This window comes from Lathamus discolor, chromosome 1 (genome assembly GCF_037157495.1).
Source record: "Lathamus discolor isolate bLatDis1 chromosome 1, bLatDis1.hap1, whole genome shotgun sequence".
NCBI classification, from domain to species: Eukaryota; Metazoa; Chordata; class Aves; order Psittaciformes; family Psittacidae; genus Lathamus; species Lathamus discolor.
Window position 1 is genome coordinate 72297998 of NC_088884.1, and position 144179 is coordinate 72442176.

The following is a 144179-nucleotide window of genomic DNA, read 5'->3' on the forward strand; positions in this document are numbered from 1 at the left end:
TTAAGCAATTGGGAGTGTCATATCTCTGACACTTTCAGTGTGCTGACAGATACGTTTTAGACTGGCTGGCAGGTTTAAAAGCTACTAGAAGGGACATAGGGAAAGGACGGAAACACACAGGTGCCCATAAACAGTCAGGATGTGATCAGAAAGCAGGTTATTAAAAGCATGAAACAATTATCAAATAAATTGTTGAGAAAGCCCCTCTGCTCATGCATGCAAAAACCAGCAAAACCCATTAAGCGTTAAAACTGACAAACCGAGCACTGAGGACAACGTGCAAAGGTGCCTGAAGTTTAAATGAATACTAAAAGAGAGAGGTATAAATTGTCCTGTTGCTTGCTGGGAATTTTTTGTCTAAAAGGACTGGGGGAGACCCAAAAAGGCTTTGACATGAAGACCTGTATTACAAGTAACTGGTACAAAGCACAGATGTTTTGAGGGCCTGCAGGCTCCCAGTAGCACATGAAAAGCCAGTGGCAGCAGCCAGCCTGGCTGTGCAGGTTTGAAGGCGAGTTGACCAACTAAAGAACTTCAGGTGACAGCAAGCCCACCGGACCTCACAGTCTGTTTCTTGAATGCCCAGTTACGCATATAAAATATCATCCCAGGTCTTTCTTTCAGTTCCACTAAACAAATCAAAGTTTTACATACCTTCTTCCTACAGAGAGATTTGGTGGTTGTCAGCCTCTGGCTCTTGGTGATTCCTAGGGTCTCTGGGCCCCTGTTAAACACTCTGTGAATGATAATTAGACAAAGCAAGTCTATGAGCTCAACAGCCGCTATCCCGGGATTGCAGCTCCCCTGGAAAATTGTGGTGGGCTGCAAAAGGAAATTACAAAAACCATCTGCTCTGGCTCCCACACAGCCTCCTCTTCGCCTTCCCCTGGGTGTGCTAAGCAGCGTGATTGTAAATCATCTCACTGGGCTTTTCAGGCCTCTGCACGTTCGTGGTTAAGGGCACTGAAGCTGGCCACAGTCATGGTCTCACCAGCACTATACAGAGGGGATCAATTTCTTATGGCTAACAGTACTTTCCCACATTCCCTGGGCAGGGATTATGGAGCCTCTGCGTAACTCATTGGCTTTGACTATTACACACCATCTCTGTGCTATTTCCAGCACTTTCAGGTTGTTTTCCAAATTGGATATAGACACTGAGTCCCCCAGGGACACAGATCTTCCAGGAACCTGTTAGGCATTTTCCTTTGGACGATGTTCTCTAACAGCAATTACAGCTCAGATACTGCTGAGCTGCTTACAGTCATGCTATATGTGCTGCAGCAACATCAGCATTACTGTTTCTCCTAACATTACTTCTTACTTAAGCTTGGACCGTGCATTTCCACCTTTAACCAAGCTTCAGGAGAACCTTTGTAAAATCATATGAACTCACATCAGTGGACGTCTCTGTTGTATCACATACTCAGAGTTCAGGTATTTTTCTCTTGCTTATCTCCATTGTTTTCACCTATCAACTACAAAGAGTTGTAGTGGGGCTACAAAGAGGCAGTGGGGCTCACACAGGGAGTCAGCATGACAGGCTGGAAGTTCGCTTCCCAAAGTGAAAACAGGGCAGCATCAGAGATACCAAAGTGCAGGCAGGGGATCTCTTACCTCTTCTGTCCTTGGGCACAGCTACCTTTCAGCTTCAGCTTTTGCACATCAGCCGCACCAAACTGCGCTCTTCTCTAGAGAAAAGCAAAGCCAAACCACTTATCCCACAGACATAGAAACTCTGGGAGGTATTGACCTCTACTGGTGCAAGGGCTTTTCCAAGTGAAATCTAGCAGGGATAGTAAAAATTATGGCCTTCTAAAACTCTTCCAAACAATTACAGAAGGAAACGAGAACTTTCTGTGCCGTTTCAATGTTTGCTGGTTTAGTAGAAAATTGACATGACTGTTTTATTTCATTTCAGGAGTTTTGCTGTTTTCCTGATTTTGCCTTGTCTTTGGTTACTCATTTTTCCTTCCTCCCATTCTTAGAGAATTTGCAGAGGTTAAAAAGAGCACACACACAGAGAAACTGGGAAAATGAGAAAACAGATCACCCTTTTTTCTTCGTCTGACTACCTTTTCCAAATGTTTTTGAATGGGAGCAACCAACCGGGCAAAAAAGGCCTTGAAGAAGCGGTGTGGAATGACAGAGGTGGGAAGGTGGAAGAGAAGAGCCGGACATCCCACACCAGAGTGCACCTCTCCACCCTCCTGAAGCAGAGGTTATTCTCAGGCTGACTGTCTCTCCTAGCTTCTCCTGCTGCCAAGCATTTATTTCCCAGAAAGCCTCTTTCCGGGCCCAAAACAGGTAGAAGGAATGTCTGGACCCTGGTTCTCAGATATAGGAGCTAAGCTGGCACTGACACAGCCTTACCTGTACTCTTGACATACTTACAAAGCCATTTTGCCTTAGGCTGGGAGAATCTGTCCTCATCTTCCATAGTTGTCCAAGAAATGACAACGAACAAATGGCCCCCCATCACTCATTATTCAGTTATGGGTTTGCCTCCACTCGAACAAGCTGCATCATGACCTAAGGAATGAAAAACCGCCTTAATTCTTGCAGATTTGCACCCATTATTGCCGTTTCCTCACTACAGCAGTTCAAGCTCCCCATCCCTATGCCTCTTACAACGCTGTTGCTTCCTGCTTCAGGAAGGGTCCCATGGCGTGCCCCATGGCTGGCAGGGCAGGACCTGCTGCAGCCCCTCGCTGTGACAGCCTGAGGGTTTTCCACCTCCCAGCTGGGCATTTGAGGGGTCATCTCTATCTGAAGCATAGAGCTAGGTCCTACCGTACACAAAAAAGACAGGCCATTGGTTAAGGAGTAACAAACCCACCTCGGGCACAACAACCACTTACATCCTTGGGGTGGACCATCTCTGGAGAGGATGAGCCTCCATTGCCTGCAGGGCTCCCTGATGGCAACAGCCCTTCTCCCCCTGCCATCCCTAGCCTGCTGGGACATGGCTCCCACCACTCAACCCACCCCAGGGCTTGTGTAGAGCCATTAGGCTCTGGTGGCTGTGTTTGGTGGTGGTACCAGCAGGCATGAAGGGCTGTCCGTGCCGTATTGTGTGGCCACCCGGGCCTGGCTCACTGCAGCTCACGGGGCACAAAATGGCGCTTCCTCCTTCAGCTGCGGTGCCCAGGAAGGGGAGGAGCGCCACCTTATTCCACCCAGAGAGGTGGGAAAAGCCCCTCGAAGCAGGGCACGCCGGGCACCGCTGTGAAGGGCAGGAGCTGCAGGGGCCCCGGCTCCTCAGGGATCATCCCACCCGCCATCGGATTTATTTGGTATGAATAATTACAGCTCCCCTTGCCCCTCCCCGGCCACAAAGCAGCCCGCGCCCCAAAAGGCAGCGGCGTGTCGAAGTTGTGCCATCTCCATTAAACTGTATGCTCCCCGCCCGCTGGCCATAATGCACTTCAGATAATGCATTGACGCAATATATTTTCCAGGATGGGCTTTTGTTTCCTTTCTTGGCCGCTCACCCTCTTTTCTGTGGTCAGTTTTGCTCATTTCTCTTGTAAGCTGTCTAGAGGCAGAGAAAAGGCTTTCAGTTTTAAGCCGTTTCCTTTTCAGTTTCCCTTTATTGAATTCCAACCTCCATTTTATTTTTAAAGCATAGGGACATCATTTATCTTGGACTTTAAGTTGCAGGGGCCTTCAAGGGGCTTCTTTTTTCCTTTCCCAGCTGCATTTGTTGACACACAGTCAATCTGGTTTTCGCCTTCGTTCCCCCTCTTCCCCCCAGCAGGCCATAAAGTATCGACAGCTGTGCCCTTTATTAGCATAGCCATTTTAAGCACAACAAGGGCGAAGAGACTAAATATATTACAGCCATTACCTCTGTCCAAAAGTGACAATTTTAAAACATCTTCGCTTTTCACTGGGCGAGGCGGCGGCACAAAAGAAAGCGCCATAATTTTAGTGTAAATGCTTTTTAAATATGGGTCACTTGGCCATAATCAATAGAAGGGACGGAAAAGTTCGAAGCTTGAGAACGGTTCAGGCAGATAGCAGGGTTTTTGGGGGGTTGGTTTTTTTTTTTTTGTTAGAGGCTTGGCTTTAAAATATGCTAATTGGGGCAAAAATACACCAGCGAGAGGCATGCAAAAACAAGAGCCTGTTCCTGGCAGTTCTGTTTTCCGTGCAGCTCTGTTCATGCTTTTCCCATCTACTTACAAGTGTGTTTTACAGCTTGGCCAGGAGTTATTCCCCCCCAACAGGGTGTTACGAACATTCAGGGACTGAGCAAACAGGAGGGGATGCAGGCAGGCACGACTCGCTTCTCAAAAAGGGGGGAGAAAAGTAAACTACTGTTTTTTCAAATGCCTTTGGAAGTGTGATGTGCTGCAGCACTGCGATTTACCAGGCAAGATCCCTTCTCGCACATAAAATAACCCTGAAGCCTTACAATCCTGGTGGATTCAGGTTTGGATTTTTACACTTGCTGACTTTTATATACGGCAGAATCCTGTAATTCAAGCTTCCAGAAGGAAGAATTGGTCTTTTTGATTAGATGAGGACTAACACCCACAGTCAGAATCCGTTGTGAGCTCTAAAAGGTAAAAGAGGGCTTACAGATGCCCCAAAGCCTGCTTCTGTTTTAACTTGGAATAAGTTTATCAGACACAGAGGAAGGGGCAATCTCAGCAGGGTTTATTTTGGATAGCTTCACCTTCCTCTCCATTTGTAGCATCTGGGGAGAACTCTAAAGCCTTTTCTCCCTCTTATCTGTACCTCCCCAGTTATAGTTGTTGCTTGAGGTTGCGCTTTGCTTTTTAAATTTCAAAACACATGTACAACTTGGCTTATACTAAGGCAAGTTGTTAAACAGGCTCCCAAAAGCAAAGGTGCTTTAAGAGATCTAGTTAAGCAAAAGTCTATGCAATACTACACACAACATTGTACAGTACCTGTCAACTGCTGTGATTTATCTTGTCATGGCTCCTGCGGGCCTGTGCCCTATTGCATTGAGCCCTCTGAATTTGCAGGAGAGAGCAAGCGAGCATCCTGCTCTGGGAAGAGAGTGGTCCATGGCAAAGGGGAAATGGGAAGGAATTCTCACCACCCATCTTTTGGCAACCAATTTAGCAGTTAAATGTAACCAGCTGGTCTCCCCAGGCTCCCTGTGTAAGTTGAGGGAAGGAAAGCAAAGCTCCTGCAGAGGGTCATTCAGTGCACCCAAATTAGCCTTACTCTGAATTGTCCTCCCTCTCATCCGTGACTGGAGAAGGAGTTTGAAGAGACTACCCGGGTAATTTAGCCAGCAAAGATGGGTGGTCTGAATAATTCCTTCCCCACCAACCTCTAAAAGCCTGCCTGGGTACCCCACAGAGATTGGCATGCTGTCGGAGGGATCGATTCCCAGGCATGTCAGCAGTTCAGTAATCTGTGCTCATGCTGCTCTAAGAGAAAGTCGGGATGCTCAAGGAGCTTATTTGATCCTATTGGACCTTGCAGCTCCCAGCCAGGAGAGGTTGCTGACCTGAGCCACACGCTGTCAGATGATGCTGTTGGACGAGTTGTGGCAGTGGGCAGGTTTGGGGGGATTTTCTTTCCCCCTGTCTGTCAGACTGCATCTACTGCTCTCAAGCCTCGCCAGAGGACACTGAGATGGGACAGCCTTGTCCTCAGAGGTGTCTTATGGTGGAATTGAAAGTGGCTCCTGCTGCATAGACAGGAGAGGTAGCTGCTTCTACTTCCAAACAAATGAGTTTGGTTGCTTCTTGTGGGACCCCCTCTTCCTCATCCTCACTTACACAGAGGAAAAGGTGTTCACTCTCAAGAAGGAAAGCAAGTTATGAAAGTATGGCACACCTCCAAAAAAGGAACCCAAAGCATTACTGATCCTTGCAACCAAAGGCAATACCCTAACGAAGACACAGCCTTCCACGGAGCCAAGTAACAGGTAAAAGCAGAGGATTAACCGGACTCACCTGCAGACAGTGTTGGTGGTGCTGAGAGGAGGAGCCCTGAAAAACACTCAGCTTTAGTACAAGCAGGCAATTACCACCATTTTCCACGCCACGCAGCCACATGTCTCTCCTGTCTGCCTGGCCACCCTGTAGCCTTGAGCCTGCCCCTGTTACCCACAGGCATTAGGGAGACAGGCAGGGTAGCAGGGTCCCACCTCCATTAGGCAGGGCCTCTGCTGCCCTTAGGTCACCCCCAGGCAGCTGAGTAGCCGCAGAGGCCAGGAAGGAGGTACAGCATACCTTTCCAGGCTCTTCTGCCTGCTCTTCAGCCAGCACCCAGAGACCCTTCCGCATTCCCAGGCATAGCCAGCTGAGGGACACATGGCAAAGCTAAACGGACATCACTTACCCCCAAAATTCCTGGTCTAAATATTGCATCACCAGACTGAGAACATGCATTTTGGAGAGAACCAGCTTCAGGATGAGCACAAGCTTTTGCATGAAGAAACCAGGAAATGTTGCCTATCACTTTTCATAAGAGCCAGAACCATCTAAGTAACTAAGATGTTAAAGATTTTAATTTTCAGGATTAAATCATACTTTTTGATTTTGCTGTCTGAAAGTGAGCTGCATCTTTGCACTGCCACTAAATCATCACTTTTGCATGCTTGAGCAGAAAAGAATCTGACCTGGGCAGCTGTTTAACTTGCTACTCATCAAAGACCAGCAAAGTCTGGCTCTCAACTGTTTGAACAGTGGAACAGTCTTTTTACAGCCAGCCTTAATAAAGCACGGGATTTTATTAGCTGTTTTGTGGTAATAAGGTGAAGTACAATGTTGCGGAATGCTCCTTCAGGAGATTTGGGATCTTGTATACTTTGGGGTTTACTTTCCTCTTTCGGACCTAGGGTACTTGGCAACCAACTAATACGGCAGCTTCGTTGTAATATTCCCTTCCTTAAAGCCACCTTTGACAACCAGTTTTTCACTCGGGTAGAAGACGACTATTGCTTGAAGAGCTATAAGAGAAATATATTATAACCTAGTTTCTTTCTCTTTTTTACTTTGAATTGGTTGGGGTTGTTTTAAGCTAATGCAGACTTCCAGGTACTTGGAAAAAACTCTAGATAAAGGGTGAAAGCTCTTGGCCACACTCACATACAGCAATGTTGTTTATTCAGAATATTGAAGCTAATGTCATTTTTCTCTTTGGCAGATTTCTTTAAAGTTCTGCTGATTCTCTCATGACAACATTTTTGACAGACTGTAAACGTCCCCTTTTCCTGAAAATCACTTCTGGGGCACATGAAGTTTCAATTAGCATTTGGGAATACCTGCCAGGACATTCTCATGAGCATTTAAACAAATGCATCTGCATCATCTTGCAAAAGAACAAAGCATCCTGACAAATTTCAGCAATTCCCCATCATCTTTTGTTTCCTAACTCTAATGGGAAACAAAAAAAAAGCAAAGCTTCCAAATCATTGATAAGCTATAATGACAGCTGTGGTACTTCAGACTGTTGATGCCAAAACAAAGACTGAAACACAAGTTCATATATGTGGGACTGACTATGAAAGGCTTTTAGGGAATGAAAGGTACGCATCCAAGGAACCCACTAGTGAACCTCTTGGCATTTTACTCAGATTTCCTTTTTCTGATTACAGCATTTTCTAAGTCAACTGTACTTGAGTGTTTTGGAGGAAAAATGGAAACAAAGTTATATAATCAAATATAAGTATTTCACATAATACAGAATAGCCCATACAGAGCAGAGGCAGCAAACCTTTCATCGCTCTCCGGGCTTGAGACTGCCCGGCATCCAGATGTTGCAAGTTGAGCAGATTCTTATGGTCCCCTCAAACAGGAATTTCAAATGCAGATGTGGCACCTCTGTATTCTGCTGGGGAGGAAAGAGAAAGCATTGCCAAATCTGACTGGGCTCACTGGCCCATTTGCTGGTTTAAATAGGGTTCAGTTGCCTCCACTTTTGGAGGTTCATCTTTGAGAATAAGCACAGGAGCAAATCGTAATTTCTCAGAAAAGAATTTAAGGAACACCTTTTTTTTTTTTTTTTTGTTAACCCACCAAATACTGATTTTACTTTTCTCCAGACTCCCATCCATCTTAACACACACGTGGTTACTTTGAAGAGCAAACATCACACAAGGAAGCAGAGGCTCTGCTGTGTTGGAGGAACTTCGTCCCAGGATTTTCCCAGATCTCCAGCTATTGATGGACCTATGTTATGTTTCAAAGACAAAGCAAAAATCTTGCAGCACCCCTTCCACAAACTCATTTTGGAGCAAGGGATGCTGCACTAGTGGAAGTTATTAATTTAATAGATCAACCTGCACTACAGGCAACCCAATTACGAAAATCGCTCTTGAGCTAGGGCATTCAGGCAGAAACGCCTATGCTTGGTCTTTCTAATTGAAGCAGCATCCCATGTCTGTAAAACCTACTACAAGCATGTAATTTCCAAGATAAACGAAAGAGAACTGTTTATTGCAACTATTGTTGCCTTGTTGCAATTGCCAGGAGCCAGACCACAAAACCTCATGCTATACCATCTGTAATGAAATCCCTGGAGCCATGATTGTTCTATTCATCTCTTTAGCCACTAACTGTAGAAGCATATTCTACAACTTGTGAAGCAACAAATGGAGATTTAGCTCTTTTACATGCTCTGTACACATCTCTTTATAGCAACCTATATAGAACTGCTTTTCCAGCTCCAAGAAACGGCCTCAGCTGATGCCAAGACAACACTCAATACCTCATTGACAGAGCTAGTGAAGTTTTGCTCCTCACGGAGGATTCATAAAGTCTTTGCACCCACAGTGCACTTAATGCTTGCCTTGACTGGGCTCCAAGTCCTCAGTGGATGATGCTAAACCCAGTGTTACGTTTCTGAGACCCAGCATACAGAAACGTTTGCAATGTCCCTAAGTTCCCCTGGGATTTCTTTGTTTGTTTTTTTTTGTCCACCTCCCTCACCCAAAAAAACCCCTGTCATTACTATAGCTGGACAGTATCCTTTGAGAAAACAAACCTGTCTTTTGAGAGGACAGTTCTATATTATTTCTTTTTAAGTCTTTTCAGGAGGCTAAGGAGATCTGTGGAAGAAGCTCCTCACATGGGAAACAACAGCATGATTTCACACCACGTCCTCCCTTCAAAAGGTCTTTAAACACCAACTCCTTTAGTTCAGCGAACCAGTGTCAAGTTATAGGAAGCAAAGACAAACCACCAACCTCTGAGAGGTTCAGAAGGAATGGCATGTGTTTGCTTCTAATAAAAAACCCCCAAACCAAGAAAGCCAGGAATTACAAACTAGACATGGATCATTCTTCATGTAATTCATGCTATAAGAACACTTCATTCATTAATACACAGAGCAAGAAACCAAGCAGGCAAAGAGGCAACAACAGTGGTGCAGCACGTCTAAAACTTTAATCTTTGTTTTAAAAGAGTACAGAGTCAAAAGAAGAAGACACTTTCTTCTCCTTCCCACCTTCCCATTCTCCATCCCATCGCTTCCTAAGTTCTCCCTAAAAGGAAATATTTGTTGATTAGTTTGACTTCCCTTCAAGTGAGGCATTCCCGTTAATTTCCAAAAGTAGGCCCCAATTCAGTAAAACACTCGCACATGCACTTCACTTTAGTCCACTCTCATTCATGGCAACATTTAAGTGTACATACTTGAATGCTGCTTTGAGTAGGGATGTTTTTAACTGAAGACTTAACTGAAGATGGGGGCCGGGGTATATTTGTGTGGTCTTAACAGGGCAGAGGAGGTAGAACAAACGCCATACATCATCTTGTTCCCAATTTAAAGGTAATTTTAGCAGCAGTCAGTGACTGACACATTGGTAAAATCCTAAGCAGCAGCTTAACCACAGAAGTGTGTAGCACTAAGAAATCCAGTGGCATTTAAAAAAAACAGTTAAAGCAGCTTCACAGGGTCAGTCAGACTTCCAAGTTTAAACACCCTCTGCTCCTAATGCCATTCAACAAACACGCTTCTTTCAATGCAGTTATATAAAGGGGAAGACTGGCAAGACAATACAAAAAAATAAAATATCAAGAATGAGAAAACCTACAGAGTTCAGAAAACAGGATTCTGGAAAACTGAAGTGTTTGTGTTTTATTTTACATTGTAGGCTTTCGCTTTTTATCCCTTTGAAATACGTTTAGCTTTAAATTAATAAAGTCCATAAACTAATACACTGGTATGTTCTTTAAACATACATAATAAAAATTCAGACATTATGCCATATTTAAATATCCCAATAATAAAAGAGTTAAAGTAATGCTGGCTAATGTGAGGATAAAATGCCTAGATAAAAGATGTTGTGGCTCTAAGGAAATGTGTGGATTAGAGGAGAATTGAGAGCAAAGCAGGTGATGCTTTAGTCTGAATCTGAACTGTCTTGCTTGTTGGTATGGTACTGGCTGACTGCTTCTTCCAAAGGAGCCATTGTACCATCCGGCCGCACTCCCATTGGTTTTATAAGCTCATCTCTGTAAGAGATTTAAAAGAAGAATATATATTAGCATATGCACACATATCAATTCACACGTGTATAATACAGTCACATACAGTATATGCTTTAGTGCATAATGAGCCTTTAAAAGGAAGTTATTTCTGCTAAAGCCCTCTGTTTTGAAGAAAGAGGAACAAAAAACCTTCCAAAATAGGTGGGAGGGGAAGAGCAGGATAGATAAAGACTTCATTCATGTAGGCCAAACCTACTTAGCCAATTAAAGACACCATGAAAAGTCAGCGCCTAATAGGCTCAAGACACAGAGCAGGTTCCCTGTTTTAGATACACAAACCAGCTTTTCTTCTGAGTGTTCCCTGACAGCCATTTCTTCCTAAAATCTCACCTGCCACTCTGGCCTGTATGTGCCCAGGCAATTAAACCAATGATTTGATACATATTCACCCTGTTGAAGGAAATAAACCAGTTACAAGAACGGACTCTGCCTACACCACTATTAAGGGTAAGTACTTGTTGATTCATTTAAAAAAAAAAGCTGACTGATTCTAATACTATTGCTTTTGTTTGTGGCAGTTTAATTACAGGATTGACAGCCATTTTAATCTCTTCAAAGCTCCAAAGGCCTCTCAGCAGCTAATCCAATTATATCTACTCCACAAGCTACAGCCTCATCTAAGAGATGATTAATTATTGATTAAGCCAATCAAAAAGTATTAGCAAAGATTTATTTAATCCTTACTTTTTATCACCTCATTTATATGTGGATTATGGCAAACACTGTAAGGGCAAAGATAACATTTTGATTTCCAGCCAAAAAAAAAAAAAGAATACCTCTAAATATTCAGGAGTCACCTTAAATAAAGGAGCAGAGGTTTGATGTCAATGTACCCCTTGCTTGAAAAGCAGCCCACTAAAACTACCAGTTTAACACACATGTACCATCCTCCCAAGCCACAGACCATACAACTCCATGGCTCAGTGGGGAAGAGAATGAAGAACCTAGGCCCACTGTAGGAGAGGATCTGGTTCGAGACCATCTTAAGAACCTGAACATACACAAGTCAGTGAGACCTGATGAAATCCATCCGCAAGTCCTGAAAGAGCTGGCGAATGAAGTTGCTAAGCCACTGGCCAGCATATTTGAAAAATCATGGCAGTCAGGTGAAGTTCCCAACGACTGGAAAAAGGGAAATATAACCCCCATTTTCAAGAAGGGGAAAATGGAAGACCCGGGGAATTACAGACCAGTCAGTCTCACCTCTGTGCCTGGCAAAATCTTGGAGCACATTCTCCTGGACAGCATGCTAAGGCACATGAAAAACAACAAGGTGCTTGGTGACAGCCAGCATGGCTTCACTAAGGGGAAATCCTGCCTGACCAATTTGGTGGCCTTCTATGATGGGGCTACAGAACTGATGGACAAGGGTAAAGCAGTTGATGTCATCTACCTGGACTTGTGCAAAGCGTTCAGCACTGTCCCACACAACATCCTTGTCTCTAAATTGGAGAGACATCAATTTGATGGATGGACCACTCGGTGGATAAAGAACTGGCTGGATGGCCTCACACAAAGAGTTGTGGTCAATGGCACAATGTCTGGCTGGAGACCGGTAATGAGTGGTGTCCCTCAGGGATCGGTGTTGGGACTGGTCTTGTTTAACATCTTCATCGCTAACATGGGCAGTGGGATTGAGTGCGCCCTCAGCAAGTTTGCCGATGACACCAAGCTGTGTGGTCCGGTTGATATGCTGGAGGGAAGGGATGCCATCCAGAGGGACCTTGACACGCTTGTGAGGTGGGCTGATGCCAACCTCATGAAGTTCAACCATGCCAAGTGCAAGGTCCTACACCTGGGTCGGAGCAATCCCAGACACAGCTACAGACTGGGCAAAGAAGAGATTCAGAGCAGCCCTGCAGAGAAGGACTTGGGGGTGCTGGTCGATGAGAAAATGAACATGAGCCGGCTTCAGTGTGCGCTCGCAGCCCAGAAAGCCAACCATATCCTGGGCTGCATCAAAAGGAGCGTGACCAGCAGGTCAAAGGAGGTGATCCTGCCCCTCTACACTGCTCTCGTGAGACCTCACCTGGAGTATTGTGTGCAGTTCTGGTGTCCTCAACATAAAAAGGACATGGAACTGCTGGAACAAGTCCAGAGGAGGGCCACGAGGATGATCAGGGGACTGGAGCACCTCCCGTATGAAGACAGGCTGAGAAAGTTGGGGCTGTTCAGCCTGGAGAAGAGAAGGCTGCGTGGAGACCTCATAGCAGCCTTCCAGTATCTGAAGGGGGCCTATAGGGATGCTGGGGAGGGACTCTTCGTCAGGGACTGTAATGACAGGACAAGGGGTAATGGGTTCAAACTTAAACAGGGGAAGTTTAGATTGGATATAAGGAGGAAATTCTTTCCTGTTAGGGTGGTGAGGCACTGGAATGGGTTGCCCAAGGAGGTTGTGAGTGCTCCATCCCTGGCCGTGTTCAAGGCCAGGATGGACAGAGCTTTACATGATATGGTTTAGTGTGAGGTGTCCCTGCCCATGGCAGGGGGATTGGAATTAGATGATCTTACGGTCCTTTACAACCCTAACTATTCTATGATTCTATGAAGCAAAGGCATTTCACCAGCTCTCTGCCTGGTCTGCACTACTACCTTGCCTGAAAAAGGGGACAGAAATTGTTTGTACACAGCTGGAAAGCTAACCTTAACACAACCACTGGAACAGCAAGACAGACCACAACAGAGTCTTGGGTGACAAGGTCTAGTGTGGGGCATTCTTGCCCACAGCAGGGGTGTTGGAACTAGATGATCTTCAGGTGCTTTCCAACCCTAACTATTCTCTGATTCTATGAATTGCATGCATACGCTGGATATGGTACAGTCAAGCAGCAGTTCAATTAAGTCTCCAAGAGTCTTTTTTGCTCAGGAAGAGCAGAGACTAGCAAGATAAATGCTGGCTATTTGCACAGATGTGGCAATCAGATACTACAGTGATAAGCTCACAAATCCCACTGCCTGTGGCATTTCAATACATGAGAAACTGGACCTGGAGAAACGGCTGTGATTTGGCTAAGGAGGCCTGGGTGGGAAGCTGGGGGCCAGGGAAGGTTTGTAATGACCATACTGAAGAGCCTAGGCTTTGGAGTTGCATCTAATAGCAAAAACTTTTTTCACAGGAAAACCTTCCTACACATCTAAGGCCTTTCTGGCTTTCAAACACCTTAATACAAACCAATTGCCCTTTGAAATCTGTAATCTTGCAACAATTCTTCAGTGTCACTTACTCAAGTTCAAGCCTCAATAGTGATCTATTACACTTGTATTTGAGAATACCCTGGTAAGTCCTTACTCGTATTTTTTAAGTCCTAAAAGTAAATACATAGCTACAAAGAACAACATCACCTTTGCTTGCCTTCTAAATTCAGAGGATCCTAGATTTTTGTTTTAAAAACCGTAACATATATTCTTAGGTTGCAGCATTTAACACTGTAGCCCAAAGTCATAGAATCACATCATTAACTAGTCATTTACAGTTTATTACTGGTAATTAATTATAATAGCTACTAAAGGATAAAGAAACAGTTCAAGAAAAAGGAAAGAGACAGAAAAACATGGTCCCAAGTCCCCTTATGTGGGGGCCTCCCTCTCCTCATGGAGGGATCCTTGCAATATGTTTGTAAATATTATCAATAAGTCCTATCTCACCATTTGTCAATTTCAAAGACATGGCTCTTTCTCAGCTATTTCCCTTTTACATCCTGCTACATGCACTACAGAACCTGACACAAAGTTTTGCTCTCCTGGTGAGTCATCTGGAGAGACACTGAACACCAGATATAATAGATAAGACATCCATATGCACAAGTACTGGTCTGTGGTTTTTGTGGGGGTCTTTTGCATGACATGTTTTGCATGACAATGTAATGCAGAAGTCTGAGTCACTGACATGCATTTGTATCTTCTTTGGTGATGCTCAAAAGCCTGTTTCTCAGTTCACTGTACTCATTTCAAAATGCACCATTATGAATCATTCTGTAGTGCATTTGAGGTTCATTCCCAGTGCATTTCCTTCTTTCTGGTCTTCAACTATGAGCTAGGCTGAGCTCAGATTTCATAGAATAACACAGATATTTATCAATTACCTCTCTGTTCCTGCAGGAGCTTCCTGCTTTTCAAGTCCTTGGCAGGATGAAAGATAGTTGTTACAAGTTCTCTCTCTATGAGAAGGATGAAGTCCATACATCCTTCCTCAGACAAATGCTATCCAGTGAAACTGAAGTGTATGAAGACACAGATATTCTAGGCCACCAAAAGACGAAGTAGGAGAAGCAGCAGGTATCAGCCTAAGTTTTTCCTAACTATGCTCTAGTCCTAAAACTGTGGAAAACTTGGCATTCTTTCACTAGTGAAGACATGACTGCAAGCTCTGACTCCACACAAGCTTACTCCTGGTTTTCAAAGAGGAAAAACAGAGAGGGAAACAAACAGCTGAAAAGATCTGGACTGACTACAGAGCTAGCTTCAGAAGTTTGGAACAACTATCTGCTAAATAACAGAATTTTGGATTGGATTGCAAAGGGCATCACTTCAGTACCATACTGAAATTAGCTGATCCTTACCTGGTATAAATGGTCTCAGCTCTGCCTACCTTAGCAATGTTGCCCATTCAGCACTGAGATACCTCAACTGAACTTTGACAACTTGGGTTAGCTGAGGATGTGCTAAGGTGAGCAACAGTACCTTAAGTAGTATATAGTTAAGGTTCTACTTAAGGTGAGATACAAGGGGGCAAGGAAAGCACCAGAAACTGGCAGGTATAGCCTCAGAAGACAGTTCGCTATCCAGAAACTGGATGTTTCCAGTACATCTATAGAGGGCAGAAAATAGATTGCTTCAGCCCAGTAGGTGGCAGTGGGAACACTTCTGTATCCATGAAGATGTATATGAGTACACAGTGTGCGTATTTATGCATATCTGAAATATTTGAACATCCTTATGTGGCCTCTCATATAGTCAAATACACCTTCTTGCAACATTCATTTTTCTAATGCAAACAAAGCATTCTATTCAAGTGTACTTAGAAACACACCATAATTAAACAGTTGGTAAAATGCATTCTCTTCTTCCACTTCCAGATCTCCCAAGAGTCCCTTCAAATGTAGCTATACAAGTTCTAGCTTCCTGCTTGCCATTTAGCTTAACAACTCAAAAATCATTCCCTTGTTTTGAAGGGTAACTCTTTCTTGTCTGCTTTATGTGCTATAGGGCAGTATTGACACACAGAATTAATGACAGCGTCAGTAATCAAACAGCCATCATGTAAACACCAGTCTGCTCCTTTGATAAAATGGCATGTTAGGGACCTATTCACCTCCTTATAATTGAGTACTACATAATAGTTCCGATCCTTTCATGTAACATTATTTTGTTCTATGGCTAGAAAGGGGAGGAAAAAAAACCCCTATGTAACATTGCCTTCTTCACTGATCCTATGATTAATTTTGTGTTTTTAATGAGTATGGTTGCTTATTTAGACAGGTTCTCTTACATACTCGTTTTGTTGACTTCTGTTCAATGTACAACAAAACCCAAGCTGTGATAATTGGAGACCATTTCATCAGCAAAAGGATTCTTGCTATTAATACAAGGTTGGCTTGGAAAAAGCATCCTGACATTTTAAATTAGTCAATTAATATACAATTCTACCTACCATTTATAACAGAAAAAACTGCTAGCATTTTTTCCAGACATTTTAATTAACACGGAATGTCTCAAATAATCCATTATATCAGCAGACAGAATACCGTACCACCCTGATTTAAGGCGGCTAACTTGATATTTTGCAAAAATGAAAGGTTCAGTTAAATCTTTTTGCAGATTTGAGGAGTTTTTCAAAGCTGAAAGATGTGCATCACATGCACAGGACACCGACTTACAGTCACCAAACAATTCTCAATGAATCAACAAGATTGTATCGGCCCTTACTCCAGACAAAGCCCATATAGCTACTTCAGGGCCAAGTTCAGGCACTGAGCAAACTACCTAAGTAACATCTACATCTCCAAGAGCTGCAGTATCAAGATTTTTCATCTTCATTTACACTTATAATTTATATATAATGATTTTAAAAAGTAATCTCATCTAGCCGAATTTGAGCAAAATATTAAATTTCTATAAAAGCTTTCATAGAACCCAAGTCTATGCTAATACATTGGGTTCACAAACAATATTCATCTTACTTCCACACATTTTGATAAAACAAAACTGGGTGATTAATTTTAATTTAATGGTCAATGACCCCATGAACAGGCCTAATACCAACAATCTAACAGAACAGAAACAATTCGGAACTAAGACCTGAAATGCCCAAATGCATGCATGCATTAGTTTTACATCATCTCAAACCAGTTTCAATTCTTCAGTGCCAGTGCTGAAAATAAAAATCCACTGGCATCTTACGGAACAAGGGAAAAAATACCACTTTACTACTTAGAGTTTCAATAAACCTAAACAAAGAGCACAGTGTAAACAGAAGCCATTAATGCAGGCTATGACTTTGCAATGAAGTAGTAGTGCTTTGCAAATTTGCTTTCTGACTTCAATCCGTCATCAGATAACATTTCAAAACCAATACAGAGCCAGTCAAAGCCAAATCTAGAACACCCCAGTGACAGACTGGCCTGATAATCCTCATCAGTCAGGAAGGAAACCAAGTTCTTCAGACCTTCAGCTTCCTTTTGTTTCATACCTTTCTCCAGTAAAAAAAGCATGCTAGCTCTTCAAAGCTTAGCTTCCATTACCGGGACAATACAAGTGTATTAAGCAAACCAGTTTTTGCTGTACATCATCCAAGTTCACCCTAAGCTCTTGTTCAAGTTGCACAGATACATAAACTCATTCAAGATTAAAAGAAGGAGCTGTTTGTTCCCTGTCCAACTTCCTCCCCTTTTATAAGCAAAGCACTGCACCAACTGAAACTGCTCAGTTCATGGTATATGTCCCCTTGTCTGATGACAACAAAGGCCAGCAGAAGCAGGAAACCTGCCACCAACAGTCTGCCTCAAAGCAAGATTCAAACCCCAGAATTAAGCTCCAGTTTAAATTTGTAGGTTGCAAACCAAGGGAAGAAGTGCATTCCACTGGTAGATTTAAGTATCTGAAAACTCCGAGCACTAAAGGGCTCAAGCTGGAGGCAGAAGTGTTCAATTCAAAAAGCATGGAGGAACTCCCACTACTATCAGCATGTTACAACTCTTTCTTCTTGCATACAGGACTGGCAGCTTCCCATTTCATTTAACATCTGCAAACCCTACAATTGAACTCAATTACATTCATTAAAAACATCCCACAGCCTCCCAAGACAAAGTCTTCTTTTCTTTTTCCTTCCTGCCAGCATTTCCCCTCACCCCCCAATTTTCAGTAAACAAAAAGGGTGGGAGAACAGTCAAGTGATTTTATTCATGTTATCACAGCACCTAAAAAGGGGTCACATCAACAGCACTGTCCCACAGTAATCACTATACTAAAAACCAAACAAACAAAAACCCCTGCAACAAAGAGAGTCCCAGTCCTGAAGAGTTTCCAGCCTAAATACTATAGACAAAACTGCAGGTGGATGTAACTGACACAGAAAGCCCAAGGTGAAAGTAAAGCTACTGGCCCAGAGGGTAAGTAGTGACACAGGGCACCAGCTGCTTAGTTATTGTCAGTTTGAAGCAGGCAACACAGCAGGTGCCTCCAATCCTCCAAACTGAAAAGGCTCTTATGCTACAGTAAGGCCATTTGGACTTTTGTGTAACTGCTATAGTGATAGCAACAGACTTGTCTTCAGTCTTAGTTTATCTCTGGTCTCAATCTTCCTTTTAAGAAAGTTTTAGACCATTTAGTCATTTTATTGTGGTACCCCTAATTCTCAGCGTCTTAATTCTCTAGCTTACATAGCAATCATCCCATTTTACACAGCAGTTCAATGAAGACTGCATGTGCACTCCATTTTCTTCTCTTTATTTAAAAGACTGTAACATACTACACTTGTTTTCCATGCAAATAATGTGGAAAAAGTACCGAATTACTTCACTGACAGTCTCAGGTCAGTTGTTCCAAGATCCTTCCCTGCTTTCACTCCTGCTTATAATTCAGTCTTTGTCAGCTATTACAAAATTCAGATTCTCCCATCTTTTGCTGTATTCCTAATCTTTAATAGAGATGCAAAAATACTTGGCTTGCTAATTTCACTTGACAGATCTTGTTTGATTATCTACAGACTCTCACAAACACATTTCTAGCTGCTGAGTTTTCCCATATTTGAAGAACGATCCTCTAATATATTTACCTAAATTCCTACAGCTCAATTCACTGGTAAATCAGTATTACATTAAGTGTTCCTTAAGAATGTAAAACTTTGCTTCCACAGAAACCAAACTACAAGTAATTGTTCCAATATGGCTACATGCATGAGGGAAGAAAAAACAAGAAGTTCTAGGCATACTGAGTCAAAGAGGAAAAAGAAAAGCTACAGTTAACAGCACAGGACTGTTCCCTTTTTGTATTCAGAAAGCTGTAAGGTAAAAATCTACTTCCTGTATCAATAACGTACACCTTTATGCCACATTAAGTACCACCTTCTTTTATGGCCTTATCCCAGTTATTTAAAAGAAATTATAAAAGCTCATTTGTAATCCAGCCCACACTGACTCGACTCTAATAAATCCACAATAATTCTTAACTCTAAATTCCCTTTTAATTGGTCTATTATATAAATTATTGCTTCTGATGAGAAGTATTTTCACACCGTATTTGTTCTTCCTATAAGCAGCAGACATAAGTAGTTACCACAAAATGCTCCTCATTGACTTGAGGAAAATGAGTACACTTGCCTTGGGCTTGGACTGTGTCCCACACTTTAAAAGGAGAAACTCTTTTCATTTACCAGCCTATCCATTTAGGAGGCAGATCCCCTCACCACCAGATCTTCCTGATTCTGTCCAATCCTCTCCAAAACAGGTTTCCTCTGAAGTCCTGTTACACATTACTCTTTTCTTTGAAGTGCTAAAGATTTTTCTCTGCAGTTAAAGGGGTCCTAATCCTGCAAAGAAGTTGATTATAGCACCAGTTTGAAGGACTAGACCTCAGAAAAGAGCAAGGATACAAGCTGCCGCCCTCAAAAGCAGCTATAATGCAATACCTGGAAAGTTTGTCAAACATGTTGACAAGCTTCATGGCTTCATATTCTTTCTGTTCTTCTGTCATTTCATCCATTGGATTGGGCATTGGTTCTTCTAGATGACCAGTGATAAGGTTAATGCTGGAGGTGGAAAACCAAGACAGTTTACATTTCTAAATACGTCAATTTTCTATCTTCTTTAGAGGTGGAAAGATGAACACACCAACAGAAACAACCAAGACTATAACTATCTGAACTGCACATCAAAGCTTTTACTAAAGAGCCAGCCTTCATATTTATACCTTTTTTGTAGCCTTTTCTCATTAATCATGATATTATCTTCTTGTTGATTCACAGTATTAATTTCTTGTTAGTTACTCAGAAATATGCAGTCCACTAGTACTTGTTATGTTTATAACACATACACAAGCAGTTTGAAAGCAGGGGAATAATGATGGTAAAAAATGACAACGTCATTAGTAATAATGACATAGACGAGGAACAGCGACAGATACCTCTTTGAAGCTAACTCTGTACAGGCTTAACTTTAAAAATACAGACAGGTTCCATTTATGTTTTCTTATCCATGAAGATCTGTTGAATTAGTTGACTACTGCCCTCCCATGCTGGTTTTTGCTCAAACCAAATTAAGGTTACTTTACTTTGAGAATTTACAATGCCAGTTTTATTTCCACTGTTAAAACAAGTGAATGGCTACAAAGAAATGGTAGCAAACAACAGAGAAATAGTTTTAAAGGATACTTTAAGGGCAAATTCTCTTTTCAGGCAGTTAAACCACAAACATTTAAGAGCAGTACAGCAAATCAGATGCATACATCAAGTGACAATTGTCTTGAATGTTTCATTTAATTGTCAGCTTTTAAATAAATAGATATTATATACTAAACAGATGCACGTAACTGGACGTTAGGCTTTTGAAAGACCAGAGACAAAAGAGTGGGGGAGAAAATAACCCTGAAGTTCAGAAATAAAGAGAAACCTCATGTTTTAGAGTTCCTTTCTTAGCACAGAAGCAATATAATTCCTGAAACTTCTTATACATTTAATCCTGTCTATTGTTCATGTTCCTTAATAAGAATCTTCCAGTAAGCTACAACCCCGTCATACACCTAACCATGTCTGTGCAATTCAGTGAAAACTGAGTAAAGCGGAAAAAGAACATCCTTCAGATGCCCACTATCGACAATCTCAGAACCTAATTAAAAGCACAGATGTAACATGACAAATTGAAACCTCTAACACCAAATCAAATACAATTAATAAAAATCAACAGACAGAGCTTTTACCTGATCACTGAATCCTTCAAACACATATACTGGATTCCTGATGCATGACTTCTATGGACCTACTTGATCCTTCAGAGAATGTTACTACCAGGCAATCCAAGTGACTGAAACTAGACCTACTATTTTGTTCCTTTGTCACAAAGTCCTGCTTAAAACCCTGAGCCACTCTTGACACCTTTATTTCCTGTTACAGAGATACACCCCACAAACAATAGCAGTCTGGCAACTTCATGTGAGTTCCTGGAAGATCTGGGGCAAAAGCCACCCTTGCTAAGTTGGTTACTACGGTTTTTTTTTCCTACAATTTGCTCAAAAATCTCTTTTCATACTTGAATGCTAAATAGGTTGTCAGACTGAAGTTAAATCATTCTCATGGTAACTCCCCCCAGCCCTGCCCATGGCGATACATGACTATATGATGGTCGCTATCAGAGTTTCTCACTATTAGACCATGAAGTCAACAGAAGGCAGTAGTTAATACAAGAACATGTAATTCCAAAACTGGCCTCTCTGGAAAAGTTGAAACAATATAAGTATGTTAAAACATCTAAACTGCAACGGGATATGCAGAATTGAAAACAATACTATACTTTGGCTTTGCAGATTTGTATTCTTCTGTATCTGTATCTTCGTCATCTGAGTACCAGTGATCTCCTCTTCCTCCTGCTAACAGGCCCCTTGCTGCCAGCAATCCTGCCGCATTACCATAGCCTGTATATTTTAACAAGCTGTCAACTGCAAAGGGTGAAACAGAAAATCATTCAGCTATAATCAGCTACAAACCAAACCAGTGTAATGTTACAAGAATCAAGAGTTATAGCAAGAGGCAAATACACTAATTACAGGAAGACCTTATATAAAAGGGAGAAGAAAAAGTACAGTTTTACCTCTCTCTTTACAAAGAACAAAAAGAAATTCTGCTGCAATCTGCTTTACTCCAAGGTCAACATGTGTCATAAGACGCACAAGCTTGTTCCTCACTGTTGTGCCAACTTCTGGACGATTTGATACATCTCTTAATGGAGGTAACACCTAGCAGTACAAAAAACAAGGAAAACCAGCATAGAATGCATGGCAATACCTAGGCAATCCTTGCAGAAACAGTCAACAGAACAAGAAAATACTGTAAGCTCTGCTCCTTCAAAAGAAGGAATAAAATCAACCCAACTATGCTTAATGCACCAGTAATGACTCTTGCTTCTTAACATAATCAGGCTTCCTGCCATCCTGGGCAGAAGAATATTCAGTCCCAAACACAGACTTTTAAAGAAAGACAACTATTAGGAGTTTAAGAGCACAATGATTGCTCCCAAATAGTTGGCCAACAGGCATCAGTGACCTAATGTTCTTTGTTTCTTTGTTTTGCTCAGATATCTGGCATTAGCATTAAAAATACCAGCTTAAGGAAACTTACAATGTTAACATGATGGGTAATTTATACAGAACAATTAATATACTTACTATGAAAAAGCAGGAAAAGAAGTCACAGTGCAAGTTCTACTAGCGTGAATTTCAAAAATCAGCTCAACATTTATAGAGGAAATGTGTTTTTCTCCCAGAAAACACTCTGAAAAGCTCAAGCTAAATTTCAGAATGATTTTGGAGAAAACATTTTTAACATTTCCCCAAACACACTATTTTCTCATCAAATGTCATCAATATCATTAACTTCAACGCTGAAGAAAGGCAGGAGATGCTTGTTTTGCAACCTAGCTTCTGCCTCCTTGTGAATATACCTTCAGACTCAAAACCTGTATTAAGTTTTTCACATTCAAAGGATATGATATGATTTGCAAACCAACCTGGGCTATAACGTGAAAGATTTAATGATCTGAAGACTCTTATAGTTTTACTCCGGTACTTTACTAAGGAATGAAACCAAAGATGTCACTAATTGTCATAAGAAATTGCAGGTCCTTTCTTTTCTGGGTGTCCAACGTAAAATGTCATGTTCTGTGCAAAATTACTGCACAATTACTACTGAAATCAGCCTCCCTGGGAACCCATACTTAAACAAATGAATGCTACACTATTGAATACTTTGAAAAAAACAGACCCCATCTTTTTCAAACTAAGTATTCAAACAATTAGCAAAAGCATTTCAGTTTGTCCCTGCTTACTTTCCCCAATGGGGATAGTACCATGACTGCTATTTCACAGAGTGCTGTAAGAATGAATTAATGTTTTCAGAGTACTTTAATACTAATGCAGTGATGAGTGTCATAGGACAGTCCATGAGGAAATTAATCATTCTGTCTTCAGATCAGAATTTGAATAGTGCACAATAAATAAAGCCTAAGGCCAACACTTAACAATGAGGGTAATTCAAAATATCAAACATCCAGTCATGCAGTTAGCAGTATCCATCCATTCTGTGCACTATATGAGGCAGCAGTCTGTGGTAGGAAACAGCATGCAGTTATATCCTGCCATCTTGATGCCAAGATGTCGTAAAAACATGCAGACAACTTCATTTCCTAATTTCTGAACATTTGGCTCTGCAATTTACTTATTTATTTTATTTAACAGATCAGAAGAGCATCCTAGAAAAGAACTTCTGCAAACAAAAACAATAAACAGCCAGAACAAGTTTCTCAAATTCCTCAAAACCACTTTTCTGGTACAGATGAAAGAATCAGAAAATACATGTTTTTTTTCATTATAAACTCCATTTCTGAATTCAGGCACAGCTTTGATCTACAATGCAACCAAAAATCACCTCTGCTTAGGAAAAAGAACATTTCTCAGCTGCTTTCAGCTGCCTTTCCCCTGCTCATCTTTTAACTTCTCTTTCTTTGACTTCAGGAGAAACAGCAAAACAAACAGAAAACACCATACCCAGCCACCAAGCAACAGAGATCCTTTAGATCTTTTAACCATGGCACAGACATTTTTTTTTCCTATAAAAAGCCTACCCACGGTCTGTACTGTACTAAACAGCTCTTATAAAAGATGAAGTGATGAAGTGTGCTACTGCTCAGGGACAGTTTTAACCTGACAGAACAGCGGACACACACTGGTACACAAGCTTCAATTCCAATGACTCATGCCTGCTGAGATCAAACTAAAGCTCAAGCTGAACCAATCAAAACACCTGTAGCCTCACTGGCTACCACGCAGCTTTGCAAAGTTTTATTAAATGCACTGATTTTGGTTTTATACATATGCTGGATGTAAGGGGACAGACCTCACTGAGTTTTTTGCCCCTGTGTCAGGTGATCACAGTTTTAGAATACCCCTAATGTTGTTATTTAACAGCTCTACAAAATGCATCATGGAACTTAGGCCATAATATCTATTGATTTGCATGACTAAAAAACTATTTCTATAGCTGACAGCTCTTAGAGACCTAACAGAAGAAACCACTGCAGAGAACTTTGGGGGTACTTAATAGGAAACCATTTGTACTCAAGTGTCAGTCTTGCACTGATATACAAACCTCAGAAAGTTTATCACTAGCTTCTTTTTCAAATTTTGATGAATATTTTGCTTACCTGAGCTTTGATAAACTTCCTGATATTCCTATGAGTTCGGCAGCATTCAGTTAATAAACTGAGAACTGGAGTCAGACCTTCTCTATAACTGCTTCCCTAAAACAAAACCAAATACAGATAAAACATTTTTAAGAGCAAGTCTTCCTTTTCAAATCCGATGAACCCTTCAATAAACTCCTATATGACAGCCAAAACATGACCTTCACACAGTTATCACCAAAGAGCCAGAAGTTCATCGTAATACACAAATATGCTTCAGATACTCATAGGAATTTGCTCTCAATTTTGAGATGTTGCACAGTCTAGAAGCAGGACATCCATATTTGTACTGTCTGAAGGTTTGCAATAAGCTTTACATGTGTGCCCTTTTTTGTTTTAATGAAAGAGACCCCCATTGTGTAGAATCTTTGCAGCCCATACCTTGTCTATTCTCTTCTCCATGAAATCCAGTAAAATCTGGATTGCTCCCATATTCATACCATTGTATTTTATATCTGTTTCCTCTTGGGATGATGGTTTAATAAGAACATCCAAGCAAGAAACGGGAACATTGCTTAAGAGGTTGATTGCATTGCTGAAACAGATTTAATAAAATAATTTTTATTCATTTGGAAGAAAGAATTAAAACCAGAGTACAACTCACCATAAACTGTACAACTGCAACCAAAAGGAGGCCCTGCAACTCAAACAATGCGTTATTTTTTACGCCCTGGGTTTTAAGGCAGAATGCATTACCTTAGAACTAACAAGCAAAAAGAAAGACAAAAGCTCCAAAAGCTATACTGTAGCAGTGCATTATTACTTCCAAACCCCATAGTATCCTATATCCCACAGATAAGGCACCCCATCCAGCAGTGCATTACAGCAGCTGATCTTGCAGGACAGCAGGGGGAACTCTCACATTGATTTGCAGCGGTCAGAGCATTTTCCTCCTTGAAACTTAAAAACATTTGACAATGCATCTGTGTTATGATCATTAGTGAGACCAAGTACACCACAGAAAACATTTCCTCCTCCTGTAAGGGTGGATCATGGTGGCAATCTTTCAGGTCCCCCAGAATATTTTCACTTTTACTTGGCTTGCAGTGCACTGGAAATACAGAAGGCTTTTATCACATTGAAAAAAGATCCAGGTTTATTTCCTGAGCACTACTTTCAGTAACTGACAGTCTCTGCATTCTACAAAGCACAAAGAAGTGCACTTCCCAAATATCCATTAAGTGATTTAAATTAGACCACATGGTCTCTCCTTCATCTTTAGTGGAGTAAGAAGGAACTTACTTTGCAAGGGGTCTCTTGTATGGTGCATACACATCCCCCGCGTTTGCTATCTATCTGTTCTCATTATACAGAGTTGTGTTTGTACTTTTCCTGAATATGAGGCTGAATTACACAAACGCTGCAAAAACTGGAACTCTGTCACTATTTACTTGCTGATGCCCAACTAAACTTAAAAATGGATATACTTACAAATACTACAGAACTATTTAACCTTACATGTGCAGACCTCAAAGCTGTCAACGAAACAAGTACTGAAGTTTCAGGGATTGGCAAAGCATTCCAAGAATAGAGAAAACTTTTCACTTTTAATAATACCTACTTAGAAGCTGCCCTAAGTTTCTATGCTATTAATATAATCCTAACAAAGAACTAGTGAAAGGGAAAGCAAACTGTGGCAATCAAATGTAGCAGGATTTCTAACAAGCGTGCTGGTTTTGGTCTGCGCAGACTCAGTGGCTGTGCCACATTGTGCCATCTCCCTTTTGCTCCATTAGCAATTGAAATTCAGACAACTTCTACTTTTTGGAAAGCTTGTTTCTCTTTGTTTTGCTTCTAATTCCTGTTTAAGATACGTCTTTTATACCATGGAAGTTATTCCTCTCCAATAATTCAGGAATAGCTAGAAACAAAACAGACTGAAATTCAACAAATATTTGGTGGCTTCAGGCCTTTCATCAAAAGTTCTCTTTTTACCAGTTTCTTATTAAACAACCAAGTTCCCGAACACCTACAAAATTAATTTTCTGGATCACTGTGTCTGAGCTATTCTTTTCAATAAATGAAGCCTGGCTTTCTGATCTTTGTCACTCCACTGACAGTTTTATTTGTGGTAGAGGAGTGTATGAAATTCTCCAGCTACCAGGAAGTCAGTGACTATGCACAGATCTGCACAATAGTGTTTGCATTCCTACTCCAGGGGGTAGAAATACTGCGTATATTACTCTCCCCTTTTCGGCTTCCTAGAGATCATTAATCACTGGGACATGACATCCACCCACTCATGCTCCCAGCCCCCTCCTGATATGCAAATTCAGAAGCAAAGGCCTATTTAGAGCTGCTGAATGCCTTGATTAAAACCTTGTTAGTGGGCAAAAATGGCACTTACTCTCAATATGTGGTGCTTTAAGCTGCTCATATTCGAACATTAAGTAATGACAAGACAGAGCCACGATAATGACAACAATAACAGGTACTAAATTAGTTGAGATATTTTTGTAGGTAACTTCTTATTTATCAGAAATGGAGCCACACTGACAATCAGCGCATCACAGCTCAGGGTGTATATCCAACACCTGACGCTCACATAAAATAAATCCTCAACTTACACATTCAGAACATAAGCATTCAATTCAGAGCATTAGCAATTCATACAATGTGCTTTAACAGGCTGCCTGACCCCTTCATTTAAGCATCTTACATTCCGCAGATTTACAAACTTGGAGAAGTGCAAGTGATCAGCAGTTCTAAGAAACAGACTTATGCTCCCTGGTGCTTCATAAAGTTCATTCTGCATTCAACACTGCTTATATTTTACTTTCTTTTTAACATTATTTTCATAATTGCCCTACTGATAGGCTCCAGGTGGAACTCAAAGCAAGAAGTCGCACTCTGCTCTCTAACTCGCACCTCATCTCTAACAACACAGATTGCATGGTCAGAGTCCAGCATCCTAAACTGCCCAAATGATGACGCAGACTCATTTTTGTAGCTATGCTATGTTAGCTATAGACTGCTAACACAAGTTTACTCATCCATTATTGAAGTTCCTATCAGGAATTAAAGTTTTGCTTGACCAAGTACATCAGGGGACTGAAGTGGGGCCCTCTGATCCAGGCTCCTGATCCCTCTGAGGATTTGCAAGGGCCTTACTTCTGACTATACCTTTTCTATTCCAGAGCAGCCTTGTGATGAATAGTCTTGGCAGAAAAACATGTTAAATTATTCAGCTTTTATTGCATCTTGCAGCATTCATGGCCAAAATTCAGGCTCTGCAAATGGGCTGAAATATCCGTATCACAAAAGTCAAAATCTGCCCAGTGCTCTTCTAGCATGTTAAAAACCGTTGAGTTTGACATAAACCAAGATCGAATACTACATGCAGCAATACTACACTTGCATTCTTTCTTCCATTAGCTTGAGCTAAACAAACTAGCTAGAGGGTAGTTAACAGCTAACAGAGGGAGAAAGCTGTTTTCCCAGCATAACAGATGCAAAGAGTGATGCAGTGCCACACTGAGTCTGATGGAGAAGGGGAAACAATTGAAGTGACACAGGCAACGATAACCATTCTCATTTCTTTTCTGCTTCCCCTTGTCAGAATTATGGAGAATCCTTGCCTTGACTTGGCATCTCAGTAAAGTCCACATGGGCAGCATCTCTACACAAAACATCCCTTCTGACTGAAAAGAGGACAGAAATCACACTTGTACTACTTATTCTCTAAAGCTGCCTAATTTTGTATGTAAAGCTCTTTTTGTATTTTGTCTGCAAGTGTTTGCAAAAGCTAAAACCAAGAAGACCTGCATAATATACACCCTTTTGCAACAGCACAAGATAATTGATTTTTACAGGGTGATTAGACTAGTCAGATTCCTGGACAAGACAACAGATGATGTTTTCACAGGATGAGCATCAGCTGTATAATAATTCACCAGTATATCAGGCAGTCTTGCTGTCTATGTACAAACTTAAATGTTTAAAGGCTAATCTTTGTCTTCTTGTAGTTGTTGAATTTATCCAAGTCTCTGCAATTTTCCCAGTAGTGGGGAACCTACCAGTCCCTCCCTTAAAGAAGGATGAGAGCACAAAACACCCACCATAAGGAGCAGCAAAGAGAAAACAGACTGCCTTTTAGGACACAGCACTAACTTTAGTCATGGCAACTACTGCAGCGGTATCCTGAATTATTCCAAACTAGTCTGCACCAACTGCGAAGGGGTCTGATGTAGGATTTTAGTGTTCACCTACTAAGACTGTTGATCTCTTGAGAGCTTTCCAAGACTTTAATCAAGTTCATTTAACACTTTCAAGATTGCTGGGTGTGAAAAGCTATATCCCTCCTCCTGGAGACTGCCAGTTCAGAAGATGATCTTCAAAAGATCCAATGCTTAGATATACAGACATCTCTGCAGAAAATGGCAACACCAACTTTCATTGCAGAGAGATAACATGGAATAGTGTTTGAAGCTACCAGAGTGTCAGGCCCTGACCTAGGTGGATAAAAATAGGGCGTCACAGAAAAAAAGAGTAACACTGAACAAAGAACCACCACCTCACTAAAAATACTAAGAATTTGATTGAATTATTGGCTGTAAACACATAACAAACAGTTGGGTGCAGGACCAAGGAAGAAAAAGCTAATGCACCTAAAACTGCAAGATGAGTCACTCATCTTTGGAAAAAAATATTATTAGCAGGGAACTGATTTTTGTACTTTTAATAAAGAAGCCTAAACCGATTGGAAATAAAATCCCAACTTGTTATTTCCATCCCAATCTATCAGAACTGCAAAAGTTCCATGCAGAAATTCTCCAAACACATTTTTTCCATCAGCTTCTGTGCAAAATAACAGGAGTTGCATTCCACTTCCATTTTCACTACCCCTACAACTTCCATATGTATTTTCATTCTCAGTTACATACGCACACAAAAAGATTTCGACAAGGTCAGCTTCACTGTTATTGATCAAAACTAACAATCTTACCAGCCACTTTCTCTCTCGAATAGGGGACATGCTTAAACGATATTTCAGGCAAACAGTTTACATCAAAAAAGATTATTAGTATTTTACTCAAAATTAAGTTCATTGTTTCTCTGCTTTCCACTTTAGATTTTAGACAAAGCACTTTTTTTGCGTATCAAAAAAACCCAAACAAAACCTTTCAAAGCAGACTGGTCCTGCAATTCTACCCACCTGTGCAACTCTTCAGTTTTGTCTTCAGTAGGGCCCATGGTTAATAAGCAGTGTCGAAGGATGGCAGCCATGTAACGAAATTGATGAGATTCATTCTATATAAATATAAATTATGAAGATATTTTTTCATTTTGAAGATTGCAAGTGGGACTTTCAGGTCACTAGAATAATAAAAATTAAAGATGGAAAATACCTATTAGATCGTAACATCCATCCCTATCAATAAAAGGACTGTACCTTACAGTTCTCTGAATGCTTAATGCAAACATAGCTGTCATATGCTGGCCTTTTAACTAGGCCTAGTGAAAGTTGCTGGGGACTTTTTTCCAGTTAAACGAGCTTTCACTACCAGAAAACCCCGTTTAAGCATCTGCTCAATTCAATACCACTATTCCTAATATACCAATACTATCTTTCTTCCTGTATTTACACATGGACGCTTCTTCACCATTTAGATTACTTATGTTCTTCATTTCATTTCATTTGCCTCCTCCTCATTTAGATCTTTTGCTGCCAAGTTTCATTCCCCCACCCAGTGTGTTTCTTCTCCTAATTCACTTGCTTCTGTTCCCTTGATACCTTTTCTCCATTTCATTAGCACCTTCTCTACTCTCAGCACCCTTATTTGCCCTACTTTTGCTCTATCCAAGTGATTTCCCCTTCCAATCGCCAACCAGACATCAGCACACAAAAGTACACCAGTAACCACAATCATTTAACTGTGTCTATCATTGTCCTCGTCCTTTTTCGTTAGTTCTTCTTGGCATCCACCCTATGTTCTGGTGCGTTTGACTTAGCGCAAAACATCCCAATGCATCTCTTGTAACACCAGCACCCAAATTTGTCAGCTGTACCACCTGCAGCTCTTATCTGGCTCTGCTACTTTGAAACCATCTCCAGTCATTAAATATTGATGGTTCAGCTGGTTCTCTCCTTCTTAGGATGGACCTCAATTTAGTTTTTTAGCCACATACCAAACATCTCTGCCCTCCTTTTATTTTCCATCCCATCTACTGTTTGTAATGCTCTCAGATTCTGCATCTTCAGCTCACTTTATTGACATCCTGTTTACTCTTCTTATAGATCATTAGTATTTCCACAGGGATACTCACTAAGCAGAATGACACCTAAAGTATCTGGCTAGCCATTACTAAAGCATAATTTAATCTAAAGGTTCCTTGCTTGTAGGAACTTTTAGTAGACATGTTAGATAAACTTTGTCTCAAACCACAAAATCAGCTTCTCCCACCTCAGAATGTTTTAAACTCTCATTAAAAACAAAAGAAAGGAAAATTTCCTGACAGCTGCATGCATGGGCTCTTCACTCAGATAATGGCCACATGAAACTTCATCAGGTAATACCACAACTTTCTGCCACCTCCCACCTGCCTTCCTGCAGTAAACTAGGCTTTTCAGGTCTCAGGATTCCCAGTGTTTTGTAAGATCACACGAACTTCAAGATCTGGATTTCAAGAGCTTACTTCTTATGAAGTGCACATGTAACACAGCTTCATTTTCCAACTTAACACCTGACATTATTCCTCCTCACAGAGTAACTTAATCACAAAGACAATACTTTCCAAACTCTGGACAAGTAAACATTCATATAGCTGTGTTACACACTTGACTTTGGGTAACTTTTCTCCCCTCCTTTCTCCCTCCAAAACAACCCCTTGCCTTTACAAAGAGCTTTCTCTGATAAAGATATTTTAAATGAAAGCCTAAGTCAGGAATATAAACAAGAAAAAAGTCCATCATTTTCTTCATGTTTCACTTAAATTCACAGTTTTAGCTTCTTTGACCCTCTCCCTATCTTAAATTTCAGGATTTCTTATTCAGGGTATCCTTGAGGCATTGAAGCAAAGAATAAGCTTTAGACTTTTCCCAAGTTTTACATCCCTTACTGTTACAATTAATGTCATATTTGCTGTTCAGTCCAATGCAGTAAAGAGAACAATTGTGTCAATTTTAACTACTGTAAACTTCTGCTTAGCTTTATATGCTGCATATTTACAATGACCAGTGAAAAGTTAACAGCACTGTTTTAGAGACAATATGATGGGAACTAAAAAGAAATATTCCCTATATAATTCTACAACTGTAGCACAGACAATGTTATTGGGTTATTCAATAAAAAAAAGTTACTATTTCTGTTCAGAAATTTAGGGATGCAACATATAGGAAGCATTTTCAAGAACATTCATTCAAGAACAAAAAAGCTATCTGATGCTACAATGAAAAACCCCAAGATAAATCCTATTCATAAGATGTAACAATGAAAGTGCATTTGGTTCTCATACTTGACCTCATCCTAAAAGATCAAGTTTCAGTCCAAAGCTGGTTTTGGGAGGATGGGAGATAAAGGTATTAAAAACAGTGGCACTCTTTCCTCTTTCTTCAGTTATCTGTTAAAAATTAGACTTGATGTGCTTATCATCATGTCCAAAAATACCCAGAAGAAAACTAGACAGACTTCCCAGCTTTAATTATTACCCCATTGCTACAGTCCACAATCTCCAGAGATGCAGTTATTGACACACTTACATTAAACAGTTTTTCCTAGCCAGCTGATTATTAGTAAACAGCAGGCTAAACAAAACCATTTTAAAGAACACTTCAGCTAAGCCTTACCTCGCTGTGGACATTCCAACTGTCAAGTGTTACATTAAAAAGAGCTTTTAGTGCCTCAATGGCACAATCTGTCTCTTGCGAAGACAGAGGAGGCCTGTCACGATCTTCTGCTGCTTTATATTCTTCTGTCCATCTTACACTCAGGGAACTTTCCAAAGCCTGAGTCAAAACTTGCACCCCTTGTAGTTCCTGACGCAACTGTGATCTGATATCTGTGTGCAGAAGTGACAAGAGGAAGAGGAGACGCAAATCAAAGCATTTAATGTCATCAACGAACTGTTGGTCCTTACATTTTTCCAGAAGACTGCAGAGCATAGCTGCAAGATTCAGTTCCAAACTGAGCTTCTGTGCAACAGCACTATTAAAAATTATGTTGCAGAGGCATTTTAAAGCTTCTACTATAACAGGAAATTCAGAGACTCTCTCCAAAGGATCTTCTGAAGTGTCCAGCTTTGCTAGCCTCATGAGGATCTGCATGTTCCTCTTCGTGGTGACAGGCACTAAAACCTTTTTGTCCCTGGAGAGAATCCGGAGGGCCTCCAAGCAGGCAACTTGACATGAAGTTTTTGTGTCTTTTTCAAGGATGTTCAGAATTCCCTCACACAGTTTCTATGCAAACACAGACAAACAAAAAAAGGAACAGTTTTAGCATCAAGATATCTGTGGCAATACGAAACTACTTTTGCTAAGCTTCCATATAGCCTTTTAGTTTTCAGCTGACTTGAGAAACTAGGTATCCAATATTAGCTCTTCAAAAAATAAACCATTGCAAGACCTCCAAAGATCATCAAAAGCTTTCCTCACAGATACCATCTAAATACATCAACAGATTGGCAAAAGCATTAAGCCAAAGGGCAGATGCTATCCACCATTGCCAGTTACAAAGTTTTCTCAGGATTGGGACTAAAAACCTGAGTACCAGAGTAATAAGGCTAGAGAGAAACAAGTGGCATTAAAAATACATCAAAGTAGAACAGTCACACCTACAGTACCTGTAAAATGATGCTGAAGTTGTGTCAGTCAGGGGAAGGCTGGGGAAAAAAGAAACCAAACCAAACTAACTGCTGCTCAACATACAAGTATTAGTACTCCATGTTTAGTAACAGCTATAATTTGTTGCCACGTCAACCTAATCTATGGACTTCTCCCATCTTAAGTAAGATCCTTAGAAATGTTACCTCTGACATAGAAACATAATGCAGTTTTATTGGAAGACTCAGGCTGTAGCAGTTTAAATAAATCAACAAAACTGCTGCTTTTTGTTCTTAAAGTCGAAATACTTCACTGATACTCTACAGCAACATGACTGCAGGGGTAAACATTAATCATATGAATGCAGTATGGGAAAATACAACACTCAAACAATCCGTGGGTCAGAACAGTAACACTGAATTACAGAAGAATTGCCTTTTATAAGACAGAAACAGAAAATCAGATGATCAAAAGGGAGAAAAGATAGGACAGAAGAGATTGCTTGATGAGAGAAGACTTCATATGCTTTTTATGCATTAAGCTCAGGACAACACTACTACTCATGGGTACCAAAGCCAAAAGGATAGTTACAAAGAAGTTCCCAGATAAATGGCAATCCAAACTGCATTGTACTTTACAGCTCTTCCTTTTAGGACACAGTTCCTCCTCCTTTTTCACCCCCAAGCTTTGTGTCTTGACCATCAACACAAATAAACTACCAAAGAAGCCAGATCGGCAACTGAATTGAACAGCCTTAGTGCAGAACAACCGCTTAGGACCTGAAACACATATTGCAGTCTCAAACAGTTTATATCAACAAGAAAGTGATAAAAAAACCCCAAACCACAGGAATACTAGTAGAGCAAAAAAGAAAAGTTCTTTCGGAAGGGTCTCTGGAAATGCACTTTTCACCACTACCACAAAAATAAGGCCAGGAGCAAAACTGCTTATCACCCTAGCCCAAAGTTCCAAACAAAAGTTCCATTTGGATCACCCAAGCAAGTTTTGTTACTGTGATCACTTGTGATTAAAGCCAAAGAAATAAAAAAAAAAGCTTAAGTCTAAAGCAAATCTAGAACAGACACTTCAGAAGAATAAGGGAGAAAACAACCCAAGTCTTCAACAATGTTAAAAGACAATCTGTAAACAAAGTCAGACAGTAGGAACTCACAATATGATTTCCAGTACGCTCGTCCTGCGGTGAAGCCCACCCAAAAGCACCACCCAGACGATCAAGACTGTAACTGCATCTCCACAGCCCTGACTAGATTAATCCAGTAAGAGTTTGAAAACAAGGAGTGAGCTCCACCTCTTATTATCACACAGGCAACATGAGAAGTCATAGTCAGAATATTACAGGCCCTGCAGCAGTATAAAATCCACATCTGACCACCTGTACAGGTATATAGATACTGACTGTGGGAATTTCATGGACAAGTACCTGGAAAAAGATACTCAAGTACAGAGTTTCCAGTGTTCTTCAACAGTAACCTAATGCTGCTCCTACAGACCTGTATAACCCTTCGACTTGAGCACAGCATGTCAGACCTGCACTAAATATTTCTGAAGGTGACGCCTTTGAAGCATTTTTTAAGATATGCTAGGAAACAAAAAAATCACCAGTCTAGATCCACTTAGCTGGTCACAGCTTAACGCCGTATGAGAATTTTGTTTCTATTGTTTAAAGAGTTTTCCATACAATTAACTCGGCTTTTGCAAGCTGAAGCAACAGTTGTGAGGTCTGTCTGGTTTTGAGGAATAACACAGAACTGAACAGACACTTCACAGAACTCCAGGAAAAGGCCAGTTGATTCTGTTAAGCACATTTTAAGCACATTTCTATTGGACTTAGCAGTTACAGCCTTCCTTGTTAACATCAGCTACCACAAGGTGGTCTGCAATAACTTACCCAAGTCCAGCTGCTGGTTTACCAGCTGGACTCTCTCATAAGAACTGTGTAGCAGTACCATACTAACACCACAAGAAGCCAAGTTACCAGCCTTCCCCAAACCAAGATTATGAACGAACACTTCAGAGACAAACTGGGCCAGCCAGCCTGCCTTATCAATAAATAAATGCAGCAAAGAAGTGTATTTGAATTTTCATTAACAGTGCTGAAGGTTTCTTCTAGGACTTCAAATACCATGGATCACCTCATAAATTATCTGACCTTATCAAACCCCACTGAAATTAAAGGGAGTTTCCACTCGGTTTTGTTAGCAGCAGAGCCTATACACATCTTCCATCTGGTGCTCTGGCCTTTAATCTCCGTCAGATAAAACCTGAACACTCATTTGACTACAAAGAGACCAATCCTCCCAAAGTCAGACTGATTTCTCCCCCAACCCCGTAAGTTGTACCCACCTGCTGCTATGGAAGTGTAACTGCAATCTCAAAAGCACTGCAGGGAAGATCCCCAAAAGCACCAAACCCCCACTGAATTGCCATGGAAGGTGAAAGCCTAACCTTCCTTCTACACATTTGAAGACTGCCTTTGCAATTTAATTCAAGATTATAAAAACCATCATCTCATAGCTTCAAATCTTAGTGAATGCAGCAACAGAGGATTCTTAACTCTGAATAGCTGTACAAAAGACAGAGACTAACTAAACAGAATAATGTTTCTGAAGCCTTGGCTGTGTAAAAGATTTCCCAATATAAACAAAAGCTAGACTTTATTCTTAAAAGCATCAATTATTACTCTACTAGACTAGCACACTAGATTAACAACTAAGCCATCACAAACTTAAGAACAGATTACTAAACTTCCTAGCCATTACAACAAAAACCACTTTTTTTAAGATCTAAGACTCTCATAAGTGAAAATCAGTTAGGAACTGCTGGCAAAGTTCTCTGGACTTAGACCCTGGTGAGCCATAAAGAGGGATTTTAAAGGAACCAGCATTCAGTTATGATAATACCACTTGCAGTACTGCCAAAATCCATGACAGTGAACCATTGCTGGCTGATCTCAAGTGCCAATAGGAGCTTAGGAAAAAATACAGCATCTAACTACAGCTGAAGAGTTATCCATGGGAAGTTTTGAAGTAAGGACACAAAATTCATCCTATTAGGAAATCACCTTGGAGACAACTTAGAATAAACGCTATACAGCACATTTTCTTCTTTCTCCTTGATGGTGTGAGGAAAGTGATCCCCAGAGAGAAGAGAAACAGGAAACGATGTGACCACAAAAGCATTATTATGCTTTTCATTTTCTTTAGGTGGTACTTTTTCTATCACCCCATAGACCATTAGCATGGCATAAACTAAGGGGCACAGATGTTGTTTATTTGGTTGGAAATGAAAGCACAAAATACCATCTGATGATTGTCCTAGTTTCGGGGCCTTATTGCTACTCCCTAAATTACTGTATGAACTTAACATTTCTTTTTTTGAGTTCTCTCCTTTCAACATTCAGAAGGGAGTTTGACTTTCATCAGTTCTGCTACAGCAAGAAGTGCTTTCCATGTACTTTTTCCTATAGAATCAAGGCAGTTTCTAGCCTTTTTAAAATCGTAAAATACAGTCACTTCTCTCAAACTCAACAATTATTCTCAGCTTCCTTGCTTTCAGTAAGATTAAGCCAGTTTCTTTTGCTACGCTGTTTCTTCTGTCTATGCTGCAGTGTAATGATAACACATTTTCAAATTTTATTTCATGTTAAAAAAAGGAAGCCCCAAAACACCCATTTTGTCATCTTGTCTTGACAAGTAAAATATCAATCCATTTTGGTCCTTTATCCTGATGGCATCAGCTCTTGATGCTAAGCACCAACACAGTCCTATAGAAAAAAAATGCAACAACCTGAGATACAAGAGACCTGCATTTTCTTCCTTGCTCAGCCACAGACCTATTGTGTGGCTTTGGGCAAAAAGGTATCACCTCTTTACTTCCATTTTCTTTTGCCATCTTTGCATACAGGCTAATTAGATTGGAAGGTGGAAGCAGGGAGGAAATGAAAGCACTTCAAGTGCTTATTAACAGGTGCTTATATTTTCCAGGCTCAACCTCAGCTAGAGATTCTAGGTGCTTGTGAAAAAAAGGGTACTTCATGATCTGGCTCTTTGGCCCTGGGGTGCCTGCACACAAGGTCCTTTTCTACCTCCCCTCTTTGTGCTCGAAGATGTTTAGAAAGCATACTTGACCTATATTAACTTCTTTTCAATTCAAAGATCAGTAAACTTTGGCTACATTATGTCAGCTGAATTTACTGTAGCTTCTCAACACCAGAATAATAAGTGTCTCGGTGAGAAAAGGAGACAATTTCCCTTTATTTGCTTCTTTCCCTTTGGCAAATCATTCTCTTATACAGGCTTTCAGATTAGAGCACGAACAAGAGAATAGTCTCCACACTGCAAGTTTTCAAACCCAAGCAAACACCACTGCTTTATTAAACGTAGCATTTAATTTAAACACAGATTGTTCGGTGCTAGAGAAGCTGCAATTCAAAGGTGAGCAACAGAAGTTCTGCTAAACATTACAGAAACAGAGTGCATACTTTATCTCTTTTTCTCTGCACCTTTATTTCTTACTTATGCCATAGATGCTGTAAGTACCAGGAGAGGTACACTTCTTAGCAACTGAGTTTAATTTAAAGCAAAGGGGAAAAAAACCCAACTTGTTGTTATATTGACTCGGAAATAGATGTTGCTCCTATTTCTCCACTTTCCTCAAGTAACAGAGCATATTAGTAACAAAATTGCAAGAAAAGCCCATCCAGAACAGAAATGCTGCAACAGAAGAACACTGGAAGTGTGCTTGGTTTTGTATCACCTTTACTTGTTTCTGAGGATCAACAGTCTTAAGAGTTGTTCATACATTTCAAGGCATATATTCATACATGTTGACAGAACAGTGTATTAGCACATGGAGAGCAATATGAGTATGCCAGACTTACCAAATTCTTACTGCACTTATTAGGCTTAACTTAAGCAAAAAATCAAGCTTTTTAAAGAACTGTCCACAAGAATCAAATTAATCTTGCCCACTCTTCTTTAATTGCTGGCAAAGAAAAGTCACAGAACTAACAGTAAAGTGCTTGCTCACTCTTAGCATGGATAAACCAGAAGCCACCATGTCTTTGGCTTCTTTAAGTATTATATGCCAGGGAACATTTATTTAGGAGAACAGGAACATCGTAAGTGGTGCTAAATAATGCTTTCCTTCACCTGCACTGGCTTAAGTCTCTCTAGCTCACTTAGTCTTCTGACCCATGCTTTTCATGACTTTCAAATTTCAGTTTTATTTAAGTTGTCTCTAGGGCTTCAGCTGAAGTATGTTCTTAATTTAACTCAGCCTAGTTCGTTTGCTGTTCAGTGGTGAGAATGGTTAATGAAACCAAGTGTAGTGCCAAACAGAAAGTTCACAAGGAACTGTATTTCCCCAACAGGTCAACTAGGTCTGCTGCTGTTTACCAACTCTGTTTTGTTATCTATTCCTCGAACTTACCTTCTACTTCACTATAAACATGAAGATTCATAGCAGATTCTACTAAATTTTCAGGTAGATGAAAGGAATGTTAGTAGTAAGCACAATAAACTGTACATGAATTTTTACAACTCTAAAGTTTCTGTAGCTCTCAATGTTTCTGAAGTTTCTCTTAAAAGATAAGGCAAAATTAAGCGCTTTCCTAATTTCTTGTATTTTCAGTAGACTATGCAAACCAGTGTTGCCAAAAACATAGTTTCTCTGGTTTTCTGCAAGCTAGAGATAAGAGATCAGAGGAGCAAAGAGGCACAATTTGGAAGTACTAAATAAGAACATTTCTGCTAACAGGAGCAGCATCAAAAGAATAAAATAATTGTTTTATTAGATTCCAAGTAAGAAAGTAAGCCCAAGAATATTTCAAAAGTTAGTTCAAGCTTTCATTTTCTCTGGAAGACAACAGCCACATAACATTTACAATGAACTGTGCTGACAATTAGATAACCTCCTCTGAAAAGGCCATGCCCAAATTTTGCCTAGCCTTTGTGGACACATAAGGGTGGAAATGGGAGGTGTACACTTGTATTCCTTGAGGATTTAGCCTTCTTCACATGAAAACTTCACTGCTGAGCCCATACTGACAGCAGGAGGCTGACATGTTTGGCAGGAGTCAGCCAGCTCTGACATACCAGAAATCCAAGTCGCAGGTGAGATGGCATTTCGTAGGGAACGCAAGGAGAACACACCGGAATCTGTGTTGTCAGAACTGGTGGAATAAACCCTTGGTTCAGGTCACAGAAAGGTGAAATTCTGCATAGCTGCACTCTCAGCAGCCCTCCTTGCCCTCTCCACTGAACTGGGAGAGGGAGAACCTCTGTAACTCAGAGGTGAAAGAAGGGTGTTATAAGGAGAGATGGCTTGGCAGAAACCTTATGAGATACAAAAATTGAAAAATGCAGGATGGGAGCAGGCAGGACCCAAGGGAATTAAAACAAATGCTTAGTATTAATGAAGGATACTTAGTAACTTTCCTTCTCTTAACAACTGGTACTCCCTTAGGGGGTTCCAGTAAAGTCAGAACAATAACAGCAATTAATACTAAGATACCACACAGTGTGTCCACAGGAGCACTTGAGCTTAGTATTTTTATAGGTCACTCACTAACAGACTTTAAAAGCTCAAATAAAGTTACTGGGAGGAGAAAAGCTCTGTGCCTTTGTGGCTGCAGGAACCTTCAGACCTCCCAGAAGTGTCACAGTGTCAACAGCACTATCTAATAATGAGGCTCTGCTGAGATTTAGAACATAACGGCATCTTGCTCCATCAGCATATTTTAGTGCTCACATCCTTCCAAAGTTCAAATATGGTACAGTCCACAGCCTTAAGGAATATCCTCACATCATGAATTTAATTAGAAGAGAAAGGCCCACAAAATATTTGATATGATTTACCACCATCTATATCACCAGCTTTCAAACAGCAGCATGAGGGGAAAAGACTGTTTTGCTGATTGTCTTCCCACTAAAGAAAGCCTTGCATTTTAGATCCATTATGTTCACGAAAACTGATTTCAGCTTTTAAAGATTTAGATTACAGGACAAACCCAACAAGTGAGCCAGAACCAGTAGAGCATTAATAAGGAGTTAAAAGCCCTACAAAAGGTGAAGCAGAGAAAACACAAGAGTTAAAGAGGAAATACATCAATCATGAAGACCCTGGTAAGAATATGGCTTATGAGTAATATTCTTATATTTGGCTGCTGCTTCCTTTTTTTTTCCCCTTCCTCCTTTAAACTCAGCATCTTCATCCAATTTTGAAAGTCAGTCTTGCTTGCTATCTTGGACAGATTTACTTTTTCTGTTATATCACCTAGGCAAATGGTGCTGTAGCTCCTTCCAGTTGTGGAAGGCCATGGTTAGCTAGGGAATCAGTACTGACAGATGTTTCCAAGACACAAACAGTGCTGTGATTTTCTCACCCTTTTAAGTCTTTAAACAGCACAAATGTGTTGCTACCTCAGAGGCAGGATTTGGACTTGTCAAGGTATAAATAATAGAGAACAAAACTATTAAATGATGAAAAAGTGGTTCTAAAAAAACCCTTTCCTTTTTGTATTAGGACACGTAAGTCTTGAGCAGAAGTGTCTGCTGTGCCAGTTCCAGAGGGAGACACTACGCCTGACACCTCTTCTCCAAGGTGGCCGCCCAGTCATAATACCAGATACTAATTTTCTGGAGCTGATTCAAGCACAGACCCAAAGAACCAACTGTTTGTGTCAACCATACCACACTGCTGCGAGGCGCAGCAGTTCTGAAGACTCAACCTTTTCCAGCAAAACACTGTCAAGAACTTCTGGGCTGGTTGGGACAAGTAAGCATTCTAGATTTCCAAGAGCTGTTTAAGCCTTTCTGAAACAACTACAATGCCTTCATTTCAGCCTCAGCTCCAGAACACATTACCTCTGGCTGGTAATTTTTATACTGTTTACACACACAAACTGAAAACAGACTTTCAGAAATTAATAGTTTTCATTAGTATATACGAAGTTAAAGAATGGCGCCAAGTTGATCTGGCTGCCATCTGAGTAGATCATACAGCACAACACAGATTGCCAACTAATCTACACCCATAGCAGGAATCATGCGGGCCAATGCAGACATATACATCATTAAACAGAACCACCAGGACAAGTAGTAACTCACATTCAGATCTTGTGGGTTTTAATCTTGTGGCTGTGTCCAGACAGACAAGCTTGATAGCATTACCTCTTTTCCTGCCTTCTAGAGGACAAAACCTACTTTCCTCCTGGAGTTCAGCATTACAAACTCACTGCCAATTTAGTTACAGTCTAAAGCACCACGATTATAGCCATAGTACAGGAGAACAATTTTTGCTGTCCAATGTATCCAGTTTCTGTAATCAAGCCACAGTTTTGACCTTTCTGTCTTTCCCATTTTATATGTGTCACTGTTGTATGCAACTTGTCCTCTCCCTAAACAGTATTTAACCTAGAAAAGCATAAAGCATAGTTACTCCTACATTACACAACCCTGCTGCAATTCCAAGGTCACGACTGAAGCAATGTGGTAAGGCAGAAGAAAAAACTTGCATTACTATTGTTCTTTTACTTGCACTCTTGCATACACATGAATGATTTACAAAAAGTTTTCAAGTCTTGCTGAAGTAACTAAAAGCAAACTTACTCCTAGGTATGAACAAACCCAGTATTCAGCAAGAGATGGGTAAGAAGCATGTATTGCATTCATCAGGTTATATGGCAAGTTTCCAATAGCACCAGAAGCCAAAGACAAAAATCCTGAAGTCCTTCTTTACATGCCCCTATACCTGAACTTCAAGTCTTCTACATGACTTCATTATGGACTGTGACCCTTTGTCTAAACATTCTTTCACGGTAGTCATGCCAAGCTAATAGCAGCAGAACTGCAAACCTCAGCAACTCAACTGCATTTTGGTATCACTAAACAAAAAAATGCAACTTGTTTCTGAACTAGCATGAAACTACATCATACAGGCTTTGAATAACCCTCATTACTTTTGGTGGCAACTTCACTAGCTTGCTCCTAGTAAGAGCCTGTACTACTACTTTACCTTTCAATTTAAAGCATTTTTGGGTCTTTTTTCCTTAACTGAAGGATGAAAGGAGAGTGGCTCAATGTTGCACAGATACTAAGGATATCGAACACGTGCAGCTGAGTAGCTGTTAAAAAAAAAAAAACAACCCAGCAAACAAATACAACCACAGAGAAAATCCTACACACATACCCCACCACTCATTGTCTTTATTTAGCTTTTGCCAATTTTGTCTTCCTATCTATTCTCCTTTCCTATGTTCTCTACTTAGCATTCCATTTTCAGACTAGACACTTCCTCATTCTCAAGGTAAAAAAGGTGGAAGGGATGTGGAGGGACAAAAAGGAAGAGGACAAACATAGTAAGAAAAACAAATAAAGATCCTACCCGAATTCTAACACAGATCAAAAAGGACACACACAGTCCATCACCACATTACTCAACATCAACTTTGAGTAAAGCCATAGATAAATCCAAGCTAAAATATCTTTCAGTAATAGTGTAGTGAAGAACTGTAACTTAAAATTAGAATACACATAACCGATGTGTTTGTATAAATGCAAAAGACAGAGACTTATCCCACCGATTTTTACCATAGAATCCCCAATTTAATATGTGGAAATATTTAGATTTTGCACAAAATCATGGAATGAATCAATGTGTGTCCAATCTGAGACAAGCTATCCTTGCAGGAACTTTGCAATTCTAGTTTCAAGCTCAGTTTATTTCAGAAATAGTGGAAACATGGAGCCTCATTCACTAACGAACATTTCTGAATAAGTATGCAACTCAGCCCAAAAACTAATAAGAAAAAAGAAAGGAAGGGTCTTGTCATTACAAATTACACCATAAAAATAACAACAGGGAAGAAAAAAAAACATGTCCAAGCTTTAAATATGAGGCTGTGGATGGATCTCCAGGGACTTGTTAAGCACTAACACACCTGTACAGCTCCATGGTACAACACACGAACATTTCCCATCTTTGGAACCTGACACACAGAGCACACATTCCACTGACTACAGCTACCTTTGGATTAACAGACTTCTGTTGCACTGTTTCCCTTATAGCTCCATAGATTTCTTCTGTACTTGTCTCTTAATCTCTAGTATTCTTTAAGTAGCTAACATAGACAAGAAATACAGCTGTGATATTGCTACCTGGCAAGAAGAGAGAAAATAGAAAAATGCATTGCAAAATTTTTATCTCACTAGATACAAAAGACTGGCTTTATTCCTCCAGCCCATCCCAAATCTGTACCCTATACATTTATGGGTTTTTCTGTTACTACTTTTAGTCAAGACAGGGGTTTCCGTTGGAGGCATCTGCTTTTCTCTTTCAGAAAACAAAGGTGAATGGGTAGTTGCCATGTCTCTTTGAAGAAAGAAAATATTAAACCAGAACTTTATGATCACTACTTGCACCATTTCACAGTGGCAGCTAAGTTAAGAGACTGCTTTCACTTTTTTATACTTCTAACCAGAGCAGGGATGCAGCTTGACAGCCTATTGTATTTACCTTTCTTTTGTCTTCATCTGCTGGATCAAATCTGAAAATGGTCCGATTCTGTAAAAAAAGAGAAGAGTTTGCATTTGTTACATGAACATCAGCTGCTAAGTATGTAATACCTGCAAAAATACTGTAACACTTTAGGAGCCTGGTAAAAACCAATCTCAGATAATGAGGCCACAATCATGCCAACTCATGTCCCTTTCCCTTTCAACCCAACAGCATGAGCTTCAGTAAGTGGCTCCAAGTAACAATCTCACAATCACTATCAGTACAGAGCAACCCTTTGTCTTTGGGCTGTTTCTGAGGTGCGTTAACAACCTCACGCATGACACTGCACAGTGTAAAAAAACGTTAGCTATAGCCTTGTATTTTTCAAACACTTTATTACTCAGATTCTTCCCCAGGCAGTTCTGGCTCACAAGCTTTTGACTGTACTTTAAAATGTCCCATACCAGAATCACCATAGGATAGTCTTGCCCAGAAAACAAGCAGAGCAAATCAAATAAGCCTCACCACAAAATCTACCAGTTTCCATATTGTGGCTATTTCCAAACCACATTACCAAGATACCTGCTTCTCTGGTACAGTCAAACACAAGATAGGTATGGTCTAACAATGAGTACTCATTTCCTGTTAAACACTTCAAATAGTAGTTGAGAGTAGTTCTAGCTCAGTTTCCTGAAGCATGTTGTTAGTGAAATACTACTCATGGGACATAAACTTTATTGTGCCAAAGACAACAGCAATAATACCAGACAGTTATTTTAACAACGTCTTAAAACCTTCCAAGTGATTAATCATGATGAACAGCTTCTCAATTTCAATTATTTATAATACATTATTTATAGTATACAACTTGCTACATCATGTAAGTGACCTTCCATAGCACATTAGTGGCCTCTTACCCTTCATGACACAAGCCAACAATTACAGAAAGGCCTTGGTCATCTACTCTACAATCAAGTGTTACCAATATCAGTTAGATCCCTGATGACAGTAGGAAAATAATTCCTTTTTCCTTTCTCTTACAGGGCTCCCAATAACACTACTGAACCACACAAGTTAAGCAAAATGCCAGCCAAAAGCAGGTGAACATTAAAATATGAGAAATTAACCAAAAGCAGGCAATATCTGCACTTGCACATGAACATTCTTGGAAATTTACAGCAGAAGTGTAGTGACAGTTCCTCCAGTCTGAACACTGGAGAACCAGAAGTTTGGAATAATCATTGCAAACAAGGCAGCACAGAGACCAAGAAGAGACCTACTAACTTCTCTCATTGGCTATTCTACAGCAACCTGCACCTTTGAAATACACTTAATCCATCTTTTCTCTTCAATTGAGGTATATTTAATTTGTTATTTGGGAAAAAAATAAGGAAACCTAAAGCTCAGAAGAGGCATAGGTAAAGATCTGGAACCTGGAGTACTCTGCCTGTCTCTGCTGGCCCACAAGCAAGATAATGAAGTTAGTAACATGTTCCTCAGAGAAATGTAGGAAACATTAAGGCAAACTTCTTGACAAGAAACACAGCAAGAAAAATGTCATGTTGAGACTTCAGAAGTATTTAGCTACACATGCAACCCCCAGGCTTCATTCAAAGACTTTAAATGTCTTTGATATAGACATCTGATATATACAGAACAGAAACTGCAAGATACCAGTTACTGCCAATGCTAGACTTAAAACATAGACTTAAAACTATATACTGCATGTAAGACAGCAAACTTCAAGCCATCTCTTCGAGGCTGAATGGTAACTGTACACCAATCCACATTCATTTGGTTTCCCACTAATGACAGAGCCAGGAATCTTTAACTAAACACCTAAATGTTTAGTCCTGTAACAGATTCCTAGATTTCAGCAGATAGTTGGTTCAACACAACAGCATTTACATCTATAGCCAAACTCTGAGTCAGTACAAGTTTTAGATGCTTGTGTACCAGTCACAGAAGTGTCTACACAGAAGACAGACACCTGCTGGGTCGAGATGTGATCTTTAGAGACAGACTATTCTGCTCTATTAAAATCCAGGTGTCAAGATGTCCCTATCAAAGGTGGAAGAAGGAGGGGGGAGGGAGAGAGAACGTGGGAATCCATCTAACATCTAGCTTCACTCCAATTTCTACTTCCCAACATCACCTTCCTTTCACTTCTTGTCTCAGTGCACACATACCACACTGCGATGGCAGTACTAGGTACTCTAATACTTGTCAGCACTAAAAGCTCAACCTGTCATAATCCTGCTTTCAGCTCCCTTCTTTCCTCTGCTTGCCCAGAAATGTAATAAACCAAGTGAGGTTTTGCAGTCCACTTCGGACATACCCCCGTCCCACTGCAGAGCTGTTCCCCTGCACGTTGACCCCGTCACTGCTGAAGCAGTGCAAAGGGAAGGCCTCTCCCCAGTACATCACCCAGACCTGGCAACAGACGACTGCCTGCAAAGGGCAGCACTGCGGGCAGCCGAGCAGGTACACAATGGTCCGAAAGGCTCCAGTGTTACTCTCCCAGCCTCTTCCCTGGGGTACACGCAGGTTAAAAGATGTCGGAAACAAACTGTGTAACAGCTCTTTTTAGAGCCTGATAACCGATAACCTGCTACGCTCCACGTCAGGCACGTAAGGCACAAGCAAGACAGAGGGCGCGGGGGGCCGAACCAGGCACTGAGCGTTATCTACCCGCGATACCGCTGGCTGCGCGCTCCCCTGGGAGCCTGCTTCCAGCCAGGCGCGGGCTCCGCTCGGCACCCCTGCACAGAAGGCGGGACAGCACTGGCGGACACGCCGGGGAAGCGGCAGCAGACGCGGTGGACGCAGCGGCCCCGCCGGAGAGCCGAGCGCGGGGGGGCAACGGCGGGGACGACCCTGTGCCCCGCGGGGCTGCGAGGGGAGCTGAGGGGCCGGCTCGTACCGCGAGGGCAGGGGGAACGGCCCGTTACCTCCTCGTTGTACCGCGCCAGGACCCGTTCCACAGCCTCAGCGCTGCCGCGCCCCTCCACGGCCTCCAGCACTGCGCCCAGCTCCATGCCCGCCCCGCTCGGCTCGGCTCCGCCGGCAGCTGCCACCGCCCCGCCGCGCCCTGACCTCCTGCCCCGCGCACCCCTCACGTGACGCGACGTGACGTGTCACGGCACTACGCTCACCTTGGAAATGGCCCGGACTGGCAGGCAGCGCTCGAGCGCTATTGGCTGGAGGCTCCCCCGGGAGCCCTTCTATTGGCTGTCTTCCCGCCGGCACGAAGAGGACTACGCCTCCCAGCATGCCAAGCGAAGAAGCACTGCGGTGCCCGGCAGGGTCCGGTGCCGCAGGGCACGATGGGTGCTGTGGTCCTGCTGGGCAGCCCCGGCAGCGTGGGTTCGAGTCCCCAGCGGCCCCCGCCGGCTGGCAGGGTGCTCTCTGGTGTCTCAGTGGCACAAAGCTGACCCCGACATAGGCCCCCCTCGCTAGGCTTGTCCACTTGTGTGTTCCCTGCGACTCACCCTGCACTTACCATACCTGTCACAAGGAGAGCTGCCTGCCAAAACAAGGGCTGGCCGCTTTCCCTCCAGTTTGTCGGCAAAATGTGCTGCGTTTTATGGTGCCTTCAACCACACCTGCCTCGGGGCAGATACTCCAGCGTGACATGGTTGCAGAGCTGCCTCCCGCTCTGCCCTTACGCACCAGCCCTGCACAGAATGGCACTAAGGGGTGGCCTGAGTGAAGTCTGTGTCCATTGCCTGACGTGGGGCTTCACCGTAATGCCTGGCAGCAAAACAAACCCACCTTTCTCCAGTCTAACCCACCTGGGGGGTGGTGGTACCTGAACATTCCCCATTTCCATTTGCGGACAAAACCCCTCTCTCTGCTTTGCCAAAACTGCCTGCGTATTCAGGGAAAGTTGTACTGTGTCTCTGAAGAGCTTTTCAGGGCCATAGGTTTAAACTACACTGAGGAGAAACTTAGTATTTCCATACTCAAGGTGCCCGATAATCAAAATTCACTGTCCAGATAGCAGAAACAATGTATTGACTGAAAACCCCGGGGTAATAAAACTTCAGAGACAGCTGAGGTCAGTCCCTCCTTGAGGTATTTATTTGTTCAGTAGCGATTCTGGTCATGAAGAGAAACCTTTCATCTCACAAACCATCAGCTCCATGGTGGAAAACACCATCAGGGCAAGGAGGTTTCATCTGCAGATGGACAGTGGCTCCAAAGAGCAATGAAGGAGATAAAATTGTGTCGGTATGTGTTGAAGATGCAGACCCAAACCAGGATGTGAACTTTCTGATCAGCATTTCTTGCCACAGTGGGTGGAACTGAGATACAGAACCAGAACAGCATGGTCATTGGACTGCAAGGAGTAACAAAATCCAGCCCGACGTGCACCGCCATTTCTTCTGAGTCAGGTCCATGTGTGTACTAATGCAGCTATGGAGAGGAACTCAGTAAAAATAATCCTTTGCTTGTTGGATTTATAACTCAATAATAGTGCATGCGATTGCTTAGATTTCCTTCACAGCACAGCAAAACATCCATTTTACTTGTACATAGCAATTTTGTTATTTTTTTTTAATTAAAAACACCCTAAAAAATAGACACTAGGAAACTCATACTGCCCTTTTAAGGCACCTTGTTATTCATCATCGGTGAGTTCTAGTTTCCACTTTATGTAGCATATGAAGGATTAGGATTTGAATGAAAGAGGGGAACAGAATAAATTGCATCCTCTACCAAAGGACTGCCAGACCTTTTCAGATGGGTGCATACCATGAGCCCTTCCCATGTTAGTCAGCTTTATCTAAACCTTCCAAAGCAATGTCTGCCCCTGAATTTCATGGGTTTCAGGGTCAGTCACAACAGAATTGTGGGGCTGGGGAGGTCAGAGGCCATTTTTGTCAGAGGGTAGTGACCTTAGCAGCAAGAGGTAGCCTGACAAAAACAGGATTCATGCCAGTGAATGGAGTTCTCACTGCTCTTCCCCCGCTGAGTCTTTTTTCTACCTGGTAATGAAAAATCTTGAAGCATTGTAATGGATTTTTATATGCAGACATAAATGTATGTGTGTGTGTACAGCTGTTTAAAAATATTATACAGATGTTAGTTGTAATAGGCAATATTACATTATGTGGACTATATTACATACCTCTACCTTTTGTTATGCTTTAGCCCATGAAAAAGATCACACTTTTAATAAAATGTGTATTTGTTGTGAGAAGATAGAAAGTTAGCAAGAAAAAAAAGAAAAGAAAAAGGGAAAATGAAAGGAGAAAAAAAAAATAAAAGGAAAAAGAAAAAGGAAAAGGAAAAATAAAAGGAAAAAAGGAAAAGGAAAAATGGGGAAAATTAAAAGAAAGAAGAAAGAAAAAAGGGGGGAAGACAAGGAAAGGAAAGAGAAAGGGAAAAAAGAAAAATGAAGAAAAAGAAAAAAGAAAAAAGGAAAACAGAAAAGAAACAAAAAAGGAAATAAAGTGAAAATGATACTGAGTGCTTTGGTATGTGGTATAAAGTCTTCAGGAAGATTTGTGTAGTCTTTTATTTAAACTCTGTATTTACTTTATATGCCCATAAATAGGTGGCTAGTCAAGAAACAGCAGTTTCAGTAACCATGGTCAAGTGAAGGCTGCAGACTCTGACTCAGGAGGTTTGTCAGTTTGTACTAGAATGATTTAAGATTTTCTTGCCCCTAACCAGCCATTCTTCCCAGAGATTATCATCCTTTTCTGAGCTGCTGCACTTCACCGCTTGGTTTAAACCCCTGTGACCTGAAAGGTGCAGCAGTATGTATTAATATGGTGAATTCCAACCTGTGGTCAAGGAGGGGGCCTGCTTTCCCTTGCAGCACGTCTGATGCAGATGGGGATGGTGACCTCTGTAGAGTTATGTTTGGTCATCTAGATACTGCTATCGAGGAACATGCAGTTTATATTTCAGAGCCTTCATCAAGAAGCAGTTCAAAGGTAGTTGGAAGTGCATGTTCAGACTCCTGTGGCATCAATACAAGTTAATAAATGAATTAAAAATTAAAAATTGAAGAAAAAAAGAAAGGAAAAGACAGACTGTGCAGGTTCTGTTGCAAAAGCCTTTCAAAGCCCTATCTGACTGATGATGTTCTGTGGCTCTTTTATGAACAGTGTTGTGATGCTGCTGTTGGTCAAAACTGCCTCTCCCAGGTTTTTGTGCACGGTGTTGCATTTCTTAGCTCAGAAAGTCCTTACTCTTTCTGGTGCTGACACTGTGTCCAGTATCCCTCTTCCTTCCTGAACTTTCTCCCCGAGCTTTTGAAATCAGAGTTACTGAGTTGTCCCTGTACATATTGAAGGATATGGCATAGTTTTATGCTAAAATAGTCTCATCTTCTCCTTTCTTTCAGTCAGTGGGGATTAGACTTCCTTTAGTTTAGCAAGTTATCATAAAAATTGTGGGAAGTGCTTCTGGCTTCCATCAAGTGGTGCTGGGGTTCATCTCCATCTCGATCCTTCCAGAGACCCAGCTTTGAGTTAATGGTCCATTCTTCACACAAACATCTTGCCAATGCCTCTGGTCCTGTTGACCATGGCAAGGCGTGGTCAACAGTCCATTGGGTAATGGGAGACTGATCGATGTTCCAGCAATAATGAATGAGTGAACAGGGTCACAGTGGGCTCGCATCAGATGCAATGCAGTACAGAAAACTGGAATTCACTGGGGAAAAGAAAGTGGATTTTTCTATTCTAGTGCCTTTCTCGTACAAATTCCTCAGTCTTGATGAGGCAGATATTTCTATTAATATTAATTATATTGCTATTAATTAATAGGCCAGAATCAATGCTTTGATTTAAACATCTTTGATAACAAAATGCAGTGCAGGACATTGGTCTCAAACGCATCCAAACTCCATCTGCAAAAGACTGACTGCTAAAAAAAAAACTTCCTCAGATAATTTACTTTCCTCACGTGTAGACAACTTTGCCTGAAGATAACATGAATAAGTATAAAATAGATGAGTTAGCTTAAGCCTGATCTCCCTGCCCTTAACAAAAGTGAAAAGTGAAGGTATCTTGGTTAATAACGCTAGCTAATGGAGAAAAGTTTCAAAAGGTCTGTGACACTAACTGAGGAAACAAGATTTTTATCAGGTGCCTAGGGGTGGAGATGGGCTCCTGATGTCTTTCTGAAAATCCCTCTGGGTCTTCAACTGCATATTTAAGAGCCTGAACACTTCCCAAACCTTCCTGGAACATCCTTCCTCTCTCAGCCTTTGCAGATTTCCAGTGCACTCCTTTAGCTACTTCAGACCCCAAACTCTCTCCATTTTACTCACTAGCTGCTTTATTTACTTACCTAATTTTGCTGCTTTATTTACTTACCTAAGGAAAAATAACTTTTCCATTTCCAGTATTCTGGTGGCAACACATTTGTTACAGGATACTGTAAAGAAGAGAATGCATCTTACCTGCCCCAGTGAATACAATGGCTTGGGTGAGCAACATCAGCAGAGTTTATGCCAAGCCATCTGGAGTCATCTGTCCCGTCCCAGCCTTGAGCAGTTTGTAGCCACAAGCGCAGGTGTTAGGCTACTCATTTGCTGTCAGTTATGTATGTTCTCAAGCTCTTTGTTGAATAAAAACAGTCACATTTAGGATTTTCTGAATGTTTGCAGCTTGCAGAAGTTTCTGTGTTTAAGTAAATTTAAATGTCATCTGTTTAATTTCAGGAACTTTATTTGAGTGTGAAAATCCCTCATATATCTTGCACAACTGTACAAATAACACTTATGTCCATTTTAGGCATAAACATGGTTATCATCACACTGGGTGCTATCAAAGATTTTATTTACAGAACAATTACTGAAATGTCTGATGTCATATTTCCATTTATTTATTTCTTACCCATAGGGTAATAGGTCCACCATAATTGCTTGGTGCATTTTATAATACAGAAGGAAAAGCTATGTTAATAAAATCTAACAAAACCTCACAAATAGCTAGAAATCTGACAGAAAATGTCTAAGAAAAATTCTCCCCAAAATACAATACATTTTTCCACACATACACAGTACAGAATAAGTTCAAAGGCACAGCTTTGAATTTTGATTTTGTAGAAGTATATAGAATTAATACCACGTGAAGGAACTGAGAGAATAGTTTCATACCTGTCAATAGGTAATTAAGTTTATAATCATGTTTGCATTGTCATTTTCTTTACATAATTGCTTCATATCGTCATATTTAACATATGTGGCTCTGAATCCCAAATCTTCCCAGTCCCCAAGTCCCTTCTTTACCTTGTCATTTCTGACCAGAGAAGTTAGATTTTTCCAGATTGTGCAAACTTAACTCAAATACATATATAATAAGAACAATAGTCAACTTAAGGCAGTGTATAATTCAATGCTACATGTCTTGTCTTCTCCTGTGTAAAGATCAAACTTAGTGGATCCACAGAAAGGTGCATCAATATACAAAGTTAGGTGTAAACTGAAACCTACAATACCACATCTCTTTTAAGGAGCCAGATAAAGGAATTGATATGAAGAAGTGATGACATGGCAGAATGGTTTTTAAGGAATGCATTAAGAGCTTAAAAGAAGAACAGATGACAGAGCTTTGCTGAGGGTGAATTTCCTGTCTTCAATTAGAATTATAAATAGGTCCTGTTCTGGTACTTTTTTTGTAACACTCATTAACATTTGTCGATAAGAGAGGGGGGGCAAAAATGGCTCACTCAAACTGACATCACACAGGGTTGGCCCACATGCCAGAATTAAAAAAGGCACAGATTGGCCCCAGAAGTGGTCTAGAATAGAACAAAACTCTTTTTCAGCTACAGGAACATTCAGTCATACTGGTCTGCAATCTGCCCACAATATGAACTACGGCTATCTGCCCAGGATCTTTTCCATCTTCACCTCCCTTGAAGAATGTCCGTGAAAACTCCCAATAACATGAAGTTTTTATAACTCTTTTAAGTATATAGGCTTAGCTGATAATACCAGTCATTTTCATTTAGCCCAACCTGTGGTGGCTTCCCCATTGATGTAGGCAAAGCCAGGAAAGTGTTGCATGTGCTCATATTCAGAATTCCTGCGTGTAGTCAAGGGGGTGTACATGTCACTAGAATTTCCATATCTTGTGGAGTGCATGGATGGGCTCGTGTAGCAGGAGTTTGCGGCTGGGACCTCCGGCCAACGAGGAGTCACTGGTGTGGGATGTAGCCTTGGAGTACTGCTCATCAGACAGGGCTCCATTCTTGATGTTGGGCTATTGAAAGGGTACTACAATAAAAGCAAAGAAAAACAAATGAAAGCATTATCTACCACATACTTAATGTTAAAATAAGGGTTGGTGGTGTCACAAAGCTGTGTTTAACAAAACCGAAGTCCTATGAACTAATGGACCTCCAACAAGTAGGTAGCATACTGAAGATGGAATATCAGATAACTAATGCCTGCAGTCAGACCAGTGTGAGGGTGATCACTGCACTTAAATATTGGCTTCATTTATCAAAGGGCTGTGCACTGGCAGGTATATCTGGGAGCAGAAAAATAAGTTAAATTCATCTTATCTTTTTCTCACTGCTTTTAGTTGAAAACTTGCTCTTCAGTAAAAAACAGAGTATGAAATATCCCGACTCCTGTTCACTCAACTCAGTTTTGAGGGAGGAGAGTAAAAGGTCTTTATTACTGGAAAGGTGCCTTTCCTTTTAAACGTTCACAAGCCGTCCTGCCAGTTTCTGCAGAAAAATACTATAGTCTGGCCTCAGAGCAGGCAGCCAATTGTAGAACTTATGAAAAGAGGCGGGCAGAAGAAAAATCTCTCTATTCCCCAGCTGTTCACAGTGACAGTTGGAAACTAGGAATCAAAGAAGCTCAACAAATGCCTCCCACTTAGGAGAAGATGTGCTGAGGATAGGAAGAATAGGCAGGAAAACAGAGAACAGCTTTTGCTTTCTATAGCCACAGGCTGCCTAGCAACAGGAAGTTTTGCTTATGAGTGCTTGCTTAACATATATGTCTCTTATTGCCTTACAGGAGCAGATCATCAGTGTGCTCTCCTTGTTTTGCAATCCTATTATCCATCTGCATCACAGAGACCATTAGGATTCCTGTTCCCCTTGACCGGCCATGTGTTTTTAGAGGTTCTACATTTTACACCTTTATACCTTTTCTACTAAAAGGGTCATAATTGAAAATTTCATCTTTTTGGGTTGTTTGACAAGTGTTTCATCAAAGTTAGGACTATCACCTCTTCTGATGCTTACAAGCCTTGCAAGCTGCGTGCCAAAACTTTATATGGTTGAGGACTGTGAAATCCCTTCCCCATCTTTTGGAGGATCACGGAGAAAAGAGCTGCTGTAGTTGTTCCTAGGAGGGAGATGACAGTGATTCCCAAAGGGTCTTGTTACATTACCACACTGCCGGATGGGGCTGTGGTTAATCAGTTGCATAAGCAGCTGTTGCATAAGCCCAAGGCAATTATAGCAGTGTCTCCATGAGGAGTTTCTGCTGACTCCCTTCAAACCACAGCCAGGAAGGCAGCCCTGCCTTGGCAAACATATTCAGACGGTTCAAAAAGCCTCAGGCAGCTCAAAAGTTGCGTTCTGAACACTCCTAATTAGAGAGGAGAAAGAGAAGACTATTTTTGACCAACCTACTATAGTTAGTGATTTAGCATCCGCACACATTCCATTGTGTCCTAGGGGAGACAGGCCAGTTGGAAGATGACAGGAAGGAAATCAAAGCTCTATGATGCGATATTTAGCATGTACTTCTCATTGCTATAGAGACTGGAATTACCTGTGCAATCAGCTGCTGAAACAGGCTGGTAAATAGCAGCACCATACTGGAATGTCAACACTTAAACTGGTATTGCTAATACAGCTATCAGAATAAGCTGTAATGGTAACACTGGCAATGAATCTATACAAGATCATCTAAATTTCCATCTTCACAGAATCATAGAATGGTTTCTGTTGGAAGGGACCTTAAGTATCATCTAGCTCCAATCCCCTGCCATGGGCAGGGACACTTTCCAATAGACCAGGTTGCTCCAAGCCCCGTCCAACCTGGCCTTGAACACTGCCAGGGATGGGACAGCCACAGCTTCTCTGGGCAACCTGTGCCAGTGCCTCACTGCCCTCATAGGGAAAAACTCCTTCCTAAGATCTAACCTAAATCTCCCCTCCTTCAGTTTAAAGCTGTTACCCCTTATCATTACCCTCCATATACCCTTGTAAAAAGCCCTTTCCAGAATTCTTGTAGCCCCCATTTAGGTATTCACCCCAGAGAAAGGCTTTTCAGTAGGAAAACTCAGCAGACCTTAGGCATTGATCACAGAAGGCCTTATATTCCTTTGCGGAGGACTCAAGTTTTCAGAATTGTTGATTTTCCGGAAGCTTTTGCTGAAGATAAGAGTTGCCAGTGCCCAGCAGCAATGAAACTCAAGCTCGGAGGTTTTAGATTAGGTGATTTGATTTAAGATCATGGTCCTCTCATTTAATTCATTTATTAAGGACAAGGCACTCTATCAAAAGACAACCAGCCTTCAAATATTCTAAGTAAATATAAGAGGTTCCAGAAAAAGTTGACCAAATTTCATTTTTTTAATGTTTGGGAGAATAGCTAATAAAGTTAGGATGCTCCTTTCCTGGTCTGCACTGGCAATAATTGAAAGTCATTTTCATGCCAAAGCCTGCTGACTGCCTTTGCCTGAGCATCGCCACGAACAAAACTCTCACCATAATGAATACAGAGGAAACAAGTTGTCTTGTGATTCATTATAGCTTTGGAGTTGAATTCATCTCACCTAAGTTTAGTTGTTAAAATGTCAGGCGTCTAATAAAAGTGACTCATCTTCACTCTGTCTACAGCCACCAGAAGAATTTATCAAACCTCAAGGTAAATATTTAAGACAGAAGATAAGCAGTCCTCAGAAGATGGCTCTTCCTCCTGCCACATGACGTAATCCATTAGTTAGGTTGGCTCAAGTTAAATAAAAGTCCCTTTCCACAGTTGTCAAATCCATAACTTGTATTTCCTGGCTGATCTCAAATGTACAAAATGCTTTGAGGTGGTAAGAGTCAGGACCAGGATGCGTCATTGGGAAAAAGCCACACCACACAAACAATACATTTTTAATTTTCTGTTTTCTGTATGCCATCTGTGGAGCTGCAAGGTGTGAGCCAATCTAGAAACATTCTTCTTCGTCTTCAGTACTGTTTTGCCTGATACCAGTTATCATGGTCTTTGTCTTTATTACCCGTTGATCTGTACCTGAAGTCACTGTGGATTCTTGTATTAAAGAACAAGATTAATCTAGACTTTTGCCATAATACACCAATGATTATCACTTGTCTCCTTTCCTATGTGATAATTGACGTACTCAGTCGCTAACAGTAAGAGAATCCATTGCCATCCTGACTCAGTGCAATTTTCCTTTGAGGTTGTGAAACCGAGGTTGTGACTTACATCAAGGGGATTACTTGGTTTCATACCCCCTACAAATGCCAAGAGAAAACTCCAGCTTCAGCTGAGATAATTTGCTACTTGATAATTTGCAGACTCCAAAACTTTCATCTATGAGCAAGAAGAACAAAATGAACTGTGGGAATCTTATGGTGGGTCTCCTGGATGTAAATGGCATTATGTGGGGAAGCCACATAACATCTTTTTGGTAGTTTGGAACCACAAAACCTGTGCTGTTAGGGGAATGAAACCTTGGCTCACAGAATAAACTTCAGGATGCCTTGAAAAAGGAAGATAATCCTCCTCCTATCTGCAGTCAAGAGGCCATGCTAAGGCTTACTAAGAAGGCAGGGCTAATGGCTGTGCATGAGGGGACAGGATACAGTGTGCTGCTTTTCATCAAGCACACTCGATGCAGCTGTGTTTATGAATGTGTCATGAATGTAAAAAGAATAATTGCTTGAAAATAACATGGACTCTAAATATCTAGTATTTTACAATAAATTCTGTTATGACTGAATGCAAGATGGAAAGTTTTGTAATGGTAGGTCAGCTAATCGCAAATGAGTCAGTGACTTCTTTTTCCCTACAGTGAAGAGACTATTGAAAGACAATATTTTTAAAGTACTCATTGGCCCCTGCCTGACTATTAACTCACCCAATGAAGCATCTATTCAGCCTTGTTGGAGTGTCCGAAGCATAGCCATCTGGGCGGATGCCTGCCCATGCTGCCTGAATCACCTTTCACACTCTACATCCGGTTTGATGAAGAGTGCTTAAGCATGCTGAACTCAAAACACTGGGGCCTAGTGATCTTTGCCAGATATAAAAGCGACATTTGTTGGAGGGCTCTTGACAGGAAATTGCCATTTTCTGGGCTAACTCACACTTGCTGCTACTGCTGCTGTTAGACCTAGACAAGAAGCCCTTTAAGTCTGGGAGTCTTTGAGCAGATTACTGTTAAGGCCTTGCCCAAAAATGTAAAATTAATTCAATTTATTTTAGTATTATTTTAGAGAATACATAAAGGATGTCCTCCCGTGAAGTGAAGAGACTGAGTTCCTGCAGTGTGAGGATGGAGAATAATCTCTTTATTCTTATCCTCAGCTCACTCACTGATTATGCATGGAGGTGAAAGGTGTCTCTGTCCAAACAGCAAAATATTTTCCTTGTGGATGTGGCTCTGACTTTACATTGCATTTACTCACACTTCTGCAGAGTGCTTTAAGTTAATGTTGTACGATAGGCACTACTTTAGGATTGCAAATAACTCATAATCAGAAATTACAGCAATTGTGAAGAATCAGCTATAAATTAACTTCATTAAAATATGCTTAGAATCTCAAAAAATTACATAATCAAAACTATTGATTGACTGAATCTTTATAACCCCTAATTTGACCTTTTTGTCCCCAAACTGGAGCTTATTGAATATTCATCTGTCAGATAGTTTGGGCGAAACTTTCCAGTCAATCTACGTGGTTTTGGTACTTCAGGGAGTGGCATTTGGAGCCTTATGAAAAAGCAATTTGTAATTATTTAGAAAGAAGACATCTGTTTCCTGTTGCATTCAATACATAATTACTTCCAATTACATTCTAACAATCTCAAGTCCGTTATGAAGCCATAGAGTTAGGAACAATGATTCTTGTTGCATGGGTGGCCAGTATTTTTGTTCTTTCTGTCATTACTATCTGTTTGATGACAGGGTGGTTATTGGGAAGGTTATATTATTCTTACTGCATTGGTACAGTCACAAGCTTATACTGTGTATGTGCTGGGGGACAAGAGCTTTTCCCTTTTTCCTTTTTGTGAACTACATGGACCAGAACAACAAGAGTGGGCACAAAGCACTGGCTCTGTCTGGAAGAGGATGTCTTTGGCTCCTCCAGTGTACCAAAAACCAGTTACTACTTCTTCCAGTACTGTCCCCATATAAATCCTGCTAGAGGAGCATATGAAGGGAAGTGAAGACTTAATTGGGTAGAATTGTGGTATGAAGCATAGCACAGAGAAATCAAGTGATGCTGCAACTCTCAGAAGTTATGTGAGACCACTGCAGTCCTCTAAACAGTTCAAGAGAGTCAGAGTACAAATGCTGTTTAAAGCTATGGCCCCAGTACTCTGCCCTCTGACCCTGAGAGGTGCAAACCCAGCCTACTGCATAACAGCAGATTCTACTACTGCAGCATTTTCCAGACTGATTTGTTCTGTCCAGACCATGGAAGTAAAATATGCTCTTCATAAACTAAATCTGACAACAACAAAACAGCATTGCAAACACTTGCTGATAACAAATGTTCTCCACCCAGTATCAGAAATTGACTAGTGCCTCTTGAAAACAGAGCCCCAGTTCAGGAGCAACTGACCCTGGGTATGCTCCTGAGCACAGCAGGAGATAGCTTAAAAGTAGAAAATAGATTAAAAAAGCAAATGCTTGTCTTTAAGATGAGAACTTCATCTCAAGGAACAAAAAGGGAAACACTACTATGCCACTTCTATGGGTCTCTGTTAAGTGCCTCCACCTGAGATACACCATTTGAACGTGATTGCTCCATTTTGGAAATACAAAGAACGAAAAGGCTGTGGGCAGGAGGGGGTCTAGGAGTGTGTCCCACATCTAAATGGCTGATCTGGAAGCTTCTTCACTGAGTCCCTCCTGACTAATCTGAGATCAGGTTTGCACAGGAAGGCTGGAAGGGAGCTGCAGCTCCAGCAGGTTCCCTACTCAGCCCAATTGAAAGAATAGGACGCTTGCATGTTCCCCAGACTACACCTGCCCTACAGTGCACATGCTGTCCTTAGATAACTCCTGTGTATAGAGCATCCATTACAAGAGAAACTAAACAGATGGTGACTTCTAAGTCTGGAAAAGAGATGACAGGAAGGAGGTGAGAGGAATGATTCAGATCTATAATGTCTTGAATGGCCAGAGTAGGTAAATAAGAAATGAATATTACTTGTTCCTCATCACCCAAAAAACATAGGGCACCCAATGCAATTGTGAGATAACAGACTTAACAAGAGAACATATGTCTCATGTAACCCATCCCTAAATCTATCAGTACAGGAAAAAAAAAAAAAAGCTAAATGAACTTAAAAGCTCAAAAGCAGGGTAATGGAGGGCAGTTTGCTACAAAAGCCAACAGTCCAGCTGCAGCTTCCTACTCAGCATGTCCCTAGGTCAGCTCTTGCCAAAGACAGTAGGGCTATGCTGGTGAAAGAACAACCGTCTGCTTACTCTAAGACACATTCATTTCTGGCCGTTACTGGAGAGAGAACCTGAATAAATGGATCTGCAATATGATTCACTACAGCCATGCGTTAGAGTACTTACACATATATGTTGTATGCTTGACTTTTTTGTACTGGATGTATATGGATGCACATTCATATGATATGCATCTTTATATGTTACCAGATATATTAAAATATAAATATATATAGAATATATATATATACTGCTGCAGATTTCTCTACTCTTCCTACTAAAAGTGTTGTCCTTGTGATTTACAGAGAAAAATTACTGCAGCATGAGTTACGTTAAGGAAGAGGTGGATTGATATGAATTGAAATATTTATGGATAGCCTGGAAAAGTGTCAAGACCTGTCCAGCCAGTGTGAGCTTGCAGGCAAAAACTGTGATCAAAAGCCAGTCAAGTGTCCATTGTGGACGTGGATTAAGTGGCGGCATTATGAAGGGGTTACTTTTGAAGGAGGTACCTCTCTGCTAAGCTCAGCATAGGTTGATAAGAACACTCACAGGTTTTTAGACAGAGCTGATGTCTATTTTCTACCCTGGCATTTGTTACTTCAGAGGCAGAGAACTGACAAAACGTAGTGTGAGTATAGATGTGTTTACGTACATATATTACACAGTCCCCTTCTATATGATGATAGAACAGCATCATAGGATTGTATGCACTTCTGCGCTAAAGCTTGGGGAATTAGGTAGTAAGAAATCAATCTGTAGATCATTTTTCTTTGTGACAGGCTCGTGGCCAGTAAGCCAAGTCAAGAGATGAGCAATCAGGCCTGGAGTTACAAGGAAGCAACTGTTCTGAGAACTATTCACAGATGCTGATGAAAGGGAAAAAAAAAATCGGATTAAGACCAAGGTTTGAACAGACTGTCCCTGTCAACAAAAAGGCTCTTAGCCATCAGAGGGAATTATTCAGGCTGTACTGCCAGAAGGAGCCAGGTTTAGGCTTATGCTGGGTTAGTAGCTGCAGATACTACTTCAGGAGAACAATTACTCCCCTATGAAGTTTTTGACAAGCCGTCTCCTCCATTTTTGCCCCTTCCTGTCCATCTGAAAGCCAAAAATCTTTATGAAACTATGTGCTACTTATCAAAATTTCTATTTGTCCCAGAGTCACAAGACACCACAGTCCTCTGTGGGCCAAGGTAAGCTCCAAGACTACCTCAGAGATGAGAGAGAGCAAAAACCTCAAGGGCTCTCACCAGTCTGTCACAGGACAGGATGTGAATGAGCACACAGCTGTGACACTTCAGCAGTATCAGCCTTGGCAACTACTGCTGTCTTATTTCCTCTAACACTAGGGAATTCAAATTATCCAGAAGCCTCTCACCAACACAGATGTCACAGGTCAGGTGAGATAGGCTTGGCTTGGGACCCCCACCTGTATGTTTCAAGAGCTGTACTTGGTACAAGATCTACAGCTCTGGGATTTTTTCCCCAGCACATCCCCACTGTAAGGATTACAGGGACGAAACCACAGTAGACATCCCAAAATTAATACAATGCAACCATCATTGTATTTTCAGGTAGAGGTGTCGTGGTTTAAGCAAAAGTCATCCATAAATCACACAGTCGCTCTCTCACTCCCCCCCTTCTTGCCCTCCCCCTACTCCCAGAGGGACGGAGAGGAGAATCGAAATGAATGTAACTTCCACGGGTTGAGATAAGAACAGTTTAGTAACTAAGGTATAACACAAATCACTGCTGCTACCACCAATGATGATAATGATAAAGGAAACAACAATAGGAAAGAATACAACACCTCAGCACCAGCTGACCAATAACTCGCCCAACTCCCCCCAACCGAGCACCGACCGATACCTCCTCCAACCCTGCAGTGAACCAGCCCTTCCGTGTAACTCCCCGTTACATCCTGGGCATGACGTGCTGTGGTATGGAATACCTCTTTGGTCAGTTTGGGTCAGGTGTCCTGTCTCTGCTTCCTCCCGGCCTCCCCTCCTCCCTGGCAGAGCATAAGGCTCAGAAAGTCCTTGGTCAGACCAAACATTTGAGCAGCAACTAAAAACGTCAGCGTTATCAACACTGTTCCCAGGCCAAAAATCAAAAACACAGTGTTGCAACAGCCACTAAGAAGGAGAAGAACTACTGCTACTGCTGAACCCAGGACAAGAGGTCAGCATGCTGTATGTTGGCAAATAAAATTTAAAGGGTCACTTCTTCCCTTCCCTGCCTTTTTCCCCAGCTGTTCAGTTCCTCGCTTTCACCAAACTAAAGTTACTTCCTCCATCCCCTTTGCTCCAATTCCATTTTGTTTGTTGATGGTCTGTAAATTGTATCTGTGAACCGATCCATCTTTAAGTTCTACTAAGCAAACCACCAAAAAATGAATTACAACTCTGCTTTTCAATAGGAATATTTTTCTGGGATGGAAAATAGCCCCAAAATATCTGACCTCATAAAACCTGGAGTATGTAACTCTCTTCCGCAGAAAGAGGTTGGACATAGTGTTCTTCAAGACCAAGATAACAATTTATAGCTGCAACCTAAAGCTCAGCTCAATTACCTCGCCTCTTTCAGTTTAGACCCATGTCTCTGAATCTGTGTTTGTAGAGGACGAACTACCCACACACAGATTTTTTCCTTAGGAGTTAATCCACAGACACTATCCTAAAGAGCATGAAGAATATTAGCTGAAGTTGAGCCAGAGTTCTATATTGGGACTGAATGTAGATTATAACAAAAGTTCTTTTGAAGAATTACGGTCAATGTCTCCTCTTCTCAAGTGATATATTACCACAGCCATACACATTGCATCTCCTCCAGTTTTAGTGTAGTGGCAGCTGTTTATATATTCATTGCACATTTGGCTTCCTGCATGTTGATTTTGCAACATCATGAGTCCTACTGCAATTCCTTGCCCCTTGTTCCCCTCAGAAAGTCCACTAGGAAAAGAGTAGTTCCCTAACATCTTATTAAGGGCATTTTATGAACCTTTTTTGTTAAAAGTAGCTAAGAAAGAAGTAATCATCAGGGCAGGCATTTTATAGATATTCACTTAGCTTTGAAAAGAATGTCATCAAATTCCATATTAAACTGTTCAAGATTTATAGATTATTTTTGAAAGTAAGGTTTCAATCTGTAGCTCCTTTCAATACAGAATAAGCACATTTGATAGGGTTTTGTTAGCTGTGTCTTGCTGTGAGAGTCCATCTCAGTTTACAAGCAACATGAGAAAGAACATGCTAAATACAAGTTGAAATCATTTTACTCTCAGGTGTGAGCATTAAAAGGTAGCTCTTCTTCAGGTATGTTCAGGACAGTTCAAGGGCTAGCAAGAAAGGAAGAAATGATCTGACATTTGCACTTGTAGAGGCAGCCTACTACAGTATGAAAAATATTTGCATTAGTTTAATGCATGTTGCTGTTTCCCTATAACACATTAACCAGGACATGAGTAAACTAAAAATGTGCTTTGCTTTGTGTATTTCTTGCTTAACTTGTGCTATGTCAGTGTGACAGACAGTTGTCAGAGGGTAGAAAGAAACTCTTTGTGTGGGTGGTAACATTTCCAAATAGGAAGAGCCTAATTCCCTGTTTACACACAGATTCATGGCCTTACAGATCATTTCAGAACTAGCACTTACATGGGTTTTCTGCAGTAAAGGAAAAGAGATAGTAGAGAAAATTGGTGAGCCAGAACACCATACTTAAATGTTCGCTCGCTCTTCCTACTGAAGATACAGCAGCTGCAACAACCCTCAAACAAATCCTGACACCTCATGTAGTGTGATGGGCCAGGTGCTACACCAATGGGTGAAAAGTTGTAGATTACTTATTTCCATAAGCTAGGGAGCCGTTGTTGTAGTTGAAACGAGCATATGGTTTTTCTATAGGACAATCTTCCCAGCAGATCTCAAGAAGCTTTAAGGAGATCAAGACCATTATTCTAATCTTACAGCTAGGAAAAAGTAAACATAAAGAAGAGAAATCACTCCTCTGAGTTCACCAGGCAGACTGACGCCAAAGAATGAGGTGCAGGGTTTGTATATTCCAGTCCAGAGCACTATCAAATTCACATCTTTGCATCTGGTATGAAACTGTTCCAGTCCAGTGACGATAGTTAAGCATAGTGGTCCCTAATATACTTGTATAAATTTCCAGTAGATGAAGCCTAAGAGGTGCCATGTGGGTGGAATACCCCAATGCCATCACCTCCTGCCTGTGCCAGACTTTGCAAATCTTCTAGCAGACAGCAGCTTCCTACACTGGGGAAGCACCAACTACACGATGTACTAAAAGCTCTCCTACAGTGACGCTGTTTTTGAACTGCTGCCAAATATCAACTTCACAATTAACCTGTGCTAGCTCCTACTGGCTCAGTTTTATGGAAAAATTAGTCTTGAAATAGTTACTGACATAATTTTGCAGCGTTATAGTAGGAGGCTAAAGAACATAGGCTAAGCAGAACCTCTTTGCAGTGGTGTCCTGAAGCTATTCAACCTACATGCAGAACTCACAATTCCTAAACACATGTATTCTCAAAAGCAGAGGCCCCAGAAGAATTCACAGTGGCCTCTGCATCGTCTTTCAACTAGATAAACCCACTTTTATTTCTTGTTAGGAATCTCTTCCTGTTCCCAACAGCTAAGAAACATACAACTAATTATTTTAATTTCTGTTTTAGCTACTCCTTGCCCCAGAAATACTTCCTATGATCCAGAATCCTGAATTTTACGGTTAGTACTTTAAATTCACAATCTAAAGCTACTTCTGATAAAAGAATCTGCACCAAAATGAAAAGATATCTGGGTAATACTAGAAAAGAAAAAATTGGGGACCATAAATGATTAGGTTGATGAGAGCTTTTTGATTCAGACAGCTAATATACTGGTGAATTTACAAGCACAACTTGAAATGTTATAGTAAGCATCATCAAGTAATAAATCCAACTTACCTGTGAAGAGCTTCTGTGGTAAGCTGAGTAGTGAAGTGGTCCAGAAATAGCAGTATCATGTGGTAAGGATGGATACTGACTCTGCATTGGATGGGGATGCTGGTTGCTATAGCTACCATAGTTGTAACTTCCTGTGTATCTAAAATCCATTAAAAAATGCTGTTTAGTATGCATAATTATTGTATGCCCACTAATAATTCTAGAACTTTTATGAAACATGCAGTTGCACTCTTTTTGAGTAGGAGAATGGTATTTTAAATAACCTTTAAAAAAAGGTATTTCCCAGCTCAAATGGGAATCAGATGCCACTTAGTGAAATTATGTATTCAACACAACAACAGAGAGACTCGGCATGTTTCTGTGACTTGTTTTAAATTGCAGGCTCATTTGTGCCCTTTCTAAGAAGAAAGTGTCTTTCCCATTATTATTATTTTATTGCAATGTTTCTAGTAAATTGCTATCCAGGCTGAAGAACTGTGGTGAGATTTACTTAAAGGGCTATACTGTGGAGTTCAGCTATATCCTTGCGCTGGGGTCAGAGGTCCCTTTTTTGGGAGGGAGAGAGCTGTATTAGTTTGCATCTAAAGCACTCAACATACAGCTTTAGCACAGCTGCTTGAAGAATACAAAAGTTTGAAAGTTCTTAAAAGAATGCTATTTGAAAACATAGAATAGTTTAGATTGGAAAGGATCTTAAAGATCATCCAGTTCCAGTCCCCATCCTATGGGCAAGGACACCTGGTCAAAGCCCTACCCAACCTGGCCTTGAGTGCTGCCAGGGATGAGCCAGCCACAACTTCTCTGGACAGTTCTCTGGGCACTTCTCTGTGCCAGTGTCTCACCCCTCACAGTAAAGAATTTCTTCCTAATAATTAATAACTGATCTAAACCTACCCTCCTTCAGTTTAAAACCATTACCCCTACTCCTATCACTACACTTCATAATAAGAAGTCCCTCTCCAGCCTTCTTGTAGGCCCCCTTTAGGAGTTGGAAGCTGCTCTAAGGTGTCCCCAGAGCCTTCACTTCTCCAGGCTGAACTACCCCAACTCTCTCAACCTGTCCTCCCAGGGAAGGTGTTCCAGCCCCCTGAGCATCTTCATGCCCCTTCTCTCAACCTGCGCAATAAAACAGGATGAAATACAATAAAACACAAACCATTATAAATAAACAAGGTAACTGATTCTTTGTGTGAAGGAGAAGACAGTTATTTGTACAGACTTCTTTTCTGGAAAGTTCAATATAATTTTTATATTGGGTACAGTTTAAATTTCTGTTATTCTTTTGATCTTATGGTGTTCTAGAGCTACCATGTCCTGTCTTATACCGTACAAGGCAGTAGATTGTAAATGAAGGCAGAGCACCCCTTCTAAAAATACTTTCAGGGTATAAGGCCCTGTGTTCATCTTCACTGTTCAACACTGAGTTCTCGCTCTTCTGCTTACTTAAGCTTAGCTGTAAATTTGAGTGGTTCCCATAATCTACCTCAGACAAGCTGGTGCCCAAATAAAATTACTTTAATAGCCTCTCTGTGCAGAGCGGAGGAGAGGAATGGCTATGCTATGGAGCTGTTGCACACTGTTTGTGGTAGGCAGACACCTTGTGTTTTAATTCCTTCAACACAAAAGACTGGTAAATAAGACGTGCAACAGATGTTTTTGGCAGTCTGCATAAACCTGACATGGACAGAGCAGCCTTCTTTGCTTCAAGAAGGTGCTGGCCTACCTAATCCTCTTGTAGTCTGGGTATTCTTGGACTCCCGAATGAAACTTAAGTCCTGTAAGGCAGTATTTGCACTTCATGCTTTCTGTAGTCATTAAGAATGCTATGTCCTAGTCTGGTTGCTGTTAATTTTGTCTCCTCCTTTCACTCATCACTTGCTAAAATATAGCACTTTAATACTCTTGAGCATAGAGTGATTAAAGTTTCTATCCTAATCTCTATTGTGTACTTTTGGTCAAGAAAGCTTCCTCTTTCTCTCTTCAAATTCAGAAGAGAGAGCACTGACAACCTGAGAAGATGACTGTGCTCCTTCAAGGCTAGTATTCTGCCTAGATTTGAAAATGCTTGGCTGAGAAACCCTACATCTCTCTAAGAAGAAAGTATACCAGAAAAATCCAACAAAAACGTTTTCTGCCAAGTACCATGTCTTACAGTGTCTTCTGAACCACATCTATAGCTATTGAGTAATGAGGTTTCAGTTAAGTGTCTTAGCATTATGGAATATTGTGATATAATATGCTCTGATCTTTTACTCATTCTCTTTCTATTTCAAGACAGTTTGGAGCCTTTATAATTCACAGAGGATCATCTTTAATGTGCAAGACTGGTAGGAAGTCCAGTAGAACTTCTGTTAGGAAACTTTCAGGTATGGTGTGTGGCCAGGAGTCTGCATTTGGTGTGAAGTTCACCTACAAGCAGGGGAATGGTTCATTGTCTCCTACTGCTAAGCAATCCAAGCTCTCTCAGCCTCCCTTGTATGACAGATGCTCCAGTCCTGTAGTCATCTAACTGGCCCTTTTCTGGAATTACTCCAGCGTGGCTGTGTCTGACTTGTACTTGGGAGCACAGAACTGGATCCAGATGCGGTCCCAGCAGCGCTGAGTAGAGGAGAAAGATTACCTCACCTGAGACATGGTATATTAGGGTCATTCTTTGGGGACATCTAGCCTTTTGGCACAGGAAAACAGGAATTAGAGAAGAAATCTACTGAAGCCCTCTCTTTCATAAAGTATTCTCCAGGCCTACTGTGTTTTAAAATAGAATTAAATGAGCTTATAAAACTGATATATAATATAAGCATGCAACAGTAACAACAGCCAAAGAATCATGATGCTAGCAACAGACTTCCTTCATCAGGAGACCGAGTTCATTGTATTTCAAAAAAAAATCCCTAATCATGATTTTATCAAAAAAACAAACAAAAATCCACAAACAAGCAAAAAACCTTCCAAAAAATAAGCCACTGGGAAAGGACTTACCCGTGTTCTTCTCTGTGAGGATAAACAGGTATCCGGTGCGTGACAGATGATGATGGTACGTGTGGACTTCTCATGCAGGGCAACTGTTGGGAATTTTCAGCAGGCGACCCGGCAGCTGTTGTCACAGTGTAGGTGAGTGACCACGTGTAGGATTGCATAGCCCCTGCAGGCAAACAAGCATTAAAGGAACATGGGCTTTCATCTATAGAGATGTTATGCTTTGAGACAGTTATAGGAAAGCAACCAAACAGGCAATGATAACAGAAACAGCATCAAATACATTGAATTAAACAGCCATATCTGAGGAATAAAAAAGAACACAAATAGATCAGCTGGAGCGTGCAAAGGTCCAGAGGTAAGAGATGTATCTGGAATGCCTCAGCCTGTGAACTTTCAGTGTGGTCTTGAAATCATTTTTCAGCAAGAATTGGGATAGGATTTAGAAATGGAGGAACACCAGTGCTAGAATTTCTGAGGCATGATGCAGCAAACCCTGAGGTCTCTCTCACATGGGCTGCGCTGCTGGCCCGTTTAGCTCTGAAGCTGATCAGGCTGGACTGAGGCAGGAAGTATGATCGGAACAATGAAGGATTAGAAAACATGGGTATTGTGCAAATAAATTTCTTGACTCCTTTTGCAGTTTGTACTTATTCCACCCAACTAGGTACCAGCTTTTGTAGTGGCAACACAGTGGTAGATTTCCAAATTACAACAAATATATAGGGACAGAAATAGCCTAGACGTTTTCTTCCCACAAGAAATAATGTTTCTTTCTTCTTTCGAGGCGGCAGGGACTGCACTTAATTTATTTTTTCATGTAGAGCATTTGTGGGAAGAGCAAAGCAAAGAAGTGGGTTTTCCATTTTGCTTGGAAGGTGCTGAGTTTTTTAATCATCCTGATCCCTTCCAGGCAGGAACTCCAGATTCATGAGCCAGCTGCTGAGAAACCTTTGTCCTTTGCACACACCCCTTTCACTCAGGAGGCTGACAGATCCATTGTTCCAGTATAACATAGCTCTTGCTGGAGGTCATGACCATACTGGCTGAGATTACCCTGCAAATGAGGACCAGAACACTGAATTTAACCCAATGTGAACACTAGTTTGGGGGTCTCTGGGCACTCTTGACTCTTTTTCGCTAGCTAAAAGGAATTGCAGGAGGTGACTCGTTTTTTTTCAGTGTGGATTCTAGGACTTCCTGTAGTATGAAAGGGCCTAACTCAGTAGGGGAAGTGATTGTATTACCAGGTCTGTGTCCAGTCCATGGTTCGAGGGAATGAAAAGCCTATCTCAGATGCATATAATTTTCTTCAGGCGTGTGTGATTTTATTCGGGGAAAATCAGACAAATTATTTTTTTTTAAATGGGAAATGCTGAGTTCTGGGACTGAACAAAGGTATTCTACACCTCACAAGCCAAGTCCTGCATCAAATACTCCAGCACAGTGTGATTTGGTGCTTTACACTACAGACATCCTTGGATGTGTTATTGTCGAAGATATTTGGGCTAGGTCTGTTTTCACATGCCTGCATTTTCTGTCACTGATTCTTGGATTTTTAGTCTTTCATCTACTCCCATTGCAGAGGACCGTTGAGATTCCTGAGACCAAAGAGAAGCTAGTGCATCAGGGTTCCTGAGGATGTCATGGTTCCTTGAGTTGAAGAAAATCTTTAAGGAAAATTATCTTCACTAGAAAAGAGAGTTTATGTGGAAGGGGGCAGAACTACTTATATGCTCACCAAATAGCTTCATTTGAAAGCAGGAGAAAAACTGTTGAAAATATAAGTATCAACAACTAGTCTGTGAAATATTTGTATTTCAAAAGGTCAACTTGTTTTCCCTGTATTATTTTCCAAAAGAAAATTTGAAACTTTCTTTCAGAACAGGCCCAAAATTCAAAAGGCAAAACCAAAAGGAAAATGAAGAAAAGAAGAGCAACAAATGTGGTAAAAAACCCCAAATGCATATTTTTAGGTAACATTCCTGTTGGGTTTTGAGGTTATTTTCACTTTTCAAATTCACCATAAAACAAAAGTTTTACTTTGACTTGATTTCATTTTTTCCAAGGAAAAAACCTGCCATTGATCATCACCTTCCTAGCTCTATAAAGAAGTGGTAATAGCAGGGCCAGAAGATCCTTTGCATTTTACCAAATACAGTTGATTTGTCTGTCCCTAGCTATTGTGACAGCCTCCTCTTCTTTGTCTGAAAAATAGTAGGGATTTTATCTCAGTGTGAGGAAAATGAGTCAGTCCAGAACAGCAAGTTGTTTCATGTGCTCCCTTTGGGAAGTCAGACTCATTGGATGAGAGGACTTGGCCACTCCTGGCATTCAAGTCTAACTGGCATTTCAATTTTAAAATAAATGTTTAGGATGTTCAAATGTGGGTTTTTAAGGATGTTCTTGGGAATCTACAGCTGCCTCACTCTCTCTGCCTCTGTAGAAGGAATCCCATTACTTTCAGTGACCAAGTCACAAAGACAGAGAGGAAGAACAGAAGGTGACAACAGATTTGCAGACTCTGTGTATGCATATCTCAGGTCAACCAGGATACTGCCAACATTGTGGCTGATGGAAAAGGAGGAATCGGGTAAGTTGGAAGTATTTCATAGTCAGCTTTTTAATACCCGCCTATGCCCCATTTCTACATGATTAATTTCCTCAGCTGGCTGCGGAGCTGAACTCCAGGAGATGAAGTCTTTTTTAGATATGGCTCAACCCAACTGAAGTGCTTTCTGAAATAAGCAAAAACAATAGTGATTGAGCAACATTTTGCTCTGCTTTGTGTTCTGAACATTCAGGATTTGATTAAAATAGGGAAGTTAATTTTTTATCACTCCTTCTTCTTTTACTTTTTAAGGGAAAAATTGATTTTGAGGATACTAACCAAGAGGCCATCTAACCTGTAGGAGAGCCAAATGTAAATGGAACCGCTATCAGTCCAACAGTGTTCCTGTTGTTATTGGTGCCATCATGTACACTACTGCAGAAAGAAATGAAAGTTTCTTCATGATGCTGCTTTTTATCCTTGCTTTATGCTGGTGCAAAAGACCACCCAGGTACGAGCAAGACGCTCATAGCACTGTGCATTATCTCTGCTAGTAAGTGGTACTGTCAACCTCAAGCAATCAGAAATCTGTAGTCAGACACCCAATCTGCCCTCACACAATGAAGAGATTACTTTAACTATCAGCTTTAGAATAAAACCACAAACCCTTCCATTTTGAAGGGGAAAATTGCCTTTTGAAATTGGAACCTTTGACTTTTACACTCTGCAACTATGAGAATTAAATTAATTGTTGAACAAGAGCTGATGTTCTTATATATTCATGTAAGTCCAGGAGCTGAAGCTTTAGGAAGAAAATAGAAATTTGTTTTACTTACACACGCAAATATGAGAGGTGATAGCTCTGTGCAAGTACCTCCTGTGCCAGATTCCCAGAACTTTAATACCTAGCCTAGACTGGGAAGAACAGTGACCTTAAATGACCATTGCTGACCTGAAGACTTATATCACGCAGACATTTCTTGAAACTAAAGTTTACTAACATATTAGGAGCTACTTAAAATTCAGAGTTCATTTTAGGTTGTCTAAAAGCCATTGCATTGGCAAATGAGTAATCACAGCTTTAAGAGGGGCTTTAAGAAAGAATAGCATAGTCAGCCATATAGCTATTACTTTTATTACAATATTGTTGCAGTTTGGACAATCATTAATCTGGCCTTTGTGATTTAGAAAGGATGGAGACTAATTATCCTTTTAAATGTCTCGTAACTTAACAAAAAGTTTTAAATACAATGTTAGCTGAGCCATGCCAGATGTTCTACTACAGAATAGATAGGACTTATCTATCCATAGAATGGATAGGATTTATTTTTCTTTTGCTCAGTATCATGTAATTGAAACAGTTTAATTTGATGGTTTTATACTGACCACTGACTGAAGGCAAAAAGGTTAAAATGCAAGTTTAATAGTTAACTTTTATTGCTAATGCCACAAGCAAGAAAGAGTTAATGATGCCTTAAATTAGGGAATTGAGAGCTAGTGGTAACCAATGGAACTAGTTCTCACAATCTGCAAAACGTTTGCAGCCTTTTACATTTACCTCGTAAAAGACACATAAGAAAACCAAGAGTGTACTTTAAATGTATCTCTCCACAACAAAGGTTTGTCTTCCAAAATATTCTATATATTAATGCCACAAATCTGTATGTGGAATGGTTTGATGTGATACATCTTCAGCACTCCCATTTTAAAGGATAGTGATTTTCTATAGCTGAAACACAGTTGTTAATAATTAGCAAACTAAAAAGCTGATCAGTTCATCTACATGATGAATACGGAAAACGGAGGTACAACTGATTGCCCAAATTAAGACCACAAAATAGCCATATACTTATATTTAATCTTGACCTCTACTTGCATTGACAAATTTGGCTATTGCAAGGCAAAAATCATTTTCACATTCACAAAAGTGAGACTATACCAGACTGTAAGAATAAAATCCAATTCAGTGAAACAAAAGTTTTTAAAGCAACCTAAAAATTAAAAGCTGGAAAAAACAGAGAGCCAAAAGAATCAGAAATAGATTTCTTGCCTAATAGCTTCTGTTATGGGAACAACTACGTCAAGCTCTACTGCCTGTACTGTGGGAGTAGGTCCTTCAACCATTGTTCCCAAATGATCCTGTTTCTGGCTTGAAACTTCACACTAGCAGACTTGGGCCTTACCAAGACATAAAAAAAATAGAGGGAGAGAATAAAATAGACTATAATAAAATAATAACATGAAAACAAAAAGACTCATTATCAAATTTAATTTGTAATGATTGTGTGAGTCCATTCCCTTGCATTACTGGTGGGACTCAGGAGGGTTACGTAAGATCCATGCAGTTCCCAGGTCTGCCCAGATCTGCACGTCAAGTAAGCTGAAGGTGGAAGGTCAGATAGCTGACAAAGGCTACTGTATGGAATAAGCTTTTGGTTAATAGTTATGATAGTCACAGAGAGTTACAGTCTCTGCAGCTTAAGCACAAGTCCTTCAATTCTCCATTCCTGTCAATGCCACTGAAGAGTACAGTTCCCTACTGCGTCTTTTACTTCTGAGTACAGTTCTGCATCATAGAGAGTTCTGGTTATAACATCACAACAATCCTGTTGGATCAAGTTGCCCACAGAATCAGTGTGTCAACAAGACTCAAACATATACGCCACCTCCATCGTTGCCTGATCTAAAGCAGTGTGCTCACCTGCAATATCTAGAAACCATGTGCCTCTTGTCTAACTGACCTGTGGATAATAGCATCCTATTTCCCTCCTAAATATTGTATTTTCTCTAAGAGTGATAAAATCTTAAGTTTTGATGAAGGGATGAATGTTCTTAAATCTCTTCCCACCACAACTATACATTGTGCTCCCCTGTGGCACCTTTAAAACAGGAAGAACATTTGTCAGAAAGATTTAGCCATTGCCAGATTCCCCAGTGTGGTAAATCATCACTTTCTGACATTCTTTCAAGAAGGTTTTATAGCTTTTCTAGTATGCAACAAAAGTGATAGTTTCCACATTCTGATGATACACTCTTTTCGAATTTCACTGTCTAAAAGTCATTCACATTTCCGCTCTCTTTTCCACAAGTTAAGAAAACGCTGTCTTTTGATCATACAGACAGAATGTCCTGCCCATATCCAAAAGGTAATTAGTAAGTTTCACATTAGAGTACAGTTGCCCGTTTATACAGACCAAACAAGAAGCCGGTTACTAGGGTTTTTTTGCTTACTGTTTTCTGTCAATCCTGCCCACAAGTAGAATACCTTTAAGCGCAGACTTTTTAACCTGTGAGTTAAACAGTCTCTGAACCAGTCTCTGCACCAGAATACGCCACTTCATAAGTTGCCATATAAAGTATGCAACTGAAAACAGACTTCAGACATGCAGTTCCTACTGCATGAAAGATGAAGTTACCAATGATGTGTAAAACATTCCCAAGGGAAACTTGCACATCTATTTAGACATATTTAAGCCTCAAATACATGGAAAGATATCCAATTCCCATTTTAGCCACTGGGAATTCCTGAACCATAGGTGGTTTAGGATTTTGAAAACCTCACTGAACCTTAAAATGTCTGCCATGTTTCCTTGAAGTATGTAAAACGTCCAAACATCAGATCTTTTTCCTGTTAGACTGCACATCATATTTGCATACAGTGAAGTCATAACTGATACTTTAAACAGATTTCTTTTTGAGAAGGCTTCTCATCTCTTGAAAGTAAGCACATCATGTTCTCAGGCTCAATTTCAGGTAACCAAGTGCAAAAACCATGTTCAAGCAGATCCAGCTGCCATAAACCTACCTACCTGTTGTAGCTGCTATGCCACTGTACTCTGGGGACTGATTGCTGACGAGTGAGGGGGCAGAGGGCACTTCCACTGCGGTGGCTGATTTAGCTGGGGAGAATGGCACTGGGGAGGGAGTTGGAGGAGCTGGTTCACTCAGAATAATTTCATCTCGTATTTCTGCTGCAGAATGAGAGAAAAATCATAAAACACAGTTAAAGGTAGATTCAAGGAACACTGAGAAACTACAAGAAAAATTAACACAAGCGGTTAAGTTCTGTAGGCTGTATTTCAAGAAGTGCATCACAGGAATCACAAATCTTTGAAAGAAATTCTTCTATAACATTTAGCATTACAGCCTTACCGTGTACCTTTATAAGACCTCTTAAAGGAAAGTGCTGCTTTTCCTATTGTATAGAGAGGAAAATTGTTCATAGACAGCTTAAGACTTATATTCCCGACATACTATTAGATACCTAAAATTAAGAGTCCAGTCTGAGTCAGGCACTCGTACTCCTTCGAGAGACATTGGAAAGAAACATAAATCTTCAGGGGATTCCACTGGCTTTTGGTCATGACCTTCTTTCCTCACTGACTAAAGATGATGGCCCTCTGGATAGTTCTAGCTGCTAAAGGTGTGTGGAAAATGTACGAGGATAAGCAACAGTCCTGGGTTTAGCAGTAGCAGTCACTTTTTCTCCTTCTTAGTAGCTGGTGCAAGCTCTGTGTTTTGACTTCCAGCCTGGGAAGAGAGCTGATAACTCCGATTGTTTTTAATTGTTGCTAATTAATGTTTACCCTGACTAGGGACTTTGTGAGTCTCATGCTCTGCCAGGGAGGAGGGGAACCTGGGAGGAAGCAGAGACAGGACACCTGACCCAAGCTAGCCAAAGAGGTATTCCATACCACAGTACGTCATGCCCAGGGACGTAACTGGGAGTTACCCGGAAGGGCACGCGCTCTCTTCAGGGGAGGTTGAACTCATTCGGCGGTGGCATTGTATTCTCTTCCCTTGTTATTTTCTCTTATCATTATTATCATTGGTGGTAGCAGCAGTGGTTTGTGTTATACTTTAGTTACTGGACTGCTCTTATCTCAACCCATGGGAGTTACATTCTTTCGATTCTCCTCCCCATCCCTCCGGGAGCAGGGAGGGGCAGGGAAGGAAAGAAAGAGGGAGAAAAGTGGTGGGGAGTGAGTGAACAAGTTGTGTGGCTCGGTTTAAACCACAACAGCAACTTGTTTGTCAAAAAGCAAGAGGCTACAGCAAGGCAATGAATTAAATCCTGGTCTTTCAACACATAAGAGATATTACCTTAATCACCAAAATGTTCTTCTTCTCATAAATCTACAGGATGACAAATTAAGCCACAGCTAAAATGGAGAATGGAACTTTCCAAAGGTGACAGATGGGTTTAACTTGCCAAAAGTAACGGGAGATGCAAGGAAGGAAGACCACTGAGGACCCCTAATTATAAAGTGGTTGGCCTGAGCAGAATGACTAAAGGCAGTCTCTGCTCGCTTCTTTCTGGCAAGACAGTGTAGAGTGGAGAAGGACTCAGAATCTGCTTCTGTACAGGCACTCAAAACATAGGTCTACTAGAAACAATAGCTTTGGATTTTGACTTTGCTCACTTCTTCTATCTCTCCCTCTTACTTAGACTGGTACAAATTCACTGGTATCAGTGAATTTATTTAGTGCTAAACCAGGACAAGAGAGTGAGAAAAAACCAAGAATCAAGACTGGGTCTGCTGAAAAACAATGGTGGCTTAAACAGATTAACTAAGGTAAAAGGTTCAGTACAAAAATCTCTTACTGAAACACCAAGTATGTGTTTAGGAAAGGGGTTTTGTCCTGGGTTCAGCAGTAGCAGTCATTTTTCTCCTTAGTAGCTGGTGCAGTGCTGTGGTTTTGACTTTCAGCCTGGGAACAGCGCTGATAACACCAATGTTTTTAGTTGTTGCTCAGTAATGTTCAGTCTGACCAAGGACTTTCTGAATCTCATGCTCTGCCAGGGAGGAGGGGAAGCCAGGAGGAAGCAGAGACAGGACACCTGACCCAAACTGACCAAAGAGGTATTCCATACCACAGCACGTCACGCCCAGGATGTAGAACTGAGGGCAGTTACCCGGGAGGGCTAGATCACTGCTCAGACGGGCTGAGTATCAGTTGGTGGGTGGTGAGCGGTTGTATTCACTTCCCTTGTTATCTCCCTTATCATTATTATTATTGGTGGTAGCAGCAGTGGTTTGTGTTATACCTTAGTTACTGGACTGCTCTTATCTCAACCCGTGGGAGTTACATTCTTTCGAATCTCCTCCCCATCCCTTTGGGAGTGGGGTGGGGAGGAAGATGCAGGGGAGTGAGAGAGTGGCTGCGTAGTTCTGAGCTACTGGCTGGGCTTAAACCATGACAGGTTTCAAACATCCGGAATTACATCACAAAGCAAGCAGTCCTCTTTCAGAATATATTAACCAGGCATGCCACCCTCACTAATTACTTACTCCGAATCACGCTAGAACTGCAAAATTGTTGCTCCTAGCTAAGCCTCACCGGGATAAATGAGGTTAAAGAAATGTCCTAACAGAAAATAGTGAATCCAGTGGAATTCAGCAAAAGATGAATAGAAGAACAAACTCACCTGTGCTTCCTTCTCCTTTCATTGCCCTCATTAACTCATTAGCTCTCTCCTGACAATGGAGTGATTCTAGCAGGTACAATACGTAGTCATCGAACATCAAGTGAATAAGGTGAAAAGACCCTGGTAATAAAGTGAAAAAAACAAAAAAGCCATTGACTGTCTCAATACACTCATTAAACCAATGATTACAGTATTCAACACAAACAGTAGAGGAGGACTGTCTCCATATACTACTGCTACTGAAATATCTCTCTTACTCAAGGTAAAAGAGGATAAAAGTAAACCTAGGGTCCATCAAACTCTCTTCACTCCTGGATTTCTACAGGCTTATATGACCAGTTATTGCTGTTCAGGGTGCAAGGAGGCTGTCTAGCTGAGAAGTGGGACTTTGTGGAGTTTTCTTCTCCTACATCAGCACTAAAATTTTAGACAATTACACTACAGTGGAATCGTTTCCTTTTATCTAACGGAGCAGATATAAGATTCTGACAGAAGCAGAATCCTAAATTGGCTGCCTTAGCAGCACATCCTGGCATGAATTTTCTGAAGTATCTGTGTCACTGGACAAAGAAATTAGAAACCAATCAATAAGAAGGTAGAAACATCCTTCCAGATTTCCTGATAGCATGTCTCCACTGCATTGCATGGACTAAGACATCCATTAACTGTGAAACATAGAGGCATTAGCAGCAATTCTGGATGTTTTAAAGTGGAAGATTTGTGACAAAGACTTCTTTTACAACACCATCTTTTCCTAATCCTCTGTTTAAATCATATCACCAGCATAAAATTTGGCCTGTTTCTGTGCTTACTTCTGAAGATGCCCTTGGTATTACTTTTTAACTGCCATGACAGGAATGTGAAAAACTTAAGGACAAAAGGACTTAAGGGTAAAGTCAGGACAAAAGAAAATGTGGGGGATGGAGTAAAAAAAAAAAAAACTTTGAAAATTAATAGTAAAAGGATAGCTATCTGCTACAAATCCTCAAGTAAGATTTAAGTACAGATGGAGAACTTGCTAATGTTGTTAGAAGAAGGACTGGGTGATGCTGTAGATTAGAGTAAGGGAAATGAAGTATAATAGTTCACTGTAAGAATTTCTGCCCTTAGAGATTTATATCATCTTCTGATTTATATAATTCCACTGTAGAAACAGAAGTATTAATACTATTGCACAAGGTACTGGTAAAACCTCACTTAGGATGTTGCATGTAACTTCAGTTTCCCTTGTTCAATAGAAATGAGTACAAGCTTAAACTGGTATGGAGAAGATTACCAGGAGGATGTGGGGAATAGATAATAGATTTTAAATTACTAAAAATGCATGGCTGGCTTCATTTTGCAGAAAGGAAGAGAGTTGTTTTGTATAATTTATAAAGAAGGATACATGTCAGGGATAGTGAAGAAATGTTTGCCCTAAAGCACACATAGCCACAAAAATAGATATGTAAGAAGAGACCATAGATGCATTTCAGGGGGAAAATAGAGGAGCAAGGCATCAGAGCCAAGACATTGTGTAATGTCCTCCTGAAAGGAATAACATTCATCTGCAGAGGAAGACTGACTAGTATCGAGATGGAATTTGGTCAGTTTATACAATAGACTCCATGACACAGAGTACCTGTAATAGCTCCAGACAGGATTTGATCATAGAATTTATTCTTTTTTTTAAAGCTCCTATGTTTATTTAGACTTCCATGGAATATCTCAAACATGTTCGTGTAAGTCACTAAATAATTCTGGCAAGAGCAAATGCGGTCAGGTTAAAGTAATAGGCAGTCTAGCAGTTAGTTTAAATCAGAGAAAGATCATCAGCTGAGAGGGAAACAGAGATAAACTACAGCCAGACCCCCAGAAAATCCAGATGTATTCCTTTTAAAACTCCATTAGTACCGTATGACGAAAAATACTTCCATGGGAAAAAGGTACAACAAGTTTCAAATTCAATCAAATTTCATGATGATTGGTTCCTTCACAGGAAAGTTACATTTATCTTGGGGTACTAAGTTTTTATCACAAGGAAGTATAACTACCCCTACTCCAACTTCTGTACTCAAACATAATGTTGAAGGGCAGAAGAAGTGGTTTGAGAGAGCCTATATCCTTATACAATTCTAGCTGGCAGTTCAGCTTTCAAAGCGACTGTGAGCACATTCTTTTTCTTTGTGACCCGGATGGTCTTTGTGTTTCATTCTCTCAATCCATGCCTGCATGGCTTCTGTCGTCACTGATACGGGCTGAGCAGACGCACCGGGAAGTTAACATGTGCCTTTGTGTTCTTGGGCAAGGCAGCACAGAGAAAGGACATACATAATTGCAACACCTTTGCTATGGGGAAGAAATCTTTAGCTGTTGGTGAACCTGAAGCATTCAATTTTTCATTCGTTTCACATGTCTATGCAAATCAAAACGGTAAAAGTTTCCCCTGCCTTTCAAGGGTAAATAGTGGAGATCTTCAGTCAACTGCTGCACAGAATTTGGGTTTTGGGATCTTTTGGACTCAATGTCCTGTTAAATAAAATCTGATTCAATTTCGCAGTATAATAGACATATATAATACAATAGAACCTGGCTGATCACCTTGTTACTGACAGGATTTCCCCAGTGGAAACTTCTATTATCAAGAATCTCCGTAAATTGCTCACTCTTCTTCTGACTACAGTTTTTCAGTGGGAAGTTTCTATTGACTTTAGTGCAGTTACTGTTGCAAGGTATTTGTACTGTACATTTGTACTGTATGTACATTTGTACTGTACATACTTGTATTTGTACAAGGTATCTGTACTGTGTATTTTTACTGTATTTGCAAGGTAAGAAAAACAGGCCTAAATGCTAGCAAACTTGAAGTGGTGGTATAAAAGCCGGGGTATCTGTGTTTCTGATCAAACTCCTTTCTCAGCTTTAATTAAAAAAAAATAAATTAAGGAAAGTTCCTTGTAGTTTCATAAAAATATTTGGGAGTGCGAAGCCTGAGCACTGCGATGCTAACAGGCAAATGACAAGAAACCAAGATTTTCTGGTTTAAAAAATGTTTTTTTGCTTGGGGGGGGCGGGTCTAATACTTTATTTTGAAGACTCAGGGTTGGCAATACTAAATGCAGCATTTAAAAACACTCCAGTGCCCCTGTCACTCTTTTGAATTTCTCTCTTCCTCTCCTATTATTTCTCCCTCTGTGGACTTTTAAACACTGCATAGAGTTTTTGAGCCCAGAATTTGTGTGAAAGACGCTGCACAAACAAGTTGTTGGTACTGACTGAATACAATATTTTTACATTTTTAAGTGAGTGGAATGAAATGTAAGCTATAGAGTGAAACCAATATCAGGGGAAGCATTTCAGCTACACAGTGAATACCTGTTCAGCATGATGCTCAGGAGTTTACTCTGTGTTTGCAAGCTACAGTTTTTCACATGAAACTGGTCCTTTCAAGTCTATCTTTCAGTACCGAAATGGATCCAGCTGTGACAGGCAAACCATACACTTCTTAAGGAAAAGGTAAGAAGTCATTCAAGATGCTGTAGCTACAGTAATAAACAGCATTTGACTCTAATTTTCATGAGTTAAGAGAAATCATGGTAATAATTACCCAGATAATGTACAGTAAGTATCAGCAGCTATTAACAGATACAGCAATTACATGTAAGTAGCAAAACAACAGTGAGGTTTCCAGATCTGGAGAAAATGATAGGGCTTCTATTACTAATTAGGTATTTTATACACTGGAAGCACTACCCAAACACTGCCACCAACTGTGCCTTTGATATGCAGACAGGAAGGAGGGAGGAAGGCAGGAAGGCTGAGAGAAAAAGGGAGGGCAAGCAGGAGAGAGAAGAACTTTTTCTGCCAGGGATTGTTTCAACCTGCCTATACCACCATGCTTAAAAGCTCTGCATGGTCAAATCCCTATGCCAGTCACCCAGTGCCAGGTATTTGATCTTCCTCAAATCAGATTTCTGTATCATATATTTCAAAGGTAAAAACATACTGTCCTGTATATAATAAAGAATCCATCATTTAACACATTATTTTACTTAAAAAAACCCCACCAACCCAAAACTACACTGCGAGCATCTGAGTCTCTATATTGCCTGAAGTGGAAAAAAAAATCATTAAAACTGAGTCCACTGAAACAGTCTCCAATGCAGTAAAAATGCAAAACTTCTTATCTAAGTTAACAACAAAGATGTAAATATTCAGAATAGTGAAACAGTCTTTCTCTCCATAGAGTTCACTTAAATGCTCACTTCTAGCTGAAAAGCTAGAAGGAACTGTGTTATATTAAGCACAGAAGAGTTTCTGCCATCTAGCTCTGACCTGTTGATGTTCAGGGGTTATCCTTTTAGAACTTGCACAACTCTAATTCCTGAACAATATGCCAAATGTCCTTGCAGTGAATGAGTAGCATCATTAATACAAATTATAAATGTGTGTCTGTGGCTAAATAACTTTTTGGGGAAAGAAGGTAGGGATAGCCCAGGCTTTTGCCTGAGGATGAGGATACAGTTTTGGTATCACTCTCCCCTTTGAAAACCTGAAGGCTCAGATCTCCCTACCTGTGCTGGCATTACAGCTGAGCAGGGAAAACTGCAACCTGTATAAGTAAGGGCTGTCACATCACCTCACAGGGAAAGCCCACCTAGCAGGCTGCAGACCTCTGCCGCTCGTGGTTTGTACAAAGGGAAATAGTTTCAACAGAAAAGATGAGAAAACCCTCCCAAAGGACAAATCCTTTAGCCTTTTGGTTAGAGATCGTGTTCTGACAGTGATCAACACTCCTTCAAGACTGCTGATGCTGGCAGCTCTCATCTATGCACCAAAAGGTGGCAGATGCACAAGAATTCTCTTTGATTTTACTTTTTTAAAAATAAAGATTTCTGAATTTTATGAAAATCCCAAACTCAGCTTCACACTGAACATGATTTTTCTTAAACTCTTGCTTTTCCTACCAAATTGAAAACCAATTATTGATCCCGTTCTAATTATAACACCACATACCCATGAATAATATATCAGCTATGACCAGTATGTAATTTCCCTGTGGTTACATATAAAAATATCAAATTCGTGCTCAAACTTATGGGTCCATGTAAGGAGGAGGTTCATGCAGTTGTACACACAGATATACCCAGTGAACCAAAAAGGAAAAACACCCCACATAAATCCTACATACTTAGCCAGGCAGTTAAAGTTCTCAAAACTGAGAAATTCATGAGTCAAATTTATAACAGAGGCAATAGGTAAGTTATTTTGGAAGATCTGATGTATTATATGGTAGTGGGTTCCAAACTCAAGCCAACAAATAATTCTCAACCTTCTCATTTACTATCTATGTGGCGAGTTCATAAATGCTTCCGTTAATAAGTAAGAAATCACAGCTGAGGATCACTGTGCAGACCATCCAGACAACTGGTGGTCTAATAGCTATTTGGGGAATCCCTGTTTGATTAAAGATGTTTTGGTGACTGGTGCTCTGAAACAGAGAATGCTTGATTAGGTTACAAACATATCCTGAACAGGAATAAAAATAATGTTGTAATGTGCAATTCAGTAGCTATAATGTATCCTTAGGGGCAGTTTAATGTCAGCATTTCGTGACTTGTAATGGTGTAACCTCAACACTGCACTAATGCAAGATGTGTTTTCATTTGTTGAGTAGCACTGTGTTTTACAGGTTCTGATTATGTCTGCAGAGAGAAGTGTAGCAGCCCAAAGTGCTATAAAACAACATTCAGCATTTACTCAATACTCATGCAAAGTTGTTTTTGGACACTGGGGGAAAGTATACTGTTAAGCCTTACCACCTACTTTTATGCCCTCAACAAAAGAAAAGCTGCAGCGACTCAAGGAGAAAATGAGCCCCAGAGGAGGTGAAAATTAGAAGTGACCAGGATAATAGCGCTGAAAGCACAAGTTAGCAGATGGAAATTGTGACTGTCTTGGGAACACTCACTATCCTGATGTCTAAGGGTGACTCACTAATACCTGCTTGGAAAACTTCTTACAGTGGGAAGCCAACAAAAGTAATTTCAGATTAAAACATAAATACAGATCATACTCTGCCTGTCTCTGCTGGTATCTGAATTTAGGCTATTAGATGGTTCTAAAATCAGAAAGGATATCAAAGCTTAATGGGGAGAAAACCTTGCAGTTGTTCAATGCAGTGTCTTTCTAAATTCATTCATTATTAATCTTTTACTAATATATTGGGACAAATGTACATTTATAGAAACCATCCCTCATGCAAAATCTGGTCCCAAGTGACCGCAAATGTTCACACTCATGACACAGCAATCCCTTTCCAATCATTACTGCTTTAAATGAGTTTAATCTGAACTGTTTGTATCCCAATATTCAAGACAAAGCCCCTTTTGAAACTGTGTAGAAAAGTAACATGCTTTTTAATTTAAAAAGTAAAAGTCTGGTTTTTTCACCCTGGCTATATTCTAATAGAATGGAAAAGAATCTGTCCAGGGTGTAGAAACACACTTGTTTTGCACATACTAGTTTAAAATGCTGTGTCCTTTAAAAGCAGAGCTGGCAAAGTGGCTCACTGAAGAGCTTTTCATCTACTTCAGGGCAAAGTCATCTCTTCAGGCATAACACGTGGTCAAAGTGGTTTGGGTTTGGGTTCACTTTGAACTGAAATGCATTAGGGAATGCTCTGGTAATCAACTCCTCCAGCTGACCTGTAGCTGATAACTCCAGCTACTAGCTATCAACAAACAAAAGGAATGTTTTCAGCTCTCCTGGCTAGATCCTGAAGACAGACGCCTCTCTGAGCATTATTTCCAAATGTCAATAGCCCCGGTTCTTTTTTTTAATAGAGCCCTGGACATGTGAAAACTGGTTATGCTTTCACTTAAACTATACATTACAAGCCAGGATGCAGATTTTCTGACTGTGGCATGCAATTACTACAACACAATCAAAGTACCAAAGCTGGGTGCACTGTGCAAAGTCATGTCCCGAATCACGCGAGTGCCGAAACAGGACCACATCAGGAGGAACTGCTGAGCTACTTTCTTCAAAGAGCCTTGTCTTTTGGCAGCTACCTGCAAGGAAACAGATATATCTGTCAAGGAGAAACTTTTATTTCTACCACCTAATGCAGATAAATGATGCACATATCCATCTTTTTTTTATACAGGAAAACTACTTACCATTATCTTTGTATTAAAATACACAGTAAAAATTAAAACCAAAACAACCTTAGACAGAAAAACATCTTGTAACCATATACTACCTTCAGAAATCATAAGTATTATTCAACACCAAGGCTAAATCTCCCTTATAAAAGATGAAGGAACTGCCAAAACATTGCTCTGACCTTCATCTTAATTACTTATATGTTCATTCTTACTTGTTGGTCAAGGAAGCAGTTTAGAAACAAGAATGTTTGATCCACAATGAAAATTTATATTAACATTGCAACTAAAGTTTACTATTGAATACAATTTTTTATTCCTCCACGGTTTTATTTTCGTGAATTCGCATATTCATTTTACTATGAAAAACACTTTCCAGAAAGCACACGTTAGGCATCAACTGTAAAAAAAAATAGTTTACTCTACTATATGTGAGATAAAGAACTAGGTTCATCCAATCAGCTAACAAAATCCCTGTCAAGTTCTTCATGAAAATTAACAGTTATGGTCGGAATTTCAAATTGCATTCCACTGACTAGAAGGAAAGTTCCCCCAAACAATCAAAGTATTTCAAGTAATGTGGGGAAGTATCTGTTTTCTGTATGGATCTTTTGCACAGAGAGAGGCAGTGAGGTTTTTTGGTTTAGTTGGTTGTTACTTCTTAGCTCTAACAACTGGTGTGAAGAGTTGAAATTCTCATAAAACATCCTAGTACAAAGTATAGTTAGTGACAGAAGTTAAAATAGCTGGTTATACAGTTATATCTTCTTTTGGGGATAGAATAGACAAAACAGAATAAAGCAGAATCATGACTGTGAGCAGTTCTCCATGAAAACTGGTGAGATGTTACCCACTGTTGCTTTACTCCTGCTTATTACCAATGCCTGCTCTTTTTTTTTTTTTTTTACTTCTGTTTTTGCTAAAAAACTGTGACCTGGATAGAGCTCAAAATGCACGTAAATGACTGTGGTCCTTACTCCTGCTTACCAACCTTTACGACACATCTGTCCACCATGGAATCCAGCCACTCGATGTACGACTCAATGGGGGACTGCTCCTCCAGAAGGTGATCAAACTCCTGATACACTGGCAGACAAAAAATAGCCCACCTAAGTACTTGGATTCCATTTTGAACAAAAGAAAAACAAATCACAAAAGAGCTGCTGATAACATCACAAGTTTGCTGCGGTTTTCATAATACATTGCTCAATTACAGCAAATACATCTTTCTTGGTGCTGACCCAGTAAGTTTGCTTGATCTCCTGTCTTATTTCTATTGAAAGTGATGGAGTCATTGGATGTGGCATTTTAATGTGAGCAAATCAAAACCCACTGTTTAAAGTTAAGCTTTTGATTTAAGCTTCAGCTGTCCAGTGTGCCCGGAAGTGAAACATTTATGGTGTGAGTGCGAAGCTAGGCCTTGACCCTGGTGGTGAAAAAAGGTCATGCATGAAATTGATTTAGAAATGCATAAAGAATCTTCTAAACATCAAGTGGATGAGTATTGTTGATAGGGCTCTCATCTGTGTAATGCTTTAGTTGCAAAAATGTGACTTAACTGCTAAAAATCATTTATTTGCAATGCCAGACACGTACACGCACAGAATTTCCATAAACTTCTACTTCTTCAAAACAAATTGCTACCAATGCACAAATGCTATACTTAATTCATCAAGAAGAGTTTTCAAAAGCAACCTGTGTACTTTTAAACCTCTCCTAAGTATACATATTCATATTTTAATACAGAAGGTTAAAACAACCAAGTCATTCAACTGAAGCTCTCAAAACTGCAAGTCTCTAGCTGATTCTCATAGAATCAATAGCTGGAAGAAGAAGATTCATGTGCTTTGGCACCTTAAGAAATTATTCTTCAATTCTGCCAAATTAAAAGGCCCAGTAAGTCAAGAAGAAGGATACGTTTCTACCTGCTGTGTTACAGGATGATCTCAATGTGCTATGAGTTTCCATTTATGTTTGGTTATAAATAACAGGAGGAAGGAATTTCCCACCATAGGAAGGTGGAGAAGACAAGGCTTGGGGATAACAGCTGGAGAAAAGAGCCATAGAAGCTGACAATAATGCAAAGGACAAGCTCCCTGGTCTCAAAGTTGGATCAGCGAGATGAGCAGGAATGCATTTGCTTCACACCTGACTACAACTTTGTTAACTCAAGCTTGCGAAAAGGCTGGATGTCAGAAACATTAGCTGCCGAAGAAGGAAAATAGTGATGTTTGGGCCATCTTTATCTTGTTTCATTGTTTTATTGAATGGGCAACGTCCCTTTATTCAGAACAGGATCACAGAGAAACCTAAATGTTGTCTCCATACCTGAATATTTACCTGAAAAAAACCCTTGCCTGATACAGCAAATTAAGTAATTCGTATGCTGTGCAAAGAGGGAAACAAGAGTGGAAAAGCAATTCAGTTTCCTGCTTTGCTGCTGGAGCAATGCAACTGTGTGCAATGATCTGTTTGAGAAAAGTAATTATTTAGCCTTTAGTGACTGTTAAAAATGCCTCAACAGGATCTGAGAAAGGAAGGAAAGATGAAATCGTGTCAGAGACAGCTACCATAGTAGAGCAGGAAAGAGGTTCTCCTATACCCAGTGATTTTACTCTGTTTCTCTCAAAGCTTGCTTGTAGGCTTATAAACATGTTTTTCCAGTTACAGTAGCTGGAAATTGTACTTTCATTATTATTAATACCAAGAATGTGAAACCAGGCCTTAACTCCATGTCATAGGAGTCATACAGAATATGATCTTTGATACAGAATAAGATCTTTGTTTATTCTACTAATAAACATGAAAGAGATGGGGAAAAAAACATCTAAGTTCTAGAATAACTGCTCTGTATATCTGCACTCCTCAGTGGAATCCCATCTCATGATGAACATTCATATTTGGTTACCATTTCTAAGTAATTGCTTATACAGGCCTAAAATATGCCAAAACATGTCCAAATCCATTAGCATTCAGGAAAGTCCCATTTTATTACACTTAAGTTTGTATTTAAATAGTTAGCACATATACAAAAAACTTTCCTAAAAATTAAGTATTTTCTGAACAAGAGTGGAAACTGTTGCTGTTACTATGGATAACTTTAAGCACTTTCTTCACCAGTGGGAGGATGTTGGGTAGATATTGAAAATATAACAGGATGCACACAGCTTCTGGACTCCAGTCTCACTATATGCTACCTGTTACCGCATCAAGTTTCCATCTCCTCAAAGGCTGAGAAAGCCACATCAGGAAATGAATCAAGGATTAAGAATGAGAGGAAAGAGTAAAGCACCTCTTGCTGGAAAACAGAAGTAACAGAGAATACACCACCAGTCCCTAAACTGAGAAGACTTCTAGTGTTAGCATAGTGGGATAAGTGCTAAAGTCAACCTTGCAAGGTACAGTGTACATGTGAAGGTGTCACCCTTCCTCTTCCCAGCCACTCACTGAAAGTGTTGCTCTACTGGCAAACCTATCCTCTCAGGGCTCCCACAAGTAGTTGCCCAGGTTGCTCCCCATTAAGGCTGGCTCTGGATAAAAGATGACTAGTCCTCCTCAGGTGAGAGGTAGCAATACAACAGGTGGGTTCACAGGGAAGTGAGGTTATGAACGATGCTAAAGACAAAGCTGATCAACTCTGGTACCTCAGAGGGACAAATTCAATGTTCTTAGGGTTACACCTAAGCTTACAACCCCACACAATTGCTGGGCAGTGCAATTTAAATTTTATATTTGCAAAAGACCTTTGACTCTAAAACCAATTTGCCAGCATCTCCAAAGTCACTTTTCATTTCATGTGCTTCACTTTACTAGGTAGACTAAATCAGCCAGTGAGCTTACTTGATATGGGACTTCTGCTTACTCATATAAGTTCAGGGTGAAAGCACTTACCCCATCAAATGAACTTCCTTATGAAAATACACATGGACCTTCTCATAAGTAAAATTTACAAATACACAGTGGCAAAGCCATTAAAAAGGCAACTCTCCTGCAGTTCTACAGCAGTAGAGATCGAACGTCATCAAATTTAATGCTTTAACTCATAGCTTTAGTTTGCTCAGGTTTATGGAAAAAAGTCTTCCTGAATCTGGGTGCAAGTTTTATACCATTGTGTGTTCTGAATACTAGGAAAAAAACTCATTAATGGAAGAGTGCCCAGATATATGCCTCGAAATAGAAGACCTTGACAGGGTTTTCCCTTACACTTTGATAAATGTCTCTCTATTTATCTTGAGAGTCAAAGCAAACCAATGGCTGCAGAAACAGTGTTACTTTCATTGATCTTTGTTTCCCTGAGGAAACCAAGTTCACCTGGCTTTATTTGAGGGTTCTGCTCTTACGTTGTATGATGAGTTTTCTGTGCTCCTCCCGTGAGTCCTCCATAGTATAGAGGGTTTGTTTGGTAATGCTATTCAGATCCACATTCCTCCAGTCCTCCAGCATTTGAAATGTGATGTCTGCGCTGTGGATCACTGTTCTTGATGCCTGTAATCGAATCCAATCAATTCATTAGTTCATGGTTTATTAGATTAAAAATAGACTTTATCCCCTTTTACGCTTCCTTAGCTAGGCTCACTAAGTTGATTCTCCTCATGGACCCCCACCCGCCAGCTTGATGTCTTATGGATATTACAAGGCCCTCTAACCACAGCGAACTAACTCCCAAGTAATTTTGCCAACTAAAATCAGGTGCAAGTATTTTGATTGCATCCACCACAAACCCTGATGAACAACCCTAATCTGGTGGTGCTGTTGCTAGTCTTCTCAGTTTCTAATAGCTCTGCTGGTTTTCTTTACCAGCTTCAGTTCGAAACCAAACGGCAACAAGAAAAAGCAGCATGAAAACAAACCAACCCCACTCAGGTTTGCACCCTCCCTTCTCCCAAACTATGAAGGCTCTCATTCTTCCCTCAGTCACATGCAAAGGTTAAAGCTCATTTGTCCCTGCAACATATCGGCTTCTTGGTTGGTTGAGATGCGGGTCTGCTGTTGACAGTGGGGAGGATGGACTGAAACACAAAGTCATGGTCATATAACACACCAGATCACTGGAAGTTAAGCAGAGATGATAACCCACACCAAGGTTATCAGCCTCCCCAAGGAAGTGATGCATTTGAATAGTCCTTCATGTAAGTAAACTGTTTCATCCCAGGTGTGATGAAGACAGTTGTGGTCTCTGTGTCTTGATTTCCTCTGAATCCCTATGGACCTTCAAAGCTCAGTGACGGTCCACCATGTCTGGGGAAAGGTAACACTGGTATCACTGCCTTCACCACTAAAATAATGGAGGAAGACATCTACAAAGACGTCCTTGCAGGAGTGTTTTTCCCTCAGAGCTTCTTCCTGTGGACTTCACCACCCACAGGGGTGTTGGATACACCTTGCAAAAGTGGAGCTTTCAGTGTGACAAAGAAATCCAACTGCCTGCTCCAATACACGGGTAAAACATACATTAACTGAATATGTTCTCCCCCTTTTTATACTACACAGAATTTGGCCTCATGATTTTTTGATAGGCAATTGTGATCTAAACTTATTGATGAAAAACAAACACTGCAGAGTAGGTTTTATATTCACTTGCTATGATTGCAAGACTATTTCTGTTTAAAACCTCAGCAGTTCAACTGTTTGGGTTTTTACTAATTTGCATGATTTATAATATACAATTAGCCTTGGAATTTCTTGTCAGGCATATAGAAATTTTTCGTACTTTGCAATTGACCTACTAATAATACTACCTGCTCTGAAATCAATTGAATGTTTTTCATTTCTTGCCTGGAAATGGACCATCTATTCAAATCAAATAGTGATTTTTTTTTTTCATTAAAGTACCCTGCTGAATTTAATAATCAGGGGTTGCCGGTTGTCTAGAAAAGTGTTTTTTGCTGATTACTTCTTGGCTTTGTAAAGGTGGTCACAATAAATATTGGAGACAGACTGCTAAACATGATCTCTTTCTCTTTGAGTAAAGTCCACCCTACCAATTCATAAAATTATTTCAAAAGTCAGTAAAAATGGCATTCAGCAAACTTAAGTAATGGAAATATTTACTTGGCAGAGATGATTTAGCGATGTCTGACGACGGAGTATTTGTGAGAATCTTCTGGACACTGCAGGAAAAAGAAGATACATATTTACATGCTGTGCTAAATAAAGAAAATTACTTCTGAAATTACTAAATTAAAATAAGGACCAGAAAAATATATCCAGTTTCTTGCATACAATTACAACCACGTAAAGTTCATTCAAACAGCACAGATTTAATCGTGTTTAAACCTTGACCTAAAGCCTTAAATCTGGATGCTCAATCAGTTTTACAGAGGCATATTACAGCAATGATTTATAGATGCTGTGAATAATGAGGTGACAAGAGAAATGTAGAGGACAATGGAAGAGCTTTGCTTGTTCAGCATAGCAAATTTTCTCTTGATACACAAAGGAACTGAAGGCCAGAGAGAGCTATTTAATAGAAAGAAAAATGGTGGTGCAAGAACAAGTGGGCATAAAATAACGATAGATACATTATGTGTGGAAATTAGAAAAGGTTTCCAAGCGTTAATGCAAACAAGTTTTGGAAGGGTCTTTTGACTAGACTAGGAGCAGCTAAAATCTGATACAGTTTCAAGTAGAATTTGATCAGAGTTTGTAAAAGAGATTACATGACATACTAATATGCTATGGAGTAAGATGCCCACAAGGTGCTTGCCAGTTGATGCTCTTAATTTAGCTCTTTCCAAGTGATAAGGATTAAGATGATTTTCTAAGCTTGGAAAATGAACTTAAAATGTTGTGTTATACATCTTTTGTCTGAAATCTGTGACTCGGGAAATGCAAACATGACCAAGGCTTGCAGTTACTCCTGTCAGTACCTCCATTGACTGTCTACACTATCACAAATTCTGATGAGGAGGGATCAGTTGCAGAAGCAACAAAGGCTCATGTAAAAGGTAGGATGCACTCAAGTTTTCCCTTATACTAAAATCACCAAAGACTTGCAGATCTATCCAAACAAGCCTTAGACATAGCCACAGAGTAGGTTTTCCCTCTGTACTCTACACAGAGGCAGTTAAGGCGTAGAGGTTGAGAATGACTAGAAAGTGCGTAGCCCATCTCTTTCTCTCTCCCTATCAGATTGGAAAAGATTTTGCTGTTTCAGATTCTCAATATTTTTGAGCTGACCAAGCTGTGATAAAGCATATTCTCAGTTCTTTGTGTAGCTTTTAAAATAAATTAGTAAACAGTGCAAAAACCCCTAAAATTAGTTGTTCCAACTTGCAATCTGACTGTTCTCAGTAAAATATACACCTAATTTTCCACGCTGATCAAAATAGTTAATCCTTCTCCTAAATTAGTTTTTTTTTTTTTTTCCCCCCTTTAACTTTGTGGTGTGGAATTTAGTGCTCATGAAAGGCAAAGAATTGAGAGCCGTGAAATAAAGCAGGCTTTATCAATAGGTGATGTGCACTGCAGGCATCTACAAAGCACGTCTGAAAAGGACTAGTGCCCTTTCCTGTGGTGACAGGGTAATTTGATCTCCTTCATTTTTAACTCTGGCACTTTTTTGAGTAAGGGCCTCAAGCTGTATTCAAATTGTGCTAGCCTAAAGGTTTGTTTAATAATTTTCTGTGCCTAATATCGTTACTAATGCTTACTTACTATCAACAAAATTAATTTCTTATCAGAATCCACAAGAAAGAAAAAGCACATCATCTCTTTTTGAGCAGTGGCTCATTTCACTAAATGAAATTGGTTCTCATGAACAAGTGGAGACTGTAAGTGAATGCAAGATTTATAACGCTGACAGGGTTTAATTCCTAAAAAGAACACTAGTCTCACTCCCAATTAATTTGTAATCAATGAGCACTGTATACATCCCAGGTTAATACGAGAAAGACTGCGTAATACGTACATTCAAATTTGATATTTCGTAGGTTTTCTGGTAAATCATGGAGAGCTACTTTCAGCCACTCATCCAGTTGCTTTGCAAACTTCCGGATCACCTGTGTCAAACTGAAAAATCACTACATCAGAGCAGGTTTACTCTGTGCTTTATGCTATAAAATCTGTGAACATGTGAACACTATGAGTCAGTTATTCACAGCTCACTATTGTGCAGTTACTGATGTATTTTGGTTTGTAGGCATGAAGAAAAACTTCTGAAAACATTTGCAGGAAAAGGAAAACATGTTCAAAACTTCACAAAGAATGAAATTCTCTGTACTGCACTGCTTTGATGCTTATAAACAATATTCTTCCCTTGAAATAAAATCATTCCCAGTCTATAAAAACATAAAGACATAAAGTCACAACTGTTTAAAGAAGACAAGAGATCAAGCCTTAGGTTTCAGCTCGTCTGTGCCCACATTTATACGGATGCACACAAGTGAAGCAACAACCAGCTATGCTGCAGGCTGGAGAGTGAGTGGGTGATGATGGTGGGGAGGAATTTCCAGGCCAAGCCCACACAGACAGGGAAAGTGGGGGTGGAACAGGACCTGCCTGCTTAACTGCACAGGACAGGAACTCTCCCAGGCAAGTGAGCTTTCTTTCTTCTTCCTTACTACCCTGCCCTGACGGCTCCATCATTTCCTGCTAAACTTTGTAGGCTGCTCATTCTGCCCTTCTTGGAATTACTCGGTGTAAAACTACAGTGTCCAAGAACGGTTGCAGGGTGTTGCGCAGGGGACCTTAACACTTGGTTCTACCAGGCTGAGCTGCACTGCCTCTAGCAATACTAGAGATACACAAGTAAGAGGGGAAAAAGGCAAGGAACTTTGCCTTTCAGCCATGCAGCTTTTTCTGTTTGTACACCTAAGGCGCTGCACAGAGAGCAGAGGTGGTAAAATAAACGTGGCCACAGGACTGCTCTGCTCTATGCAGACACTTTAAGAGGACAGGGGATGGATGACAACTGCGGCACCCACTAAAAAGTGGCTTTTCTGGACAGCCAATATTTGTTCCCAGGAAGACCGTCGGAGGATTCTGGCTGAGTCAGCAAGATTTACTTCAGGAGCTTCCATTGCAATGAGACCCTTCTTCACCCCCTCCAGTGCAGGCTATGGCTTAATAGCCACAATCTGGCCCTTTATATGCATTACAAAAGTCTATATTCACACTCAAGTCTCTCCTTATTTGCTATGAAAGAACTAAGCAGCTTGAGAAAAGGACTGCTGTTCTGTTTAATCCTTCCAGTGAAATAGATTTGGGGGGGGGGGGGCATGAGGTGCAAAGCTTGTAAAAATGTACATGTCTTATCAAGGAAAGCACATGCTTATAACAGGTTTCTTGTGGAAAAAGCACTTTGCCTGTACTTTAGCCGTCACGCAGTGCACATACAGGAGCAGAACAACATCTTGAAAACATTCGCCATGATTAGGGACACCTTTAAAAACTTGAGGGCCAAATACACAGCACCATTAAGGAACTCCTGGAGCAATATTGCTAATAAATTACACAACCTCATGAACACATCAGTCAAATAATACTAATGGTGTTCACATGTACTTAGAAAAATATCAGTTTCCTTATGCTCGTATTAGGAAAACCAAAGGATAAAACAGGTTGACTGCACTCAGTGATTACACTTTTTGCTATGAACTGTTGATCTCCGTCCTGCTTTACCGATATGAACAAGAATTCTTGGACTCACATGAGCTCCAGGTAGGAAGAGAACATCTGAGATCTGCCACATGGATTGAAAAAGTGGATTTAGCTTTGAAACGAAAGAGGCAAATGCTTGCTGATATTATTGAAGTGATTCTAAAATAAACGTGCATCTCTTCTTCGTAGGGTAGTATTTAAGTTAAACCAGCTTGTCCAAAACTTCACAAGCATGATGTTCATGTTTTATACTCCTGGCAAGCAGAATAACAATAGGGTTCCAAGAGCGTATACAGAGACAAATGCTTAGGTTGCAGTGCCTAAATATTCATGTAAGTATTAACAAAAGGAGCAGCCAGGCCAGCTCCTCTTGTCACTGTAATTCAGAATACTGCTATGTTGTTATCCCAGAGTAGCAGAACAATGTCTGAGTGTTCAGAAGACAGCGTGGCACTCTGCAGCCTGCAGACTTCTGATGTTCCCTGGAAGCTGGGATACAACTATTGACTTGATGGTACAAACCACGAAGAAGGTGGTATCCTTTATCAGACAAAAATTAACAAGTTTTTCATAATACAAATCTTGTTAAAATCTGAACTTTTCTTCAGGATCACATCAGGTCTTCAACTCCTTTGAACTGACATTGTGAATTAAACTCGAAACTGGTGGCCGCAAGCAGCTTTCTGAGAACTGGTGCCATTCTAGAGGAAAAGACATGCAGCAAAAACAGCTGAGCTAAAACGTGGTCAGTGCTGCTAGCTATACTGACCTGTCAGGTAATGCTTGTAGTACAGTTGGCATCAAAACTCCAGAAATTGCTTTGTACAGAATTGAATCACAAACTCCCACTATATTCACTACAGTTGAAGAACCCAATACAGGCAGCATATGAGGAGGCATCCCTTGCCAAAAGTGCAGAAGAAAACTTTGAACCTGCAATCATGAGAAGAAGCAGGGATGTTTAAATTAAAATAATCAAAGGCCACAAATACCATTTTCTTTAAACAATCCTGCTTACGTAGCATTTGTTTCAACCCCAGGTGTTGACTGATGGTGTATAACACAGGCAAGGCATATTCCTTAACTAGACAGCCTTATACTGTAACGCAGCACACAATGGGGTAATCAACCAAAGGGTGAGGAGACACTCTGAGTTGGTGCCAGGGTGTCTTTGTGCTACTACAGTAGAGAGACCCATGAGAACCACCGTATTTTTACCTTCCATCAGTGGCTGGTGAGTGTAACTCTTTGGCTTCCACATGTCAAGCCTTTTTCTCTTTCTTTGCTCTCTGTCCCTGTATACAAAGGAATGCAATCTAGGCCTTGGTGTAAGAAGGGAGAGAAGGATAGCACATGGCTTACAGAGGTAAATACACCATTTCCTGTCTTTGTTTCGGAAAGAAACACTACACTTTTGGATTTTTTGTTTCCTCCATTATGAAGGAAAGAGGAGAAAGAATGGAGAGAGACAAAAAAGAAAATGGGGAGGAGATTTTAGACACAGCAAAATATGTTCATTTAGGAAATAAAGGTATTAGTCAGTGAATGATATGGTCAGTTCTAGAGGAGTCAGAACACTGGCATTCATATATGATAACCTTCTGCATGCAATCTGTGCTGAAATGAGTGATCGAACCAGGTGCAGTAAAGAATATTTGCCATTCATATATTGTTGCTGCTCATCTCTTTCCCCAACATTGATCCTGACTCATTCCATAATAAAATATAACATCCTGCTCTTAAAAAGTATTCTGACACTCATCCAGCAACATTTCCTAAACATGCTTCACGTATTTCTTACATGGAAACATCTAGACTGGGTACAATGACTTAAAATACCCTCAGCTTTAAAGCAAAAGAGTATGAGAATTAAACATTGAAAGGAAGAAAAGCAGGGGATTTCTTGCCATTGTTCAGGAGGCAGAATCAAAAGATCCATTTCCTTTGTTTTGTTTTTGTTTTTTCCAGGACCTGGATGTCGTATTTGAATTGGGCCCTCAGCACCTCTCCAGATTTCTTTTCCTGAACTAGAGGCCTTCTCCACAGGTAATCTAAACCTGCTTGCACTCCAGTGATATTTTATTTTTCAGCTCTAACTGCATGCGCTGCCAGAAAACCCTCAAAGTCAGTTAAATATGTAGCAGGTACAAGCCTTTTCCATTTCTAATGGATGGTATCAACTGCTGAGCTGCTGGATGGTTTGAATGGATGGATGAGCTAATGGATGGTATGAACTGCTGTGTGTGTCTTCCTAGCTGCACTTACGTAGAGCTGAGCCATCAAAGACTTCAGTACAGTTTTCTGGGATATCTGGGATTTTGTAGGCACCCCACCACCATGCACCATTGTTAACAGACCAGCAGAGCACCTGCCCTAGGTTTGTGTTGAACACTCAGAAGGATTACTTCAAAGAGAGCTCAGCCCCAACTCAAAGCTTAGAAAAGTGGTCATGGACATACTTCTTTAGTTGTAAGAACTGGATTGTCCAGCATCTTATAAGGGGATATTGCTACCTTAATCCGGCTGGAGAATGAAGAGACAAAAACATTCCCATTGCTTTCATTCCTCTAACTTGCACAGTGTTACGAGATTTAACATTATCGGTCGCTTTACGTACTCGAGTATAGCCATTGTTCATTACTCATGAAAAGGATCTTTCACCACAAAACCATAAGTTTGTAATATCACATTCAAAATAAGCTCTCAGATCCATGAATACCTTACATATCATTAAACTACAACTGTAGTTTCCAACCATACCTCATCAAAGTTTGCTCTTATTACAGTGTCTAGTATTCTTTGACAATGAGTTCTATACATCATAATAAAGGTAGAAACCTGAAAAAGAATGAGAGGGAGACACACAAAAGATCATTCTACTTTAAGAAATCTGCTTTTAAAAATATCAGAATATAGAGAACAAAAAAACAAGTTTTTTTCTTATCTTACCTATACACAATTGCAAAAAAAAAATGAAATCAGTTAAAGTCTAGTTAGATTAGTTAGATTAGCTTTAAGATGAGTTTTCTTCTTAAAAGTAAATTCTCCCTTTGAATTCATGGATTTTTCTATGTCAATGGGGATTCTTCAAATATAAGAGGAGCAAAAAGCCTCAGTGAGATCAAAGACGAGAATGTGGCCCTAATTAGGACATAAAGAACTATAAAACCCTATTCTTTTGTCCACTTTACATTGATACTACACATGTGAATAGCATCAGAAAACTAGCAAGCTCAGCCAAGAGCAGCCAGAGCACTTTTTTCATATATGCAGATAGGATTCTCTTAATTTCTAATCTACAGGGATAAGAAATGCACTCGGTCCCTCTCTGCTCATGGAAGCATCAGAACTGATTTTCAGTTTGTCAAATGTGTTCACATATTAAAGAGCTATAATAGATTTAAAAACAGTTTCCCTCAAACCTCACCTGCTATATGCAATGTAACTTTAATAATAAGTGTGCATGAGCTTTAGACATATTGTATAGCTATAGCGTCAGCTGCCTGTTTTAAGGGAAGACATTTCTTCCTATTATATGAAGTAATTAAGTCCCCCATAAATACAGTCAAAGCATTATTAAACTTACTCTGATTTAAAGTCTTTATGTTTTAGATAAATCTTTCATCCAGAGCAGGGAAAAAAAACACAAGACAAGCTGAGAAAAGATTTCCAAACTGTTACCTTCTCCTCTGGCAGACTGGCTGGCAGATTTAGATCTTTGACATTTGGAAACTCTGGCAGTAATGTTCCCAGTTTGGATCGTGGTGAATACGCCACTGTCTGTTTGGTTACTTCTTTTTTTCCTGTTTCGTTGACCCAGGCTGCTCCTTTTTTAGAATACATCACATCATAATACTGTGAGTTTTCTTTCACTGCAATTCCGTAATAGTGGTACCTGATACATAGAGAAGCATATTTTATGAAGCAGATTGTTTGAAAAGTAAATAATAGAAAATGGGGTAAGAGAAACTGATAATGCCAATGATTTCTACAGCAAAACAAATTGTTTAATAGTTTATACATTATTAATAAGCATTGATTGAGTAGCAGAACATTGAAGTAATATATTGGGCCTCCAATTATCTTTCCTTCTGGTAAAAGTAGCTCTCTTCAGAGTTAATAAAGCTGACTCTGTTGCAGGGCAGGAAAATAATGGACTTGCTTTTTCTTTTTTCTTATTATTAAAAAAAAAAGCATCCTAAAGCTACTTGTTGGCAGAGCTCTGCCGTGCAGCTGCTCCTTTGGTTTAGCAGTAAGCAGAGGTACAGACCCTCTGGACTGACCCTTCTGTTGTTATTTCAGCTCCCTGATTCTCAGACTGCTGAGGGCTGGTTTGATCCCTGAAAAGCTTGAGTCATTATTGCAAATGAGCTAATCAGAAATGTTTCAAAAATTGAAAACACTTTAATGAAAAGAGAAAGGGGGAAAAAAAGCTTATGTTGAAAAGCAATGAACGGTAGGAAATGTACAGTTCAAGTTATTTGCTTCATAACTTAGCATCAACACTGGGTTTAGATCAGCAAGGGATACTACACAGCCCTGTAACTCTGTGCAGACCACAGTGGGGATTACAAAGTGTGGCTGTGCTACAAGAATGGATTGATATCCTTATAGCACGATTTGTTCTACAACTTTATTATAGGTGTTAATAGAAGCACTGATTATCCAGTCTAACTCTTACCTCAAAGCAACAATTTTTAATGGTTACAAAATGCATCACAAAATTGTATTGCTCACGTACTTTTGATTTACCCAGCTTTCCTAGAGGGAATTTTCAATGAACTTCCAGTTTTCTCTTTGCGGTCTATCAAAAGCCTATTGTAGCATGGTGAGACAGTGTCTTCTGGATCCCACTATGGTGGCAGGAGAAGTTGCCATCTCCAGATGTTTGTTGTACTCCCCAGACAGTTAGTGATTTCAGAGCACTCCTAGCAGATCTGTTCACTTGAATAGACTTGAGTTTGATTTAGGCAAAATCAACTGATTTTACAAATGTCACCAATTAAATCAGTGAGAGAGTAGCATCTAAGTGACAGTAGTTTAAACTAACTCAGGTGACTCTTTTTCTCTCAGTGTCATGCACCCACAGATCACTGCATGTGATAATCTCCAGCAGAAAGTGGTGGCAAAGAGCTGGAAGCCCTAATCTTATCTGCCAGAACAGATGGACTGAGAGGAGGCCTGGGGAGTTGAAGCAAACTTCTAGGATGTGGCTCTCTTGCCATGCCCATTGAGGATGATCTTTATTATCCATTGAAAATAAAAGCTGTCTTGAATACAGTGTTAAATAATCCAAGTTTTCCAGGAAGCTTGAAAATCATATAGACAGCAATAGCCAAATTAACTCCAAAGGTTTTCCAGATACCCTTCTCCTTCAGTAATTCTACCATCTCAAATGGCAAAAACTCAATGGTGCAGTTTACAAAGATTATTTTCCAAGCACTTCTCTGTATTTATATCAGAAAAAAACCCCTAACTTAGTTCAATAAACAGGGCCTGAAAGTTTGATCTGTAGAAGAATTATATGCAGACAACACAATCGTTTTTGTGGTGAATAGTAGAATGCTTTTTACTCTCATGGATCCAGTATCTGCAGCATTCCTTTAAAGAAGGAAAGAAAACTCCCTTCACAACATGTAGTTTCCATCAGTTTAACTAACCTCTTGTGTACATAGTTGAAGAGTTTCATACTAAACTACAGAAAGAAATTGGCTTTCATGTTTAGCTGCCTTCTCACGGCTCACCTGCGGTGGAACTGTTTTTAAGCTCAGTGCGATAGAGAACAGCTGCATGCTTGCAGCAATAAACCCAGCTGCAAAAAAAGAAAGCCTCAGAACTGACGACCAAGAGTACAGCACCATTGTAGCTCTGAACTTTGTAATGTTACAAAGCAGCAGTGCTATAAAAAGACTGAAGGCAGAACAGTGTGAAGTCAGATAATCTTATCCACTTCTATGGCCAAATTTCCTTTGGCAGTAGCAGGGAACTGGAATGAAAATCATACTGGCTCACCACAGCTGGTGATAAAGGGACGGACGCGTTAATGCTTAAAGTAATTTCTCTATGTAACACTTAGTTGCAATGCGGTTAGATATTCCTGAAAACAAAACCAGAGCTCTGTTACAGCTGTGCTGCATCTAGCAAGAAGTGTATTTGTTGTAAAGAAGTACAGCGTGCACGTACTGTGTGTGTGTTTATACTTCTTGTATAATATATCCTTTTCATTGGACCCAATGAGAATGCCTCCTCTGTACATTATTTATAATCCTTGGGGTGTTGACCACTGATGAAGATGCAGACATCCTCTTTTGGAGCGGAAGAACTTAATTTCATAACTTACGAGGCTTCAAGATTTGAGTCACTATGATTTCCCTCACAGGAGTAACCAGGAACTCTCAGGGGCCAAGCATCTTGTAGAGCACAACCACCGTGCTTTACAGAAACCCCTTCTTATTTGCTACATAGGGAGCAGAACCATTGCAAAGGTGGCATGGGAGGAGTATGTGACCTGAAAGCCCCTCTGATAGATATAAAGTTTAGGAGAGAAATATGCAAGAAATATTAAGTCTCATTGATTTTTTAACCTCATCGAGAGTAAAGAGACATAATTCTTGAAGATATAAGACACCTTCAGTCAGCAAATCAAGAGCATCTTGCCCCTCTGGGAGATTCGAGACAAGCTGGACCTATAGGAGGAGCTCCAGTATGGAAATACAGCAGTGCTCATTTCTTTAATTACAGGGGAGGACAAGTACCAAAGTTGTAGCCAATGTCAAAATGATTTGATGGCTGACAATGGTTACTCTCATACAAATGCTTCCATAAAGCAACTTGTGCATACTTTCTCTCCATCTTTATGAACCTCCACAGAACTTATATTCAGTGCTAAACCCTCATTCTCTGAGTCTGGACCTGCTATGCTTTCCTCATATGCTGTTGGTCTAGCCCAGAACTTGCACCTGAGAGATTTCTGGTACCTTTATTATGAGTCATGTTATGGTAGCTCTGAATTTGCATTTGGGAAGAGATTTTAAGTCTTCAGTTAGCTGCTTAAATATGGCTGGTCTAGACAAAGAAAGCTGATTTACATAATCTAAGAGAAGCTCAAGGTGGGGGAGAGGACATTTAGTCCCATCAAAGAGATACTGCTTGGCATGGACCACTTGTTAGTTAATTTTAATGGCATTTCTTTTAGCATCTTAATTTCTTTTTTTGTCCTTTGAAGAGTGGGTCATTCTATCTTTAGCATGTATGTTCGATCCTCATTGCATATTTGTTTCTCAGCATTTAGCAGTACTGTGTTTATAGGTTTTGTTTTGAAAGAGAAACTTTGCAGGCAAAATTTTGCAAACACGCTGCCCCAGGTTTTCATTTCCCCTACATAGTTTTCCACTTTAGATCTATAGGGGCTACCCTTAGACAGCCCTGTAGGATTCTTTGAAAGCTAACCAATAAAAGCAGACTTCTATCTTATTTTTTTAGGAGGCTTATGTTTGCCATAAAAAGCTCCAAAGCTCCAAAGATCCAGCTCCACTGGAAAAATTTAATGGAGTCCACAAGCAGAAAAGAACGTATAGAAACACCACTGTATCCTCTTTATAAATTGTTAGAATCACATATTGTCAACAACTGGTAAAAGTCAAATACCCCAGGAAGTGCATTCTTCTTTCTGAATCAATTTTTCATTCTGGTATTAGGATGAACTGTACCATCTTTTGGGTAAGGCAATAAATTAATTCCTTGATCACTTACGAGATACATTGGATTTCATTTACACAGGAAAAATGGTGGTTAAATCCAGGTTTGCAAACAATTTCGCCTTAGGCCAACGTATGTTACTACCTAAATTCCAGATAACGTTCTGCCACCTGTCCTCTAAACCGAAGCATGATGTTAACCAGCTGTGATTTCCGAGCCTCCAGCGGTAGCTCCATTGCCCCTGAGTGTGATTGTCCTTTACATTGTGTAAAGTGAGTTGAGATGAAAGACTTTGTAGCAACAATATGGAAAATAACACTGATGAAATCAGTAAAAGGCCTCCACTGGACTACCTTTGCAGGATCACCACTGAATCAATAAGACAATGTAAAGACTACAATGGAACCTCCATCAAAGTTGGTGTTTAAGTCCCCAAGTGGACAAATTATTCCCTCATCTGATACTGCTCTATTCAGTAAAGCCAGAGCCAGATGGGGCCCTGTGTGAGATGATAATAACACCATACACTGCTTACTTTGATTGGCCTCTGGTTCCAAGTCTTCTTGTTGTTAGCTGTGGAAACTGTTGCCTTATTATCTGCAAGTAAATAGAAATAGTATTAGGAAAAATGAAAAGCACACTTACTAGTAGCTAATATAGACTGCTAAGGCAGAACAGCAGAAAAACTATACTGCAGCGTCAGCAAAATACATGGCAGGAGAAATCAGAAATAAAGGTGTTATTTTTTTCCATAACTGAAAGAGGGGGTAGACTTTAGAATTCAGCATAATTCCATTAACTACAATTGCATTACCTAAAAAAAAAAAAATAATCAAGAATTACTGGAATAAATTTCCTAAAAAATCTAAGGTTTGTTTTGCCTCTAAACTAAGAAGCATTATGCTTAGAATTTGCTTACTATTTATTTATGTCAGTTTGCAGGATCAGCAAACTCGGGTTTGCTGCAAATAGAGGAAAATCTCCTTTTGAGAGTGTTGGAGGCTACAGTTCTCTAAAGACCTTCACAATCCTGCCATTAAACACTCCTTTTCCTGAAAGATGATTCACTGAATAGACTTTGGTATTTGACAGGGGCAACACTTCTACCAGGGAAGACTCACTGTTGTGCTTGCAAAGAGAACTTGTAATCAATTTATCCTCTGTGGAAAACAAGTGCATCTCAGAAACAGCAGGGTATCATCGAGAATCTGGACTCTAGCCTGTCAGCAAAGATTAAAAGAACATTGCTACTGTAAAACAAAACTTCTTTAGTGCCAGACGCATTTAAGGAAACGGATTAATGAATGCAGATTGCGCCTTCACTAATCAGAGCCTCTGACAAGCAGACTAGTACTGATGAGAAAGCTCTGCGGGGCTCAGCACCTCATAGGATTGAACCCGATTCTCAGTGTGATCTGCCGTAGGAGGAAAGCTCTTCTGGCAGAACAGTCATGCAAGAAAGATTTCAGTAAGCCCTGAAGATTCACCTCCAAAAGGAATTTCTTCCTCTTTAAATTTATAATCCATTTTAACTGTGTTTTCATCAAATAAATCGCTACATGTTTACTCTTTGGGGCAAATGTCAATTAATATTAAAGGAAAACAGGCATGCAAGAAGAAATGTAACTGTTCAACTAGAAGAAAACGTCAATTAAAATTGATTAAATAATATGGATTTTTTTTTCTCCATTAGCCATTTTGCCACTGTGGTAAATATTTAATCCTGATTGATGACTGAAAGCTCTGGAACACGTATTCGGATCAAAAAGTGCGATATAAATAAAGACATTACAATGTCATATATTTGACCATTACTTCAGTATTTTTTATTTAAATTTCAATTTATTTTTTTAGCAAATGTACAATCAGCCTCTCTTTGTATCGTGTAAAAATTGACCTGCGGTGGTTTCCAAGAGCTTTGCACAGTGTGGCTGATGTCAGAAACGCAGCATAGACTCAGAGCCGCTAGGTTGTTCAGCTTTAATTTCTGGAGCAAAACTTCAGCAAACAGTAAAACACTTTTGTGGAGCTGTGAAAGTTCAGCCTAGCTGTTTGATAAATGAGCAGACAGGCAAGCAGCCCTTCTTTCTTTTTTTGTATGGATTCAATGAAGCCTGCCTAAAGAACACCACATGCTGTTCCAGCTACTGATCTAACATTCCGCAACATCTCAGCCTTCCAAATTCCCTTTAATTACACATTAATCCCACCCCTCTCCCTTTCATTTTCTGCAGACAGGGTTGGGGGCTCCACAAGGCTGTGGGAAAAAAGGCAGTGTTGAAGAACTTCTTTCTGAGGATGAGAGTTTTGGGTTAGGGGATTTAAAAAATAAATATTTCCTCCTTTTTTGGTGGTAGTTGTCATTCAGAAAATGCCATTCCTCTCCAAAATTGGATTTTACAGCAGTAGAATCGAAAGTAAATCTTAATATTAGAGATACTTTTACCTTATTTTTTCTTTTGTAACAACATAAACCCGTATTACTTTCAAGTCTTTCTAGTAGTGATGAAGTGTCGCAATGCACACTGTAAATGCTATTTTATGAACCACATGCCATGGGAGTTCCTGGGATTTAAATAAATCAGCCAATTTCTGCATACCAGGGCAGAGGTGATCAGGAAAAAGAGAAGAATAATGGAGCAGTTGATCAGATGATCCCTTTTTCTTTTCTTTGTTTGTTTCTTTTTTAAACCCAGCACATTTTAAACAATGAAAAACAGCTTCCAAAATGCAGCTGAAAAGTATTCAGCACTTCAAATATTCTATATCAATAATTTAAAGAAAAAGACAATAATCTAGCAAACCTTTGGAATAAAAAAGTCAGGACTTTTGACCTAATGCTGCACATGTAAAGTGTGTATAACATGGCATACTCGTGCATGGGTGCTCGTACACATGAGCATGGGTACTTGTGTTTGCAATAAAACAAGTCAAGTACTAAACGAACTAGCTGTTCATATAAAAGTTTATATTCAGCTACTTTTATGCAAATCCCTGTGCAAGGATATTGCCAAAGGGAGTGAGGTTTCCGCAAAAGAAGAGATGAAGCCGGATCAGGCAGGACAAAGTGGAGTTCACTGTGTGCTGAAGTCAATCGCAAAAGCAGAGGGCCCAAAATGCTGCTCTGTAGGGTCGTGCCTTCAGCCTGAAAAGTCACCCTATAAAATACATCATCATCGTGTTCCAATTTATTAACTTTTAACAACCTGCAGACGAAATGAGTTTATTTTACAGCTGGGTGGGGAAGGAAGGGAGCTACTGTCAGACATGAAATTTCAGGTTTGGGTCTAAAAACCAAGTTGGATCATTTTCCATTCATCACTGCAATGGAGTTGCACAATCAAATGGATCAGGACCAGACCATGCAGTTTGAGCTGCTTTCTGAATGGAACCCAGTCCCTGTTCTCACAGCTGTGCTGGCTTCTCAACAGAAGCAGTGGTAAAAAGATCTCATGGGTGGTACCAAGGGAATTTTGGAGTGGACAGGCTTCTTACCATTGTCCTTCAAGGGGACTGGAATTTCATCTCATACTTCTCCAAAGTAACCACAAATCCAGCTGCCCTATGAGATATGCTAAGTAAAAGGGTACAGGTTTTACTGTTTTCCCAAGTAAAATTCCACCCAAGTTATGTGGCAGTTTTGACTGTTAGGCATTATTTTATGCTACTTGGCTTTTTGGCTTTGAGACAGATGTAGATTGGGAGTTTCATGTGCAAATAACTTGTGTCCCTTCTATATTAGCCTCAGAAATTAATGCCCCTTTAATTTCTTTCTCAGTTACTAAACTTTAGCCGTGTTTTCCCTCTCTTTCTTCTGAGCCCTGCTCAAGATCTGATCTTGCCTTCTGCCTATAGAAGATCTCATCCCTTTTTTGATTAAAAAAAATATTAAGAACTGCCTTTCTGCAACTCCATAGAATTTTTTGGTGATTACCTACTGTATACATAAGAGCCAAATAGAAGTCATTGCATTGTAAAACATATATATAGTTTATACTTTTTCAGGGGTCTAGAAGACCCGCAACACTTTTGCAGACATTGCTTATACCTGTTACTAGGAATGCCTATGCAAGTGGAGCATAGGGGACCTTTTTCTTTCTGACAGGCCTTTCCTTTCTGAATATATGGGGCAGCCAAAATGAATACAGGAAAGAAAAGTCTTCTCATATTCTCTCATATTGAAATTACACCATTGGGAGTACAACATTCAACATATATTGCACAGATCTTGGAGCAAACAGGATTTTTATCCCTTTTTGGTTTTTAAATCTAGTAGAGGTGTCGGAATAAACTTGAATTAAATATCTGGTTGCTTGTATTATTGGTCGTTCTTAAAATAATGCAACAAAAAATAAACAAGTTACTTGAGCATCCACGCTAAACACATAAACCTTCATGAGCAAAACCTAGAAAAATGCACTTGCTCTATAAAGGTCTGTATTGTAATCTGCACAATCTATTAACCTTAGATGTGGCTAACTGCAGGAGTTGTTCTGTTACCCACAAATAGCTGCAAAGGTGCATTCCTTTATCCTGATTACTGCCAGCTGTAATTTCTACTACTGCATCTCTCCTCACGTCTCCAGCACAACCAGGGCCAGCTGCAACTTTAAAATGAAGAATCTATTGTCTATTTTGCCTTCATCCTGTCACTCCTCATTGCGTTTAGTATCAAACTGTGAAATTTGTTGCATCTAAATTCTCCTATGACATGAGATACCAAAACAGATTAGGAAAAAAAAACCCAACCCAAAAACATGCTATAAAGCATCTGATGCATCTGTCTTCATAGGATCATTCATAGAATGGGTTGAGTTGGAAGGAACCTTAAAGCTCATCCAGTTCCAACCCCCTGCCATAGGCAGGGACACCTTCCACTAGACCAGGTTGCTCCAAGCCCTATGCAACCTGTCCTTGAACACTGCCAGGGATGAGGCAGCCACAACTCTGCCAGAATGAGAAACAGGTTTCAGGCTCTACACTCTGGAGTTCGGGGAGGTTCTAGATAGGTTCTAAATATAGGGGAATAAATTGTCTTTCCTCTGATAACCATTATTCATATGAGGGCCTGGCTCTATTCATCTTAACTCAGATTTCAAGACCCTTATCTAGAGGTCATGCATTTGTACTACAAAGTCAGGCACAGAATGTCTGTGCTTATTTACCGAGTTCTGTTGTGGTTTTTTAGCCTTAAACTTCTTTCCCATGGCAGCTGGAAAGAAACTAGTAATGGCAAATATAACTATACTCCCACACAGTATGCTTTCCTTATTCACAGCTGTGAAACATAAACAATGCTGATATCCACAACTTACGATAAGTGTGCTTAAATGATTAGGGGTTTTAGGCTCATTCATCTTTGGCCTGGTACTACTCCAGCTGAATCGTTTTGAGGTTTCCCCATAGAAAATCATGCCCGGAGACAGTCTGTTACTATTAACGTCTGTGTTAACAAGTACCTTTCTGCTCAAAGACAGCTTGGGGCTTACACCACATTACCTTGAGAAAAAGGTCAAGAAAGCTATGCCCAAGAAGCATCCACTAATAAGAAAGAGCATAATCAAATTAGTCCATTGCAAAATGGTGTCCCTGCCCATGGCAGGAGGGTTGGAACTAGATGATCTTTAAGGTGCCTTCCAACTCTAAGCATTCTATGATTCTATGAAAATAACATTTCTGTCCCTTAAATCCACCAAACTGTGCAGAGAAAAGAAGAGGTATGACTGCGTCTCTACCCTCTCTAATCCTTGCTCATTTAGTTGCATGGGCCAGGAGGGAAGACTATAGTGTGCAGATCCAGTATTCTTGACTCCAGTTCTGTTTTCTGTTTAGATTCAATAACCTTCCCATGTCTCTTCACTTGCTTTCATAATTTTGTGGAACAGGACATGGTCTGGCCATAGGGTAAGAACTTGTTTCTAGCACTGATTCATCTGAGAAAAGCCTTTGGCACTCTCCCTAGTGCCTGTGCCCAATTCTGCCTGCTGTGGAGTTTAGACTCTGCGAGAAGCTCCAACTGAACTGGACCCTTTAGTGAAGCTTGTGAGACCTCTCCTCAGATTCATCTACATACAACAATATCCTCCTTTAGCATCTCGTCTGGCCAGATGGAACTCAGCCTAAGGCATGATCAAACAGATTACTGCATCCCAACAAAAGATGCAGGCATCAAATGCTCTGACTCAGATGCTTAGCTGAGCTGCAGCCACTTTCAGTGCTGACTTGCTGAAGCCAAGCAGATCTAAAACGCTGCACAACTCCCCCTGCTTTGTACCAGTGCCAGCATGCTTACTGCCATCACCCAGCATATCTGTGGGAAAAGGCTGAGCGCCAGGATCCCTGCACTCTGGCAGACCCTGTGCTGTAGGAACAGCCTCTGGGATGTGTTGACAAGGCATGTGGTAAAGCAGCCCAGAGGCCGCTCTACTTCATACTGAAGACCTAACTAGAAGCCAGATGCCAGCAAAAATCTCTTTGCTAGAGAGCAAATCTTTGGGAAGGGAAAAGTCACTCCAAAGAAACCGAGGTGTTCCAGCTGGTTTTCTTACTCCCCAAGCTCAAGGAGAAAAGGGCAACAGTCAGCAATAATATAAGAGAACAGTGAAGCAAAGCCAAGGGTGAAAGGACCTTTCCAACTACACCGTGGAACCCCCACTCCTCACACCGGCATGACTGCTTGCTTCTGTGGCGTTGGTGTTATGGCCTCCACAGAGGAGCTTAGAAGATCCTGGGTCTGGAAGAAAAGTCGTATTGGTGTTAACTGTCCTTCTATCAGGAACCTCAGCTGTTAAAAAGGGATGAAGAAGAAACAGGGACTGCTTGGATAGCGCTGACAGACTGATACAGTCCTTTCAGGCAATAACAGGAACCACATCCTCCGCTTTAGATTGAATTTTTCTCCCAGTTCTTTTCTATGGTGACTAGAAAAAAAAATTCCAACAAGAAGATCCCATGTGTAGTAATTGTTCATATAAAACAAGTGCTGCTTTAGTCTGTCAGAAGAGAGCACTAAGAGTAAATTTGGTTTTGCTGTACCACCATTATTGAGGCTACTTAGAAGCAAATGGAAAGCAAAGGAAAAATCCCCACACCTTCAAGAGAAGTATCTCCTTATGCAGAGCGGGCAATTTCCAGAGGTGTGCCTTCCAATACAAAGACAAACCAGAATGCAATGACATTGCAATATCATTATCAAAAAGATTTCAATAAGGCTACTTGTTTTTCCTTTTAAATATTAAATATATGAAGTATGATAGCATGAAGCTGTAAATCCTATTTATGCTAATCATGCTTGGAGGAGCAGTCCTGCTTGCAAAACTTGTGAGCATAGAGACAGTGCGTAGTGATAAAAGAGGACTCTGGCTGGTACAGCTTGTACCTCCCTGGAGCAAAGAAAACTGCTGGAAAGAAAACACTTTCTGCTGGTATAACTGTGTCTCAGCCCATTTTTTTGGAAACAGGGTGGAAATATTGGTCAAAAATGTAAAAGATCTCTTTCCTAGCCAATATCAGAAATCTGTTGTGGGCTTTACCCATCTGTATTTAGTGAAATAAATTTATCAGAGTCTAATTTTTACTTACAGCAAAGCCAGTCAGGGAGCAGCAAAGAGGCTCTAAAATTTGAGCATACATCCCTGTTAGACCTCCTTGTGCTGCCAGAAGGGTGTACATGGACCTCAGGCTGGGGGAGAAGCAGCCCGCAAAGTGTCAGCCTCCTTCGTTTTCCTTTTCAAATATCAATTTATTATTGTTTGTCAAAAGGCATGGCATGAAAGCGCCACAATTGAAAAAGACAAAACTAAAGAGGAAAGTATTTAACCTCCAGGGGGCATATGAGAGTTCTGGGAAGATCACTTTATGGGGATACAGAAGAGGTTGCACCATGAGAAACTAAGTGTGTTGTATGAGAGATGTGGCAGGGTCTGGGAAGTGACTTAGAACTACACAGTAAACTTAAAGCAGTGAACTGAGGAGGTGGAGTACAGGGGAAACCTGTGTAGAGGAGGAAGATTACATCTCCAAGGGGCTTAAGAAAATAAGGTTCATACCGGGTTACAAAACAAACATGAACAAAAATCAGTGTTGGAAATACAAGTGAAAAGGAAGCTCAAAGACCTGCCAACCCACCTGAACAGCTGGGTTACATGCTAGAGCAAGGAGAGAACTAATAAGCCTTATGGTATCCATCCATACACAATAATTACTGAGGGGCTTGGAAATGCCCAGAACATTCCTGCTTTTTCTTTGATTCAGTGAAGGATCCAATTCAGAATGATTTGGCTTTTGCAACTAGACATAGTGAGAATAACGACTTGGAGCCTTCATCCACCATAATTCCTAGCTCAATGTATGAATTATAACTGGCATTTTATGTTAGCATGTTGCCCAGAGAAAAAAAACCATACACCTGCTCAGCCTTCCTTGCGGCAGGCAGCGGCAGAAGTTCCAGTTGGAAATGCCCTAAACTGCTCTCCAAGACCGCAGGGTCCCAGAGCAAAGCCCAGGGCATTTGCAGCAGAGGGCTGAGGGGCACAGGGTTGCCAACTCTTATAAGTGACCTCAGCAAGAGGGCTTTCATTTGTTCTGCCTGAAGACTAACTCACAGGCTAAACGTGTTCACTGTGAGAAAGCTTTTTCTTATATACAACATTTTATTGTTAACGACTCAGTGACATACCTACCCCTCCTCACTGTACTTCCCTGTCTTCTCACTGGTTGTGAGGAATGCTTTTACCTATTCTGCTTCACTTTTGGATGAAAGTATGATCCCATTGAATACAATATGCTTTGCTGCCTCAGTAAGAGCCGAAGTTTAACACTGGAGTCTTCACTTGCTGATGCTGAGCTGTATCCAGCAAACACAGGGCCCTTCCAAGTCACTGCTTAGTTAAAGTATATAGGTAAAAGAGTGCTTGGTCTTGTCTTTTGCAGGCAGGAAAAAAGTTCAGTAATGACAGACTAGGTAGCATAGCAGATTGGCAAATGCTAGTGTCAACAAGACTACCTGTAATTTTCACATAATCGGGTGAGTAAAGCACTTAAATCTTAGCTATCACGTTAAAGCTACAGCTGCCTGTGTCATATAAGAATATATGACATTAATAACCACATTAGTCTTCTTTGGTTTGTCTGTACTTTAAGCAGCTGCTTTTAAAAAGGTGTTTATTTACCCAGTGATTGTGTTCTTTCCTCTTCTTCCTTATGTTGCTGTTAGCCTGGTTTCCTCAGGAAGCAGTCTATGAGATATTACTGTCTCTGTTAATCTCTCCACCTCCCAGACCATTTTTTTGTTTCACTAATCTAATATTACCGAACGCCTGGGATCCAGTCCATGTCCTAGAGTTCAATAGAAAACACTGGCTGGATAGTAGGGAGAGCTTAGTTAAAACTGAGAAGACAAGGAAGAAAGCTCAGGCTTTAGCTGAGCCATTTGGCACTGCCTGACGGTACAGCCATGAGCATGAGACAACTAGGCAACACTTTAATTACTCTGAACCAGCAACCACTTGTGCTGCTTCTTGCCCAACTGTTGGCATGCAGGGGGAAGAGGAAAAAATAGGCAAATAGAGAGAGAGATGTGAAGGAATCCAAAAGTAACACAGAAAGACAGTTCAGCAGATGTGTCAGAAAACTGAAAGAATCAAGACCTTGATGTAGTGACTAGGACCTGGAAATTATTGAACATACTGCAGGGAAACATGGAGATATTATACAAGATTTAGGTAAGGCTATGGATTTAGAGAACATCAGAGATGGCAGGAAACAAAATCCATTAGTTCCGCTGTTCGCAAACAACTTGTCTGTTCTCCGTGCCATGCTCTGTTGTGGATACATTTGACTTGCTTCAGGCTCAAGTAGTAAACATAGGCTGAAGCATTGTCTACAAAGCCTTAATCTGGAGAGATCACTTTCAGGCAAGTTTCATATGTCTTCAGTGCTATTCTTAGAAGGGAAAGCACCACTGTTCTGATAACTGAGATGTAACTGAGTAAGTAACAATACGTTAGGATATTACTTATTACAGATTGGTTTAATGTGCTGAACTCCATGTCTCTTTCTAAAAACTACCAGTCTGGTAAAGAAAAAGCTTAAATGTCTAACATTGCCCACAGAGCTAAAGTTCAAAGATGAATCATAAATTCAATGTGGTCTACTGAAAGGCGAACTGTCTACAGTTTCACAGAACAACTAGCTCCTTTCTCTGAAGGAGATGACAGCTGCAGGGCTCCTGATGATTCCCAAAGAGGACAAACATGTCTGCGGTCTCTGTTTCAGCAGCTAAGTGCAGAACCCCTCAAACAGCACCTATTTCACTGCACTGCCTCCAAGGCGTTCATGCAACACATGTTGCCAATATGGTATTTAAGTGAGATGATAACAACTCCAAGCTAAAACTTCATCCGTGAGCCTGCTTCTAAGGAGAACCTGACTGCAAACTGTTGATTGAATGAGGGTCTGCCTTACAGATCTTCAGGGCTGTGCAGTACACTTTCTTTGCAATAACAGGTTGAAAAGATCTGCTCTGGGTTCCACGGATGCAGAAGCCTGTTTCACTTCAATATCTGTGCCAGCATTGTCTCAGATTCCTGGATACACCTCAGCAGAAGCCTCAGTTCCCAGATCCAGAAGTAATGGCCACACAAAGCACTAGCTTGAGAGACTACTAGGATGACTCTGTATGGTTTCTTCTCCATAAACAAATAGGGGAAAAAATTCATGCATCACTGCTTCAGAGCTTCATTGCAAGCAAGTGGAAAATACTTGGACCACAGCACACAAAAACCGCATTGGAATGCTATGAGTTTTGGATGGCAGACACTGTACCTGACTGCTAGGTCAAGCTGCTCCTACAAATGAACAGGTATATTTACAAGGGTCAGGGTAAAAGGAGGATGGAGTAATGTACACTGTAACCAGACTGCCATGTACTGAGAATCGGTGAAGTCCCTGACAGATTTGTGTTCTGATTAAATAATTTCAGAATATTTACACCTTGCAATTTACAGAAGTTTTTAGCAGCAGCAGCAAAAGTAGCATCATGCAAATTCTGCCCATGATCCAAATGTGTTAGCCTGAACAAAATCTATTTCTTGTATTCACTGTTCCTAAATTACGTATTGCCACTATATGTACCACGTGATAGCAGTAATATGTACAACAGACGATTTCACTCATACTTACTTATGGAACATCCTATCCAGTCATTAATGTCTGCGAGTGGTGTATAAACATAAGAGCTTTACTGCTCACATCTGAACAATGCACAGCTGTATCTGTGCTAAGAATGCATCTCTGTTGTGAGTCTGGAATTGACTGCACTGGCTCTTACTAGAGCTGTACTGGAAAGTGGAAGCATGAGGAATCACAGTGCAAAGGTAATTTGGCAGCTTGTACTTGCAGTGCCATACAGACATCGTTAAATTCTTTTTAGACTTTCACATCTGGAGGCATTGTGCTCCACTGTGTGTATTTGCCAGTGTGAGCTGGTATCGTTACTTCTGGGATTTCCGTCTCGTGCTTACAAGAATAGCATAGACAGGCTCCAGAGTTCAGTTATTGATATTTTACTCTTCTCTTTTTAAAAACTATGTATTTGTTAACGCACTGCAGGTCACAATGCAAATGTGTTTACACCGGCTTGTATTCAACTTCCAAGCTGCCAATATTGTATTCAATTCCAACATCAGCTGGCCTGGGGAATGAAGTCATCAAAAAAAATAGTGTGTTCTGGAGCTTAGTCATGATTAGACATTGTCCCAACCATAAAAATACTTAAAATCGTAGCTTTTTCCCAATAACTTGAATACAGAAAATTCCATTTATATACCTCTATCTCTAACGGTAAATGATGATTTAATTTGTTTCAGTAATTTGAACTCATCTGAATCAGGTGGGAGCTCAAGGCTTCATACTGCTGTTTAGACTCACCTTCCCAAAGCTGGCAGCATTAACAGGTTGCGTGTCATTTTTCTCACAGAAGTCCAAGTAATGCATGTAGAGAGCACTTCGAGGAATGCAAACACCTTCTGCAATCTCATAGTTCTCTTCCAGCCTTGAAAAGCAAATATCAGAGAGAACTGCAAGTATGTTGGATGTCCTGTATGATAAACAGTATGCAAAGCTGTATCTTTGAGACCAAGCATTCTGGCTTCTACTTCTGTACTAACTTTTCCCTGCTTTGTTCCCAAGTGCTCCTTCCAATTCACTTCCATAACGCTTGCTTGATTTGGTTCATACTCACTATCAAAAACACAGACTGTGAGTTCTCAGGCAAGTTGAGATTAGCACAAAGGGATATTAGGTTTTGATGATGCTCCAAAATGACAGTTTTCAGAAAAAATGTACTCATGTTCTGTTATACCCTAAAAGCATTCTATAATAAACAAATGTACAACTACAAAATAACATTCACTGGGGGGAAGCATGCTCTCATTCTTTACAGGACAGGTCACCTTTGGTTCATGACACTCTTTTCACTGCAGTCCAGCTGCAAAGTTCCTTACCTTGAGGAAGCAGATGTGGCTAAAGCAAGTTATTTGCAAATACTCAAGATATGATATGCACTAAATCATATTTGTATGATGTTTTCTTGCTATAGCTTATGGATAATGTAAAAAAAAAAAAAAGACCCCATGATCTGAATACAAAGCTGAATAAAACAATGAAATAACATCCTCCTCTGTCTTGTAGAAACTATTATTATTCATTTACACACACACAAAACAACGTAAGATTTTAAATTATGCATCAAACATATGAATAGGCATATGCTTAATCTTTAAAACCTGAAATGATCTCAGTAAGATTTATACCAAGACCAGTATAAACAGACTAGAAGAAACATTCCTTTGAAATAACATTTTAATGATCGCTGATCTAACGGAGTTCAAGAGGTATTAACGTACATGCTTAACTTTAAACCAATAAACTTAAACCCGTCAATCTTGTCATCCGTGGCGTCACTTGTATGCATATATAGTTATATATGTGTTTGTTTGCCTTGCTGGCTAGGAGAAGATAGGTGCAACTTCCTCCTTAAATGTATTAGAAAATTATTACATATCCTCAAAGACCTCCAATTTTACAGTAAATAACTGCCTGTCATTTGATAGCTATAGAACACCTTCCAAATATCTAATTTGTCTCCTCCATTGCTTTTTTCAGGACCTACCTACCTTCCATTTCAGTTATCATGATCATTTGTGACTGCAAACTATTTTAATAAGATATCCGGCTGGATGAATGGATCAGTTTGTATGGGCAACATCTATTCTTCCTCGGTTTCTACAGAAATATCGTCATGGCATCTTTCCTCAAATTCATAGCGCTTCAACAAAACCTCCTTTCAAAACCAGGAGAGTTCGTTTGTATACTATAGCTGCTAATTGGAATGTCAGCTTCCGTGACCAAGACAGGACAGAAAGAAAAGCAGTTAATTATTTCTGTTCATATCTGATGAATTTTTCTCTTTTTCTCCTCTCTTTCACAGAGAGTCATTAGTCTGACACTGAACAATGATCCATTATACCTGAACTTTTTTTTTAATGATCAAAAACCCATCTTGCTCCACTTCTTTTATTTTCCTGTCTTTTATTTAACAACTTTATCATATTTCGAATTCAGCTTCATTCTACAGTATTGTAGAAAGATAATGAACTCAATCTTCTACCTAACAAATCATTACCAGAATATAATATAATAATATATACATATAACATTTTAAATGTTGTAATAAAGCCGTGTGAAATCCCGTAGTCTTCAATGAGACCTTTTGTATCACTACAGTATAGCAATAAACCCCCTAATCCTTCTACAGGAATGAAAATTTTATCTGTCCTTATTACGGTTTTCCTCTTTATACGTTTACATACTTCTGGATTAAATTACATTATTCTATAGCAGAGTCAGACCAGGTTTTAGTTATGAAGGCAACAGAACAACTCTGATATTAACCATTGCTAATCACAAAGGGTTCTAGAACAGATTAGTTTTGAAGCATTAGCAATTTCTCAGAAACTGTTATAATCTGCCAAGAATCCATTCTCTAGCAATGCTTTACCTTCCTCTTTTTCACTTCTTTTTATGAATACTGAAGAAAACAGAATAGTTTTGCTGACTTTAGCTTCACAACACTGTTGTTATGCGGAGCACCTACTCTGTAAGCAGCTAAACTGCGTGGAATTAGGTTGTCCGTGCTTTGAATAATTCTGTGTTTGCAGAAGTAAACACACACACACCCCAAATGAGGTTAAATGAAGTTTCACACTTACAATCTGATCAAGCAGTCCACTAATGGAATGATCATGAATGTTTTAGAACCAAGTGTTTAGCAAGGTGTAGCTTTATAGATGCTAATGAACACAAGAACATGGGATAAGAACACGATACTAGATATTGGTATTGCCATAATGGTTAAATTTGTGCTCACATAGTTTCCCCAATTATGATGTATTTGGCAGTAATGTGACATTTACCAGGCCTTTCACTTCATTTTCTGTCACAAACAAAACAAAACCACCATTCCTGTTTCCAGGAAAAGGATATTTAGCCAGGCTGAATGTCATCCAGAGATACTTTTTGGCATCTTCAGCTACTTCTTCCTTACAAATGAGGAAATTTATAGTGTTCAACACACTTTGCCTTTGGAAAGGCATAAGCATCTCCGTGGGACTGATGTTGTTGGTTCGTTTCAGCAGGATGTCAGGCAAGGAATAACTAAAATTGATGGCAATATGAACTCTTTATGTATTTCCTTTACGTCTTGCTTCACTTACCCTACTACTTTCTTTCTCCTCTTTTTGTTTGCTACTGATACTTCCTCTGTTTCTGCTCTCTAACAGTCCATTGCCATCATTAGCTGTAAATGATAGTAGCATCAGGCAAAACTGTTAAGCATGTAAAGCTAAACCTACAGGAAGTGCTCAGTGCAGCATTTAGACATGCTGAACACAACCGTGGGTTGCTAGCTGTTTCTGTAGTACACATAACCTGATGCTACTGCATCCAGCTTTACAGATAGAAATTCAGTATCTTGACCCAAAGAAAGCTTACTACTTTAGCAATTTACCATACCTTTTGAACCTGTAATTTCATTTAATGTATCAAACACAGTTTCTACAGGAAACACCAATTCAAAGCTGCAGTCATAAGCTGAAAACCATATGGAAACCACCCAAAAACTGTTCCATGCTATAGCGACTAAACTGGGAAACCTATAGGTCTATTAATAAATGAGCCAATCATATAATTTAGTTTGAGAGCAGCTAAAGAATCAAACTTGAAAACTTCTTTGCTTTCTGTTCCTCCATGTAATTTTAGGTGGAAAATGGAATGGAGGAAATTACAGATGCTCCAAAAGACTCAAAGGGGAGAATGTCTGACCTGGCTAAATGTTTAACAAACACAACACACAGGTAGTAAGCCAGTATACTAGCAAGGTGGAAGGGAAGATGATGTAAGCAGCCTTCTCAGAATCAAAATTCTAGGATTCTATCGCAAACACTGCTGAATGAGCATTAGCGTGCACGCTGCATTCCAGCAGGGCTCAATATCCCAGGAGTTTAGGGATTTACTAACCTTTATGACTGAGGAAACTTGAAAACATTTGGCAAAAGACTGTTTACAGTATTTGCATGTTTTCTGTTGGGAACTCTATCGCTGGCATGCTCTAATTAACTCTGACTTCTTGGCTACTACATTATTTGCTCTTAACTGACTCTACAGCAAAATAAACACCGTTCTGAATTTGGGACTGGTAAGCCCTGCCTGCTATTTTATTTTAGCTAGATAGTTCTTTGTTATCTTGCTTGAACTGTATTGAAGTTATGTGTGTGAATAATGGAAAATAATAAAATAGCTCTATGACATTTCACTATTATTTTAATAATTTTCTCTGTCTGTAGAGACTATTCCATTTTCTTAAACTGCTGAAAAACAGCACTTTTGTGATACAAATAGGTACAAGAAAGCAGTAGTTCAGAATTAACTGCCTTGATTTATATTTGTCAATGTCATTACCTGCACTGGAAGTACCTGCAAGTTTCTTCAAGGCAGAGCACTGAATACTTGGAGCAACCTACTAAATCAATGCACAGGTCTTGGGATTTTTTTAAATCTGAAATTTCACTGATCAACTTTAAAAGGCAGAAAGATGAAATAATCCAGATCTTTTTGTGTGCATTTCACAAAATCACAGGATTTCACAGGCAGAGAAAAATGGTAATATTCACTGAATAAATGATTCTTTGCTGTTTGGCCAGTGAGATCTCTCAGGAGACTGACAGAAGCAGAAAAAATAACTTTGCCAACATTTTGTTAAAAACACCCAGATTCTTTGCCAATAATCTTATCTTTTCACCCATAAAGCTATGAGAAGTACTTACAGGTGAAGGCCTTTCTTTAAAAGACTTAAAGCAAGCTAGTGAGTATGGGTTTTCAGATGCGCATGCTCTGAGTCTTCTCTGTAACAGAGCTCTGTTCTGCCAGATACAAGGGACCTCCTGAAAGATGCTTGATCACTTGCAATATAAAGAAAGCTAAACCAGAATTATAAACCTAAATTAAGGGAAAAGTCAACAAAAGTCTAAGTGATAACCTATAGAAAGGGATGTCAGAAATATAACATTACAGAACATGCAGCCTAAAATACTGCTCTAAATCACAGGGAACAGCACTTGTTCATTTTTCATAGCACAGTAACTGACAAACTTTCCTCTCCCCATCTTCTCTTTCTCTTTTCTTTTTTTCCCCCTCACTAAATTTGCAAGGGGACTTTGACAAACAAATCAAACCTCAAATTCTGTCTCTTCTTTTGTTGTCTTCTGCATCACAGAGATCTCATTTCAGTAAAACTCTCAGTAAAGGTGGGCTTCATTATCATATGAAACAAATGGAGTCTTGAAAAAAAGCTCAGTTCTAGTTTTCTCTTTGTAGGGAATCTAACAACGATGACAAACCAGAAATCACCAGCTGGCAAGCTGGCAAATAAATATGCCAAATAGAACTTCTAAACTACGTCAGAGGTTTCCTACGCTGAAACAAATCTAGCAAGTGTAAGTTATTGGTTGAGAAATGCTGTACAGGATACTAATGAGAGCATTAAATACTCACAGTGAAAGTATCTTTAGAATTGACTAAGATGTCCAAGACCTCTATTCTTTTCAGCTGGAAAAATCAGAAGAAAAAAACGCTAACAGGTTTTCTTGGGTGTTTTTAAAGGCATCTTACCATTGCAGTGTCGCTGGAGTTGAATGTGGTTTTGATGCTCTATTATTTTCTTTTTCCTCATCTGTTAAGAAACAAAAAATGCCATGTAATTTCAGTGGGAATTGCTCGGGCATTTATGAACTGGTAAGGAATCCTGCAATATATAAAAAACATTCTCAAGTGCCAAAGCTTTCTCAAAATATTGGATGAATTGTGGAAATGTAAATAACGATATTCCCTAGGCTAGCAAGCTGTAGATACTGCTTAAGGCAAAAAGCCTTGCAAATATCACTGATATTAAGAGCATTGGAACGACATTGGAAAGGATAAATTCACATGAAGAAAAAAAAGCAACTTTTAGACCTCAAGCAGCATGCCAGAATGTAAGAACACTTTTACCTGCTTGAAGGCAACAGTCACCTTACCCAAGTTTTGTATTAGATAAAGCATTTAATGTATTAATTAAAGCATTTAATGTATTTAATGTATTAGATAAAGCATTAATCTAATGGAGTTCATCTACTGTTGGGATCATAACATACGATACGTGCTAGATGTTTATAAATTCACAAAGATTCATTCTAAATGAGACAAACTGAAATTAAAAGCATCCTATAATATACTTTACTCCTTTTCAGCTAATTTCTCTAATAGTATTCTTCATTAACTGTTTCCAAGGTAACTCTCTGATTTGCTGATTTTCCGAAATCTTGAATGAAAGATGAATAAAGAAAGATAATTACAACTCCTAAAATACTGGATTCTTCCTAGTTCACATTAAGTCTTTTGAAATAATTTTAAAGTATTTATAGAATATTTCTTATGAAATTGTGACTTGTGAAACATATAAAGCAATCCTAAGTGAAAGCTGGAGTGAAGCACAAACAGCATCTCCAGAGCAGTATTCTTTGGAAAACACTGTTGTATCAAGCATGGGTTGATATTTTAACTTCGTCCCCGATTAAAGCATTAAGTTTAGAGGGCTTTGATACCTAAGCGATGAGGCAAACCACGCTGCAAGTCTCATTTCACCATACAATTGAGTTTTAAAAGTTATTTAAGCGAGCCTTTAGGACAGCGAATCTTAAGCGGGCCAGGCTATCTCCTCTGCACATCAGACCCCGTCGGGAGGCCCTTTGTGCAGTCCCAAGAACCGACACACACAAAGAAAACCCCACTTCGGAAAACACCAGCTTCAGTCCTCACACTGCTATATTTCTTTCATTACATATAAGGCAAGTTGTGTTAACTGAACATCCTTTAGCCCGCGAGGCAGGTCCCCTGAACGTCAAGAAAAATCCAGATTTACAGTTACCCGCAGACACTGCTCGCAGCCCCTCTTCTGCATCTGCATGACAATGGGCCTCTAATTATTGGACCGCACACTCCTTCCCTGCCTTTCAGGGGCCCGCTTTTATTCAGCGCATAGGACCAACATACACATTTCAAATCACTTTTAAATTGTGGTTTTCGTTTGTTTCTCCTAAACAAGCGGTCGGCGTGCAACAAACCTTCGGCACACAGCCCTTGAATGCCGAGCGGCCGTGGCTGCCGCAGGCTGCTGATGCTCCACAGCAGCCCCCGGCCTCGCTGGTGGCAGGACAAATGCCTTCTCCCTAGCGGGAGGCAGAGCTGTGCTGCACAGATTTAAGCCACTGGGTGGATAAAATAGTCGGGGCTGTCTCCTCTCTCACCGTTTTCTCCTTCTTGCCCTTAACTGATAGCACAGATGCCCTGAGAAGAGCCTGCCTGGCTCCAGCCTTCCCCAAAGGGGGGCTTGGGAAGGAGGGCACAGCCATGTTAGCCCTGCTTTGTAGTGGGAACAGCTTTCTGGATTGAGTTTTACAGGCAGCAGGGGATGAGGGAGCCTGGTTCAGAGGGGCAAGAGCACCTGCTGGGAAGACAAGTGAGCCCTGGCATGGAAGGCATCATAGTCACCATGGAGGGGCAACAGGCAGGAGCACTGTCCGGTCCTGGAGTGAGGGTGCAGGAGGGAGGGCATTTCCCCTGCTTTAGTAATGAAAGTGATATCCGTCATCCTGTGGCCTCGCCAACAGGGACCCATAACACAGGACACTGCAGCGCCTTTCTACTGACTGGGGGGATTCAGGCTTTTGCTGTTGCAGGGAGGAGGGACCACAGTCGGGTAGAACCACCGACACTGCTGCCTTAGGTATCAGCCTAAGGGGCTGTCCAATCCTCCTGTGTGCCACTGTCTTGTTCTAATTAAGGTTATTGCTTCTCAGGTGAAAGTCATCCCTTTTCTTAATCAGAACTTTTTATGTCAGTGTCAAAGCCTTCCATCCACTGGTTTAAGTTCAGTGTACAGTTGGTTTCTACCTCGCTGGAAATTGCTGGGAGGATGCAAACTGCAGAGGCTGGGAGCCACTGATGTAGATAACCCGTCGTCTAAGGTGAAGACATCTGAAACCTCTGCCTGCAAAACCAAGAGGTACTACTCTCCCTTCCCTGAAATAAAACTATATGTTCTTTCTTGATTTAAGGGCACTAGTATTAAAATGTCTGTTATTAGATGTCTTTCACCTGTGCTAACTAGACTCAATATTCCTCTAGATACGTTACACACTATAAGACATCTAGCCAATATCTAAATTGCATTAGCCTCAACGTTAGAGTCTCTACATCCCTTCCATCCCCTTCCTAATTGTTTTTCACTCACATTGAAGAGTGAGCACCTGTGAGCAGGTGCTTTCCCTAACCTGCCCTCAGGCACACTGCAAGCCAGCCATACTCAGCTCCTCACACCCAAAGGTTTGTTTTAACAACACAAACAATGATATCATAAACTCAGTTTAAGTGCCCTTCCTCAGGTATGTTTGCTTCCTGGGGATCCTTCAAGACTCTTCAGCATCTTCCACTGTCTCTTAAAACTGAGAAGATCAATGGACTTTGAACTTATTAAAAATTCTTTTAATGCCATTTTCTATCAAAATATTACCCATTGAACCCTGGGACTTTCAACAAAAGTGTATCTTTCAGTTCGTGCTTGTCTCCCCCAAAATCAAGTGTCTGTACAAGAAAATAGAATGTGGTTTTCTGCTAATGGCCCAGCTGTCAGCTCAAATGTTTCTCATTTTCACCACATGTTGGCTGAGAGAAAACTTTACTTTTTAATTAAATAGATGGAAAGAATTGCACATGGTATAGGAACAGGGGGGACTTAGAACTTTCAATATTGCATATACAAGCACTTGGTTCTGCCCTGTACAGTTTAACAGTATAATCTCATCAGATTGTTGACTAACAAACAATAATAAGTATCCATGTTCCTTATATTTTAGTTGGTAACAGGGCCCTTAATGACTTCCCTATTGTGCAGGGTATGTTTTGTACAACTCTTGACTCAGGTCTGATCCCAGATGTGTTTGTACATCATGAAAGAGCTAAGTAATGCTGCTTTCCCTTACTTTTTAACCTGTCATTTTATCAGTCCCCATCAGAACAATACTGTGGATTAAAATGAACCCACACCTTTTAAAATTCTTTTGAAATCCAACCTATTTTGTAAAAAAAAAAAAAGTAAATAAAGACACTGAGAAGAAGCCTTGCTTTGAGGCATTGTCAAAGAACAGATCTGACAATTCATCTGTGATAAATCCAAAAGGACTTGGTATCACGAGGAAAAATCCTGCTCCTGATGCACAGCTGCAAGTGTTCATACATATGGCAGCTGCATAGCCCCTCAGGGAGAAACCATTTGCTAAGAGCAGGCCTAATGTGTTGACTGTCAGTAGAAGGACTACCAGCATTCCAAGCAAAGGTATATTCAAGGTACCTGATTAGATGAGAAACTTGATCAGGTACTCATCCCGAACTGAAAGCAGGTAATAGCTTAGACAGTTGCAAGTACTCAGCGCAGAAGAGGCCTTCAAAGATATTAAAAACTGGGATCATCAATTACTACAAAAAGTAGTATTTACTTGGCTTCCAGAGGTATCAGAGAACCTTTTTCTTCCCACATTCCGTGGAAATTTCTTTGTTAACAGCTCCATCGTTCTCCTTTCAGAATTCTGTTTCAAAGCCACCACAGTAAAGTTTGTACCTTCTGCATGTGTTTGTGGCTTTCCCTGAACTCTCAGTAGTGTCTTCTAACTTCTGCTGTCTCATTTTAGGTACAGGTCAAGGGATTTCTTACATCTTGAATCAAGATGTGGAGACAATAGGAGTGATACTCAGTACATCTATAAGCATGCTGCCTTAAACACAGTGAGTGGAACAACCCAAAGTGAAGACCCTGCGTTAGCACACCCTTTTGTAGTTTCCAGTGCTGCCTGCTTGTGTCTCAAAACCACTAGGGAGCTAACACGTTTATATGGATAAAATCCTTCCCTTGGTTCAGGTAGCTCCACACCCTTTAGAGGAATAGCTTCTTCCTCTGTAACCCCTGCAGTCCAGGTTCTGACTCTTCTCAAAAAGTGATTTGCCATTAGCTAAAATGAAGTAATAGTTAGAAGCTACCCTGTCTCTTATTACAGATAGCCATAAATAGAATTCAGGCTCGTTAGCATGTATTCTATGCTTTTAAAATTATGGGATTTTTAAAATCCCTGTCAGGAACATGGGAGCATAGCTCTAACTGAGCAGCTCTTTTTTAAAAGATTTTTTTCACTGGAAGAGTAAGAGGTTTAGTTCCAAAAAAAAAAAAAAAACCCGCAAAACTCTTGGATAAGTCCCTTTCAGCCAGCTTGAACATGGGTTTTGAACAGTGCTTTTGAAGTACAAAAGGTAGTCTAAACCTTTTATCTCATTTTGACTGTCTACACATTCACGTTTCTAAACATATAAGAAAATTTGGACAAGCAACCTTCCCACTTCATCATGTAATGTCATGACTCCTTCCCCATGGAACTGAAGTCGAAACTTTCATAATCATTGAATTGTATTCTTCCAGACCCCTATTTCAGGCTGGAGAAGCTGACAGAATGCACGGTACGCAGAAAATACTGTGGGGGGGTTTTCAGTTATTCGATATAAGGTTGCATCATTCCTTTTTCCTGAGGATCTTTTGACTAACATGTAGAGTGTGGAAGCCATGGAAGGAAAAACATTAATAAAACTGGAAAGTGAAATCAAATTTATGTAGAATTTTAATAGTGTAAAAGCTGTGTTTTGGGAAAAGTCATAAAAGATTCCAAGAGAATAAGAAGCTCTCCAAGAAGCAGCAGGACCATGGGAATCCATGGTTATGAGTCATTGCTCCTTTTCACAATGTAATGTATGTTCAAGAGGCCTGGATGGGAACAGAAGACTGCAAAGGATCCCTGTGGCCTGGAGTATGGCTCTGTAGCATACTTCAGCTGTAGGAAAGGAGAGCAGCAAAACTATTACTCTTGTCCTAAACCCCCATGAACTCTAAAAGCATGATACTGAGTACAAATACGATCAGTTCACAGTGTGAATCCTCATAGTTTTCACTGGATGCAAGGCCAGAAAAAAGAAACCCAACACCAAACCCTCATTTTCTCTAGTAGAGTCCACCCGACAGCTTCTTTATATATTTTGAGGTAAAAAAAGTAGTCAAGAGAAAGATGGATGATGCCTTCTTTTGGCTGCAGAAGAAAACTGGAGTTCCATTGACAATAGCAATGTGACCACAATTCTGGAGAATTCAAATAGGGTTACATACATTTTCTCCAAACATTTTGCCTCCTACTGGAAAGGAGTACATAGTACAATGATTTCTAAGGTGAAACTTCTAGTTTATTCTGGATTTCACTGATTATTGGTCTTTTTACTGCTGGGCAAATGGGTTATTTTTCTTTCATACTCTTTCTTCTTTCCATTCTCCATCCCCTACCTCACCACTCAAAACAAGGATGACTTTTCAGGTGGATTAATTCTCTTATCTGTACTGCAGAAATGCTGGTAGCAGTACAAAGGAAGCATCTGGAAGAATTGGCTATTAAGAAGGAAGCTAGATGAAATCAACTCTCATTTGGGTTTCCATTATATACTGTGACAATGCCTTCTGCACACAAATTGTGGGATAAATTCATTTATATATTTGTTTAATCAGGTCTAAATGTGCCGCTTCCATTATCATCACTTGCCCCTTAATTCCAGTACCAGCAAAGGGAATGAAAAAACATCCTTGTCAAAAAAAAAACCCAGCCAAAAACCCCCAGCCATTGTCTGAAACACCTGCTCTTGATAATGCAAGGGCCCCTTCCTACTGTCCCTAGGTATGTGGAATTGTTCTCATGCTCACATGTAAACTGAAAGCATATATAACTACCCTTAGTTGTAGCTAGATTTGCTACAACCTATTTAGGTTAACAGATCAAGAACAGAACATAGAAGACAACATAATTATGACATTGTAAGTTTTCTTTAGTGGTACTAAATAATTACCTTGACAACAGTGCCTTGAAATGTAAGTCTAAGGAAAAGCTCACTAAAGACCATAAGGTTGAATCCTGAATTCTGACCCTATTAAGAGTCTGAAGTCACCCTCATCACAGACCCTTTCCATCCCTTTCTCAGTGGCATCAGAGTGAAACATGTTTCCTAAGTCTCACAGGTTCTTGTAAAATGCAAATTAATGGGCAAATATTATTTTTGTTTGTTTTTCCACTACAATTCACTACAATTTTAGTTTTAAAGAGAAACTAATTTTTATTCCTCAATTTTTAAAAAGCAAAAACTCAAACCTGTCCAAGTTTTACTGTCTGTCTGTAAGGATTCTTGTTCACTGTTCTTAGCCTGGGAGTCATGAATAAAACCCACATTTCTAACACCTCCGTTCTCCTTCTGAAGAGAGATTACCTCAGGAGAGATTCTAGGACAAATAAGAATAGGGTCCCAGTATAGCAAATTCTGTGATCCACTACAACACTGTGCTGCAAGGCATGTGAATTTTGTTGTGACATCAAAATGAGGTAGTTCTCTTAAAATGAAAAAGGGGCACTCAGCAATGAAGAAGTTACTAAAAATACATTTTCTAAGCTTAGGTGCTTGAATATCATAAAAAATGTGAGTCTTTCTGAATTAAAGAATTCAGTCTGCATTAATATCTTGTAACTTGAACTAACATACTAACTGCAGAGAGGGAGACTAACATGAAGAGTATTTTGCTTTGGGCAAATTAAGTAGAATAGAAATTCCACGAGCAGGGAAAACAAAATCATAAACTAAAAATTGTCCTAAAATTTAAAAAAGAAGCAATTAGGTTATTTTAAGGTATTTGGGGGTCTTTTTTAATCATCTGTTCTTAGAAACCAAGATCTAAAATTGCTATAACTAGAAGGGATAAAAGTAACTATTTTAAAGTCAACTAGATTTATAGATGTTTCTTCTCGGTGACTAAAAAGGAAGTCGTAGCATGATTTAATGTTAATTCTTTTAATCCAATTAATACTTAATTCTTAAAAGAAGGGGTTTATACATATGACTTTGTATAGTAGTATTGAAAAGCCCACAATTTTTCCTGTATTTCAACCACGGGGTGCTCACTTGTGAAAAGCAAAACAGATGGTTTTACTCATAAGCTAGTACTAACAGCACATTTTAGAGGTCATCTAACTTTTACTCAGTGACACACAGATTATTCTGGTTGCTTTAACCAACAGATAATGTTATTTCATTTTCAATGATGCAAAAGAGCAAATATTCCAGGAAAAAAAAAATAAATTACTGAAATGATTGGATGTGTCAAGTGAGTTGACTCTCCAAACTGCTTAGTATTAAAAATATCTCCAAGACGCAGCAACTTATACAGCACGGAATTAGCATTTGGACACGTTCACACTCAGTTGAAATGAATGACAAGTTACTTACTTTCGTCGTTAGAAACATTCCCCAGAGAGGTGTGACTGGAATAACGTTTGTTTTCACTTTCATTGAGACATCGTTCAATCCAACTCTCTGTAAAAGAACAAAGATGCTCTTTTTTTGTGTTTGTCTTTGCATAAAACTAAACAAAGCATCGGTTTTCAACAGATGGTGTGCTGTAGCATTTCTGTTCAAACATGCTCCATCTGAGGTAATTTGGCAAGAAAATCCTTTCTTGCTTTCAAACTTAGCTGTTGCTTTTTAGTTTCATTTTTTGTTTGTTTGGTTTTGAAAGGACAGAGGCTGAAAGATTTCCATGCATGTAGCAGCGCTCCTCGGGATATTCTCTCCCCTTCCCATCACACGATACATTAAAAAAAATAATCTCACGTGGGGAACTGAAATACATAAATTACATTAATTTCTTTGTCTGTCAAAGGCCTATGTACTGGAGTATTTCTACTTTTGAAAGAACTCTTAACGTGTGTAAAAACAATCATTATCATGAATTTTTGTTACAGCAGGGCTTAAACTGTGCTCTCTGAAGTCCAGTCCTACTGCCCCATTCACACTAGTGTCATCCCAGGCCCCACTGAGATCTTTTCCATGCTGCTACAAGTCCAATGTGGCAAGTCAGCAGCTAGTGAGCTGCTCGAACCTCGTCACTCTACAGCATGTGCTCAACTACTCCTGTCCTTTCTTTTTTCCAATGTATTGAATCAGCAACATGAGGTACAGTGTTACACTGATCTGATTCTGATGTTCTTTCTGTAAGCTGTAACATACATCCCCTGATGACTTTAGAGGCTGCAGCAGGCCCAGTAGAATTTACTGTTACAGGTCTTCAGGGCAAAAGTTGCACCTTCCTATACGTTTCCTTGGACAAAGATTGAAATGCGAGGCCTTGAGTTTGCCTGGAGTCCCTGGATATTGCTACAACAGACTGACTTCTCTCATAAGATTATTTTTCAAGGACATGCACTTGGGCAGAAATGAACTTACACTCACAGATCTCCCTGTGGTCAAAGCAAGGTAATGAATGGCTAGGTGAGAAGGCTGCAAGGTAACCTCACAAGTTACAACAGGAAACCATCCCACTGAGTGAAGAGATGCACAAGAAATAAGGGGAAACAGGCCTCACTGTCAGTAAATTGCCAGAGCCAGAAAAACCTTCAAAGACACGGAAATGGTTTCAAATTCCTTTCCATAAGCCACCCCTCAAAACCATCAGGCTACCTGCACAGCACAGGCAGCAGTCTGCCCAGCCAAAGACTATCACAGCTGCAGGCTTGAAGGGAAAGCAGAAACCCAGTGTCTCAGGAAAGCTGCCCATCTTGTTTAAGGCAAAAGTTGGTATGACTTCACTTCAGCACTAGATACCAATAAATTAATATATGAATAGTCATGGTGCAAAACATCCTGCAGGAAAAAATGCTTCTTAACCCACACAAACTTGTGTATATTCCTCTGTACACACACCCGCCACTGCCACACAAACAAAAGGGCAATGGCATCTGTGTAGGACTTCAGAAAGGGTCTCCTGAGAGCCCTTCGGGGTTGATTTCCAGGCCCTGCCATGAGACTCCAGGTACCATTGCTTTGTGTGCTTCTTGTTTTCAGGCAGCACAAGAGAGGTGTGAGGCAGCTCAAGGCTATTCCTTTCCTTCTGCCCGCTTGCCACATATTCTCAGCAGGAAAATGCTTGCAGTCCTGCCTTCACCGATACAAGCACGTCCCTATGTGCATCTTCCTCATTCACCATAAAACTGCTCTGTGCATAAGAAGCCTCCAACCATGCTGCCTCTTCCCTACAGCCTGCTCCTTTGAGGTACTTCTCTGAAAATCAGCAAAAATAACTCTTGTTGTCAATAGGTGTTCTCAGGATGTTTCTTCTCCCATCAAATTCAGCACAGCCTTGTAGAAATATCACTTCCACGTTGCTAAAACCACAACTTAAATCTTGCCAGCGAGGACTGTGCTGTTTAATCAGTTCCTGCTCCATCACCAACCCCCAAGCCTGCAGCGGCTCTAACTTTAAGGCTTTCTCTTCTCATGCTGCTCAGCTGCATTGGGTGGGGGGTGTATCACCTTGTCCAAAGGCCAACACAACGGTACGGCTGCTTCATGCCAGATTTCTTTTACTGCCCTAAAACTAGGCTAATACTCTTTCTCCTTTCCCATTTCAACACTGTGAGCTGAGGGACAGGAGCTTGGATCATCACTACAAGGTGAAGAGAAACTTGCTGCTGAGGGCAACATCAGAGGTGCAAGAAGCCTTAAGAAAGATTACCCAACCTCCTCCTCCTCCTTTCAGTGCACAGCCATGGCTGTATATAATTCCCTTGGCTCCGAGCCCAGCCGCAGGGAGTAAAAGCAAAGGCGGCTGCCATTAGCGCCAAGGCGAGACCGATGCCCAGCTCTGCCCTTTCTTTTCCTCCCGGCACTGAGAGCTGGGAAGCTGGGATGCATCCTCTTCCCTCGGCAGCAGGGAACTGGCAGCAGCCATCTTTAGTCATGTTCCCTGCCTAAGTAGTAGGGAAAAAACTTTTTAAGTATCACTCAGTGACAATTTTCACCATCCTTGTTCACATACTGTCTCTGGTAGCTGCACATATAGCCCTTTTTCATCGGTAAAGCAACCAGTTTACCCTGCAAGATATAAAGTCTCTGGAGTAAGGCACCGTTACTGTTTAATTATGTACTGCAACTCCTTTGGTCCTGAATCACCCTGGTTCAGCTCACTGCAGCCCAAGTCTGGCTTTGTCTTTGTGGCCTTGCATTTAAATAGCTGATAGAAATTCTTCAAGCCTGAAAAGATACACGACCTGTCTGGCAGCAAAGAATGAAGAAAACTAACTCTTTTGAGCAAAAATGTCAGGGAGCTTATGGCAAATTTGTCAAATGATTTGGCAGATAACAAAATGAGACAAAACCAACTAGCTATTTAGAGGCTGTATTACCTCATAAACCAAGTGATGCAAGTATTCTAATAAACACCTTCTTTTAATAAGTAGTCATTTTTAACTGTTTGTATAACAAAAAAGTTTTTACAAAGCTCTTAACTCCCAATATTAAGAATGCTTTCAAGTATTAAAAGCAAATATAACCACAGCTTTGCTGAAATTTAAAATAGAATTCAGCAGCCTACAGATCCCAGATGCGATAGCACCTGCCTAAAATACAGCAAAAAAGAACAACAAAATAGAGAAAGAAGCAAACAATATGAAAATCAAAACTAATTCTTTTAGAAGTTCTTCTGGAGTTAATGCCATTAGTCCTGTCCCAGTGTAACAAACACTTTGAATGTAACAATGCACGTTGAATGCCCTCATCCTCATGACAAAAGGGTGTACACCTCATCTGCTCCGGGGCCTGTTCCAGGATGTCTGGCTGCAGAGCCGGAGGAAGAGACCCATGGCTAACCCCTGGTGTCTCCAGGCTGAGTTCTCCTCAGTTACTCCCAAGGCTGATGCCAATCACACTATACAGCACTGCTCTAGACAAGATTTGAGACACTCGGTATAGAAGGGTCTGTGTGATTAAGCCTCAATTATTGCACTTGGATTTCACAAACTTCCCAGAAACAGGATTTCACATCAGGAACAGCCATGGAGTAACGGAGAGTTTAGGTGGTGGCTAAACAGAAGTGCACATCAGACCTGATAACAATGATGAATCAATCACACAACATTTAGAAAAACTATATTTCTAGTGGGAAGTGCTTCTGAGAGCAAAAGAAAACATACCCTGTCTCACAAAAGATGCATTTTTAATCAATGAGTTTTCAATCTCTCAAGCATTTCCTCTCTCTTCTCTCTAGGACTCCTTCCCACCCTGAGCCCCAGCATACTGTACCTTGAGTTGTTCTAGCACTAGCCAAAAGACATCCAGGCAAAATAAATAGATTAATCAATATCTAGCAGTAAAATGTGGTTACTCTGTATTTTACATCTAGTTACTGTGACACAGTGAGGAAACCATCACAACCTTATTAGGAAAGAAAGCTAGTGGTACTTGGAAGATGCCCCTTTAAATACTACATCACATATTTAATTTTGCAAAGATCAAAAATGAATTATAGTGAAGCACACAACAATATCCCTCAGCATTACAATTTTCACTGTATCATTTTGTATACACTGACTACAAACACGTTTGTATCTTCTTCAGGATTCCAACATGAGGGAAAAGAGATAGTTATACAAGTTACAATAATTTTTCCAGTGTCGATTTTCTGACCAAACAAGTTACTATGACACAAACAAAAAATATAAATTGTTCCAAATGAACTGCTGAAAGACAGATTGAAAACAACTACAGAAATAGTTCCTGCCCTCATTTTAGAATAGAATGGAATAGACTAGAATAGAATAGTTAGGGTTGGAAAGGACCTCAAGATCATCTAATTCCACCCCCCCTGCCATGGGCAGGGACACCTCTCACTAAACCATCCCACACAAGGCTTCATCCAACCTGGCCTTGAGCACCGCCAGGGATGGAGCACTCACAACCTCCCTGGGCAACCCATTCCAGTGCCTCACCACCCTAACAGGAAAGGATTTCCTCCTTATATCCAATCTAAACTTCCCCTGTTTAAGTTTCCTCTTCCCTTTTTGATCCTACTCTTGCTGAGACTGACACATGCACTGAACCTCTAGCATGAGAGTATTTTTCTTCCGTATATGTGCCCACCACACTTCTAGCAACAGGAGATTAAACTGAGCCTTTTTAATAAAGAAAAGTTGCCAGAGCTGAGGCCTTCCCGGGTCTCCTTGACCCCCACCGAGCTCCTTCTCTTCACACTAACCACCATATGTTTATTTGTACAATGCTTCAAACACCAAGTTGGGAAGGCAGGCCTGGGACTCCCTGAAATAGAGTCAAACACACGAGAGCTGCTCAGGGAAAGGAACTGTGCTGAACTACCTGAAAAGGGAATTATGAACTAAAAAAACATAAACATAAATCTTTGACCAATTATTTTGACACATTGCACCCATCAGAAGGAAGGGTTTGCTCCTGGAAGACACCTCTGAAAGGCTTCTCCCTACAGAGCCTCAGCTGAGGTGGGAGAATACAGTAGAGGTGCCTGCGTACTGCCAGTGCATTTAATGAGATAATTACTCCCTCCTGTTTGTATAATGGTTGTTGGCTTAGCATGGTTGCAGTCCAGAAAATAAAGCATTCATTGCTCTTACACGTGCATGGCCGTAGCAAGAGCCATGTTAGAGCCACCTGGGCTCCGCTCTGTGGAGGGGAAGAGGAGGCGAGCCTATCACAGCCGGTGGTGGCTTCTGCAGCTGCTTTCTGCCAGGAGGGTTAAGAATTGCTTCAATATTAGCAAAACCTGTAATCACAGCCTCTTCTGGCCTTTGAGAGCCACTGTGTCCTGCTCGGCACACAAGCAGGATGGCAAAAGCAGCTAGAGTGGCAGTGCCACACAGCTGGGAGGTGAGCATTCCCAGAGCTGCAGCTCTGTGGGCATGTGTGTGTCCTGGAGGAAGACATAAGAAAGACACCTCAACAGGTGTGAAGGACATGGATCTGCTTGAGTGAGTCCAGAGGAGGGCCATGTAGGTGCTCAGAGGTCTTGAGCACCTCTCCTACAAAGACAGGCTGAGAGAGCTGGGGTTGCTCAGCCTGGAGAAAACTCCAGGTATACCTTAGAGCAGACTTCCAGCACCTAAAGGAAGTCTACAAGAGATCTGGAGAGGGACTTTTTACAAGGGTATGTAGTGACAGGACAAGGGGGAATGGCTTTGACCTGACAGAAAGGAGATTTAGATTAGATGTTGGGAAAGAAAGTCTTCACTATGAGAGTGGTGAGGCACTGGCAGGGGTTGCCCAGAGAAGCTGAACACTGCCAGGGATGGGGCAGCCACAAGGCCAGGCTGGATGGAGGTTTGAGCAACCTGGTCTAGTGGAAGGTGTCCCTGCCCATGGCAGGGGGTTGGAACTACATCTAGTTGCATCCACTGCAACCATCTTTAAGGTGCATTTCAACCCAAACCATTCTATGAGATTAAGAGATTTTACAGGAAGAATAGAACACTGTGGTCACCTAATCTGAGCTGTATTTTGCATTGCCTCTTTACCCAACAGTAGTACAAGTAGCGCTGGTTTTCTCTGGTTATGCCATGTCCTCTGATCTGGATGTGGTTGTATCACAGCCCTATCAGTTGCAGGAAAATCCTTCTCATGTTTTTAGCTCTAGATTGGCTCACATACTCCAAATGCCAAAGCAGTTTATCAACAAGCATGACAATTATTTAGTGACTGCACACGGACCAGCATTTCCTCCACAGAAGTTTGCTCATCATTGAAACAGAGTTATCACTGGAATGAGTAAAAGATGTGCCAGGACTCAAACCACTACCCAAGCCACGTACAAACTTGGATGGTGCAGCTCCAACAGTCGAGCTCCTCATTTTTATTCATGGATGCTCCTGTAATTTTTTTTCCCAGTTTCTCAAGGCAGATGTAGAAAACAAGTGATAACTGTGAGCTAAAGTATATAAAATGTAGATAATACAAACACAAAGGGACCACCAAATTTTAGTGGATTTACAAAAGGACTTGTTGGAAAAATCAACTCAGAAGTGATGACAGACTTAATTTTAGTTCCTGTGACAGAAGAGGGATTCTTGTCATGCATACGGAGTCTTAGCCCCCTCCGAGTTATTTGTTCATTGTTCTCTGAGGGAAGAGTTACCCATCTCTCACTGCAGCATCTCTTTGCCAAGTTTCTCAGTACCGAGCTGGCCAGCAATACTGCCTAGCTGCTCATCTGATCTGTTAGGCCACAAGAAAGTGATTGCAAACAGCAGATTTAACAGGTGAAAGCAGTACCTCAAAAGCTCAGGAGGCTGATTGAAGGTCATGGAACCTCCTGTTACCAGTTTGCTAGCCCATGGTACTGACCAGATATCATATATATCTTTTTCAGCAGAGTTGATGGGATGATTTTCTACATCTTTTCTAGGATAACCGTCAGTGTCCTGACAACTTGTTCTGTTGCCTGTCTCAAAAGAAATGCCGAGGTCTACATGAGCGGTCAAGGCTTTTCTCTGCAAAGCTGATCTTGCTGAACATAGTCTGAGACATGCTACCACCCAAAACCCCCTCTACTCATGCTGTGTTGCACAACTGTCATGGACAGAGAACTTACAGCTGGTACAGCTGCTAAACTCATAACGTCTGACCAGTCTGTCTTCCTAGTGTGCTGCAAACCTGATTTCTAACTGCCATATGAATGGAAGTAAAGCAAAAATAATTATCCAGTTTCTCTAATATTTTCTCTGGTGCAAGTGAAAACTATACTTTATAACCCTTAAATGTCTTGGAGCAATTGGCCATAGCAACTTAGAAGATAAATTGTTTGTTTAAAACAGTCCCTTAAGGGCAAAAGAGACTGTCCCTTTCTGTCAGGGGTAACAATAAGGAGACAAACCTGAAATGTGACCCTCAAACTATCAAAAGCCTATTCTAGTACCTGCTGCACTTAACATCTGCTCTGACTAGAAGCAGGATTCATGCTCTGACTCTTGCACCCTGCACTGCAGCATTCCTGGTTACAGATGCATCTCCCACCTCGGAAGTGTAATGCTGCTGGAGTGCTTCAAGGGCTGGTTACAGCAACACATTCAAAGCTTTTAAAGAAACACACTGCCTGAAAGAAAGCGAACAAAAAATCACCTTGCCTCCAGAACCTCAGTCTACAGTAAAACCAAGACCTGAACAAGATCTTCTAGCTTGGCCTCTGCACAGTGTCATGAACAGCGGTGTGCCTGTAACATGACAGGGCTCAGCAGTCACTGGCTCCCATGGAGGGTGTTAAACTTATCCATATCAACTAAAATCAAGGAGAACACACTATTAGGGACAGCGAACCACACACGTGAGGGCTTTCTAAGACTTAGGCTTTCATAGGTTATGTTATCTCCCTCCTCTCCCTTGTCAAATGAAAGGTTTGCGAGGCCGTATCAGGGCATCATCCAGCTGCTGTTCCCTCTCATCACTCCATCGCATAGACACTTGTAGTTCATGAAACGGCTCCTCTTTGACCATCAAGGAAGACCTCCAAACAGAGCCTCATTTGCTCTCCATGGCCTTGTTCAGTGCATTGGCTGGCAAGGCATGTATCCTTCAGTCAGTGTGTGCGAGCTGTCAGAAACATCTTCAAGCTCCACAGGAAATCATGCCAGTGTCCTCCTTGGTCCTGCATAGCCATCTTCTGTCCTTTCAAGAGACCTGCTCCTCAGGGATGACAGTGACACATGGCCTTGGTGCAGGTGATAGAGCTGCTACCCTGACAGGCTGCCAGGTACCTTTGTGCTTTGTTTGTTAATCTAACCTTTTATTTCATTTCCAACAGGGGAAAATGTCAGGCACTCTTGTCGTTGTCCTTTCTTTTGTTCTTGTTTCTTGGCATACAGTTCTCTTGGAGCTATTTCAGAGTTAATGGACACTGGTCCAGGGCACTTACTAGATGCTGGCAGGAATGTTTTTGTTCTTTTTCTTTGACTCATGATTCTGGTGAGGCGTTGCAAGACTCACCCTGATATAAGAATGCAGAGAATTACTCTCTTGAACCTGTAAGAGCTCTTCTGTTGTGCTTAACCAGGTCTTCGCACCTATTACTGATTATCTGATAACCTATTTGAAAAGGTGTATTAAAAATAGTCATGCTGTGTTTAAACTGATATAACAAAAAGCACCATAGTTCATCATCTTTTAACTCCTCTAAAATACTTGGGTAGGAAAACTGGAATTTACGTGATATTGCATTCTTGTTACCCTTCATATGCGGAAGTTGATCTAAATGTGATAGTTTTGTTGAAAACTATTGACAGTACCCTGTCAATAATATCCCTTATTAAGAAGCTGCATCCCAAATGTAGATCAAGCACCCTCAGGTACCCTAGAACACAAGATTCCTCCTGCATATTGATTCTGGCATTTAGGGCAGCCTCTAACCTGGATCAGAGACAACTCACGATGTCCAATCTGTTCCCTTCTTTGGGATCACGTATGATATTGCTATCACATTTCCAGCTCGGTGTGCATGTTAACTGGGTGTAGCCTTTTCCCTCCCACAGTCACACAAGTGCTATCTATCATTTTATTTTGAAAAGTAAGTTTCACCAGACCAGTAAAGAACCACTTGGGTTTTGCTTCAGCGGGGCCATTCCCCATTTAACAGCAAAGAGAGCCTCCCCTGGTTCTGCAGTGACATTTCCTCACTTCCACCTAGGATCATTTAAGCCAGTGACACCAGTATTCAACCAGTTCAGCTCTCCCAGTGTACTTAGCTTACATGGCTATGCCACATGCAGCCAATGTGTTCACCAGCAATATAATCACACACACCATGGGATTTCCAAGCACCAGCTCTGCATATAGCAAAGTGTACCCTCATGCTTCCACAACGCGATGCGCTACAGATCCTCAGGCCTTCAGAGTCTGCTGCATGAACCAGTGTAAATGCTATCATTGTCTCCAGTTTAGCTGCAATGTTTCCTTCCAAGGAAATGCAAACATGTCCCTTTATTGATTACTGCCAGTTGTATCCTCTCCCAGCATAAAGATCATAGTCTCTTGATGTCTTTTTGTCCCAGATTCCATTAGTTTCTTATGATAAAGAATTAATATGAGACATGCAAGAGAGCTCATAAGGCCTTCATTTCTGGGTACCTATTGCAACATCTCTTATAATTGTACCCTACAGCAGTCTCTGCTCACTAGCTTTTGAGTTAAACTTTCCCTGCTGCTGCTACTGTCCCTCAGCTAACCAGTGTGCATGAGAAGATATGGAGCCCTCACATCCCTAGTTCAGCTCCACTTCACAAGTGCACAAGGCTGGAGTCATTTAGCTGAACAGGAAGGCTGTGACTCAACAGGAAACAGGATTTGGATCAGCTACACATGGAGGGCTTCTCTCGGCCTCAGGAGCCAATGAATCCATCAGACAGGCCAGTTTGGCACCAAAACACTAGTACCTGAGTAAAAGAGGCCCACACAGATGTCAAAATGAAAAGATGAGAGAGAGGAGTGAGAGATACACCAAACACCGATTGTTGGGCTCAGGGAGGCAAGAGAAGAGGGAGAAGGCTGGTTGTTGGAAAGGAGGTGAAAAGGAAAAGGAAAGAGAACAAAAGAATGAATGACAAAGAAAAGGGCATGGTCAGAAATAAAGGGTAGGAGAAAAGAAAGTAACTGCAGAGAGGAGGGTTTTTTTTTTAAATCAGGAGGAAAGAGGTCAGCTCCTGAAGGAATGGGACCGTGGTAAATATTTCTCATTAGAAACAACATCCAGTCAGGCAGACTGAAAAAAACAAGAGATGACAGGCAGATACACACGTGCAAAGAAAACTCAGGTGTCAGGACACAGTCATCGCAGCAAGAAAATCACTCCATTGTAGGAGTGTGAATCTAAGGAAAAAGTCACTACGTTTACTCAAATGGTGGCCACTTTTCCTCACTTTATGAGTATCTATTCCAAATCTATCTGTTCCTCTCTACCACCAAGGGATGTGGCCATTACATTATTCACAACCATTATGGCATACCAGACAGAAACAAGGGGTGTTGCTCCTTTCAGCTCTCAGAACGCAACCAGAGAATATCTGCATAGCACAGATAGCAGAGAGGACACTAATAAACCACCATAACATACTCCCACAAAGACTGGTACCTCTCAGAACTGCTCAGTGTATACAGAGCATGCATTTCATGCTATTTGTTTTACAGCCTCAGTGTGCTTGTCGGAAAGTCTTCACTCAGTCCCGATGTGCCTAGACTTACAGATTCGGAAACCTTGTATTAATTTAGTCCCTTCCACGCTGTGTCTTCCCTCCCCTTCAAAGTGCTATGACACCAGGCGCCTGGCTTTTCTGGGAAGCCTCCAGTCTCCTCTGAGCAGTATGCAAAGCAAACTCAGGGAGGGAACATGAGAAAAAGAGAGAAGTCTTCTTTCCTCCTCCTTTTTTTTGCCTAAGACTCACCAAAACAAGAGTCTAGTATTGAATATTCAGCGCTGGATACTAACTGCTCAATAGACAGTCTGTTTGCAGAGCTCAAAGTGGAAATGACCCAGCAAGGAGGAGAGGTGAACACACTGCCCCATCCATGTGATTAAACTGCTCTGTAAATGCAGTCCTCCCCAGTTCTCCCCACCTCATTACAATGGAGGCCATTTGCTGCCCCTACCACGACTCATTTAAAGAAAAATGTTTGCATTAGAGGGGCCCCCTCACCAGTATTGTCCTTGTGAGTGAGTTTAGGACAGGAATGTGAGCTCCAAAGTTGGGAAACCTGGGCTTAGCGAGTGAATGCGACTAGTGGGATGTGTTATTGCCACCACTTGGGAAGACGGGAGGAAGGTGGACTTTACAGAGGAACAGGGCACCCTGCCTGAGGCACCGAGTAAATCTCACCCAGCAGCTGCCCTGTTCTGCCGTGGATATCCAGGTCTTGTAAGCAGTTCCCCTATGAGTTAGTGTGTTTGGTGTCACACAGCAAGCACCCAGGAGGAAAAGCTGGGCCACAGGCTAGCAAGCAAACACAACGTGCCATTTAGCGAATGTGCCATTTGCACACAGCCTTTCATAAGGCCAAATTTTCCTGGATAACCAAAATATAGCTCGTTCTACCCTGACCCTGGGAGGCCCAGAAGAAAGTGGTTTATGGACACAAGGCATGTGTTGCGGACCTGTTGTGTTCAGGATGAGGATTCCTGGTCTGGCTCTTGTGCAGCATCTGTCCCTGCCGGGATCTCTGTCTCACACGCAGCACTGGGCATGGGTCCTCTCCTGCTGCCCAACGTGCCAAGCGTGTTAGCCAGCAAATCTCTGACCCACTGCTCAGCCAGGCCTGACATATGGAGACCTGGAGCTCAATGGCTGTGCTGAGGGGTGGGTGAGGTTCTGCAGTGAAGTCCATTTCCTCCACCCACCACGTGAGCCCACACATCCAGGGAACACCCATCACAGGAGCAGGCATCTCCCGTCACAGAATGGCAGGATGCTGCAGTACCCTGACATATAGCACTTGTGGGACAGGACTCCACTCCCACATTTGCTTGCACCACGATTTTTTCCACTGTCTATCAGGTCACTGACACCTTGAGCTAGGAATAGTTGTTTCCTCATGTTGCTCAGGTTTTGTAGGCAGTACAGGGACAAGAAGGATTTTACGTTCCTCTGAGCATCAGAGATGGCAATAGCCAGAAGTAGGGCACCTACAAGCTCTGCTGCAGAAGCCAACAGCATTGAACACTCTTTTGCTTAATTAGGACATCCTGCCACATGCTCATGGTTAAACTGAACGTCACAAGAGGTGGGAACCCCACAAGTCAGGTGGATGAGGAATTCTCCCCCCACCACCCTCCCCTTAAAGGACAGGATTTGGTCTACATTCTATGACCTTCCCTGAATTTTAATCAACAAATGGCCTGTTTCTTCAAGAAAAGGCATACAGCCTTTTCTGCTTGTCCTCGCATACACAGGCGCTCTTGGTCTTTTGCAGCAGCTTGTACCTTTGTTACAAGATGCTGGGAAGCATCATGAGTTGTAGAAAGGATATTCTGTAGGGCCTTTGGAGTTAGGTGCGCATTGCTGACACCGTGGGGGACCCAGCTCAGGAACACAGGTGGTTTCTCTCAGCACTGGATGACCACTCCTGCGATTCCACTTAGCAATTTGGCTCCCCGTCCATACTGCCCTCCCTCAGCTACAGCCGAGGTAGTTTTAGCACTTCAGAAATAGCTAAGTAGTCAATAGGATTCTAGGGGAAGGGGGGGAAGTATGTTGACTCTTCTATTATTGCACTTAGTAGCATCTGTATTTATCCCTACTTCTGTTTTTTTCACTACTTCCAAATTCCCCCTGCAACTGCATTTCTGATATGTTATTGCCTTACAAGCTTAGCACAAACTAGATCTGAACTTACAGTTCTGTACAAGACCAGAAACTCATGCCTGTGCGTTGACTCAGGGGGCTTCTCTGAAAACTTGCATTTGCATGCCAGAAACCTTTTCACATAATGGGTTCTCCCCAACTTAATGGGTCTGTAATTCTTGCCCCAAGCAGCAAAAACAGGGGAAATGGCTGCACTGAAGAAATCCAGAGAGTCTGTTATTTTCAGGAGGGAAGGTTTATAAAAGAGAAAAAGGGAAGGTGAGCAACCACAAGTAGTTCCAGTGACAGGAGCCTTAAGAAGACAACAGTTTCCAGCCCTCAGAACTTGCCGTCCTTACTTCCAGGCAAACCTCCTTTTTAATAACTACAATCTCAGCAAGCAAATTAAAACCCCTAGAGAAGAGGGTTTTGGGTTTCTAAGTGCTTGAGTCTATGCCATGGGATTCATCCACAGCTCCAGAAGGAAGTTTGTCAGAGCAACGACGGTAGCATCAGACCACAGCAAACCTAAAAATGCAGTGAAATCCCAACATGCATCCCCAGCCTACTGCTCTGCAATTAATGCCTCTGGTTCCCATGGCTGTAAGTTTCAGGGAATCACTCATTCAGGGAATGTTCCATCTATCTAAAATGTATTGCTTCCCATTACTATAATATTTGGATCCCACGCAAAAATGCTCAGGATAAGCTGCTAATTAATTGTGAAGCCATCATTCATAGCTGTGAATCGGCTCCTTGGTTCCTGTAACAAATTCCATCTCAGAGAAATTAAGTTCACTTACCAATAAAAGAAAACAAAGTGCTTAACTGTAGCTGAAGTGAAGGAAATGAGACAGCGCTGAGCCCCGTGTTTCAGTCTTGAGGCAATTTAGGCTGCAAATGAGCTTTTTCTTCTTGCTGGGGGCAGCGAGAGCCAAGGCTCTATTTAACCCTCTCCAGTTCTCCTGATTTCAAAGTTATCAGGAAGGGAAGAATGGCCAGAAGTATTTAACCCAACTCTTCTTTATATACAGAGAAAAAACCACAGCTCTTACAGCAAGCCAGGAGGGCTCCACCACTAACTATGAGTACTGTTCCTAGCCCCGGCTAGTATTTGATATCTAATAAACTGCTCTTGCTGCAAACCTCCTGAGAGAAAATAAATGTAAATGAAGAGAGGCCATGACTGCTAGTTCTGCATGTAAAATAGCTGCAATTAAGTTATTACACTTCCCCAGCCGTTGGGAGGGATCATTATGGGCTAACCCTGGGCACCTGCCTTCTCCAAGGAACACACATGGAGTTCAACAGGTGTTTCCCTTGTGGAGCCATCACAGGATCAGGACCCGTCCCTGACAGCAAATGGTGTCACAGCATTAAATACAGAAACTCTCCATCATATATTAACAATTCCAAGGATGGGTAAGCATGTTTTTAGTACAAACATATTAAACAAACCTACAGAGGCCTATGCTAGCTTAATCATCACCACGTACCCTTCTTTCCTACGCTTGTTATCTATAGGATCGCTCAGCCATCAAATATCCTTTTTATGCTATCCATCTTTCTAACTAGAATGTTAGCAATCAAATCCCCTTGGCTGCTGGGGCACTGAGCTCCAGCAGGGATGGATCGCACGGGGTATTCATTTTCAGACACAATGAGACAAATAGAAAACCCAGCCCAGATGTGGGGAAACAGACGAGTGAGTGAACTCAGAAAACTCACAAACCTCAGTGCTGCTGGAATTGTGAGCTAATTATTTGGACTTGGATGTCACATCAAGTATTCCCAAAGGACTGACCCTATATTTGTATTAGTTACATGACAGCCTGCTGCTGCTCTAAAGGCATTGTTATGAACCACCAAGCCCCAGCTGTATTTAAGGCCACCTCTTTAAATGTCTCCATCTGAAGAGGTACCGCTGTTTCTTCACCACGCAGATTTCAGTGATCACACGATTTCATCATGTTGCCGTGGTGAAATCCTACATAGAGAAATAGTATCACAAGGGCTGCACCTCCTTAGGCTGTCCTAACTTGCAAACCACTTGCAAACTAAGCTAGAGAAATGTAAAGGTGTTTACATCTGGAGATGCTGCAGATTTTTTGGCTATGCTCCCCTTCTTCCTTGCCTGCACACTCACTGCACCAGGGGCTGAAAACCAGCCTTGTTTTCTAGCAGCAAGCAAGCCAGCAACCCTGATGGAAGCAGGGTACTGTACCGGTGACTCTGTGTGGGACAGCTCCAAGAACACTGCAAGCATCTTAACACCAAATGGTTTTGGAACTTCGAGATCTTTTTGTCACTAGAACTGTACTGCAGTAAAGCTGCGACCGATAGACCAGCTGGAGCAACAGGTTTCTTTACAGTCCCACCGGCAAAAGTTTCCTCTGAATCCAGAATCCCTTCTTTAATGAGGGCTTTACCCAAATAAAATCTTGGGGAGTGTAAACCCTAAACAGTCACTTAAACAAATGAAATAGATTCCTACGGTTGTCTGGCTATTCTTCTGCCAAAGCTTGCTTTAGGTTTTACTTCCATCCTTTCAAAGACCTTTACTGCAAGTAAATAACAGATTGCAGAGCAATGAAAAGTACCGCAATTCCCCCTCCGTAAGTACTTTAGAATTAATTGATTAGCAGACAAATAAATCATAAAATCATTCTTTCCCCTGGGTCAAACCGAGAAGATAAACTGCTGAGTTTGGGGTAATTCTGAGCAATTTACAAACCTCTGGAAATCCCTGTGGGTTTTACAAGGTTATTAAAATCCCCTCAGGAACGAAGAGCTGATCCAGTACCGGGGCTCGCGTTTAGCTCCCAGTTCTGCTGCTGCTGGCGGCAGAGGGAGATGCCAAGGATCGGGCCCTCCTGCTCAAACACTGTCCGCAGGAACTCCGCGGCCAGCAGGAAAGAGACTATCTTGTTGGGGGTTTTGGTTTGGGATTTTTTGTTCCATTTCTTTCATGTGTGAAATCTCATGAGATATGAAATAACGTAAGACAAGCAGTCGGACTGAATTGTATGAAGGACCAGTGGCGTTTCTTTTGCATGTCCAGATCACATTGAATTCAGGATGTGAAGGATTGTTGGATCACCTAAGCTGCTCAGCAAGTAAGAGCCTTTATAAACACAAATCCTTTATAAACACGAATCCTGGAGCAGTAAAGATATTTTTGATTTGCTGGAACAAAAATAAATCACATTTTTGCTGGGCTACGAAAAGCTCTCCAGGAAAGCAAGGACAAAAAGCCAACAGCAAGTTCGTTTTTATCTATGAGTGAACTGTGTTGCAATAAGCAAAGCAAAGAGTTTCCAGCCGCAGAATCAGCCACTCATTTAGACTGAAAAAGTTGAGTTCTAGGATCACAGGCTTCGGCATTCTGCTTCTGTTCTGTAATGTCACAACAGCTTTCCTAACTAGTATTCAAGTATTTGTTATCAATGTTGGCAATTTCATGGATATGAAAGCCATTAATTGTCTTCAATCAGTGCTTATATGCTAGATCCTTTTTATATGGCAAGCTCATAGAAAAGCTCACCCACCACTGCCCTAATGCCCGTGTATTGGTAAAAATATAGACCAAAATCTGGCCATTGCCCCGAAGTGTCCAGCTTGGGCACTGGAACCCCTTTTTTCCTGATTCACACCAACTGCTTTAAGGGCCTAATCCCAACGTCCTTGGCAGTACTGAAAGGCTCTCTGCTGATTTTAATGGGGTTTGGATCAGCTCCTAAGCCTCAGCTCCACGTCCCAGGGATCTCATCCATCTCGCGCTTTGAAGCCAGCGGAGTTTTTGCCTGGCTCCGACAGTGAAAGGGACAGGGATGTTTATGGAGTCACGCAGAAAAGTTGCACTCCAAGAAAGCATCTCCGTTCCCTTGGCTCCTGCTTCCGGGAGTGCTGAGGCAGGGAAAGGGAGTGAGGCAGCCCCGGGGGTATCCGTCCTGCAGGCAGCTCCCTGTCTGGCTGCACCGGAGAGCCCCGTGGGGGAGTCCTGCTTGGGGAGACTCCGGCGGGGCTGTGGGGGGACACCCGGTGCGGGACGCCCCATCGCTGCCCTGGTCCTGCCCCCCCCGCCGGCAGCGCCTCGCACCCGCTGTGCCAGGGTCACTAGGGGGGGCTGCGGCTGTGGAAACCCCTTAGTAATTAATACTCGCCATCGCCGCCCAGCCTCCCTCCCCGGGACCAGCCGCCCTTCGGGGGTCCCCGGGTACCGGTTCCGAGTGCCCGCTCCGCCGCTGCCCTCCCTCTCTAGGGCCCCGGTGGGCTCTACCGGGAAAGGTTGGGGGGGGGGGGGGGTGCAGACAGTGGGCACGGAGATGTCGGGGGGAGGCGGCAGGCGCGCTTCTGCAAGCCCTGAAGGCATACACGGTCCCCCGGAGCGACCCCTTTGAGCCCCACAGCGACGGGGCGGGCGGGAGAGCCCCGGCGGGGACTGCGGGCTTCTCCCGGCGCCTCTCGGCCCCGGCCCGGTTTGGGGTGAGGGGGTTACGGGCTTTGCAAACTACGCCCTGGGTTCGGTCGGGCGCCTTACCGCGCTAACGACGGCATCAGAACAAGGAGACAAGAGATGCCGCAAACCGCCCGAGAAGGGGGGGTGCCCCTCCCCGGCTGGGGGCTCCGCTCCCCGGGCCCTGCCGGGCACGGAAAGAGCCCAGAAGGTCGCCGGGGGCTGCCGCGTCGGGACCGGGACCGGCCGTCGGGGCCCCGCTCTGCCGCTGCCGGTTCCCCACCGGCCGCCTGCCAGCCCTTCCACGCCGCTGGGCAGGAATGGGGGCTCCTCGGGCCCTCAGACGGCAAAACCGGGTTTAGGCTGATGACAGCCCCCGAGGGTCCCTGCCCGGGGTGGGAGGACATGAGCTGGACCCGACGGAAGCGCACGGCGGTGCTGGGGAAGGTGAGAGAACCAAAGCGTCCCCCTGCCCTAAAATTAGAGCCGCGGAGGGTTTGTTTTTATTTACCCCGTTGTTTTAGGGAAAAAAAAAAAAAAAAAGAAAAGAAAAAAAAATAAAATAAAAAACCCCACCAAAAACCTGTTGAGGATAAATTAAAACATGACTGAATTTTTTCAATGAAGCCATATTTCTTCATAATGCAAACGGATCTTTACATAACAACTGAAACTCGGGAGAAAAGCTAATTGGATTAAGTCCTCTGAAAGGGAGGTTAAGGTGTCTGAATGAGACAACTGCAAAGCTCCACTTTTCTTGCCATCTGTTTAGCAAGACTAAAGTGTTTTCTGATTAATATTAACTTAATCAATCACGCTGCCATTTATTAAAACCACGCTGAATTTAAGGAACGAATAGTACGGAGGCTCAGCCCGAGGATGAACAATTGTGAAGGCAGGAACAGAAAACGCCGGGCTCGTTTCGTTTGGTTGGGTTTGATTTTCTTCTTTCCCTAAAGACCCGTTACTCTCGACAACGAGAAGTTGCCAGCAGTGCCCCTAACTCCGTCGCGGCGGTGCCGCTAGGCAGAAGGACAACTTGCTTTAACACCCCGGGAACTCCCGCACACCCCCGGACGTGAATACAACGATTCCTTCCCCGCCGAGCGCTTTCT

At 41.0% G+C, this 144179-nt stretch overlaps 2 protein-coding genes and 1 long non-coding RNA gene across 5 annotated transcripts; all 3 read right to left on the reverse strand.

The window, feature by feature from the left end:
* Window positions 1–9361: 9361 nt before the first annotated feature.
* Window positions 9362–46792, reverse strand: RIC8B (RIC8 guanine nucleotide exchange factor B). 3 transcript variants are annotated; one of them, XM_065679679.1, is made up of 11 exons: window positions 46658–46792; window positions 43725–43772; window positions 32507–32825; window positions 32217–32428; window positions 29586–29680; window positions 24812–24965; window positions 24392–24487; window positions 21785–21929; window positions 21488–21632; window positions 19612–19731; window positions 9362–10451 (listed from the first exon to the last, which is right to left on the reverse strand). In XM_065679679.1, the coding sequence occupies exons 1-11, from the start codon at window positions 46742–46744 to the stop codon at window positions 10340–10342; spliced, it is 1533 nt and encodes a 510-aa protein (XP_065535751.1). In that variant the 5' UTR covers window positions 46745–46792; the 3' UTR covers window positions 9362–10339. The 3 variants fall into 3 exon arrangements, with proteins under 3 accessions (XP_065535751.1, XP_065535734.1, XP_065535742.1); XM_065679662.1 differs by having other exon boundaries at window positions 32217–32825; XM_065679670.1 differs by lacking the exon at window positions 9362–10451 and adding an exon at window positions 19363–19512 and having other exon boundaries at window positions 32217–32825.
* Window positions 46793–51585: 4793 nt separating this feature from the next.
* Window positions 51586–117997, reverse strand: RFX4 (regulatory factor X4). The gene is made up of 16 exons (XM_065665128.1): window positions 117943–117997; window positions 112645–112768; window positions 101252–101313; window positions 96700–96913; window positions 95779–95856; window positions 93788–93951; window positions 91328–91428; window positions 89470–89528; window positions 87759–87903; window positions 84410–84504; window positions 83208–83325; window positions 76274–76393; window positions 73653–73814; window positions 67296–67458; window positions 64317–64455; window positions 51586–52950 (listed from the first exon to the last, which is right to left on the reverse strand). The coding sequence occupies exons 2-16, from the start codon at window positions 112708–112710 to the stop codon at window positions 52678–52680; spliced, it is 1959 nt and encodes a 652-aa protein (XP_065521200.1). The 5' UTR covers window positions 112711–112768; window positions 117943–117997; the 3' UTR covers window positions 51586–52677.
* A 5166-nt stretch (window positions 117998–123163) lies between these two features.
* LOC136007207 (uncharacterized) lies at window positions 123164–139756 on the reverse strand. Its single transcript, XR_010609526.1, has 3 exons — window positions 139412–139756; window positions 125719–125805; window positions 123164–123239 (listed from the first exon to the last, which is right to left on the reverse strand). It is a non-coding gene; the product is annotated as an uncharacterized LOC136007207 (long non-coding RNA).
* Between the last annotated feature and the right edge of the window lie 4423 nt (window positions 139757–144179).

Bases quoted from the DNA above. Each gene is read 5' to 3' on its own strand.
- RIC8B (XM_065679662.1), bottom strand. From the start codon at position 46,744: ATGGAGCTGGGCGCAGTGCTGGAGGCCGTGGAGGGGCGCGGCAGCGCT. The intron at 29,681-32,216 runs GTAAGGCTTAGC...ATATTTATATAG, and splicing joins GTTGGAATGTCCACAGCGAG to AATGAATCTCATCAATTTCG. The intron at 19,732-21,487 runs GTATAGTATTGT...TTCCACCTCCAG, and splicing joins TACAAATCTGCAAAGCCAAA to CATTAACCTTATCACTGGTC.
- RFX4 (XM_065665128.1), bottom strand. From the start codon at position 112,710: ATGCATTACTTGGACTTCTGTGAGAAAAATGACACGCAACCTGTTAAT. The intron at 91,429-93,787 runs GTCAGTATAGCT...GTGATTTTTCAG, and splicing joins CTACAAGCATTACCTGACAG to TTTGACACAGGTGATCCGGA. The intron at 64,456-67,295 runs GTAAGTCCTTTC...AATGGATTTTAG, and splicing joins CCTCACAGAGAAGAACACGG to ATACACAGGAAGTTACAACT.